The 144179-nt window shown below is 37.1% G+C and overlaps 1 protein-coding gene across 1 annotated transcript; it reads right to left on the reverse strand.

Annotated features, from left to right (window-relative positions):
• Positions 1 to 14038: 14038 nt before the first annotated feature.
• Positions 14039 to 73697, reverse strand: insyn1 (inhibitory synaptic factor 1). The gene is made up of 3 exons (XM_079374359.1): positions 73401 to 73697; positions 72444 to 73238; positions 14039 to 14886 (listed from the first exon to the last, which is right to left on the reverse strand). Exons 2-3 carry the CDS (start codon positions 72585 to 72587, stop codon positions 14137 to 14139), a joined length of 894 nt encoding a protein of 297 aa, XP_079230485.1. The 5' UTR covers positions 72588 to 73238; positions 73401 to 73697; the 3' UTR covers positions 14039 to 14136.
• Between the last annotated feature and the right edge of the window lie 70482 nt (positions 73698 to 144179).

Consider the following 144179-nt stretch of genomic DNA (forward strand, 5'->3'; position numbering starts at 1 on the left):
CATATCTGACATATATGGCTTTGGTTATTGGGTCTACAGCTGCATATACTTTTTTTTTTTTTAAGTTGTACATAAAGATAATTGGAGTGTTTCAAAATAAAATAATATTTAAGTTTTCCCACTTCAAAATGTCATGTTTAATTCAACGTGTTACTTGCCACTTCTTTGTAATTATTTGTGAGACTAACTAACAATTTCTGAGTGAAAATCTTTTTCTTTGTCAGTGGGAATTATGGCTCAGTCACACCTTCGTGTCATTTGATTATGAATGCTAAAATATTAATTATCTGCTTCTATTGTTGTTTTGTCAAGTCATGTCACATTTATTTCTGTAGTGCATTATACAATACAGATTGTTTCAAAGCAGCTTCACGGTAATAAACAGGACAATAACAGTATTAATGTTACAAAGTTCTTCAATTATGAAATGAATCAGCTCTACAGAAGACAATAGAATAATTATGCAGCTCACTTTAGTTCAGTGTTTATTCAATTTAGTTCAATGACAGTGGCAGTGTTGCAAAGTTCATTTGTTATGAAGCAAACTCAGAAAAAGCAGCTCTACAGAATTCAATAGTGTCATTATGCAGCTCAACTCAGTTCAATTCAAATCATGGAACGAGCCTAAGTTCATCAAATTATGAAACAACATGCAGCTCAAGTTTTGTAATAAGAAATGTTATCATTGTTTACAGTGTGTGCAGAATTATTAGGCAAGTTGATATTCTGGTCATATTTTTTTTTTCCAAGAACATTTTACCAATTCCAAGCCACATCAATTTTAATAACTACTATTGATTTTGTATTTAACCATTTATAAGTGATATATAATTGTCCATGAAGGATGAAAGTCCCTATTTAAGGTGTGCAGAATTATTAAATAGTTTTTTTTTTTTTTTGTTGCAGTTATACTATTGAAGAACAGTTTTTGGTTCCCAAAAGAATCTTTCAGTGAGCAGTTCGTAAAAGAACCATGTTTTTCTTAGTGCAAAGAGCAATAATGTAAAGAAAGTTAACTCTTTCCCCGCCACTGACAGAATTTTCCGGTTTTCACTGTTATATGGTAGATGGCGCTGTTACACATCTTCTGAAAGATTACAGAATCTCTGGATCAAAACACAGTGAAGAGGAAGCAGAAACAAGCAATTGTGTATGTAAGCAAATGCATATGTAATATGATGCTATCATCAAATATTAAACAGCATATAAATCAGAAACATCTGAAACTATCTAGCTGAACCAAAACGGCTTTGGTGAATAAAACAGTTACTGGCAAGTTACTTCTTAGGAAATGCAATATTACAATACTGTTCCAAAAATTGCGGTCAGTAAGATTTTTTTTATGAGTTTGAAAGAAGTCTGTTCTGCTCCCCAAGACTGTATCTTACGGTGGCCGAGAGAGCTCAATGTGCTGCAACTGTAGAAAACACATGCAAATAGCAAAAGCACCAGCAAATCAAGAAAACATCTTCATCGACTTGACAGCAGGTGCTGCAAATGCTCACAACACAACCAAATAAAGCATTTTATTTGCAGCACGTTTCTTTGTTTGGTTATGTTGTGAGTATTTGCAGCATGTGTGTTGTAATATTGACCAAGATGTTCTCTTAATTTGCAGGTGTTTTTGTCTATTTGCAGCGCGTTGAGCTCTCTCGGCCACTGTAGAATCTACTTGAACAAAACTACAATACAATTGTGAAATAGTACTGCAATTTAAAACAGCTGTTTTGAGTGTGAATGTGTGTTAAACTGTAATTTATTTCTGTGATCAAAGCTGAATTTTCAGCAAAAGACCAACATTAGAATCTTTTGTAACATTATAAATGTTTTTACTGTCACTTTTGATCAATTTAAGGCAATATTGCTGTATAAGGCATTTATTTCAGAAAAAGAAATGGTACTGTATATGGTAAATGCTAACAACTTTATCTATCTAAAGAAAGAAAGAAAGAAAGAAGGTTGAATAGAAAGTGGCATGTGAAAGGGAGTGGGGTCGAGCCGCAGAATTCATCTCCAGCAGCTGATAATATGAGAGCAGGAGAGGCAGGTCATGAGATGAATGCACGGGAATTAGAGTCATCCCTCCAAACTAATTGCAAGTTAGCGAAGGACAAAAGAGGCATCTGTAAAACTTTTGGCAAATGTTCGAATTTTAGATTAGACAATGGAACGAACAAAAAAGCACATTATACCGGCGAATAATATTAATGGTGTTGTGCATGGGTGCCTCTGAATACAGGATATTTAGCAGATGGATTGCCTGTATAAGACGTGCAATTGTGTTAAATTTATACTATTTGTAGTCTCCGCTCTACGAGTAGGTGCTGGAATATATTAGCACCACAACAAAGTTCATCATTATCTGCTTTATACTCCATTACTTTCAAGTCAATGCTAGTTGCATGTAGGCCAGGAACACAGCAAGTGATCAGACGCTGGGGTCTTATGAGTAATTCAGCGCTTGTGTTTGATCCGTAGGATGATTCAGAACAAAAGGCAGCATGCATGTTCATAGGCCGCCCGTCCAGTCCTGCTAAAATAAACAGAATGTTAATAAAATTCAGTTCGCACTTGTGTAGTAGGTGTTGCTCTCCGCCGAAGTGGGCTTCATTTTCTCGCTGTTTGAAGACAAAGCAGAAGGCTTTTGTTCTCAGGCTCGCCAACTGTCTGCAAACAAACACTCGTAAATGCATCATTAGTTATTTTGCATTGACCGGTACTCACCTCGCATGACATCAGAACAGCAGAAGAGCTCATCAGAGAAAGCTGTTGAAATGCAGTACTCCAGGATAGAGAAACACTCTTCAACACCGACGTGTGCTCGTCCACTCAGTCAGTCATTTCCAAAACTTTTAATTAACATCCGGACCACTTTGGTGTTTCTCCTCAGTGCTAGAAAGCAGGTCACTTTCTCTGAAGAACACACAGACCAAAACGACCAGTGCTGGGAAGGTTACTTTGGAAATGTGATTGGTTACATATCATTCAAAATAGTAGTGTAACTATTTCAATTACTTTATCAGTGTAACTGATTACTTTTTGACTTTTCTAAATCTCTAATGAATGTTTTAACTGTTAATAATTTTCAAAGATTTAAAGCAGGCAGGGTTAACCTCACAGAAGAACTCAACACTGATTACTGTCAGACTTTCAGAAACCTTCATCACTTGAATTATTAAGATTATAATTATTTAATGTTAAAGCACATGCAGCCACCACAAAATAAGACTTTAGCACCTCTTCATTCTTTGAGATTGTTCTGAGCTTAAATACAGATTTAAAATAATAAGAAATAGTTTAATAGCGATGATACTGTTTTTGAAATCAAATCTGTGCATCTGATAACAAACACTGACAGCTAACAATGCTTTGGAAAAAAGAAACAACAGTTAATCTAAAAAAAATAAGCAAATAAATAAATCATATAGACAAACACAAATAGGAAATAAAACAGTTATAGAATAAGCATGTGTCCTAAACTCCTGAACTCCCTTTTAAATTATCCAAATCACACGCAATCCTAATAAATGTATTAATCTATCATCATTTTCATTAATTTCTCAGAAGGTGAGTATCTGACTATATGCTGCATCTATATCTAATCAAAGCCATCATTTCGTTTATTAAATTGAGAATATTTAATAACGTTCAGCACCTCAACACGATGACGTGCCATTTCTATTTTCGGCTGCATTTTCATGCCATTTTCTTTTTGGGGAGATAAGTTATGGTTGCACTAGGCTCTTAGTATACAAAATGACTTCAGATCCTGCAACGCTGCAAACCAGGCAGCTTAAGGTTTTTTTAAACTTACCCAAGAGGTCATTCGTGTTTTGGATATGTAAATTTTCAGGTCAGAGTTCAGCAGACATTTTAGCATGACTTTGCCTTTCTGGTCTCCAGCGTTCATTTGTTTGTGTATGTATGGGTTCTTGTGTTCTCATAATAATGCACTAAAGTTCTGCTTAATAACAAGAGATATCATGTGCTGCTTTGGGAAACGGCCGGTACTCCAATGTAAATAACATACATACGAGCGTAAGATGGTCATAAGAGCGTGATCTGAAGCATTATGGCATCTCTCAGCATTGATCTCATGCCTTGAGAATGTTAATGATGAATCTTCAGAGGAATGGTGTAATACCGCGTTTACCACGGTGTTTAACTGCCCCCTCAAGAGCTCTGGATATATCCATAAAATGTATGAAAAATTATTTGGCTTTGACTAATTGCCTGTTTAGTGTTGTAGAAAGTTGTTAAACAGACCGTTGACTTTTAAAACCTAAAGTAAGGAACGGGATTAATTATGCAGAACTATATTCCATACAGCCAAGCTCCATACATTCAGTTATAAAATTACAGGAATACTATGGGACTAAAGACAGAGGGATGGATGGGTTCTTATCAAATGATTAAATAAAACTTTGAGAAGTACATTTTAGTTTTAAAAAGAGTAATTATAATAATATATTTTAACAGAATACACTTAAGTGTGGCCTGAATGTAATGATTTCAGAAACATAATATTTACAATTACATTAAAATGTGTTATAGTTTAAATTTATATTATATGCGGTTAGTTGAACTTTAGAGTGTTTTTGACCCACTTAAGTAGGACTTCATGTCATTTCTATTGAAACTTGTAGGACAATTTTTTTTATTAAATCTGTAGTGATGAAGTTACAATTTAGTACATTTAAAAACTTTAAATGTAATTTCAAATAACATACTACAGTTAAAATCATAGCTGTTTGTGTATGTATATATACATGTACATATACTTTTAAGATTTGAAATAGACTGCATGTGCACGAGGTGAAGATGAATAATAATTAAAATATTATTTTGATAATCCACAAGAAGGTACATCCACAGGCAGATCGGTGACACACGTACAACTTAGATGCATAGACACTTAATACTGGACAACCCAAACCAAACAGAACGGGACTTAAATAGACAGGCAAATAAAGATAATGATCAAGACACACCTGAAAACAATAGCACAATCAAACACGGGGGAAATTAGGCCACGGAGCACATGAGGGAACAAAAAGGTCCATAGATTGTGACATAAGCACACTTCTTTTTCACAAGGGATATATTTGGAATTTATTTGTGTTTTTGTACAACAGTTATACAAACAGTAGAAACATGACTTATGGTTTATAATATTTAGATATTCATATAAAAAGCAGGAGTCTGTTGCTGCTGATCAGTGGAATAAAACCGTCTTTGCTCTCTATTAAGAGCGGACAGATTTGTGGAGCTGTGGACTTTTTTAAAGGACTGCTACTAGTCATGCACTAAAGTTCATTTTTAGCTCTCCACTTCTTCACAATGACAGGATCTTGGCATGTCCGTTTATGAATAGAACTGAAGTACTTTCGAAGCGGCCAATAAACCAGGATCCCAAGCATGGCATTAGAAGAAACTTCAGCAGCACTTGAAGGGATGCTCTCGAGTGCCTGATGAGTGATTGAACAACAAGATGTCTGAGGAATCATTTCTACCTGATTTTTTGAGAATGTGTGGGACATACAATAATATTGATTGAGTCTGCTCAACATGAGGCCCTGATAAAGACAGTGAGAGGACTGTGATCATGGGGGGTCGGCGGCTCTCGTCCAGTCATGGGGCTTCATACTGACACGTCCGCCTTCAGTGTCATAAATTCAGCTTAAGCATGAACCATCAAACATGGAGAAAACCGCTGGTGTCACCAAATAGAGCCCTATCAATATTTTTCTGGATTCAATTTTAATTGTTTAATTTAATGTTAATAATCAAAAAGCATTAATTGAATTCATTCAATTGTAATAATTTAATCATTTAGTAATACTAATTATTATTATTTTAATTTTAACAATACAGTGCCCTATGAAATCAATTTTTTTGTTTCAAATTTGATGTTCTCCTTTTGAATTTTTCTGGATTCCAGTTTAATTGTTTAATTAAATTTGAATAGTCAAAAAGCATTCATTTAATTAAACTTCATAGTCTAGTTTTTATTGAATTCATTAAACTATAATTGCAGTATTTAATAAGGTTTTCATTGTTTTCATTTTCATCTTTTTTATTTTTTGTGGATCCTGTATTTTATGATGCATATATATATATATATATATATATATATATATATATATATATATATATATATATAAATAATCAACAACAATGCTCAAATGATAACTTTGGGAAGTACATTTTTACTTTTAGAAGTATATATGTCTGTAATAGTTTCTTCAAGTTAAACTGAACCTTTATTCTGGTGAAAATCTTAGCATTCCTGTTTGTATCTTTCAATAGTTCTCTCAAGTGAAATGGTAAGTGCTGGTGAAGTGATGATGATGATGATGATGATGAGGTCATATATTGAGACACCGATGAGCTTCATGCGTGTTTCAGTATGTGTAGTAGCAGTGCTTTAATATTCACAGACACATCAGCATTTGATTAAGTGCACAGTCTTAATTTTGGCTTATTCATCCAAATTTTGACAAATTCCGTGACATTTAGAGTTAAACAGTAAATTTATTTTTTATAATTGAATTCATGTTTTCCACATTGTGCAAATCATAAGCCCCTGGGAAGACTGAATTAATTACTGGATGATATAGAGTGCAAGTATGCTTCTACAGTATATGCACAATAACCATAATCAATAATATTTTAAAATATAAATATATGTGACCCTGGAGCACAAAAGCAGTCATCAGTAGCACAGGTATATCTGTAGAAATAGCCAACAATACATTGTATGGATCAAAATTATACATTTTTCCAAAAATCATTAGGATATTAAGATCATGTTCCATGAAGATATTTTGTAAATTTCCTACCGTAAATATATCAAAACTTATTTTTTGATTAGTAATATGCATTGCTAAGAACTTAATTTGGACAACTTTAAAGGCAATTTTCTTAATATTTAGATGTGTTTGCACCCTCAGATTCCAGATTTTCTAATAGTTATCTCAGCCAAATATTGTCCTATCCTAACAAAGACTCCTAACAGAAGGATTTGAGCAACTAACACACTGAAGTAATGCAAATTTGATGAGCTTGAAAATGATTTGCTCCCGTGGTCCTGAAAATTCACCTCAGGAAGTGCGTGGGTGGATCTCACTGATTAAACAAATTCATCGTATGGTCCAGCACATACTTCCCAGCTCATAATTAACCCCGCGCCGGCGTTCAGCACTCTTTCTTATCCCAGCCTAGTCAGATACCAGAAAAAAAAAAAAAATCCTCACAGCCCACTTCACATACCCACATGTGTGTATTTACAATCAAAACTGCAGGTCTGAAGTGTTCTGGGCTACAATGAGCAAAGTTTGAATTATGTTCTGTTTATCTCATTGTGCTCCAAGTGCATCCATCCGTCTGTATTTAGATTCATATACAGTATGTGTATCTTGTATAGCACAGGTTTCTGTCTGTTCTCTGCATCCGTGCTTTTCATCACAGGCATTTCAGTCTGCGTTTAGCTCTTATTTACATGCTGAAGTAAATTGTCAGCACAAATGTGCCCTGCTGACCCGTACCTGTGATTGCCACTGAAGTGCTGACAAGCTGACAACCTCGTACACGCTTAAAAGAAAAATAATAACGTTGTGTTTTTCTTTTGACCTCATTGTGCTCTGTCAGAAAAGTGGTTGCTAGACACATCAAGCATTAGGTTTTTCCCAAACCCACAGCTTTCCAAACAAACAGTGTTTCTATTCAGACTCTGCACTACAAGTGACCTCAATTCCCACAGGCTTAAAGCTCTTTATGAAATCACTTGGTTAATGCATTTACAGTCTTTTTATATCTTTGCAGCCAAAACATGTAAATTTGAGGTATGAAATTTGATCTTTCAGTCGCATTAGACATTTATCTATTTTAAAAACAATTTGATGACATGCACCACTATTTTGATTTTCACATTTTATAATTTTATAAGTTGCATTTAATGCTACACATTCTTGCTTTGCTCAAGCACCAACATTCATTCAACTTGAATGATCAAGCTGTTTTTCACTTGCATCATCCTCATTCTCTGCATGCATGATGAAGTAGAATAAAAATACATTATTTAGGGAGTATTTCTGATATGATTTTCATATCAATACTCAATTATTTACTGAGGTTTTTTAAATATTTTTTTATACACATAACAACTAAGATGTCTTTAAAATTAAATCAGCCAACCAGCCAGTTAGATATTTTTTCATGGAAATGTAAATAAAAATTTGCTAATAAAAATGTATACTGAGATCCTGCTTTGTTCTGACAGATGTCTGACATTTTTATTATTGAAATCTCAATATTTCATTATATATATCTTATATTACATCTTCTGTTTATACTTACTATGGATTTAAACATGTAAAGATATGAAATCCCCTTTTGTAAAAAAATATTGCTTATCACATAAAAAGGCTAACGGTTTATATAATCCATTACAAAATATATATTTTGTCCTATTTAAATATGATTTTTTTTATGCATAGTAACTCAGGAGATAGTCAGTGCTGTCTTTTTAGTCGACTTCACTGGATCATCAAACAAAACATAACACATGAATAAAAATCACACCAGCCACTGTGGAGAGAGAACATATTAGAGAGGCTGAGGGAAGAGAAAGAGTTTGTTCAGGTTGCAGCAGGAAGTAAATGACAGAAATGAAACAAATCAAGTCTGAGTAGCTTCCTTGAGTGAGCCAATTCTCAGTAATCAGTGCGACTGTATCCAGCTCTTCCTTATGGACCCTGAACATACGACTGCCATCCATCTGCTACAGCACTGCGTGCCGTGATTGCTGTGGTTTTGTGATGTGGCTTGTGTTTCAAGAAAAAGCATAAGAATGAGCACAAAAGTGAGGAATGATTTTTAGTAACAAGATGATGGGTGAAGATTAGGATTATGTCAAAAAACAAGATCAGACCCCTTAAATATGCATGTATAACGACTGGATCACAATCAGATATTTTGTGATCAGATCACAGTCAAACCACATTTATGTTGTCCATATAAAACACAATATATTACACAGAGGTTGTGCTACATTATTTTAAGTAAATTATAATGACTTATATCATTAAAACAAAAACAAAACAACTTTTATTAGTGCTGTACTGAGGATTCTTGGCCTTTTCTGTCTTTTTTTAGTTTTATGAAAAATAACAGACAATGTAGTTTGGCAATTTTCCCATTGGATATCATCTGAAATCTCTACTTTGATGAGTCCTTGACTCATCTTTCTCTTTTTCGTCACCGCAAATACATTTAACCATCCTTTACTGTTTCTTATCTCTATAAAGCCTTGACACTCGTGATCAAACTTTGCTGTTAAACCTGTTTCACACCCGTTTCGTCTGATTGATAGTTTAGAGTTTTTTATCCAGTAAAAGCTCTTTTAGTGAAATTGTAGAAACGTCCAGCTTCAGCTCGAGTTTCATGTGTCTTTCTGCTGTCAAATCTTATCTGATTTTTCTCAAGTAAACATCAGAATAACTGCAGTCATATCTCCAGATGAACACTTCCTGGACTGAAGCAGCTCAGCTTTACTTGATTCTCCATCAATCATTTTCTAGAAAAATCTCAAATCTGATCATCAGGATCTTTAGAGGAGCGTTTGTTTCCAGAAGCTTTACTTTCTCTGTTCCTCAGCGGAGGAATGATCTTCATCTCACATCTTCTGAGGAGTGTTTATTTCTTCATCTCTCAATCAGCATTGCATTATATGTTTGGATCATTTCAGTGTCATCTTACTGAGACATATTACTGGAGATATAGAGTGACGACTGATATTTAGATCATTTTATCTCATTATCTGCTGTACTGTCATAAAGATCTCATTGATTTACATTAGAAGCATTAGAATTTTATCATAGACATATCAGCATCTGCACCAAATTCACAGTTTTACTCCATTTGAGTGTCAATAAAATTGAGCTGTTTTCTCCTCCATATTCTCACTGTATCACACTACGCATATGAGCCATAAAAGCTTGATGATACAAAATATAAAACACACATGCAAAAGTTGATTGTCTCAAAGGTTCAATAAACTGTTCCATTTCCCATTGGACTTTTTTTCATATGACTATTATTTGAGGTTTTACAGGGTTAAGTAGGGAATCCAACAGACCATGTAACTTATTTTTAACCCATCCAAATGACAGAAAGTGTTTCTAAAACCCACTAAATGACCAAAAATGTTGAGTTGTGGCAGACCTGTGTCCAGATCCAGAGCTCATGTGGATGTCAGCTGAGGTTTTTCCCCTGACGCGCCCAGAAATAAACACTTGACAAAAGTCTTATCAGTAATGAAACGTCGCTGTTCTGTTTAGGTACACAGTAATGATGGGCTGGAGGCGGTTTGAGATGCTGTCTGCTAGTAGTTAAAAACGCTTGCCACCCTTTCAGATTGAAGGCTTATTAGTTCCCGTCTCTTGGACCGCAGTCTCCAATAGGACTGTATCAGCAAATCCACTTCATTATCCTCTTTAATTGGCTAAATAATCCCCCTCGCTCCCACCGCACTTGTTTGTTGGTGGGCAGACCGGCGCTGTATGGCTGACTGGAGAAGATCTAGTATAAACTGGTCACATTTTTACACACACAATAATTGATCCTTGATAAAAGATACAGACAGTCATACATCCCATGCATCATGCAGACTGTTTTAACTCAAACTCACCCACCAAACCAAGCTCGTTCATTTAAAGACAAATCTCTCGATGCCAATCTCATCACCTAATGGCATGTTAGTAAAACAGAGCAAGCTTCACTCAGTGTTTTAGCCCTTACTGAATAGAAGAAGGTTGCGGAGGTGCTGCTCTTGGTCTGTTTTTCTGGTGATAGATGGCTTTTCTTGCAGCTGCTGTTTTGCTTGTTTATGCTAATGCATGATGACCTGTTGGTCTTCAATCTAACCGGAGGAAATGGCAGCTGGAGCAGCGGGGTGTGATCCTTTGATTGTTATTCAATGCATCCTTCACCACAAAGCCCCACCAACATTAAACACACAAGCTGAATGGAAATGCGAGCAAAATGTCGGGCTCAGTTTGCCAGCATGAGCGCAGACGTGAGCCGCGTTGATTTGCTGACACCATTGTGATTGTCTTCATTGTCTCGACTAAACTATACTTATTCTTTAGTCCCAAATCCATCAAAATACCTTAGTTAACACAACTTGAACACATGTAGATCACATTTTTGAAATGTTAGTCTCTTCTGCTCACCGAGGCTGCATTCATTTAATCAAAAATACAGTAAAAACTGTAAAAAAATGTTAAATATTTTTACAATTTAAAACAGCTTGGGATCTATTTTTCAGCATCATTACTCCAGTCTTCAGTGTCACATGATCTTCAGAAATCATTATAATATACTGATTTACTGCTCAACAAACATTTCTGATTATTATCAATGTTGAAAACAGTCGTGCTGCACAATATTTTTGTGGAAACTGTGATACATTTTATTTTTCAGGATTCACAGATAAATAGAAAGTTCAAAAGAACAAAATTTATTTGAAATATAAATATTTTGTAACATAATAAATGTCTTTACTGTCACTTTTGACCAATTGAATGCCTCCTTGATAAATAAATGTATTAATTTCTTTAAAAAATGTCTTACTGATCCCAAAGTTTTGAGCAGTAGTGCATATATATATATATATATATATATATATATATACATAATTACATTGTTTTTTTAGAATTTTTATTATTTTCTGTAAATAAAATTTAAATTTCAATAATGTGTGTATGTATGTATGTATGTATATATATATATATATATATATAAATAAATACTTTTTTTATTCTGTTTTTATAAATGTAATTTCAATATAAATTTTATTTAACATATTAATTTCAGAGTTTACTGCCAAGTTACTGTTGTTTTATTGGCCTGATAATCAATGTGTTGGCATTTGATGTAAGCTAGTGTTTGGTAAATTTCTGTACAAGACATTCATAATAATATTTTAAGATGTAGAGGAATTCCTGTGAGATTGTGAGTTTTAGATGCTGGTTTTCATTCATTATTGCAAATTGTGAAATCTTAACAACCTCTTGTTTGCTGTAGTGTTGGAAGAAATCTTCCTTTGGTTCATCTGACCCGTACCGTTTTTTTAGGTGACATTTGAGCATAATAGCCTATAATGCATCCTCTTGAGTTTACACTGAACATCATCCATCAGCGTGCTTGATTTGAATCCACAATCTGGCCTAATGACCCACCATCAGATTTCACAAGATAAACATCCTGTCTTGAAAACGGAAGCAGTGTGTTTGGAAGCCTATTAGATGGAGGTTTGCGGAGCGAGCCGGTCATTCAGGATCTATCGGTCTGACCATCTCAGCTCCCGCGGGAGATGAATCTGAGTAAATGATTACGCCGAGGGGGTAATTAAGAACAATCTGTCTTCAAACACTCATTTTGCTGGGCGACTTTGCCCTTCATTTGCCTTTCCATTTTCTCTAATGTATAAATTCGCTCTCTTTTCTCCGTTCCTCCCACGCACAGGATTGTTTTTGCACTGTAGAGTAAATACCACGAGCTCTAGCAGAGAGGCAGGTTTTTGTTAAAGACCCTCAAAGGCGCGAGAAGAAGGCTCAGCACCGAAGCCCCTCGCTGAGGATCGATCCGCTGCACTATTGGCAACATCCCTTTGAATAAAACACAGCGCTATTGAGTTCACAATCCCCACTGGGCCCAAGAATAGGGAGACATAACCTTTTGCATCTCGACTTTGTGCACCGAGATTCAAGTCGTCACCCCCAGCGACCTCCACCTCCCCGCCGAGAGGAGAGAGGCAAGAGAAGCAGTGTAAATGTCAGAGAGGAAAGCAGGCACTTCAAAATACATCTTTTTTATCCCTTCCCTCATCCCACCCAACCAAAGGCTCTGAACTGAGAGTGTGATCCTCAAATACTCAGAAAAATCAAAGGAGATTTACCTGACTACCGCTTGTAGAGACTACGATTTTGTAATGTTTCTGAAAGAAGTCTTGTCTGCTCACCAAGGCTGCATTTATTTTATGGCAAAACCATAAAAATTATGAAATATTATTACAATTTAAAATAGCTGTTTTCTATGTGAACATGTGTTAACCTGTAATTTATTTATTTGACCAAATCTGTATTTTCAGCATCATTACGCCAGTCTTCAGTGTCACATGATCTTCAGAAATCATAATAATATACTGATTTACTGCTCAACAAACATTTCTGATTATTATCAATGTTGAACACAGTCATGCTGCTTCCAAGGTTATTAAAGTTACTTGAAAACTAAAACTAAAACTATAAAGACACTTCCATTACTTGAAATAACATAAATGTTAACTGAAATAATAAATAAACAAACTTTTTTTTAACTAATTGCTCTAATAAAAACAATATTTTTCATTTTCAGTTAGTTTAACTTGATGTACTAAAATACTGATAAATTATTAAAATTATTGTAGTATCTCAAAGATACTAAAATAATACCGCCTTCTTCATATTTTGTGGAAACCATGACACAATTTATTTTAATTGATTTTTTTAGGATTCTTTGATGAATAGAAATCCATCCCAAACGTGTAACAATGTATTATTCTACAAAAATAAAAATAAAAATAAAAATAAATAAATAAATTACAATTGAAAACAGTTATTTTAAATGTTAGTAATATTTTGCAACATATTATTGGTTTTACAGTATTTTTGAGCAAATAAACGCACCCTTGGAGAGCAGAAGAGACTTCTTTTAGAAACAAACCAAAACAATCATTAGTGTTGGTCTTGTCTTGTGCTCAAAACAGTGTTTGAATCTTTCCTAACTTCAGAAGTTTGCCTATGAACACTTTAAAGACCTCAATATCAATAAATCCCAAACAGAATAATGCTGTAAGGAAACCAAACTCTGATAGTATATGAAAGGATGAGAATATCTCTTCTGAATATGTGCAAGAGTCATAAAATGACTTTGGCAAGTCTTGAAATTTTCCCATATATAATTTATTTAGTAATTAATTTATTGTTTTTCTTTTAATCTATTATCTATGCATTTAATATTAAATAGTATACAGTTCTTTGTAATCCTGTCTCAGTCCGTTGGTGTTTTGTATATGTAAAGTCGGCTGTTCTCTCAGAGGTCCTTGTTTTTCTGTTTGGCGGGGATGTAGGGCAGGACAGTCTGAGTGCTCTTATCCGAAACCGTCTGTGTACTGCTGTTCCGTAGCAGTTTTTTCCGGCAGCCCGGGTTGAAAAGACCTTTCCTGGGTAACGTGTGAGAGCCCGTCACCGGCATCCTCACGGGCGAGGGGCACGCGGACGCCGTTTCTCGACAGTTATAGACGCCCAGCGGGTGTTCGGTGGGCGAACAGGCCCAAGGACTGGGTTCGCTGTCTGTGTCTTGGGTCCCACAGTCCACTTTATCGTCCTCCTTGGCGCCGCCATCCTCCTCCTCGTCTTCATCGTCGTCGCAGCACAAGGCGTGGTAGAGGATCTTGTCGCTAAAGCGGACGCGTTCTCTGGTTTTCTGGCTGTGAGTGGAGCTGGATGCCTCCTCGCTGGAAGAGTCTGGGGTGAGGATTAGGGGCCCGTTAGGGATGGGGAGGCCCCCGTTCATCTGTGAGTAGACGCTGGCTGTGGACGATGATGGCCTTTCTTGGCCCTCATCCGTTTCCTCTCGCTGTGCTTTCTGGTTGGAGGCCTCTAGGAAGTTGCAGAAGTCCCAGCCGTCGGAGAGCATGTCTTGGCTGAGGAAGTCCAGTCTGAAGGCCTCACCCAAGCCACGCTCGCTGCTCGACGTGCTGCTCGCCGTCGCCACCGTCCAGTCGTCGGGCTCCAGGTCGAAGTCGAAATCTGATGTGAGTTTGTCGATCTGACCCACCACCTGCATCAGAGAGAGAGAGAAAGATGAAATAATCTTGCGTTCCTCGATCATCAAAAATGCATTAGCATCACCTTGAAGGTGAGTTTAATTTTACTTTGGTCAACTCAGGAGAAACCAAGCAGAGCGCTGCAATGATCCTAGGATCATAATTCATTTTATTAAACAGTTTGAACAAAAATGGAATTGAGTTTAGAACCTTTTGACTTGAAGGTTGTCCAACATGATATTCGAAGCGAGTGTCAATATATTAAATGAATTGACTACAATTATTTTTGTGATTGCCAGCATGGGCCTTTACGACTCACTCAGCGATATATTAAAAGTTGGGTAGATACAGCACATCAAATCTATCTGCATGCACTCACAAAAAAAATATTTTGCAAGTTTTTACACTCATGTTTTCAGTAGTGCTGTCAAACAATTAATCACGTTTAGTCATCACACACATATAGTTTACATTATATATGTGTGTGTACTGTGTATATTTATTATGTATATAAATGCACACATATACAGTATATATTTTTACATATTTACATGTCTTTACATGTATAAATTTATATTCATACAAAAACCTTTTTGAATTTTTATTTTCACAATTAATTGTTTGACAGCACTACTTTTAAATCATTTGAAGTATGGAATTAAGTAAAATCTATGTAAAATTCACAAAGAGAATAAGTAAATTGAACTAATTTCTATTTACTCATCTGAAGTTTACTCTGCAGTACTCAAATACATTTTACTCAGTCTTTGTTTATACATTTTACCTAAACAATGTAGCAATAGCAAGCTAGCTTTGAAAGCATAAGATCCCACCCTCCCTGCAAATCACTCTCCAAAGCCACGCCTCCTCCAAACACATGACCGCACAGAGACAGAGCTGAGGATAACCAGCATCACCATGTCAGATTAGCTCAGGTCTCATTCACCGCTGAGAAAACATTACAGTTCAAAGCGCATAATATTACAGGAATATGACTAGACATTTTATGGTCCTATGACTTCCACAGATAAATATATTTAGAGCAATTAGTGATTGCTATCAGGATGTGAAGAGACTTTCAACCAGCATAACAAAACATGTTTTTGAACCAAATCACCAACCCTGCCTTTAAAGCATAGGGTTGAAAAAACAAGACTTTTAAATAAACAAGGCAGCAGATAGCTTATATATATATATATATATATATATTGAGATGACCAGTATGAAAAATGGATATTAATGTGGGAATTTTCTAAAGATTATAATATTATGAAATTATTTGTGTTTTTAAATATTAACTTTAAGTGAATATTAGATAATGGTAAATATCAAATTGTTATATAAACAGAGGGTAAATGAGGATGCATAAAACATATCCAATAACGGTTTATATAAATCAGATATGGGACAAAAAAAATACAAAAATTAAAACAAACTATAATATTGGCCCATAAGCAATATGGTGCTGATATGCATGCTAAAATCATGTTATTTAAAGAAAAACAAAATGTGCCAACTAGTCAAATACACTGTACATTTCTTTCCTAGCATGAGACCAATGTTGTTTTTCCAGCCTTTAGTCTTGTTAAGAACTGAATAAAGGCATTTTTGTGACCTTGAGAAAACCTCAAGTCACTTTTATTTCTATAGCGCTTTATACAATACAGATTGTTTCAAAACAACTTCACAGTGATAACCAAGAAAAAAAATCCAATGATGCAAACAGAAGTCAATTCTACTGTGAAGCAACTCTAAAAAACAACAGTAAACAGACATTATTCAGTTGAAATCAGTTTATTGTTGATTCAAATAGGAAGGAATAATAATGAAATGAGGAGTAATTATCGAAATGTTCTTCAGACCTGCGTAACATGGTGTCTGGGTTTATGTGTGTTTTTCCTGTCACTTTGTGGCATAAACACAGAAGGATCAGATGAATATGCCCTGCTGGCATGAGGGATTAAAAATCTAATTCATTTATCCAGCACAATGACTCCAAAGGAGCAATTAGGAGCTCTAAATCCCTGATTACACCGCAGCCAAAGCCAGAGGAGGGCCTGTGTTTCTGTGATCCGCTCGCTGATTTAACAGATGAGTTGCCCGAGACACTTTTTCTCATCTCTATCTGTAATCACTGACTGAACGCGTGATACTATATTTAAGCATGCACTGCGAACACCGGTTATTGAGTTTGCTCTGGTGCTTATGGGATACGACTGCTTGACTTCATTCATTTAATGCATGCGATTTATGTCAGGTAGAATTCATTTGTTCTGACTTGACCTACTGTACCTCGCATTGTTTGAAGATGTTTTGCCATCCACATTGAAATGAGTGGCACTATATCGTCAAATTGCAAATAGGATGTCCTGGATGAATGAAACCCCTCACAAAACCTCTTTAGTAAGAGATGTCACATGCATTAAGCTAATTGAAAGCTAAATTAGCTCAGAAATAACAAAGGCCAATTGGGTTTATTGAGTGACAGGTTATTAATGATGCCAGCCAGTAGTTGACCTACTCTGTCCATCATTGTCCAATCAAATCACAGAACTACAAACCAAGCAATTGAATGTATATAAAGTCGTTTTCATAAAAATAACACAACTGTTTAAATATTGCTAATAATCAGACATGCTTCTTGAGCAGCAAATCAGCATATTAGAATGATTTCCAAAGGATCGAGTGACACTGAAGACTATGGATGGGACGATAAATCGATTCGTGGATCGATTCTGCGATCTTCCAGATGCATCGTGATTCTCTCTGGAATCGATTCTGAGCTCATTTTTTAACAGCAGATGGCACTCTAGTTTTTGACCGCAGTTTAAAGGTTTAAGTTTTTAAACGCTTGTACATTCGGTTGAGTCATGCAAGTGGTTAAATGTACTTGCACCTCGGCTTTTATGCTTTTATGATGCAAGATTAATGTAAACAGCCTACTATTGAACACTCTTGTAATTCGCTTCAACCTTTTCAAACTTTATGAATGATTATTTTAGGTTCAAGTGGTGTGTGTAAGGAACTGGTAGCAAGCAGAGTACAGCTTACAGCCAGAGTAAAGCATGCAGTGCCATCTGCTGTTAAAAATGAAGCTCAGAATCGATTCGAGAGACTATCATGATGCATTCAGAAAATTGATCCGCAAATCAATTTATTGTCCCAACCCTACTGAAGACTGGCTAAAAGTGCAGCTTTGATCACAGGAATAAATTACAATTCAACAGATATTCGCATTGTAGTAATATTGTACTAATATTTTACAATTTTTACTGTATTTTTTTACAAAATGCAGCCTTCGTTACAAAAAATATTTTCTTTCTTAGTATTTTTGCCTTGTTTTCCAGTATAAATATGCAAAGATTCTTGAATCTAGATATATTTACTTGAGAAGTGAAATGACTTATGCAATTGATATTAAGTCTTGTTTTCTGATCCCCCCTTTGAAACTTCTCACACTCACAAAATATTCTTAAAAAAACACTATAAAATAAATATACTTTCTCCTAGTATTATTATAGCTCATTGGTTTGAGTCTCTCTGGTAAATAATGCAGGTGTCACTGTCTGAGCAGTGGACTTTCTGTAACTTCTGCTGTTGGGTGTATGTGCGCTGAATGAAGTCTAGAGAAGAGATGAATTGCTGCCCTAAGGGTGGATGAAATAGCTTTGTTTACTAGATTACTCGTCCCGCAAAAGCAGGATTTAATTCAATCAGTGTTTTCCGGATAGTCTGGCACCGTTAGACACATTTCGCAAACCCCTGTCATCCAAGAGAGGAGCGTAATTTTATCAATATTAGGTCTGTTATGACTCATGCCATTTTTAATATTAATTGGAACTGCACCACATCCTCACAGGAACAAGTGCACTGTCAGAAGAACTTATTTCCAATTCCAAATGAAAGGTGAAGTGTGTAATTTCAGAGCCACTGGAGGCACCAGACGTACACTCTTAAAATATAAAGTTTCCAAAAAGGGTTTTTCTCAGCGATGCCGTAGAAGAACCATTCTGTGATCAGTGCTTAAAAGAACCATTTTTGTCTTAGTTTGAACAAAATAAAGAAACTTTTTCGACTATGAAGACTGTTTTGTGCAATGAAAAGATTCCATGGATGTTAAAGGTTCTTAATTAATAAATAAATGTTCTTTATTGTCACTGATGGTTTAGAGTAGACATGCAATAAATTGGGTCAACAAACATGCAACTGTGTAAAAAAACAACAACATCTTGTGATAACTTCTAAATTAAAATGTAATCGGTTACAGATTACAGGTTACCCTATTTAAAAGTAGTGTAACTATGTCAATTACTTTATTAAATTACTTTTTTTATTTATTTTTATTTAATTACTTTTTGATTACTTTTCTAAATTTCTAACAAATGTTTTCAACATTTTCAAAAATGTAAAGCAGGCAGGGTTAGCCTTACATTAGGACTCAACACTGATTACTGTCAGACTTTCAGAATTAAGATTATGATAATTTAATTTTAAAGAACAGCCAGCACAAAATCGTTTTACCTTGAGATCGTTCTGAGGATACAGATTCACAATCATAACAATAAATAGTAAATATTAAAACAAGTTGTAATCATATGTAACCCTTGTAATCATTAACACTTTTATAAGTAACTAATTTAATTACACATTTTCTCAGTAAGTGTAACAGATTACAGTTACATGTATTTTGTAATTAATTTGCATGACGCTGTTACATGCAACTAGTTTCTCCCCAACATTGCAATAAGTAACATGCAATATATATAATCTTAAGTTATTGCTGTCCATCCTTGACCTGACCATGCAAAACTGCAACAGAACAGAAACATCCCAACATTAAACACTAACACATCTCTCCCTGTATTAATCTTGTGCAAAAACACACAAAATAAGATCTACAGTATTTTCATCACTTATTCTCCTTATACAGTCTGATGCAAAGCGTGTTGGGAGCTAGTCATAAACTTAACACGATTCATTCAGGAATGAAACAACAGACTGTAACTGTACCACTTAATATCAACATTTATTCACCTTATACAGTCTGATGCAAAGCATGCTCAATATAATCACTTCATTTCATTCACTTGGGTTTTACAGTGAAATGAACCAGTGTTGCTGTGTTGGGAGAAATCTATCTACAAATAACTGGGGCAGGAGAAAGTATTTTAACATTGCAAAAATTACACTCTTCACCTTTCCAACTTCCCCCTCGAAGCCCAACGCAAACTGCTAACAGAAAGAGAAAAGGACTAATTTCGCTGACAATGTCTGCTGTGCTGCGTAATCATCAGCCGCCGCCTCTGTTCCCGTGGCTTGCTCTAGAGCAGGCGTTCCTCGGGGTAAACAAAATCATTCAAATGAGCTCGTTTAGGCAATGCCCTCACCCCACAATGGCTCCTGAAGCAATTTAACTAGATATCAGCGCAAGCTTAAAGGGTCTGCGCAACCTTTCTAGGTCACAGATGGGCTTGACGCAGCTACAATGAACAGTAATTTTCTGCGAGATGCCGAGAGAGTGAGTGGGCTATGGAGTAAATTATTGGGTAAACAGATTGCCTAAGTGTAAAGGATGAATGAACACATCAGGAAGAAGTCATTAGCGTTGGGACACATTGCGTTTTAACTGGAAGGAGTACAATGAGAACCTGCAATAGTAATTACAGTCTATAGGGTAAAAATCACATCCTTTTGTCGGCCTCGGCCCTCATAATGGCAGAGATTGCAGCTGGATTATTCAACTCAGAAAAGATTCGTCTTTCCACTCCGGTGCTTTCAGCTGATGCTCGTCTCACTGGAGCTAAATTATACACCAGCAGCAGCTCGAGGAAAACAGTACATTGTGGCCAACACGTGGAGGGTGAGAGAGACTCAAAGCCAGCAATGTGGAACGATTATATCTGGTAGCATGACACCAAACTGGCTATTTTTCTGAAAAAAAGTGTGAAGTAAAAAAGGTAATAATACGTTAATATTTAGCTACATTTTAAATACAATATGGCCAGTTAAATTGTGCATTAATGATCATTTTTCACTAACTCATCAGACCAGTAGGTGGCGACAAGTGACTCTCTGAGTCTTTCATTCAAATGATTTGTTCAAACACGGGGTTCAGATAAAAACACTGGAACAAAACATTTAACTGTCTTTATGACTCATGAGTGATGTTCAAATGTTCTCATTCAAATGTTCTTTTTTTTAAGAACACATTCCTTCTGGAATGATACTCAGAGATGTGTTTCAATTAGATTGTACTGTAATATACTGATGTGTAAAATAAAAAAAATAAATAATAATGGCACAGAATGGTTTGTCACAACAAGATCATGTTAATAAAAAATAAATTAATGGATGAATTAATACAATTTTCTATCTTTAATAAACTGTGTGAATTTACTGCTAAATTGCATCATATATTGAGATGAGGTTAACATGTATAGGATGATCGATCACCCAATATAATATTAAGATTATATTAAATTAATAATAATAGTTAAAATATTAAATATGCAATTTTTAAATTGCATATAATTTTGTTTAATGGCAAGTAGGTAGATAGGTAGGCAGGTGTAAATAAATAAATAAATAAGCACTGATTTATCACAAAATTGTTCACATATGTTTCACAGCTGTTCACAGAACTTGCTGCAAATGTTGATGTTTAGATAAAAACCATTAATAAATGCATAACCATTTAATAAACTGTTAAGATGAGATTTAGTGACCACAATCGTCAGCAAACGATCTTAAACAATTAAAACGATTCTTATATTTCAACCCGGCTGTGATCACCTGCTGATATTCAGAAAAACAGTAATCTTGCTTCTGTGATACCGTGTAAATATCTTGTCTGGAAATAACAGCTTCAGTATAACATGTACAGTATACTGAGTGTAGCACTTAGATATTTCAATGCTTGGAATGTTATTTCTATTTCCATCCGCAGTGATTTGAGCGGTAATTGCGGTCGGTGCGTCTGAGGAAGTGCGGAGCAGGTAGCGGTGGCAGAACAGAGAGAGGTCAGCAATCCTGAGAGTGACAGCTGACTCTCTGCCAAAGCCTCCTGCAAAATGCAATCTGTGGCACTGATCCGTGAATAACTCGCACTGGAAAGGCGATCCAAAGGCAGCTCCTTGTGGTGTACAGACATAAAAACACGTGCTGCTGCTGTTTCATGTGTTTCAGATGAACCCTGCGTCGAGGTCACTTATGTTGAACATTTTCGCTGCGTTAGAATCCCATGTGCAATTTAACTGATCCCTTGCTGATTTCATACATATAAATATATACAATTAATTATAAATAATAAGCATGCAAATTAAATGATAAATAATAAATATGTACACTACTGGTCAAAAGTTTGGAATACTTAAGCTGTTTTAATGTTTCTGAAATAAGTCTCTCATGCTCAGCAAGGCTGCATTTATTTGATCAGAAATACAGTAATATTGTGAAATATTTTTTACAATATAAAATAGCTGTTTCCTATTTGAATATGTATTAAACTGTAATTTATTTCTGTGATCTGCAGCTGTATTTTCAGCATCATTACTGCAGTCTTCAGTGTCACATGATCTTCAGAAATCATAATAATATACTGATTTACTGCTCAACAAACATTTCTGATTATTATCAATGTTGAACACAGTTGTGCTGAACAATATTTTTGTGGAAACTACTGTTTTTCTGTACATTCTATTCGTCAAAGTATCCTCAAAACTGTATAATGCTTTCCATGAAAATAGTAAGTTTAATGATGCAGCGTTCACCTCCACAATAACACTGCTGTCCTACAACTTCTGCTGAATCATAAAATCCTGTGCAGTGATGATTGTGGGTATTTATAAAGCTCTTCAATAAAAAGACTAAACAAGACGAGTGTTGTTTTCATGCTGTCTTTGTCTCAAACAACCAGCGCAATCAGGCTACTTTATATTACAGCATACAGACCAAAAAAAGAAATAATTTCCATCATCTCCGAATAGCTATTGGAAACAAGTTTGTCAGGGAAACTTTTCAGGCCTTTGAATGATCCATTATATAATATTCAGCCTCTGGCATGAATTTCCCCAAGAATCTGATTGAAATGTGAGCAGTAGAGTAACAGAGAGCTATTAAAACCGCCTCTCCATAGTTAGAGGCCGAATGTGATGATTAGGAACTGCAAACAATTACTGCAACTGCGTCACATGCTGATTTCAAAGTGAACCGTTGGTAAATATTTCTTTAATGTATTTCGCTCATGCAGCGTTTGAAATTTTCAGGAAGACAGGGATATATTCATCGTCCTCTCTGTTTAGTGCACTGGTTTGGACGGCATGCATGAATCTATTTCCTTCTGGCAGAGTCATCATCCTCTTTATCATTATGAAATTTGCAAAATAATTACAGCAAATGCTTCAGATATTCAGTTGAGCTGATACTGTGAATGAATATTCAAGGTGATGTCATAGAAGGAGAAAGGCAGAGTCAAAGAAGAAATAATCAGAGCTGTCCTGCTGTGCTCGCTCGAGACATCACTTTCACAGGTTATCTGGAGTCTTGTGCGGTCAGACTTGTGACTGGAGGCATTGCATGGGCAGAAAAGGAATTTATCTGAAAAAGGTTGTACAGTACCATAATGTTTTGGCATGGGGGAAAAATAATTCAATAAAATGATTATATTAAAACGGGATTTATCTGAAATAGGTTGTACCACTGTGCTTTTGGTGCATAAAAAAATAAATAAATAATACAATAAAATAAATAAATTATTACAGAAAAAGGGATTTATCTGAATAATAATAATAATAATAATTATTATTATTATAATTACTATATATGTGTTAATAGAGTACTGTATTATGAATCTATTACAAGCAGTAAAATTGCTTATCTAGAGATAAAACATACTATGAAGATTGTAACATAAATATTTCTCTGTCACTGAATACTGTCAGATATTCATAATAAAATCATGCATTTTTTGACAGTATAGTAATGTTATATAAGTGTTATAAATGCATTAGAATTTGTAAAATTTCTTGTATAGAGATAAAACATATACCATTAACATAATACTACGTAAACATGACTTACTTTCTGTCCCTGAGTACTGCCAGTATTTCTTATAAAAAAATGGTCAATTGCTGACAGGTTAACTCTTTCCCCACCAGCATTTTTCAACAAACAAATATTTTTTTTTTTAGTTTAGCTTCAGGCATTTTTCCCCCATCACTTCAATGTGAGCGAGTTTCATAAAAAAAAAAAAAAAAAAATACGGCCTCCTACCGTATAAAACAGTGGAAACACGGAAAGCCGGAAAATTCCGTCAGTATAGTGGGGAAAGAGTTAATTGGTCATAGATGTTAAAAACATATGATAAAAACTAGAGATGCTCCGAATTTTCAGCTGTTGAAAATTATTGGCCGAAAAAGAAAAACGGACAAGAATATGAACTGAAAATATATGGCATGGCGATATTTGATATTTATTATTAATATATATATTAATATATATTTATATGAATTAATATATAGACCATGTTATCAGTGATACTGTGTATGAAAAGAAAACAAATCCTGTGTCAGTTAGATTTCATGTTTTTTTTTTGCATGTTTCTTCGTGAGATAGACCTCCGAGCTCTAACGAATGATCTGGGTCACGCAGACCTGATTGGTTAGATGTGTCACTCATCCCGTGCCGAGGGAGTGGAGTACGGCTTTGAAGTGCTCCCCCCGACCGTTTGCGGCTAATTATCCCGTCATACATGGGAGCACGGGCTCCGGCGTTCATTAGGCACACAACACCCTCCGTTATATCTAGACTCTGAAATAACACTTCAAGCCGACCTTAGCACATGCTGCACATTCACAAACGCCATGAGTGGGGCGATGAGGCTCTCAACAGCCGGAAAATCAGAAGCAGCACAGAAACACAGCTGTATAATGGGTGTCAGTCAACGGTGGCGAGTCCTGTGATCCGCTGCATACATTGCTCTGCTCCTAATTGCAGCGGAATTGTCAAAAGTGGTCATTATTTTTCCTCTCTTCTTCCAGAAGCTTGGCTGGCTGGCTGCAGTCATTTCAAACTCTGCTGAAGAATTATGTGGGCCACAGCTATAGATATGCTAAGGCTATCTTTAGATATAGGCTTGGCTAACTTGGGATGTGGGTTTGCCGGCTATTAATGGCTCTGTGAGCGGTGCTGTGATACTGACTGGGCCGCTCTCTGGAGCTCTTTTACGTAACTCGCTGACTGCATTACCTGAGGCTTACGACCAGTAGGAAGTCAGATCCAGATATCAGCACATATTCATCACCATTTCAAATAGGGTTAATTTAGTTTAATTGATGTCATTTTCACTGTGTTATTACCAGGTGGCTTGCACAGGTTCTTTAGGCTATACATGAATTATTCATTGCAGACAAGTCACACATGAATTGTTGAACATAAGCATCACTTACATCAATGTCCCAGAGTACACTGCAAAAGATGCATTTCTTACTTAGATTTTTTGTTTTGTTTTCTCCAAAATATCAAAAAAATCTTAAATCAAGGAGGATTTTCAGAAAAAAACAAGTAAAAATTAAGTTAGTTTTTGCTTAGAACAAGCAAAAACTCAAAATTTCAAACAGAAAACAAGATTATTTTGCTTACCCCATTGGCAGATTATTATTATTATTTTGCTTGTTTCAAGCAAAATCTCACTTAACTCACTGACGTTTTTTTTTTTTTTTTATGAAAAAAAAGACAATGTTTTTACTTATCTAGAAAATCCTTCTTGATTTAAGAATTTCTAGATATTTTGGCTGGAAACAAGACAACACATCTAAGTAAGAAAAGCATTTTTTGCAGTGTACTGCCAGTCATTCGAAATGAAATAAGCACACTTTTGTGTTATTGACAGAATAATATTATGCATTTATGTTATAAATGAGTTATAAATGTACTGTAAGCCATAAATTGCTTAATAACACATATATGATGATTACAGTATGTAACATAACTTTTTCTGTCCCTAAATACTGCCAGCCAGTCAAAATAAAATAATCAGGTTCTTTAGCTTTTTCTTCTGTATTTTATCACATGTGTTATAAATGTGGGTTACACTTTATTTTAAGGTGTCCTTGTTACAGGGCAATTATAGATTTAAGTACTGAGTAATATTAATTAACCGCATGCACTTACTATATGTTATGAAATGCCTTTAACTGAAAATTTTACATTATTGACACTATTTTCCTATTTTGATATTGGAAAGTTGCTTTGACAAAATCTGTATTGTTAAAAGCACTATATAAATAAAGGTGACTTGACTTAGTAATTACATGCAACGTGTAACAAGGACACCTTAAAATAGTGTTACCGATATGTTATAAATGTATTAAAAGCTGTAAAATTACTTATATAGCGATAAAACACCTATGCTGAAGATTTTATAACATGACTATCTTTCTGTCCCTAAATACTTTTGCATTTCTGACAGTATAACATTATACATGTGTTATAAATGTATTATAAGTGAGCTATGAGCATTAAAAATGTTTATACAGAGATACAATAAAGATTATGCAACAAAAGTACTGCCAGTTATTCAAAATGACATAATCATATACTGTACATTCTTACAGTCTTGTAATACATTGTAGCAGTAAAATTGCTGGTAACACTTTAGTATAGGGACCAATTCTCACTATTAATTAGTTTCTTATCTAGCGAATCTAGCAAAGCCTCTGAAAACCATGTAAAGATACTCTCAACGAGGACCTGAAACAAGATGTATAAAGCTGCTTTTCTGCAATAGACTGTTTTCTCTTTCCTCTGCCTGATGCCTTGCTCTTTACAGAGAGAAATACAGCATTCTATCACATCAGTTTTGATAGCATTGTTAAAGACTGTGACAATGTGCAGCACTACTCATTAATGAATCAGCTCAGCCCACGAAAACAACCATCTTAGAAACATTTGCCTTCAATGATGACAACAGAGGCCTCGCCAAAGATTTACACGAAGAAAGCTGCAGCGAACACACAGCCTGACTCGAAAACCAGGGCTTTTCTTCCCTATAAGACATCCTAATGTACTGTCAGCGTATGCTGTGGTTTCTTCCCTCGCATTGAACCTCATGATTATATAATTGAGTCATTTCATCAGTGAAGTATGAGTTCACTGAACAGATTCTGAGCATGCACTCGATTGGTTGATGCATTTGCTTATAGCAGTCTTTAGAGAAAGAGCAGAGTAATCGGAATTGCATTCGCATCACGTAACTGATGTTCTCTGGATTTTCTGAATGATTTTCTAATCTTTAAATTTGAATATTTTTCACATCGCAACTCCATGAAGCAGTTTGCAATGTACTTCATCCTCTGTAACTAGCACTTTTCATAAACGACTTTTCTCATCTCTTTGATGAAACAGTTGGGAGTTTATTTAGACTACCTGATGGTGGCTTAAAGAGAGTAATTTGTACGTTATAATGGTGAAACCTACTGCCTACTCTCAGTGGCTGACAGTTTAATTGGAAGTAAGACAGTGAAGCACATTCGAAAAGACATAATAGAAGCATATTAGTCACTAATTAAGTCACATGCATTTTTCTCTTCCCCTGACACATTCATCATCCTTTCAATCCCTTCATGTGTTACTCAGCGCGTAAGTGTGAAGCTGTGTTTATACGTGCATGTGTGACAGAGAGAGAAACGCACACAAAAGGGCGCATGGGTGGTAATTAACTCTCAGCAGATATAACCTGGATGACACACTGAAAATGGCCAACAAATTGCAAACTGTTATGCCAACTGAGCAATAGAAAGTCTGATTTTCACACCGCATTTCTGGAGGTAAAGCAATTAAAGGTGCTTTAAGCAATTTCAGTCATTTTTGCTAAACATCTGAAGCTAAAATAGACCAAACACTGCTGACCTGTCACTGAATACATAAATGGCAGGGAGTTTTCTCATTGGCTCATACAAAGGTTGGGTCTAGACCAGCCCGATGTCAGTGTAAAACATAAAAAAATCTTTGCATTATTTGTATGAAATATATTTGCAGATATATCACCTATTATATCAACATTTGAACCCTTTCCATAAGTGATTATATGATTTTGAGAGCAACTTTTCACACTGGACACACACACACACACACACACACACACACACACGCATACAAATAAATAAATAAATAATTTTCATTACATGACAAAGTAAATGCTACATGCAATAAAACATAAAATAAAATTTCAGCTAGTTTCCAAGGCAACATTTCTCATTTTCATTTAGTTTAACTTGATGTTCTAAAATAACAAAACAACTATATAAATAAATATTAATAAAACTATATAGACATATTTAAAATAATAAATAACTAATAATTACATTAACTAAAATTAACATGAAAACAGAAATTCAAAACATATAATCTAATTCAAAATAAACAACAAAACTGTAAAAGTAACAAACAATAACAAAACAAAATAAAAAGAAAAAAAGATGTAAAATGATAATACATAATTAAATGATACTAAAATAACACCCGGAGTGAAAACATTTTGAATATGATGATCAGAGTAAACTGCACTTTTGTATATTATTTAGCTTATGTAGCCTACTAAATGAAAATATTTTTCAACAAAATAAGAAAAAAAAGGATACATCTTCAAACTTTTCAAATTAATACTCTTTACATAGTGTCGTCGTCTTGAGAATTAACAAATGTTTGCACCTTTACAAAGCTATGCAGATCATGCTAGAATCACGCTTTATGCACGAAAACACGTGATAATTATAATGAAATCATATTGCAGATCCAGGTGTGCATCTCAAGACACTCATCAAAACCACAGTAACCCATAATATGAGCGTCAGCTTGAGATCATATTGATATTGCTGTTTGTTTTCAGCAGTGGATAGAAGATAGAAACTATCAGTCTCTTCATTTTGTCTGCAGTGCTTGTCATTTTCTTAACAGGAGATGTTTGGATGCGTCCTGTTCTTTCTGTTTCTGCCAGACAGTATTTTCCCAGACTGTGGTTTGTCCTTCATCACTCACAGGGCAAAACCAGGGCTTAAAATAGCATTGGGCTGGAGAATGTGAGGAAAACTCTCTAGTCTTATTCATAGACTCTTGTTCTGTCTGTGATACAGGCCATCAGATCGATGTTTCTCTGGCCACACTGCATCTGTTTAAATAGATTCCCCGTTCGCATTTAGCAAATCCCATATATCATTACCCAACAAATGCAACTCGCTCTACCATACAGAAGTGAAAATACCAGCAATGTGAATAAGGAAAGAAAGAAATATGTATTTATTCTGCTCTCGGAGCTGCTTTTATAAGGCATGAAGCATAGCAGCAGCAAAGCTATTTCCATTTCTCTGTCTTTTTTGCTTTGGACTTTTTTAAGGCATCGTCAGAATTACCTTGACACAGCCAGGAACGGTTTACAATCAGCGATGCCGTGATTTGATGGAGGGCATGGGACCTGCCGTGGGAAGCAGGAGGGTGTCCAGATGAGACAAAAACATTGACTCGATTGCCTGAACTGAGAAACATGAGTCACGCTGTTCAGTTTGCTTAATCAAGAGAACAACGCTTTTTGATTTTGTGTATTAGTATTCAGATAAATCACAGGGGGTGTAGCGATTTCAAATCAGCTGGGTTGTGGAACAATATTTGCAGTTTATGTTCTGAATTGTTATGCATGTTTGAAAGGATGTTAAATGACTTAAGGAGGCAGTTTAAAGGATTCATCGCCCTCAGCATTGATATTGATGTATTTCTGTCTTCCCTAAAAGTCACTGCTTTTTAAAATCTTATGCATATTTAGCTACGGGGTGAAGTTTGAATATATATATATATATATATATATATATATATATATATATATATATATATATATAAAAATGTATGTTTAAAAATACAAATTAATTATTTATTCATTATTGTTTTTTATATTTACTATACCATTAAATATATGTAATGGTAAAAGCTGTAAAAAAATACTGTTCAAAATAATAAACATGTGCCTGCCTAAATATAGTAACATAAATATAAATATATGTTTTTACTGTATTATGGTAAATGAAAAAAAAATGAAAAAACAAACAATAAATAAATAAATACATTAATTAATTGAAATGAACATGTTCCTGAAAGTGTTGTGAGCTGCTGCTATTTGTAGTTTCAAGCCATATTTAATGAAAATATGTGTATTATTTAATTGCTTTTAATAACTGTTGCAGTTTCACAACAGCGCTTAATCAATACGGATTTAACAGCCTCAGAGCTAATTATTTATTTGAAGGAGAAATGAACCAAAAATAAGGCTTTGAATTGTGCAGAACAAAGAGTAGCATCAGAAGATACAGCTGGTGAATATTGAGAAGACATACTCGTACTTGACAACCTACATCAATTTATAAGATGGACCTCATGAAGAGAGACTAAACTCTTACACAAACACAAACATAAATATTCCCTCTTCTCCTTCAATCATCCTCTTCCTCTGAGTTGCTGTCTTTCGATCCATTCCTTTCTTTTTCTCTTTAGCAAGACCTGTGACACCTCTATCAGACGCGTTCGTTTGCCGAATCAATGGTCGAGCTGTAATCTGAATGGAGGAGCGGAAGCAAAGGTGAGTCTATTTGCAAACACAATCACAACAGTATATCCAGCAGTCCCCTGAGGAACATCTGCCTGCTTAACTTCCTAAAACACACTCTCAATCTACAAGCAGGGTCTATTCAGCGCCTACAAACGACAGCTGCTGACGGGTTATTAGCATCGCAGGATTTATTCAGTCATTAACCGTCAGGAGTTTCAGAGTCGATGGTTCATTTTCAAGATGGTTTGGAACATAAGATTCTCTCTGGCTGGTTTCCAACTGGGTTCAGATCCACTGAAGCAACCGGACTAGTTTGGCTTGTGTGTAATTTGTGATTTATTTGTATCCTTTAGTATGACTGTAATTAGTTTTGGGTCAGTGTCAGCAGAAACACTTTTTATTAGGCTAATTTAGTCAAAATACTAGGATTATTTCCTAATATTTATTCAAAGGAATGAATCAACTTTAAAGCACCACATTTGACTAAAAGCATCTCACTGATGAACCCCACACAGCAAAAATAATAAGAAGAAGAAGAATTTGACCAAAATATATTAAATATATGTTGTAAACAATGAGGTTATGAAATTAAAAATATTTTTGAAATAGAACATTTATTTAGTTTCAGTCTTTGTGTACCAAAATATATTTAAAAATGTATTTCAGGGGCAAGAAAATATATATCCACTCTTAGTAGTCTATTAAATGCAAATCTGGACGGAATACTACTGGAGATCAAAACTAGTTTGATAATGATTAATTAATGCTAATATCTATGTATGTATATATATATATATATATATATATATATATATATATATATATATATGTATATATATATATATATATATATATATATATATATATATATATATATATATATAGAGAGAGAGAGAGAGAGAGAGAGACAGAGAGAGAGAGAGAGAGTATCTTGTAATATATATATATATATATATATATATATATATATATAAACATTAGTGCTGTCAAATGATTAATCGCGATTAATTGCATCCAAAATAAAAGTTTTTGTGTACATAATATATGTGTGGACTGTGTATATTTATTGTGTATTTATAAATACACACATACAGTATATATTTAGAAAATATTTGCATGTATTTACACACACACACACACACACACACACACACACACACACACACACACACACATATATATATATATATATATATATATATATATATATACACATACATATATATATATTCATATAATTTAATTTATATATAAATATAATTAATATATAAACAACATTTTTTTCTTAAGTACATGCATGTGTGTGTGTGTATATATATATATAATATACACAGTACACACACATATATTATGCAAAAAAAAAACTTTGCGATTAATCGTGATTAATCATTTGACAGCACTAAATTAAACATGGGTAATTCTGTCTGTTTGCACTGCAATATCAGAAAGCCAGATTCAGTGTCTTAGACTGTAAAGTTACAGATGGTTGCTAAGTTGCTAAGCTCCGCCCACTCTTGGCTACTGAAGATCCCACAGGCGACTACTTCCATGCCATGGATAAAACAACAGTGATTTGGGGGCGTGAAAATGCAAACTTTTGAAAATAGGTTTAAAAGTAAAGGTTTTTAAAAACTATACCATTATCATCTCTGTGTAAACGCAGATTTGCAAATGAAAAACTGTGCTTACTGTGAATCAGATTCAAAACAAATATTCTCAAAGTCAACTGAGAAGAGCCTCAGCTGAAAAAGATAACATTAATATAAGTGAGTAAAACCGTTCCTTTACAGAAGATGCTGGTATGTCTTTATAGTTGAGTTTCCAGATTGTATTCTTATATTTTCCTTTATTTATTCTTATATTCTTATATGTGTCTCACTGTAAAGCTGCTTTGACTCATCTGTATTGTATAAAGCACTACAGAAATAAAGCCGACTTGACTATACAAACTACAATGACCTGAATACATAAATACCTAATTAAACTGGCAATCATTAAAAAAAGATTCAAATGTAAGTATCCATACTGATGGTATTTGGGAATGAAGGTTGAATTTGTTATTTCAGTATTTATTATTATTTTCTCAGATGTGTATAGAGCACTCAAGCCATGATCAGGGCACATCTGCATCCAAACGTTCAGAGGTCCTCAGGTCAGGAATGAAAGATGTGTTTCACTCCTACCTCTCAGTGGGAAAGGTTGAGACTCGCTTCCAAAACAACAAAGGAGCTCTAATATAAGATGAGTTTACGAAGCTCAGCAGCTGCTTCCTGCTTTCACAGTTAGTTATCACCACCGAAAATCTTCAATGGCGTCGGCATTCTGCCAAACATGCTTTCAGTGCCGTTATTAGAGCGACTTCAGCTGAGAGATGTGAAATATGACACGTCCGTATGATGGATCTGCCTCTCACAATGCCTCACCTTACAATGCATGTACATTTAATAGCTATATTTGCAGAGTAATTATGTTAATTATCTGTATCGAATCACAGAACAGAGAGAAACAACAGAAGAGAGAAACAACAGAAGAAACATACAAATATAGATAGAGATGGATGGATGGATGGATGGATGGATAGATAGATATTCAGTCACAAACAATAGAATACATACAACACATACAATATCACATCATACTCCAGTAAATCTCTAATATAAACAGGTATTAAATTCCATCTTTCTGCTGCTCTAACTGGCCGATTGTCCAAAAACTGTTTTCTTAAATTTAGTTGAACAGTCACCTCTAACTGATAACGGATAACGTCTGATCAAAGATTCCCCTGTATAAAGCTGTGTTCAGTGATGAAGTTGTTTTGGCGTTCGTCTCGGTGAATGATTGTGTGCGTCTGTGAACATGTATGAGACGAGGCTCTCTGGAGCTGCTCAGCGCTCTCAGAAACGGCTTTATGAATAATGAATAGCTGTGTGTCTGACACCTCATACACCACGGCCATGCTGGCAACTTCAGCCCCAGATGGAGAGAAACAAAGGGAAGAGAGGAGAGATCTATCCTTCCGGGAAAGGGATGGAGAGAAGGAGATAAGTGACTAGCTGCTGATGAGTCAATGGATGAGATGGGCCTGAGCCCGACAGACGAAAACCAGAGAGAGAGAGAGAGAGAGAGAGAGAGGCCAGACGAGGAGAGAAAAGCAGGGAAGGGAACGGCGACGAGAGAGAAAGACGTCAGGGAGTCGAAGAGAAAGAGATGCCTGACAGAGGAACAGAAAGTGACATGGGCAAAAGAGATAAGGAAATTAGAATTACTAATTAAAGGGACAGTTTGCTCAAAAATAAAATGCTGTCATCAGAAAGAATGAATAAACATTTGAGAAAAGCAGTCCAACCACTGCAACTGGATTGATTGTTGAACGAATCATTGGTTTTGTGACCCGAATCAGCAAATTCATTGAACAGATCAAGCTCAAAGAATGATTCGTTATTCGCCATGTTTCTCATAAGAATAAATAATGAAACTGTAGAGACTGTCACTCACATGAGATCACAGTAAAAGCAAATGACAATGATCCAGTCAATTCCCGATAGACAAAATCAAGTCCCTAATCCATTTTTCTTGTTCTTGAAGCTGTTTTACTGCGATGCACATCATAATAGGAAAGACAATACAATCTCACAATCTCCTTTTCATGGCGACTTTGAGGTAAGTCACAGGGTAACTAATCAATATCTCCATGCATCCATAGTTGAATAATCACAGTGCATTAAGAAAATAGTTTTGAAATTCTGAAATGTTGTTTAAAAAATGCAAATGACACATGATCTAATTAAATATGCACAAATTTGCATACATTTCCAGAACAGAATCGGAGCACTGGATAACTAAATAAACTGGCGTATGTAAAGCTTATTTTGAGAAAGCAACCTTTAAAGATATGAATTGAAATTGAAAGCTACTATGCAAATAGATAAAGTACAGTAAAACAGACACTCAAACGTGCATTTTGAATGTTTTCTTTCCACTAGTCTGGAAGAAGACATGTTATAAAAGCAAAATCTCAAAATTGATCAGTGGATGAAATAACAATGGCTTTTCCTTGTAGTGTCTTGCCTGAAATGCCAGACTAGATCTCTTTTATAATTCCAAACTATGGTTCTGTTTGTGTACAGAATACAGGAGTTGCTTTTGAAACAGTTGAATAATTTTTCTGTTTATGCAATTTAAGCTGCAGCTTTCAAACTGATTATTTCTAAACCGTACGGCCGGAGAGAGAGACAGACCAGTGTCAAATTTTGCAAACGAGTCAGGATGTGTACATCTGTTTTCCAGCAACGCAACTCTATTCAAAAGACACTGACATCACTGCATTAACAACCGGTTGTTCAGATCAGTAATGCACACACTATATAGATTTAATGTGCCCTGTAAAAGAGCTTTCTACTCTCGTTAACGTCCGAGTAAACACTTAGAGCAGAAGTGGAGTGAAAGCTGTGTGCATGTAGCCAGTGAGATGCTGGTTATGCCTTCATCACAATGACATCATGCAGGAGATCTGAGATCATGACTAAAAGCTACACAGCAAAACTGAGCTGTCGAATCAATCCACCGAAGACGCACACACAATATGCATGCTCTGTGCACTGTTGCTCACATAAAAACATCCATGCATTTATAGCTTTCACAGTAAAGTGCATGCTTCCATGCCAACAACATTTACAGACAACACGTTCAAGCACTTCTGAGTCCTCTCCAGGCAGCTGATAGGAAACCAGTGCCTTAACTCGCCTATGCTGTCTAAGCTAATTTAATTGTGTTTGTGTTTGAAGCTAAGTGAGGTATAGTGATGCTATTTTATGGTACATGCTTTTTGCAGAAGGTAAGAAGGATGCGCTCATGGCCGTTAATCGACACACTCTGGGAAACATGATCAACACTTGACAAGACTCTAATCAACTCAATGTGAAATCAGAACTGGCCATATTTACTTTAGTGTACGTTGCATGTTGCTGGTCTTATTGTGAGTGATTCCTCAGTGCATGTTATTCTAAAGAAAAACAAATTGTCTTTGCAGTTTTTTTTTTTAGTAATATCTTGTACAGACTCTGAAACATCAGGCAGCACAGGTGGGGAACATTCTTAAGCATTATCCAAATAGCTACTCAGTCCTTGTGTTAGGCAGCTGTTGTAATGCTGCCTTTTTAAAATATTGCCAATAGTTAATGCATTAATTGAATGCAGGTTAGCAATGAAGCGTACTGAAATAATAATAGATCGGAAAAATAAGCATTACCCTTGGGATACATCGAGAGGCTTTCAAGGGTGAATTTTTGATGTTCAAAAAAAGAGCTTTCCATTGATGTATGGTTTGTTAGGATAGGACAATATTTGGCCAAGATACAACTATCTGAAAATCTGCAATCTGAGGGTGCAAAAAAATAAAATCACCTTTAAAGTTGTTCAAATTAAGTTCTTAACAATGCATATTACTAAACAACAAAATAAAGTTTTGATATATTTACGGTAGGAAATTTACAAAATATCTTCATGGAACATGATCTTTATTTAATATCTTAATGATTTTTGGCATAAAAGAAAAATTTATAATTTTGATCCATACGATGTATTGTTGGCTATTGCTACAAATATACCTGTGTTACTGATGACTGCTTTTGTGCTCCAGGGTCACATATATTCATATTACACTATGGTATGGTAAAGTTATGTTTATGTTACATATTTTTTTATATTGTAGGTGAATGTACTGTTATATGTTAATGCTGTAATGTTACAGTAGGTTATGTTTATTTTATGTTCTGCTACAGTATGTCATGTTACACATTATGTGCTCATGTAAGATCACTGGCTTTCTTTTTTCTCCAGAGAGTACTATCTGAGGAACAGGAGGCTTCAGTAAACGTCTCATGTTGCTGTTTGCTTTGAGTCTAATACCTCAAAACAATTGAGACATTAGAGATCTCATTGGTGATTGTTTTTGTTAACTATGTGAGCCCACAGATAAAAATCAATACCTCACTAACTAGTCTGAACCCTCAGAAATTCATCACCTCACCAAAGTAAAATGGATAGCATTTGATGTATTATGACTGTCAAATCACCATCAGCACATTGTGACATACTTTGTATGTTTATGCAGGAAAATATGAAAGCGTGCTCATGTGAGTTTATCTGTTCTAAGCCCCCTGTTACTGAAACAGTCTGTGAGCGTTTGTTCGTATGTTTATTTGTATGTATGAGGGAGAATGCATGTTTTGCATGCTGGTCTTCTTTAAATAGCCCTGATTTGAATCTCCAGACAGCGCTTTCTTGACAGCTCCAACCTGGTTGCCTCTCCTGCCACCATCTTTATTTAACTCTCTCTCTTTCTCCCTATCTCTCTCTCTCTCTCTCTCAATCTCTATTCCTCTCTTTCTGGTATTCTGACCATTGCTCTCTGGCCCCTAAAGCCGTTGTCTCTTCTGCTCTGCGTCTGCATGTGAAAAGCCCAGTGGATTTATAAGGTTTACTTCCAGCTCCTCTCTCTTTCTTTCTCTTTCTCTTAACACATGCTTCCTGCTCACGCTCATCTTTCTCATGCTCTCTCTCTCTTCACCACATGCTATTTCATTTTTCACGCCATTCCTTTCCGTCTGGTGACACTGTCGTTATTCTCATTATGATCTCTGTGCTGCCGTTGTCTTAGTCCGCTGGAGCGAGAATGACAGCCAAGGCTCAGATGTGATGTTTGCTTTCTGGTTTTTTTTTTTTGGTATGAATGTATGAATGTAAAAGTCTGTGTTCATGTGATCTGGATGTATTCAGGACTGTTTACTGGAATGTAGGCAGTGCCTCCTTAAAATAAATAAATACATAAATAATCAACAGTACAAATTAAAATGAAAAATACATCAAAATATGAGTTAAGACACTGACAAGTTTCAGACTTTCGAAATCATCACTCACCACTTTAATGAATAAATAAATAAAAATATAAACAAACAAATAAATAAATAATAAAAATACTCAATAATACTCAAGCTAAAACTGAAATAAAAATTAATTAATAATACCAAAATGAATAATACCATCTAAACAGTTTTAAAATAAAACACTAACAATATATAGATTTTGAATTTTTTAAAAGAAAAATAATAGTAATGCAGTAATATGTATGCATTACACTATGCAATAATAGAATTGCTTTCAAAAATTGCTTTATTTACAATAACAGTAAAGAGCATGTAAAAAGATAAAATTGCATACATTTGTAAAACCTAGACTTTTCATGCATAATTACAGTTATAGTACTGGTGTCTTGATCATGTAAAATGGTGTTCCTTTATCATCCAACCCTGAATCCATGTGAACTTAACACAGAACTGGAGAATGAGTTTACATTAAACCCAAACGCAGAGAGGAGACACGCGTGACTGATTCATACACGGCTTGCTCTCCTGATGCGCTGAGAAGGAAGGCCAAGGGTGAGATCTTAACGCTCAGCATGTGCTTAAACAAACTCAACATGTCTTTTATGTGTGTTTAGATGAATATGACTGCTGCTGCGGTATGTGTGTGTGTGTGTGTGTTAGCGAGGAAGAATGAGCGTACGTATCTGTGATTCTGCGTCATCCCTGAGAGCAGAGATCAGAGGTGAGACTCTTGCACACGCTGAGATTCTGCAAACCCAAGACATGAGACTGAAGAAGCTCTTGAAGACAGCTCGGCAGACGCAGAGTAAAGCATGACTGAGCGACTGTGAGTCACTCTCACCTGCCTCAGGCCTGATTTAGCTCATATTAGCTGAGCGCCCTACAAACAAGCTATTTACACAGGGATAAATGTCTTTCACACACAGGAAGTCCTTCATCGCCACTGCAAAATATACTGAACGAACCAGCTATAAAACATCTAAAAAAGAGTCTCTGTATACTGCCTTACTAGTCTCTGTTATATCAAACGGTCATTCTGTATATTATCAAACAGATCATTCTGGTCCTGGAAACAGACAATATATACAACATCAGTTAGCTACTGTATGTATCACTACACTCACAAAGAGTTACTATTAACCTTAGTCAATAACCAGTTATATCAATAATATCCATTCTATATTAATACATACACATGCACTACTGTACATTTTTTAGTAAAATTCACGGAAGGATGTGTTATTTTAGAATCACTGATACTGTAGTTCTTGTTGTTGTTGTTTTTTAATTATACTTTATTTTTTATTAAATTTAATAATATGTTCATTTTATTATTAATTAATTTTTGAATTTTGGTTAAAGTTTTAGTGGCTGCTGTTGTTATTATTATAAACATCAGCTTTTATGTAATATTTATTTATTCGTTTCTATTATTAGAGCACTTCAAGTTCAATTAAACTGAAGGGTAAATGTTGCCTTGGCAGGTAGCTGAAATTAATTTGTATTTATTTATAGTTTATTTGTGTCAAAATTGGTTTTGGTTTTATTTAATCAAGTTTTCCACAAAATTATTGAGCAGCACAACAGTTTTCAACACTGATAATAATCAGAAATGTTTGTTGAGCAGTAAATCAGTATATTATTATGATTTCTGAAGATCATGTGACACTGAAGACTGGAGTAATGATGCTGAAATAAATTACAGTTTAACTCAAATAAATACTATTTTATTAAAGAATCCTTAAAAAAAGTATCAAGTTTTCTACAAAAATATTGAGCAGCACAACTGAGTTCAACATTGATAATAATCAGAAATGATTGTTGAGCAGTAAATCAGTATATTATTATGATTTCTGAAGATCATGTGACACTGAAGACTGGAGTAATGATGCTGAAATAAATTACAGTTTAACATATATTCACGTAGAAAACAGCTGTTTTAAACTGTAATAATATTTCATAATTTTCACTGTAGTTTTGATCAAATAAATGCAGCCTTGATGAGCAGACAAGACTTCTTTCTGAAACATCACAAAATCGTCTTCTATATACTTAATTATTAATATGTAATTAAAGGCATATTTTGCCCAAAAAAATCAATAATAGTCTGCTATAATAGTTTTTTTTTTTTTTTAGGTGAACACTTCCTTTATCCGTGCTTCACAACTATGAACCCAATATGCTATTAAAATATATACAAATATATATATGTTTGTGTCACTGCTTTTGTGGGCTGGGAGGTAATAAACCCGATAGGGAGGAACTATGCCTTATTAAAGTATCCTTTTTGGAGACATCCAGGGCAGGACCCAGAGGGAACGTGTGCTTACTGTGCAAGCCTGAGTTGTTTCGAGTCCTCAGAGCAGTGTGTGTGAGAGAGCATTCAGTGCCGATGTTAAAGAAGCCGACCTTTCCTCCACACGGCTACCGATCCTACCTAGAATCATTGGAAATACACGCCTCTACCTACATTTCTGCAAAACTAAAAAAAAACTTTTACCACAACTTTTATTCTTATTCAAACAAAGTATGATTTGCAGGTCCACAGTTTCGATTAATAAAGCCTAATTTTCGTATAATTACTTGAGGAATATTATGTTATGAATTCAAACTGAAAACTGATGGATTTGAAGGTTAGCATCACATATCCAGCTTCGTATGCATGAGTTTTCTAACTCAGTAGATTTGGAGTTGCACTTACGTGATGAAGAGCTTCGGCACGAACCCTGTGATACAACGGTTCAACAAAACTGCTCAAATCCACATAAGGAAGTTAAAATAGCACGGCTGCATTAACAAATGCATTTTTATATCACTTTTGTTGACCCTATCGGGTTTAGGGTTGGGTTTGGTGTAGAGGATATTTCCAACACGATAAAGCATTAACTTTTAGCGACACTCCCTGAACATTTGGATTATGAACCACGGTAATTTCCACTCCGAGTACAATCCCCATCCTTACAAAACTACACGCACATTCACACCCCAACCGTTACACTCTTTTTGCCACCATATCTTTTTGAATCATGTAATTCCTCACTCTTGGAGCCCACAATTTGGCCACCCTGACCGTACACCAGCCATTTCTATTCAGAACCAGCCAGCCATTACCAAAACGCACACACAACATTTCTGTCTCTCGAAACAGGAATCATTTTTCCAGTGGCTGCATCGGATTTAGTAATGGACGAGGTACATAATGATGGACCACACACACACAATTTGACATAATTCAGCTGCGCAGGCTTTCGAATATTTGCCAGTCGGTGTTTGCAAACACATAACGCCACATAAACCAGATAAGTTTCAATTACGTGAGCGCAAAAACACAAAAACAACATGCAATCATCAGTCTGCTTTTCTCTCTGCAGCAGAGGCTGTTAGATTGTCTCCCTTCAGGCATTGTTCATTAGCTTGTTAGTTCACATATGATTTCTGTGGGTTTAGCCTTTTGTCAACATGGACAAACAAGCTCTATTACTGTGAGCCGTCCAAGTTACGGCAAGCCAAACACAGCTCTGAGTCCGAGATCGACAGTGCGATTTTAACCACAGATGCACAAATACTGAATTTAATGCGCTTTAGGGCCTGAGGAGGGTTGCATACACCACTTGGAATAGTCAAGACAATTATGGTAGATTGGTCTAATTTGAAATCTGAAAAGTAAGACTGAGCACCTCTTGGCTAACTGCTAGTAAAACAAAGTCTTTGCATAAACATGTTAATGCAACTGAATTACAAGTTTGTGACACTTGTTGATGAAAATGAGAAATAAAATAAACTGGGGGTACTCAACATGAATGCAAAACTTGTTTTACTTATAATATATATATATATTATAAAGGCTACAGAAGGGAAAGGTAGGTCAATTTAAGGTACCAGCCATCACATAATACAACAGCCAGTTCTGGAAGTAAAAATCCCATTCATGTTTTCTATAAGCGGATTAATTTTTCACAATAACTTCATGGCTTTCACAATAACCATTCGATGCTTCGATAGGAGGAGCCTGATTCGACTCCCAATCTCACAGTCGAATATTCGCGGGGTGTTAGGATCATGCCAATCAGTTGGGGTATAAGTCATTTCAAAACATGGCAGCCGGATTATATATTGTGTATTATTTATCTTGCATAAAAGATGCATCGCACTGAAGTAAAGCGCTTCATTGTACAGTGATTATCAACGCAGTACAAACAACAATGCATAATATTAATAACTATGACTATGACTGTCATATACATAAAATTATAATGAGAAAACTTTTATAATAAAACGCTGTGAATTTTTAGAGTTTGGTTGCCGTGTTTCTACACGTTGTTGCGTGTTCACTTCTGCATTCGGGGCATTCTGTGTAGATGTAAGCCTGTAAGTCGTAATATTAACGTTATGTTTTATAAATAACGAAGCGTATTCTATATTAGATAAATGAGTTAAATCCCACTGATTAAAAAACTGCTATCGAATGCTTCAGTCTATTGGTCATCTTCAGCGCGCGCAGCTCAAAACAGAAATGCAGAACATTAATAACTACTGTCATATAGCCTACATAACGTTATAATGAGCGCACTGTTGTAAATTTTTTTTTAATTATTAGGGTTTCGCTTGCGTTTAATGTTAACTATCTTTTAATTAAAACATAAAACATTATTTTTGTATCTGCGAGGTGTCCATTACACATTTTCCCTGTGTGTTAACATCAGTAATTATGACCATCATACATTATTTCAACTTATTTTTAAATCATCATGTTTAACAGCATAATTACTGCTGAAGAACTACATTACCCATGATTCAGCAGAGAAATCACCATCAATCAGAGAACAGAAACAAGCAAATCCTGCCAAAACAATCACTGTGAATGACATATTTCTATTTACACAATCAACCCATTTATAGCAATAGCTTTATATCTATCTATTGCTTTTATTTTGACTACACTGTTAAAAAGAAAGAAAAGAAAAGTTGAGCCAACTTAAAAGTTTAAGGCAACCAGCTTCAGCAAATTTTTGAGTTTTCTCAACTTATTTTTTAGGAAATTTCTGAGTTTTCTCAACTTTTTGTTGTTTAAACTTAAAACAAGAAGTTGAGAAAACTCAAAAATCTGCTGAAGTTGGTTGTCTTAAACTTTTTAAGTTGGCTCAACTTTTTTTTTTTACAGTGCTGTAAAAAATCAAAAGTTGAGAGAACTTAAACGTTTAAGGCAGACCTGGGCACTTTACTGAAATAGGCTATATCTATAGAAAGTTTAAAATGTCTACTTTTAAATGAACCAATTCAAAAACAAATATTTCCTGATTATTGTATTCTGTATTATGGGTTGCATTTCTCTCTAACGGCATGTCCAGTACTCCAGCATAGGCTACCTGTCAACTCTCCCGTTTTTCCCAGGATCCTCCCGTATTTTACCATTCTATCCTGCTATCATCCCGTTTAAATATTTTCCCATATTTCTCCCGTATCTTTAATCTTTCTTTATATGTTTGCTCTATTTGCCTCCGGCAAAACTCTCGTAGTTTGCATGGCCCAAACCTCATTATATGAATAATCACGGCAACATATTCCAAGGTTGTCCAGTTGCCAGATCTTGTATAAAACGCATCCTTCTCACACAAGCGACACATACACATTTCACCCCATTTGTCCCCTCAACTTGGCAACCTACAACCCAGTGATGCTGTTGATATCTGCGCAGTAGTGATGCGCAGATGGCAGTTATATCCGCAGGCGCTGTGGATAATCCGTGCATAAAAAATGCATTCTGATTATTTAAATAATTAATGATGCAAATATTATCTACATTTTCTAAAATATGAACGTGTTTTAAAGCTCTTTGCCTTAAACTTGCCCAACTGTTTTATTTGTTTGTTTTGTTTACAGTGTATGTCACTCGTAATGCTTCGTGGGATAGTTCTTTTGTTCATTAAAGGATGCGTGTATTTTTGTTCAGTTTTCAAATACTTTCTTCAAAGTTTGTAATGTTGTGATTCACCCTGTAGCTGGCTGGTGTGGTCCATGGCTTATGTTATAACTCTTAAAGACTTTTAAACATCCTAATGGGGAAAACAAATAATGAGAAAACTACTTTTCAGAACCAAGGCTGAAAAAGTGTCTCTGTTTAACCACCTAACACAACACCCTTGTAAACTCTCCTAGTACTGTTGCATTAGCATTATGGCAAGACAAGCACATCTAGCTATATTTCTTAATTTGCTAAAACCTTTTGTCACTGATGGCCCAGGGCAAGACATCTGAAACTTTTCTATTAACATCCAGCAGAATCCAGCAAAAACGCCTCTGAAGAGCACATTGCAGTTCTGCTGCAGCTTCTCAAAACCTGCCTTGCACAGAATCACTGTGTGTTTGAACGAACAGTTTTGAAAAATTTCAAATGACAATGTATCTGTCTTCGTGCGGTTCTGTCATCTCAGTGTTTCATTGTGTTAGCGTTGCACTAAACAAAGCACTTAGCGCTGAGGCTTGAAGTTCAATTTTGGTCTCATCCAGCCGTAGAGTACTCTTACAAATTGGCGAGTATCACACGCCTCGCCTTGGGCGGACTAGATGCGATATGAGATTTCTCAGCAAAGCGTCCGTTCATGCTCTCCTTTCACAGCTCGATTCATGAAGAGTATGTGATGTGGATGGTTTCTCTTGTCTATGTCATATGAGACGCTGTAGGGTGTATGATGGTCTCTCTTACTATGACGCCTACTGCCTGGACACTTCAAGACAGTTGGTAATGCAACTTTGCTTCAGGTATATTCTTTATATTCTGAAATATTCTGCTACAAATATTCCCAATGCCTTCTAATGATCACAGGTATATTTTTCCTGAAATCGCAGACGTAGATATTCTGGTTGAAATCAGCAATATTACAAACTGAAATCAAAGGAATACCGTATATTTCACAACACTGTCACAATGTTAAACTGTCTGACAACCAGTTATTTTTCACTTAAGACAATTGCTCATATCTGCTTACTAAGTATTGTACTCTCACAAACCAACCATTATCTAAATTAATTTTGAGCACTCAGGCTTGTACCTACACATCCGAGTTTTCACCTGTGATATCAGATATAATATTATTTTTTATTTACTTTTTGAGAATCACTCACTTCTGCTTTAAAAAAAAAACACCAATATTTCAATCTCTAATAGAACAAAAACAACCAGCATTTAAATCTCAAATTTAAATTTCATACTATAACAAAACTTACCAATATTGAAATATCCAACTAGAACAATCGCGTCTGACATTTAAATGTGTTACTAATTCAAAACCAGCCAACGTGTAAATGTCTAAATGAAACAAAACTAACCAATATTAAAATGTCGTACTAAAACAAAACCAATCAATATTGAAATGTCATACTATAACATAACTGAACAACACTTAAAATAAATAAATAAAATTAAATAAATATGTTAATAGAACAAAAACTGGCCAATACTTAAATATCTTAATCTGAGAAAACTTTATTATTAATCAAAGAATCAACAATAGTCAAAGATTTGTATTGTTAAAAGTGCTATACAAATAAACTTGAACTGAATTTAATTTAATTGAATAGTCAATTCATGTTAACTAATATGGTCAATAGGATAATGTTAATAAAAAGAACCTTATTGTAAAGTGTTACCAAAACAATAGAAACTAACATCATTACTTTTAATGTTAAAAACATAGCAGCATGAAACAGCAACTGGATATTGTCTTAAAACACAGAGCGGGGACTGAATAAGTGAATCGTTTTGGAAGCTTTTGATATAAATGAAGCATCCAAACAAACTGATTCAGTTAAGTGGATCGGGGAATATGGCATAACTTCAGCAGAGATCCATCATGGAGCTGTGGTTGGATGACTGCATCAGTCCGTCAGCGCTGCGCTCTTTAATAGGAGTTTTTTTGAGGGATGGAGGGGGCGAGATTGAGGGGAGTGCTGACAGGTTGTATGGATGACCAGTACAGCGGCCTTTGATCTCAGCTCGCTTCTGGACGCTGGGGAATCCATCTCTATCTCTCCCACATACTGCCACTGTACGAGACCTCCAATCCCCCTTACACATGACAAACACTCACACACACACTATTACGTTAACCACTCACTCCCACTGGAACTACATATTTTTATCCACTGAAATGTAGTCATTGGGGAAATTTCAATAAACACCTGTGATGCTTTTGCATGTAGCGATTCAGTGCAAAAACATGCATCTTAATCATTAAGCACTACTCAATGGCTACAGCAAACCATTTAGTTATCAGCATTCTTCAAAATATCTTATTTTATGTTCAACAAAAGACAGAAACTCATACAGGTTTAGAACAAATTGAGGGAGAGTAAATGAAGACACAATATGCATTTCGGGTGAACTATCTCTATTATCAACTAAAAATAAAACAATTAAAATAGTTTATCAATTTAAATAAACCTTAAATAATTATATATATATATATAATTTGTAAATGTAAATAAATACATTTAATAATAAAATAACATTAATATTTGATGAAAAACTGAAATAAATAGTTGATGCATAAAAATGAATAAAACTGAAATATAAATTAAACTAAATAGAATGGATAAAAAACTGAAACAAATCTCATGAGAAATACCAAAAACGTACACTAAAATTAAAATGTAAACTGTTACGTGCTAGCCTCTTTTTAGTCTATGAGTACTAGGCATAGCAGTAACTAAGTTTTGGAGAGAGAGAGCACAGGAACTTCTTGTCTCCAGACCCAGTAACAGACATCCAAAACTAATGAGCTTAGAAAAATATTTATTGAATATTCAATATTTATTGAATCAAAAGAAAAGGATAAAAGGAAACAAACTTCAGGAGGGGGCAAAGACCAACAAAACAAACAAAAAGGTTTCTAACTAGGTTTTAACCATAACTTACCTAAGCATTACAAAAAAAAGTAAATAAATAACAAATAAAGTTCCCTTTCTCCCTGACTATACATAAACAGGAGAAAAGCAGATTCAAACAAAAATGGCACCCACCTCCCTACAGGTTTCCTTAAAAAGAAATCTTAAATTATAAATTTAAAATCTTAAACTATAAATCTTTAACTACATCTACAATTACACCAATGGTTAGCAGGTTTCAACAACATAACAGGATGAAGCTATCTGGAACAAGGGAAAAGAAGTCCATGCGGCAAGTTAGCATCTGCAACTCTCCCTCTCCCTCCTTGTTGTGAGATGGTGCTGGCTTTATATGCTGACATTCTCCCGACTGCAGCCAATCAGTGGAGCTGAGATTAATGGGCAGCAAATCAGCAACAGGTGATCCCAATCACCAGCATGAGCATGGTTACAATAGACATGAGGAGAAACAAAAGAAAAAACACCACAAAGCACAAAAAAAAGTGATTACAAATAAAATACGTCATAGGACGCAACACCCCCAACATTAAATTTTTACAACCCACAGATTGTAAAATAAACTATTCATAGAACTCCAATAGTAGTGCCATTCAGACCTAAGTTGGTTAACCAACCCACTTAAATTTCCCCATCTACAGTTCTAGACAGTGCATCCGCCACCACATTGTCTTTTCCACGAATGTGTTGGAGGTTAAGGTTATACTCCTGGACAATTAGGGCCCAGCGCATCAAACGCTGATTGGAGTTGGACATGCGGGAGAGAAAAATCAGTGGGTTATGGTCAGTGTACACATCAATTGGTATGGCACTACTTCCCAAGTAAACCTCAAAATGCTGAAGAGCTAGAAGCAAAGCCAGGGCCTCCTTTTCAATCGTGCTGTAGCGTTGCTGACATTTCAAGAACTTCTTTGAGAAGTAGCAGATAGGGTGGTCAATTCCATGGGAGTCCTCCTGCAACAGGACTCCCCCAGCACCAGTACCACTGGCATCTACTTGGAGTTTGAAAGGCAGATCAAAATTAGGGGCCAACAACACTGGGGCATGGCAAAGGAGATCTTTTGCAGCCTTAAAAGCATTATCACACTCGGTGCTCCACTTAAAACTCTTTGTAGTACTGAGAAGGTCCGTGAGGGGTGACACAACAGTGGAGAAATTACAACAAAATCCACGATAGTACCCACTCATACCCAAGAATCGCCGTAACTCACGCTTGTTACGGGGTGTAGGAAACTCATGTTAACTCAAGAAAATCTAAAAATAAAAGCTAATTCAAAATATTATTTAAATACAATATTATATAATTTAAATATACATTAACAATCCAGTTGCAATCCAGTTTACCATGTGCTAATGCACTGAAATAAAAATTTTAATTTGCTTAGCATATTTTGACAATTTTAAATAAGGTCATTGTCTGCTAAATTTAGTTACTACGTAAATTAGACTCATTGACTCTATTGCTTTAGTGCATTATATGCAAAACTTCAGATTCCTGCGACAAATAAAGCAATACTGTTATTGCCCACAAAACTAAAGTTTTTTTTGGTTGCATTTTCTATTGATTATGGCAGCAGTTATTTCTCAAATGATGGAAAACGGCATCATAACTTGGAAGACATACAGGCATCTTAAAGATCCAGATGCTTGAATGAAAGTGTTGCAGTGAGGCTGTGAAGTAAGTCAGATTGTGGCATCCCAACACAAACCAGCAAGTCCAAAAAACGCTTACATCCAGTGAATCTTCCACTAAAACAGCATAAAAATAAGTGGACACAATTCATTTCGATTGAGAGAATTCCCTCCAGAGAGAGTGAGAGAGAGAGTTTTGCAGCAGATAGTAGAACTGGCATATGAGATTGAAGTTGAATAGGATTTTATGAAGAAGAGAGAGAAAACGGGAGACGAGAGGAGGGTCCAGGTGCTTCATCATTCAAGTGACAAGTGCGCAGCGGTCGTGCGGCGCAAGTGTGTGTGTGTGTGTGTGTGTTGGAGCAACATGTCCAGCGATCACCTCACCGCTGTCTGGCCAAGATCCATTTTTCCCCCCAGCGTTTGGAGCGCATCCAGGCCCTCATCTCTGTTCCCCATCCATTCCCACTGTCTGGCTACTGCCATCATGACCTGTAGAAGTGTAAAAGCTAGCAATGCCACCCTGAGAACTAAAGCTGTTCTGTTCTTCTAACCCGTGACCTTCATTTAGCATTGATTTATTCATGCACATTCATGCTCACCAGCTCTTCTCCAGCCCTCATCCGTGTCACTGTAGGTACACCAGCCATCTGGATGTGGCTTACAATAGAAATCTCTCAAATCCAAAACTCCATCAACATGAGAACTACAACTAAGACCACCCCACCACACAGCCAATCACGTTTAGCCGATCATGAGACACCCAATCAGAGCCTGGAATTAATGAGATTCAAATGTTCTCACAGCTCCAGAATGAAGAATGTACAGTTTTGACAATGCATTGAATTTAAATAGTATATATATATATATATATATATATATATATATATATATATATATATATATATATATTCATATTCCTCAAGTAATTACAGATAAACAACAAGAATATAATAATAGATGTGCGTACTGTATATCCACCCACACTAGATGAACAATTACGCTTGAACTTCCTTCCAAGTAATTATTTGAAACCCCCCTGTCTGTATTAAATATGTGTCAAGGCAAATTACAGTATGGATCTTTTCATAGTTGCTTCACAGAAAGTCATACTGTTATGTTTGTGATGCTTTAGTGTTTTATCACAGAGCAGTTTAGATCTGGCTATATTGTATTTATAGTGTTGTCTTGCACATATATCAATGCCACAGAAATGTAAATATTAGTCGATTTTCTATGAGTCAGTTTTGTTTGATTTAAGAGATTTAAATATCGGATGGTTTTTCCTCCTTTTGTTTAACTGGATTGCACGTAGTGTTGTTATTTAAGCATTATTTATATAATATAATAGTATGTATTTCTGTTTTATATTAACGTTTACTTTTATATTTTCAGTTTTCATTTTAATTTTAGTGTAAGTTTTGGTAATCTGAGATTTTGTGATTATTATTATAATTTAAATTAATAATAATAATTCTGTGTAGCTTTCATTTATTTTTATTTTAGTGATATTAATTTTTCATGCTTCAACTTATTTTACTATTTAACTTATTTTATTTCAGTTATTTGCCAAGGCAAAATTACTCATTTTTGTTTAAGGTGTTATTATTATTTATTTTTTTGGTGACATTTTATTTAAGGTTTTCGTGTAATATTTATATGTTATTTGAGTAAGGAAGGAATAAACAAATAAATAAATAAAAATGGCACAAAAAGCTTTACTAGCATTACAAGTGCAATCAAGGAAGGAAAGCTAAAATAAAAACAACAACAACAACAAAATTATTAATTAATATCAACATTGTCAATAAAAAGGATTCAGATGCATTGCAAGCCAGACTTTCAAAATGCAAACCACAAGCTACAGTTATGATGCTGATAAACCTGTGGTAAATCTCTTTTTACCCCGTTTAATTGGTCACTACACACCTCAAGTATGGCTGTACTCGAACCCGTTCGGATACACGAACAGATGTGCATGAACATTCATCTTTAGTCCTGTGAATAATTCTGCAATTTGGCATCTGCTACAGTCGTCCACCGGAGGAGAGGAGGAATAAGACAAAGAGAGGAAGAGAGAGGCGTGGGATGTAAAGATGGCCGGAGAAGTGAGGAAGAGAGACAGCAGAAAGGATGAATGTAAATAAGCAAGAACAAGAAACAGAGGTGGAAGATTTGATCGATTCTTGCCATGCACGTCCATTAACACTACCAGAGTCATCTCATTCAAACGGATCATGCAAATATGATCAGACTGTTTGATTGGCATCTATAGTGACCATTAGAGCGCAAGTGTCTGCGTGAGATTTACTGTGCGAGAGATTCTAGCCTCGCTCAAGCCTTGCTGAGGCTTTGCAGTGTCCTGATTAGTATTCTGCAGAGGAGCAGGCCACGGTCTAAATATAGCCAATGAAAACAAGACCAGTAGCATCACACTGCTAGCACTGGAACACTAACTGCTCACCAGTCAGACACAGAGCACAGACTCACTCAGATCCAGACAGACATCAGCTCAAAAACATGCTGCAGTTCACTATTTAAAGGCAACGATTTGCCAAAATACCTTCTTCTTATCCCACATTAATATGACTATAAATAGCCATTCGTAGGCTGATTCACCTGATACGCGTGGAAACTGACACTTTTAAAACATCGCTTTATTCTGTTTAACAGCAAAACTGGCTCAACCAATGGCTCACCAAACGGGTGGAGAGTTCAGGTGATTTTGCAGCTTCGAGGCAAGTGGCACAGTAATTGCACACTTCAACTTTACAATCAATTCAAATGAATCTCTCCAACCATTTTGAAATCAGAAACTCTTAAAATGCATTGAAATAATCAATCAAGACATGCAGTCCTTTTGAGACGCATGATAATGTATATATATATATATTTCATATACACGCTACATCTCCCCGTTGGTCTTTTTCATGAGCATTAACACTACCTGAATGTTTAATGCCTGTTCTGTGTAACTGTTCTACAAACACAACAGAACAAACTTCAAACCTTGTCTGGGTTCTCTGAACGTTTAGTCGGCTAGTTGCCTTAAGGAAGCTGAAGAGGCTGGCTTAAGGTCACGTCTAGCAAAAACCACTCAGACGTGTTTCTTAGGGAGTGTGTTCAGACAGAACCGAACACACGAGTCTTGAGACGTGTAATTTCAAACTATATTTGAAATTACAATGAGTTTTTTTTTTTTTTTTTATGAGTTCATGTTCACTTTTTGTCTCAGGAAGCCACTTATTGTAATGTAAAGTAAAATTAAATAAAAAATCTAATCAAATCAGAAAATTGCCCTAAGAGCCCTAAATTAAAGTAAGAACTGATGTGGATTGAACAAGTATGAACAAACTTTTTGTGGATTTAAAAAATAAAATAAAAATACAAAGTTCTCATAACTGTGTTTGTGAATTAAATTAAATTACATTAAATTAAAAATCCCATTAGATGCAAACAATTGCCCAATGAACCCTATAGTAATGTAACCATGTTGCTTTAACAAATTAGAACAAATGAAAAAATCTTTTTACACTATGAAGTTTCTTTCATGACTGTTTTTGAGCATATTAAAATAAAATAAAATAAAATAAAATAAAATAAAATAAAATAAAATAAAATAAAATAAAATAAAATAAAATAAAATAATTAAATTAAATTAAATTAAATTAAATTAAATTAAATTAAATTAATAAACAAATGTTTTCAGTAATTTTGGAAATTTTATCTAATTTTTGTTGTTGTTGTTTGGTAGTAATATATACATTTTTAATCACACCAAAGCACATTATGCCAAGAAGATGCATCTTTAAACTCATCCTCGTTAAAGCTCCACTACTCACATCAAAGCTAAAAGTCAGGTATTTTAAGGCGAACATGATTTTAAAAGAGACAATCAAGGAACAAACTACCTAGCCAACATCACTGATCATCTTCACCCATCTGAATCTAAACCCAGTGATCGTATTTTAACTAACCCTGTACTGACGAAGAAAATGAGACGAGCGTTGGTCCTCCTGAGGCTGTGAGCAGCGTTCGGCTGTATCAAATGATACAGTACCATACTCAATGAGGATGGAGATTCTGGACGCGTCACTGGACGAGATTATTTGGAATCTGTAAGGTGACCTGAAAGTGGATCAGTCTCGCTCTCGCTCCAGACTACCATAATTTGTCTCTCTCATACACAGAGGACGCATCAGTAACGTCCTCGCATGGCACAGACAGATGCTAGCGCGCCGTGACACACGTGCAAACACCCACACACACACTAAATTACAGCCCCAAAACTCAATGTTCCCGTCAGCCGCTGCACAGCACAAACTAGGGCACAGTTAATCTGTTGAAAAGATGGTAGAGGTGTCCTAGTTATTTGACACACTGCAGTTACTACACAGCAAGGTTTACAGGAAGTGCTGTGTACATAGAGAAAGCTACACAAATACTACAAGAGCTAGATCTGTGTTTTAGCTATTCAAACTACAAACAGAAATTTGCCCTAAGAGACCAAGATTAAAGAAAGCAGTCATGAACAAATATGAACATCTTGTAACTAAACCAAGTCTCTCTCTCTCTCTGTGTATTTTCCTGCTCTCAAAGACGGACTAGCACGAATGTTTTATTAGATAGACCTAGTGAATAAATAATGAATGAGTCTTTGTTTTGAGTCTGATTCAGAGCAACACTGTATATTCAAAAACTCACATTTAAACTCAAAAAATGGCTAAATGTTAGTGAACAAGCAATGCATCTAACTAAATGATTTTCATCACAACTGAACGAGACATTTAGTACATTCTGAACTTAAATTGAATGAAAAAATTAAAATCTTGTTCATAAATTTATTGAATCAACTAGAATTTATCTTTCATGAAATAAACTAGGCATCTCGTTTATATATAAAAATTAACTAATTTTCATTAAAAATAAATTGTGACTGAAACCCTGTTATTGGCACAAAGCAGAGCATGAGAAAACCCTTTGCATCTTGTTTATGATTAAACTAACTGAACTGTGACATTTCACCATATTGTAAATGAATCGGTATAGTAAATTATTCAACAACTCACTCGTAACACACAAAAACACACTTATGTACACACTCATTGTCCCCACTTTCATTGTTTTCCATATCGATATGAACTTGCAAAATGTAACTTCTCTTTCGTGAGCAAACAAGGAATCTTGTGCATATATGAACTGAATCAAATAGGATCTCTTTCAAGAGATAAACTAGGCAGCTCGTTTATACTGTATAAAAAAAATAAATACGAAATATTCCAACAAATTTTATTTGCATCTGTGTTTTAGTTCAGTACATTTTAATGTGACATCCCAAAATTTTCATTAAAAAATATGCAACTGAAACCCTGTTACTGTTGCCACAAAGCATAGCACGCAAAAATCCTGTGCTCATTTATGACTAAACTAACTGAACTGTGACATTTCATGATATTTTTAATGAATCGGTAGAGTAAATTATTCAATGATTCGCTCGTAACACACTCATTGTCCCCACTTTCTGCCGTATCGATGTGAGCTGCACTGAACGAATCTTTCTATTGAACCTATTCAAAAGATTTAAATCACCGGGATGGAAAATCCCCAGCACCAGCGCGCGTGTGCGTTTTCTCTCCTGCATCTTCAGAATCCGTGCTTCTTTTTGCTCTGCTGAAGCAGCTGTTCAGAGTCTGACATGAGAGCGGTTGTGATTCAGCAGTCTCTCTTTTCATCTGCTCTCAAACCCACACCTCATTACCCGGTCCACCGTATCCATTCCTTCTGAACTCACTCAAATCAGCTTCCCATTAGGCCTTTTCCCAGCGCCGTGTCACTCATCCTGGAGCAGGAGACGTTACTGACAGATATTTTGACAATCTCACAAAACGCTGCCAAACAAATGTTTGGCTTGTCCTTTCAAGCATCAGCATGCAGTTTTTGTGTCATTTCTCTAAAGCCTTTCTCTGTGTTTAATAGCTTAATGCCTCTTACTGGGATGACGTCTTGGGCGGAAGCCTTCTTTCTTTTCCAGCTTTGCCCAGTGTTTTATTTTCACCCTCTATTTCTTCATCAGAATGTTTGTCTCTTGAAGCGAACCGCTGAGAGGAACCAAACTGGCTTCCCTTCAATTACAAACAATATAAAAAGGGAGTCACAATGCAGAAATCCACGTGGATTAAATCGCTCCATGCCAGACGCGGTAAAAGCGCATTAAAAATGTTAAATATAAAAAAGCATGGGCTCAGACTCAGCATGGTCCATGTCCAACGGCTGTGTCTCACATATTGGCTGAGCTGGCATTGATCATTTTACAGTTGGCTGCCGAAGGTTTGCGGCCAGCAGACGTGCAAAACAAATTCACTCAGTAGGAGCCGCTCGCCTCGCTGCCCTTTATAGCAGCGCTAAAACGCTGGCCGCCGTCTCCAGGTCGAGTAACAACATGACTGCTGTCAGAAAATACTGCTGAGAGTAAGCGTTCGTGCTACTTGTTTCCCCATTGTGAGCACTAGCTGTCGGTTAAAGTGTTTTTCTTGCGCTACGCTCCAAGAAGGACTGTTTAACATCTACAGGCGAGGCTGAGGTTTGAAATGAACCATTTGGCTCCCATTTCAACGCTTGTAGGGTACAACAGGCCCCCCGGGTAAAAGACGGCTTTGATATTATTTTCCTCTAAAGCCCTATTCGCACGGGATTAGTATCATCTGGAGACCATGTGTGATTTTGAAATTACCCCCCCACATCTGAATTTCGTGTGGTGCATTCGCACGGGGTAAGCGAAGCCTGTGATTTTACTCAAAATTACTGACTTATCTCCCGGATACCCGGATGTGATCAGATCTCTGGCTGTTCTCAGACAAAAATCTCACTGGATTATTACAAATATGGGCAAAATGATACAATGTTAACTAATATTTCCTACTGACACACTACAGCAAAAGAAATAAATAACTGATTATTTAGCTGCTGAAAATACTAGTGTTCTAATCATTTTGTATATTGAAATAAAAAAATAAAGATAAAACATAAAATACTCAAACTATATTTATTTGCATCAATCCAGAGTCCAGCATTTTTAGGCAACATCCCAAAGCTGGCATGAAAATGTTGGTTGAAACCCTGTTATCTATTTAAAAATAAATAAAAAGTAACTAAAAGTAACCGTCCACACTACTTGTTTCCCGATGTGAGCGTGAGCTGTCAGTTAAAGTGTTTCTCTTGCACTCGAGTCCGAGATGAATGTCTTCAGGTGAGGCTGAGGTTTGAAATGAACCTGGTTTAATTGGCTCCCATTACAATGCCTGTACTCTATGTTTGTCAGATTTCAGACAGGTTTCGTCTTTAACAAAAGCACAGAGGTTCAGTAACGTGATGTTTTTTTAACAACAGCAGCTCTTGGCATCCCTGGAAAGTTGTTTTTTTTTCCTCTCAAGGTTATTCAGCAGTGTTGTTCAGTCACAGATCAATACTATAGCCTTTGCTCACCCAAGGTTTCCATAAAAGAGCTTCTTTGTGAATGGAATAGCAGCTCATATCGATTCGGTTTGCTTGTTTTATGTGTGTGAGAAAAGTCTTGTCATTTAAAACAAGCTCTAGTTTCGGTGAAGAGTCTGACTGTCGCTCAAAACTGTTTTCTCTCTCTGTCGCCACACATCCGTAACGGAAAAACAACAATATTGTTTTGTGGCAGGAAAACCACTTTGGAAATCGAGGTGGATGATGTTTTCCAGCAAGACATGCATATTTATTGAGCACACAGAAAGGTTTTGGTGGAAGAATTAGCAGGGTAGCTTGTGTCTATCTAATTGCAGGATTTGTAGTTGTGATTGCATCATACGGATGCGCTTCTCGGAGCAACACCTCATCCCCCCCGCTGTCGCTGAACAAGTATCCAGCACACCACACACTCAAAGTCAAAGCAACCTTGAGGACGCTGCTGGCCGATATTGCCACCTGTCAATCAAATCTTGCAGCATTAGAGACGAGGTGTCAGAGAGCTCCAGGAGCCAATCAGCTCCTCCGGTTGGCCAACAATGACAAATGGATGTGTGTGGGCATATCTGATTGTTTCGATTATCATTTTGGGGGTTTTAGCTATTTTTATTAATGTTTTTATCACTAGAGAAAGTAGAGAAATGGAGGCCTCCTGCGTGAGAAAAATATTAAATGTGATACTATGAAGAAACCTGTTGTTTTCAAAATTGCATAATAAATCTAAAATAAAAATTACATGATTAAAACTTTTAGTCTTGTTTAGATATAGTCAACATATTAATGCAATTATATATATGATAGACAGACAGACAGACAGACAGATAGATAGATAATAAAAATAACACATTAAAGTAGGTAAGAATAAATGACAGAAATGATCGTCTCTGCTGAATAAAGTCATGTCAGATCAAGCTGTTCTTATGAGGTAAATAACTCATAGCAGGTCTTCTTTCAAAAATGCTGAAAATGAATCTTGATTTTTTTTTTTTCTTGTATCTAAGTGAGGGCGTTTGCGTGCAGGTGACTGCATATAATGAGCTCAGATACAGGAAAGACTGTAGGCAGTTTCATACGGATTACATAATCAGATAATATTTGTTTTATATTTGAATTCGTTAATCCATAATATATATGAAATCTCTAGTACAATCATTTTTTTTTTAAACACTTAATCTCAAGTCTTTAAAGCATGTTAACAGTTAAACTACAGATCAGATTTGTATTGTTAACACCCTGGAAAGTGCAGTGATTTTGTGTATTTATAGTCTCCTGTCGTGCTATTCTTGCACAGGGAACATGTATTTCCTCTCGTACAGTTACAGTAAACAAGGCCATTATATTGCAGCAGTTTAATTTAGTGAGTGTTTGTGTCCCTGGCCTGTCCGCTCGGGCGAAATCATCCGTCAGGGTGAAACTCCCTGCAGGTGCGTCTTTAAGAGCACCAGACTCTTACTGAGCTGTCAGAAACACAGACACATTGTGTTTTCCTCTGCCGGAGGCATCAATTAGTGCTGCTGCAGAAAAGTGTTGGAGACACATCCACAACACGCTGGTGTTCAGACCGACCGCCAGACCGGTTTATGGTGAAGTAAAACACATATGAAAGACTTTCTCAAACAGACTCACTAATTAACATTTTAATGAATTAGCGCAGTAGAGTCTCAGCATCCATCAGAACCAAATAATACACAAATTATATAAATAATGGAAAGGAAAGGAAAGGAAAGGAAAGGAAAGGAAAGGAAAGGAAAGGAAAGGAAGATGTATACAAATCGTCTGACAGCCTTGATCATTGTAAATGCAGTGAAAACTTTCATATGATTTCTACAGGAAATCTTCTGGAAAGAATAGAACATGATGATCAGATCTCAGCGGCGTTTATCTGGAACTCTGTGTTCCTCTGTGAGTTAATGATGGTTCTGGTTTCTCATCTCATCTGCTTTCTAAACGAGCATCAGCCCGAGTGAAATATGAGCAGAACATTGAGCTCTGAGAAACAGAAGATCAAAAGAAACATCAGCAGCAATGCTGCAACCGTGTGTCAAGAACACAAACAAATCCCGTCTTCAAATGCTGAACGCATCTCAGCCAGCAGTAAGCCAGCAATCACAGGCCGCTAATGAGGCATATTACCTAAAACAAATCAAAAACTGAAGAAGAAAACAATCTAGTACAACAGTCCGTATGATCTAGTACAATCTAAGACAATAGTCCGTACTGACATTTCTAGAGCATTTCTGCACTAAAGCGAGAACATTTCTGTTTCAACACAGCGAGTGGAGAGCAGACGAGGAGACGTTGATCTTTTGGGGCTGATATGTTAAGCAGCAAGACGCTTCTGTGATTTCCATAGCAATCGGGTGAGATCATGTTGTGGCATAAATCAAAGCTTATTAAAACACACTTCCATTAATTGGCAAATGTGAACACATCACAGGATGCAGAATTATCTACAGGACAGAGTATGTTAATACTGCACAAAATCACATTCAGATGCTGAATCAAGCTTCATGTTTCCAAACTTCACAAACCATCACACTGACAAACAGCAGTAAAGCTCATGTTTTAATAGGGCTGAACATTAGCGATAATAACTGGCAATACGGCAGTTTACACTCCAGAACTTATGATGATGATAAAAACTGTGTATAGTAGCTGCATAAAATCACTTCAGATAGAAATAATATTTGTGCTGTGATGACAATTTTAGTTTTTTATATATATTTAATAATAATACTAATAATAATAATAATAATAATTTGTACTACTACTAATTGTAACATTATATTATTATTATTATCATCAACATTATAATAATTGTTATTATGTAAATACTATTACTACTACTACCACCACCAAAAACAACAACAACAACAAATAATAATAATAATAATAATAACAATGATGTTACTATTAGTAGTAGTAGTAGTACACAGGTTTATTATTATTATTATTATCAACATTATAATAATTATTATTCTGTAAATACTACTACTACTACTACTACTAACAACAACAACAACAACAACAACAACAACAACAACAACCAACAAACAAACAACAACAACTATTAATAATAATAATAATAATAATAATAATAATAATTTTACTACTACTACTAATAGTAACATTATTATTATTATTATTAGTAGTAGTGTATTAACATCATCATCATCATTGTGATAATAATAATAATCATAATAATTATAGTAATAATAACTGGTATACAACATACATTTAAGAAATATTATATTAATAACATAATTATTATTATTAATATTATTATTATTAGAAACAAGAACATCAGAGTTTTCACAAAATACAGATTTGCTTACATCTGATCGGTGACCAAGAAAACAATGCAGAATCAAAAATATTTATCGTAACGGAATTCACTTTTAAAAAGTATAAAAATAATAACAGAAATGATTTTAGTCCATTTAGCTCCCTCAATCTACATGGATATAGTTTAACGGGAGTAGTTTCAATCCCTTCATTAATATTTAGACATTTAAAGCTAATGATCGACCATGGATTTCCAGCTGAAAGTCTCAGTCATCCACCATTTCACTTATTATCACAGCCCAGGCTTTTAGTCCAACGAGCTCAGGAATTAGTGGCTTTGCCCATTAGTCGTTTAATTGCTTCTGGACGAGTGACATGCATACAGAATTACAGACTGACTGAAGGGTCAAAGGGGATGAATTTATAGCAATTAATGAGACCACGGCTCGTTCGCTGGTGTCACTTCAACCTACCAGCAGCTACTGCAGCAGATGAAGGCCATCCATTTACACAGATACCTCTTTTAGCCAATGCTTACACACATTTTATCAGTTCAAATGCATGATGTTGTTCTGCTGGTCAAACTACAGCAATACTCAAATATTCAAGCTAAATATTATTGCAAACAAACAAATAATAATATTTTGCATGCAATCAAATATTCAATATTTAATACATATTAAAGCATTAAAAAAGCTGTAAATTAAGCATGCAACAGCAGTTTTCTGAATTATTTATTTAACTAAAATGTAAAATAAACATTTATATATTGCATTATATCACAAAAACTACAAAAAAGCAAATGCAGAACAGTTATGGCCATTGAAAAGCCCATAATTATCCACTGGTCAAGCTTTATTGTCCACTTATTACTAATAAAGAGCGCATTTAGAGGCAAGTCTCCAAGACTCATTGACCAACTCAATGAAAAAACTTCATCTTTCTGTTGTATTCTGAAGATTACAGTAGTTTGTGTAATAATAATTGAGCACATTGGCTTTGCTATTTTCAGTCTGCGCTCGTGGAGTTGCAGGATTGACAGATGTTAAGCGCGTTTTCCGTTGTGTAATTATCAGCCTCGGAGGATGTTTGACAGTCAAGTTCAGAAAGGAATCTGTCTCATTTTCAGTAAAGGAGCATGCTGTCAGAGCCGTGGCCAGCGCTTATGACTCAGGGTTGAGTCGCCCAGAGACGCCCAGTGCGTCGCTCACATCACCTGAAGATCAGCAGAGTAACATGAGGAAAACTCCTCCGCTTAAACACAGATGTCAGCACGACTCAGAGCAGGTGGTGATGTTTAGCAATATTTACTGCTGACATATTTTAAAGTCTATATATTCCTTTCATTTGACTGCCGCTCAATTCATACGCGCAGGAGAAGGGATTAAAGTCTTCATCAATAAACAATTTAAATGTATTAATTTATTATCACTGGCATTTTAATGTGACCTTAATTATTTTTTTATTATTATTTATTTTTTTATTTAACCTAAACTCTTTTGTTTTTCTTTATAATTCATTATAATCAAATAATACTGTATTTTTTCTTTATTCTTTAAATGAATCAAAGGCAAATGAAAATAGCAACACAAAAGCAATATTGTTTTGCAATCTCATAGTTGTAAAAATCACAATAAAATTTAACCTGACCACTCAATGTGTATTACTGTAAAATACTGTATATCACAGAACACCCGATTATTACCATGGTGCCATGCCTAAAGCACAAGCATCTTTCTGGAAAATATGTGGTGCAGCCGTGGTGCAGCTTGAATAATTAATCTTGGCTCTGGTCAGCATCTCTTTCATCACGCTCTGCCTGAAGCTGACACCTGTGATCCAGAGACAGTGACGGGAACAAGAGCAGGACGGGACGGACAGAGAGGGGTGCCAGTCATGCATACAGGGCCAGCTGGCCCAACAAGGTGACACTGACAGTGTACTGTAAGAGCCACGGCGAGCAGAGCGTGATCCATTCAAAACAGAACAGAAGACCTGTTTATCATGTGCTTCAATACAGAGCAAATTATATAAAATTAATAATCAAACATATTTTGGACGCCAGGGATTTTGTCAGCAGCCTTGAATGAATGGATTGATGCCATGTGTTCCAGCACAAACCAGTGGAGGATTGTAATATTTTAACATGCTTCTTCAAACCAATGTTCGATTGTCACTCATTTAAAAATGCCCTCAACATTGATATAAAACAGCAAACCTACTCTTTTATGATTCAACCTCCCGAGACCACAAATTGGTCCAAATAATCCATGTAGAGCACATTAATCTCATCCACCTCTTTCCGTTCGCACAGATGTAATAAAAGACTGGAACAGCCGATTGAGAGGCTTTAAAGGTTAAAGGCTGCCTGTGCCCTGCTGCTTAAGCTCTGGCTATTACAGTTCTATCAGCGGCTACATTATGAGATCATTGCAAACTGGGTCACCCTGTAATATTGCAGTGCTGAGATGGATGCTGTTCAGTCACGCTTGTTTCAAGAAAGCGTGTTATTTTCAAGGACACTGCATATACAGTCATGCACATCGCACAGCACAGTTATCGTACGTGATGGACGCTCAGAGATTACAGACTGAAAAATGCTCTCCGGATCCCATTACGCATTCAGCTGCTGTTGTAGTTAAGGCTGATAAAAGCATTTGTGGCTCTCCATGTGCTAAGCATGCTTGAGAAACAATTAGCTCATGTATAGAGTCATTCTGCCATTTTTCACCCCATTAAGTTCAGCACAGTGGTTTAATTCATAGCATAAAGATGCGCCAGGACCCATCCCATGCACGCTCATCAGAGCGACCGATCAGAGATGTTTTCCCATGCCATCATCAGCCTGGCCGGCGAAAGAGAGAAAGAGAGACGGGAGACAGACGAGGCGTCATCGCTTTCAATGCATTTGGAGGAAATATGACTCAATGCATTGCTATTCTCTGTGCAAACAGATATTGTATGTCTGAGGTCCTGTTTAATAAGGCAAAAGCTGAAGCTCCAAAGACGCTGGTAGATTTTGCAGGCATATTTTTATAAGCGATCATGTAAAACAAGAGTTTCAGAAAACAAACCCTGAAATCTCTGGGAAAGGATTGCATCATTTCAAAACAATATACTGATATTGATAACAATATTGAATATACTGTAATATAGGAGCGTTACGTCAGGAATAAAAATAAAAACTATGCCATTATTTAGTCACCTATTTCAAAGCCACAGTTCAATGAGGGGCAACTACGATGCTGTAAAAAATACAAAAACACAATAAAAGCACCATAAAAATGCAAATTAAAGCTTTAAAGGTTCAATGCAATTTAAGCTTAATCAGTAGAATTACTGGTAACACTTTAGAATAAGGTTCCATTTATTAACATTAGTTAACAACATTAGTAAACATGAACTAAGAATGAACAATACTTCTACAGCATTTATTAATCTTAGTTAATGTTAATTTCAGCATTTACTGGTGCATTATTAAATTCACAAGTTGTGTTTGTTAACATTAATGTAGTGGGAACTAACATGAGAAAACAACGAACAACTGTATTTTCATTAACTAACATTAACAAAGATTAATAAATAGTGTAACAAATGCATTGTTCATTGTTCGTTCATGTTAGTTAATACATTAACTAATGTTAATAAATGGAACCTTATTCTAAAGTGTTACCGAATTATTTGACAATGTCGATTATTTTACTAATTTTCTCTAAGCAATTATATATTTACATTTGATATGTATATTTTAACATTTGCAGTCTGGCTCCATTCACTTCCATTGCAAGTTACTCACTGTAACTCAGACTTTTATAAGTGGAAATTAATCAGCATTTTGAAACAAATACAGTTGATTTTGTTTTACTGAGAAAAAAAACAAAAAACAAGTGCATAGGGGCTTGGAATCGACATGAGAGTAAATGGTGACACAAGTGTAATTTTTAGGTGAACTATTCCTTTTAAAGTCGTTTCAAAGTCACAGTTTAATGACGGGCGACTATGAAGCTCCAAAAAGGACAAAAACACAATAAAAGTGCCATAAAAATTCTTAAAGTTCAATACAACTTTCGCTTAATCAACAGAATTTGTGGCAGAATTTGATAATACTACAGACAGATACATATGGTTTGTTTATTATTTATTTATTTACCATTTACAGATTATGTATTTCTTATGTGGCAACATAATTTATTTTTATTTATTGTGGTTTGCTTATGTTTCTTCAGCATGTTCTACTCTTATATTTTACTGAAAATTAAGTAGTGCATACGGCTTGGGATCGACATGAGAGTAAACGGTGACACAATTTTAATTTTTAAGTGAAGTAATCCATTTAACTCAACTGAAAATCTTTACCTCAGCATCCATAAGCCTCTAATGGCCACTAAAGATGGAGTGAGCCAAAGTGGGAGCTAATCCATGGCTTTCTCCAGCATCAACACCACCTTGAAGAGTCTGGAGAAGAGTGTGATGAAGCTGGAAGCTCACAGCGTTTGGTAGTTGGTCAGTTTTCACCCAAAAGCCTTTCCAAACAAGCTGTTGAAATCAGACTCGGATAATAAATCACTGCTTCGTCATCATCAGACCGGCTCTCTCTGAAGACCGGCTGATGCGCTCGTTCCTGAGGTGACACTCATTAATTTAAGAAATTAATTTGAGCGAAGGAAATGAGGTCAAGAGAAAATGGAAATGGGTCTTTGAAAGAGGGTAAAGTAAGAGGAACAGACAGAGCCAGGGTTTGGCTGGATGCTCTGGTTTCTGACCTGACCGCGAGGCTGATTTCTCCTGCCCGGTTGGCCGAGCCACCGTTAACAGGCTCCTGGCTTCACCAAAGCCTCCCCGTAATCTCCAGAAAATTGAGTCTGCTGGTGCCTGCTGGGAAACGGGGTCGGATCAACACTGCACCGGCCGTCCAAAGAGAACCAGTAAACAGGTCCGTCTCTTTTAGAGCAGGTAACGGGTTTTGAGAGTTAGAAAACACTGAGTAAAGGCCTGTCCAGACGTTTAAGTACAACCATAACCAGTGCTGGGAACGTTACTTTGGAAATGTAATACATTACATTTAGTCATTTAGCAGACGTAGAAATGTAGAAGCTTCAAATTTTCTGTAAAGCTGCGTTGCAACGATTTATTTCGTGAAGAGAGCTATACAAATAAACTTTAATTAAATTGATATAAAAACACGTTTTATTTTGGCTATTTCAGCAACATTTCTCAATTCAATTTGGCACACTGATAGAAGACAGTCTCAAAACAAACCACACCAAATTTGCAGGCTCTAACTCAAACTCTCTAGCACCACCACTTATCCAAAGTTTCACTCATGTTTATGCTAATAACTTTTGAACTGTAAGCCAAAAATGAAAATAATTTTCTCTGAATCCTTGGCTCAAGCCGAGTCGAAAATTCAAAAATCGTAAGGTTTAATTTTTTGGCTATTTTCGATTGTTCGTAAAACCTACTTTTTCGAACTCTTCCTAGACATTTCACCAAAATTGGCTCGGATCATCTTCAGACAATGCTGGGAAAAAATAATGGAATTCAAGTCGATCCGCTTAGCAGTTTTCGAATAATGAGCGAACAAATTCTACAAAAAGCAAGCAAAAATGGATGCGAGGCGATATCTCCGCAACGGTTTGGCATATTGAGACCAAACTTGGTGTGTGTTATAACAAGTATGACCTGAGGCTACCTGCAGTGTTTCGGCGCAGTGCCACCTAGTGGTCAGGATATACGACAAATGGCTATTTTTGCTTTTAACTTCTCAGTGATTTGACCAAAAATCACAAAACTTTGGATTCGGTGCATCATGCCAAGTCGAACCATATCCAGTTTTCCCATGTCAGCCATTTTGGGCGTCGGACATTTTTTTATTTTGTAGTAAAATGCTAGATTTTAGGAACGCATTGACATATCGTTAAGAAACTTGGTATGGGTCTTCAGCACAATGCCCTGAAGGAGTCTGAGAAGTTTTGAAACAGCACCACCTTGTGGTAAAATCAAATATTCGCATGCTTATAACTTTGGGAGGGGTTGACTTATTTTCACGGTAGTTACCTTTTTAGACTCCTGAATCCTTGCCGAGTCCAGCGATACCAAACTTGACAGATTTTGACTTATGGTTTGTGCAGGGTAGCATTTTAGCGCTTAAAAAAATATTTGCCAATATCTTAGAAACCGTTATTCCGATCGACACGAAACCACCGTAGGAAAGCATAGCATCCCGGCTATACGCTACTGCTCAATTGCCTAAATTTTGATAGTAAGAGGTACAAAAATGCAAACAAAGTCGGCAGTCAGTCATTTTTCATCTACTCCTATACAAAAATGTATAAAACTCCAAAACAAAGTGAGATATTTTCATCAAATTTGACACACATATACATATGTATGGGCACACTCTAAGCACACACAAAAAATAAACAAAATTGGTGGGATTTTGCCTCTTGGCGGTGCTATAATTGAACAAAACATAAAATTGCCATTGACTACAGTAGAGTATTATGATGTAAAATGATATATTTTACAAATACATCAGTGTACCATTATAAAACTTTGTACGTACCATGGAGACCATGACCTGAAAGTACTCAAAAAGTTTTAAAACAGTGCCACCTTGTAGTTAAAAGCGATCGGATATCTCACACTGCTTTCTTCAGAAGACATCTTTAGATTGATTCAGAACCAAAAGCAGATGTTCATGGTCACAGCCCAAACACTAACTTCACTCAATGTATAATGCAAGGACAACAAAAGATTTTGAATACCCAAACTTGCTCTCTGAAGTCAAGCTTTTGCTTTTTTGTCGCTTAGTTTAGTTGTGCAGCTTAAATATCAACTTAATTGCAAACTTGAGGTTTCCCAAAAGGTGGTTTGCAATCACCTAGTGATTTTTAAATTCATGATAATCTAACAAAAATATGTAAATAATAATAATAATAATAATATTTATTATTATTATATTAAAATAAATCAATGGGGTTGCACTATTAAACGATATGATGCAATATGGCATAATTTAAGTGTTCATCCCTCCAAAACAGATAAAACAGCTTTCACAAACAGCTACATCTCTGTCTTTATTAAAGTGTATTTAATGAGTTGTATTTTTTTAGGGGTTATTTTGGCATAATTCATAACCACACCCCAGACCGCACTAATTTTCAAACCCTGGTTACAACCATACATGCAAATAAGAAAGTTGAATTTGTGCATTTTAAGCCCCCTGTGGTTTCCTCCGCGACCCGACTGATCCTGTCACACTCTCTCTGTCTGTCTGCGAGAGTGAGACGGCATCTCATCACACACTTCATCACTGCGAATATCTCTTCTCCCATCACTCATCTCTCTCTCTCTCTGTCTGTCTAATGCTGTATATCTTTTTTCAGATGCTCGATTCATTACCGGAATAGAATAAAATGTGATGCTTGTCATTTCTGTGCTAAAAATGTGCTTCATGTGGACACATCTAAATATACTGCTTTTATTGAACCTAAAAAAATCTATTTAATTTGACTAGATCCGTGTTATTAGTATCACTGATATACCATTATCGTTTTGAATTAGATGTTCATCTTTATATTCTGTTCTGGTTTAAATTTAGCTGTGCATTTTTATTTTATTTATTTATTTGTTTTGATTTTTATTAAGTTTCATTAGGTTTTAGTTTTAATATGTTAAATTAAAACTGAGAAACGTTGCCTTGACAACTAGCTGAAATAAAATGACTTTTTTTTTTACATTTAATTTGACTTCAGTTAACATTTATTTCATTTCAAGCAATGCTTGTTTTATGGTTTTATTTTTATTTTTGGTTAATTATAATTAGCCTGGACTAAATGTATGTTGCTAAATAGCAAGAGTAATGTTAAGAGTCAAGAATGAAATGTAGGAGCTTCCTAAGGTGCAAGTTTATGCACTTTTTCTGATGGAACTTTACAAGTTATTTATGCATTGCATTTAAAGTAATCATAAAATCAAAACAGAGTGGATTTACTTTATCAAAACATATTTTCTTTTATCAAAAAATAAAAATAAATTTCTTGCTCAGTCTAAACTGACTTTCATTTTCAGCTGACATCAGAAATCCTGCTTGTTACGCAACATTTCACAATCGATTCCAGCCGGATAAAATCAAGTCCTGTCTTACATCATCTCTCATTAAATATCCCGTTTCATATATATGTCAGATTAGAAAAGTGAAATGGGTTTTGACTTTAACCACTGATATTCTCTTACTGTAAAGCCACTTTACAACTGTACAGACTGTGTGTGGCATTGAAGAGGAATTAGCCTGCGGCACTGTTTTTGCAGATGGGACTGATGCTGTTTGATCAGGGGAGCTTCAGTGAAGTCATTTACTGACTCCTTTGCCTTGATTGGGCCTTCAAAGTGCTATAGATCTCTACAAGGATCCAACCTGACTGTTGCATCTGTTGGGAACAGATATGTGATGCATACATGCAATGTAATCATGTTAGAAGGAATAGTTCACCTAAAAATGCAAATTATGTCATCATTTATTAATTCTTATGTCAACACATATGACTCGCTTGCATGAAACACATAAGGTGAAATGTTTCTGGCAATTACAATTAATGATAACTGGAGCTTCTATGATTCAAAAAAGGACAAAAAATTACCATAAAGCATCATGAAAATAAACTCGCAAGTCTTCTAGAGTCATGTTTGTGTTTCCCTCCATTAATCTGCTAACTGAATCAGTGAGTTGAATTCAAATGCCAAATCAGTAAGATTCATGAATCAGTCATTCAGACTAATATATTATATATTAATATTGCCACAATACTGCTATTTTAAGCAACTTTGTCATTGTTGTTATTTCTAAGGCAGAAATATATTATGCTGTAATACAACTGATTGTATAATAAATATAATAAATCAGGAAACTAGATTAGGTTAAATAAATGCATGTGTATGAGTTGACATTCTCTTGATTTGTGCTTACAGGTGAAAGTGCAATAACTCTGATCATGATCATGTTATCACAATACAAATTTTAATAACTTTTATAATCAGTTTAACCATTATGCAGCATGACTAAAATGTGGCCAATTTTTAGTTGACTGGTTTAATTCCTGAGTGTGAATCAGAAAAAACAAAAAAAAACCTCAAGCTTTTGTTTTGGCGGAAACCTGCAGGGAAGCCTTTTAAGTGTATATGACAGCAGGTGTACAAACGCTTCTCAATACAACCCTGCTGAAATAATCATCTGTTCACAAAAAATGTATGCAAAATTACCAAAATAAAGCACAACTGACGCACATTACGTTCCCAAGTGCATCTCGCAGCACATGCAAATATGGAGTTTGCAGCGTTTACTGCAAACCGAGGCTTTGAAAAGAAAACGCAATTGTTACCAGTGGATCAGTACTGCAGAACATGAATACTGAAACAATTTGAAATATTTAGAATTGATATGTATAGAAAACAAATCTATATTTATGATGCTATTGCATCCTTTTTGAAGCTTGAGAGCTTCAGCCCTAATCCCTACTTTGTGTTTGAAAAGAAGAAAGAATATCGTACGAGTTTTGAGCGACTCCAGTGTGAATGAATGATGACAGCATGTCCATTTTGGGGCAACTATTCCTTTAATGAGTCGTCTCATTATTATTTTAGTGAGGACATTAGAAGAGGCCGAGTCATTTGGTCTGAAATCTCAACTTTCAGAAAGCCATGTTTGCCGTTGCATCACACCCTCTGCTTCTGTGTGATAAACCAATCTATCAAATTACTGAGCTCAGGCACAGACACTTACCCAAGCTGCAGACACTGCACTGGAGCAAAGATAAGTGCTCTTTGTCCAAATGACACTCGTCCCTCTCATTACATGCTGTGAGACACAAGTCTCCTCTCAGTATTGTGTCTTTCTGTCTGTGGCTACTTTCTCTCTCTCTCTCGTTCCTCCCTAGAAAGAATATTGCTTTTTTCACTCTCTTCTGACACTTTTCTGACAATCCATAGATATCTTGTGTGGGCCCGTAATGCATCGAGGCCGTTTAACCGTAATGGGAGTTTTTATGTTATCGATGGTTTTTGCATGTTGCTTCTTCGCGCCACAGAGGATTCGGCCAATCGGCTCGCTGAGGACAGCGGCAGTGAATCACTAATGAAATATATTGATCATCAAATTCAACGTAACTACTAGCTGACTCCAGGGGGAGCTCTGTCTGTTTCAATCAGCACGATAATGCTACGCTTAAAGGCCAATAAAACTCTTGCATGTGGAGCATGATCTTATAACAATATTGGGAATAATATAATGTGCTTAGTGCATATAGATGTTTAATCCAAATCAATTTACAGTAGGGCAGTTTCAATGAGTCCCTTTGGAGCAGCTATGGGTTAAGTGGTTTGCTCAAGCACACGATGGCGGTAGAACAGAAACAGGGTCTATAGTTAATGGATTACCTCTAAGTGGGATCAAACCTGCTGATTTACTGTTAAAAGCCTGAATGAGGATACCAGTAAGTGCCTTATATTTATCAAGACAAGCACCAGAATTGGCATGCCTAAAGAAATTGATTCAACGAAGATATATTGCATCAATCAATCAAACAATAAATAAATAAAATAAATAAATCAATTTTGGTTTAAGTTTAACTTTGTACACATTATTACATTAAAGAAACCACAAATATATTACATTTTAAAAGCATTTATTAATTTGGGTTAATGTGAATACATACAATTGTTGATGATGTTCATTTGTAATACATGATATTTAATTTATTCAATTAGAAATACATATAAAAAAAGAAAACTGCATTATTAGATTTAGAAATTAATGTTAACCTAGATCAGGGTTATTTTTGTTAATTAAAAATAGAATAAACTAAAATTGAAGACATAACAAGAAAACAAATTGCTGTAAGGTTAACTTTGCTAACATTTGTAAATTAATGAAATAAATAAACTACATATTAACAGCATTTATTAATGTAGGTTAGCATCGATATATAAAATTCTTGATAATGGTAATTTCACGTGATTTTTAAATTATTCAACTAGAAATATTAAAAATGCATGAGCATATTTAGAAATGTAAAAACCTAGATCAGGGTTGTTAAAGTTAATTGAAACTAAAACCGAAACTAAAACCACTTGAAATTAATATAAAGTTTAACTGAAATAAAATATAAAAACACTTTTTATTTTGGCTATTTCAGCAACATTTCTCAATTCAATTTAGTTTAATTTGATATACTTAAATACCCAAAATAATTAGTAAATCAATCAAATTAAATACAATGAATAAAACTATACAGACATAGCTATAAGAGCAAAAACGACTAAAAATGACAAAATCATAACCAACTTACTAAAAGAGTAACTAAAATAAAATTAAAAAATAAATAAATCAAATCTATAATAGCATCTCAGTGATACTAAAATAACACTGACCTACATTAATAAATTTGGCATATGTATTGTTCATTCTTGTTTTGTCGTTAACATATATAGCCTTATTGTACCTAACTGTCTCAATTAATGTGAGAAAACAAAGATTTTGTTCCTAACGCTGTGGCAGAAATCATCCACTGACACGTCTAAACTGGGTCAGTCCAGAAGTCATCATCTGCCCATCATGTCGCTCCAAACTCGCATGACCTTTTTAATCAAAGTTATGAGCTATTATCAGAGTGTCAAACGGTGATCACTAGCTGTCAAGTTTGGCTTTAATTTAGGAAAACTTTTTCCTTCAGTCATGTCTTATTTCATCTAGTGCACCAGTACTGTTCTCTCCAAAAAAGACTAAATGCATTGCTGCCTTTATTTTTAATGTAAACCATTCCTTTTCTATACACTACGTCTCCTACTCGAACGTCAGAGGAAAGAGAATGACAGCATTTCCCTCAGCGTTTGTTTGCAAGGATGATCTTAGCCTGCGGCGGTTAGCATTAATTAAAAAGTGCGGCAGCAAAAGCTTGGAGGGTTGAATTTGAGTTTGAGCGGATGGGAGGAGAAGTGAAAAGACTTCAGACTCGTGCAAGATGCTAAATTCCTGCAGAATGACAGAACTGATGACTAATTCAGAGCTGTTTGTGCCGTTTTATGTAAGTTACTGGTAGAGTTACATAAGTCTTTTCCATCTCAGCACAAACTTGCAGTACTTTGAAGTCAAACAGGGTTAAAGGGTATAAACACACATATACGTACACACACAGACATGCTGTCAAACACCAAAAGCATCAATTCTCTGCAGCCTAGAGATGGTTTAACTGTAACCGTTTTGATCTAACGGGAAGAAGAGCAAAACTACCTGTACTTGCTGGTGTGTCAGTTCAACAAACACACACATGTTTGTTTTTCTATGATGGTGGGGACTTTCCTTTAACCTCTACTGTTTTTATACAGAGCTAGAGTTATTTTCTACCCCCTAGAAACTTTTCTACATTTGAATAGGTTAATTAAGATGTTATTTTGTATATTTACTATGCCAGTTTCCTCTTAAGGACCATTGGATATCCCTAAATGCATGTGACTTCAGGTTTTACAGTCCTTATTGGGACATTCAGTCCTCACAATGTTGGTAAAACCTCTCTCTCTCACACACACACACACACACTCAGGCAGAGTCTGCAGTCTCATAACGTGTGATGTGACCCCATTATTGTGCATCCCTGAAGTATCGTTCAGCATTGAGTGTCATCCATCAGTTAGTCCTCTAAAACGGCCAAAAGAATTAAAGATTTTATCCGACATTCACCATCTACACATCTTCCCCTGGACTGATCATCAGTACTCCTTAATGTAAAGCTCTACAGCCATCTCATATTCTCCAATACACACTCTCTGTTCAGAACGCATACTCGTCTCTGAGTTTTTGACTTTATTTTTATCCTGATCCATATGTAGAGTGGGCATAGAGTCATTTACCGTGCTACGCCGAGTCCTGGTGTTTATAAATAGCCAGACCGAGCATTATTCCCTCATCATCAATCACGTTGGGGCACGAGGGAGAGACTCGAGGGGGTAGTTCTCCACGCCACACGGTCTGGAGGTGTGAGCTGGATGGGCTAATCTGGAGGGGAACAGATGCCAGTGCCCGGGGAGCTCGAAGGATGACGGATGGTTCAGGAAAGGCGAATTTTAGCTGGTGTGCTAGCCAGAGTGAACTGAAATATTTAATGTCCATATGGAGAGGAACTAAAGAATTCATTATTTTCTCTCGTGCATGCGCAGACTTCTTAATTTTTCAACAATTTCTGGCCCGTTTCTGCACATGAATCTATTCAGCTGAAATGTGACATTGATGCAGACACACACTTGTCTTTTTTCTATGCCGTCAGCTCACTCCCAAACACAGAGCAAGGAACACACACACACACACAGTGGAATCTTTTCATCTTGTAACCATGGCAGTTGGTAGAATACAGTAGGAATCCAGCCGATAACAAAGTGCTTACATAACTATTGCATTGCCAAGCTCGACTCCTACCTTGCGCACCTCTTTTCCTTCTTCTCTGCCTCTCACTTTAGTGTTCCCTTTCTATTTTTCTCACTCTCTATGCATTCACGTCATCATTTGGCATTCTGGAAAAAGTGCATCTCGACTTTTGTTAAAAGAGATTAACACCTCTCTTTTTGGTTCCCAAGGCGGTCAAATTCTCAGGTTAAAGCCACTCACTTTGGTTTCTTAGGCTACATTGACTTCCCACCTGCTTCAGCCTGCCAGTCCAAACTGGAAAACATTCATTATTTATCTCCTGCCAGAGAAACCAGTCACCTGCAGTCCAAACAGTAGAAGGCAAGCAAACCTTACCTCCCGCAGTTCATGTGCCACATCTTTCAGCTCCTTGAGGATTCCTTCCAGCTGCTCGATCACCATCTTCATGTGGCTGCGGATCTGTTCTCTCTGACTGGGGGTCTCAGAGGGTTCCCGGGCTGGAGCTCCGCTCTGGGACATCCTTCAAAGGCTGCTCACAGGCCGGGGTGCGGAGCGCTGAGGGCAGGGGCGAGCCGAGCCACGATCCATGTCTGGGGCCTCCGGGAGCCGCAGTGCTACTGATCCGATCTGGGGCTCGGGCCACGTGGGAAGGGTTCAACATCTTAAATACGCCTGGGCAGCCGAGAGACCTCGCTGGGTCTGGGGTCAAGCCTCCTCTTGCTGTGTACGGCGGGGCATCTCGGGACAGACGCGGATGGAACGGAAGGTGCTGGAATCATTGAAGGATGCTTGGGCTGTTAGATCCAAGAACACACACCGAACTCCAGTATGAAGAAGCGAAATGCGCAAGAAGCGTGGCTCATTTCAACCTAGCATGCGTTTAGTGTGCACGTGCGAGTCCTTAGGTATAACTTTGGATGGAAAGCGGCTGTCTATGACGCAGAATTCTTCTCTTCCACGAAGACATGGCAAGGAGAGCTGCACGAGTGACTGATCCAGATAAAAATCCAATCCAGGAAGAAAAGGGAAACTCCCAAAGATGCCTTTCTATCAGAGAAGACCGACGTGCTTCTTTGTTTTAGATCTGCGATGTTTGTGTTCGGAGTAAAAAAAAAAAAAAGTCAAAACAAAAGGTGAAATATTCCAACTTTAGTTTTCCTTGAACTGGATCTGGAAGAAAAGGAGAGAGAGAGGATGTTAATTCAGCCAGAAAGCCAGAGTGATTTTATGTGCGTGTATAGATTGTGTTTGTCCTCTCATGTCTGAAACGTTAAACCAAGGCAATGGACGTGATGCTTTCAGAGCGATTGCTAAAATTGCAACTACACTTACAATAAGTGTTATGATGAACGTTTCACACGTAATCCCCCGCGGGGTGTCAGACGGAATGGCGCATCCTTTCCTCTGGGTCAGAGAAACATTTCTCACCCATTTCGTTAAATGGCTGGATAAAGAAAGATCTCAATCTAGCTTTCTTCGATTACGGGTGAAATCCAGTTGTTAGCCTTTCTTCAAAAGACATCAGAGCAGGTAAATTCCATGACTTTTTCTCCAGGAAGAATTGGAATAGAATAAAAGAGGAGAACTTGTCCCTTCAAGGTGCAGCCAAAAGAGACAATCTGACAACACCTGGAAAGACAGGAAGGAAAGCAATTTCTCTGTTTATCTGGTAACGTCTCTCTCCCTGTCATTGTTTTCTCTCCCCCATGTTAAATTTTCTCAGACACATATCTTGATGTTCAAGCTTCGGTTTACTACACAAAATCAATTACAGACAGCAAAGAGAGACCGAGAAGAACAGATACAAATGAACACGCTCACCACATTGAATCCCACCAGCCCCCGTGGAAACGCACTTCATAAGACAGTGGTCTCTGGCACGCTTTCTCGCTCTCACCTCTCCCCTGGTCAGTGGTAGAAAGTGCGTGCAGGTTTGCCTTTCCTCCCTCCTGAGGAACGATGGGGATACAGTTTTCGGCACGGCTGAGCTTGGCTCATCCTTCCCATTTTGTTGCGGCGTCAGTCACCATCACGCACGCTGTCTTCCTCCCAATCACCCCCACTTCTCTCTCTCTTGTTCCCACACACAATCCTACTCTTTTATGTTTTTCCTTTCAGCGTCTGTCCAGCCACACTCGCCCACCGTCAGAAGGAGGGTTCATTCAGAGCCGTCCTTCAGAGAGAAAGTGAAGCAGCAGCGGAGGAGGAGGAGTGAGGGAGGAGGTGGTGGTGGATGAAAGACTGGCCCTGGTTCCCCTCTTTTCGAGCCCCGGCAGCCTTGGCTTCTCCACTCCTGCTTCAAATCCTGGAAGTCCTCAGATGCTCTTGTTGCTGCGGCGACCGTTTCCACCTCGCATTCCGTCTCTCGGCTGTGGAGCAGACACCTCCTGTCGCCGTGACGACAGCCTCTGACTGAGGGAGGGATGCTGCCTTTGCCTCCGATATCTAAACCCTGTGGATACACGCGCACTCTGATACCCCCCCTCCTCTCTCTCTCTCTCTCTCTCTCTCGCTCTCTCTCTCTCAGTCCCTCCTGCCAGATGGAAGGGGAAGAGGCTGGAGTTTATAGACAGGCTTTGGCTGCTAGTGAAGACGGCTCTCTCTCTGGCTCTGGGGGGGGGGGGGGGGGTTGGGGGGGGGGGGGGCTATGACGTTTAAAGAGACAGTATAGCGAGCTTCACACTGTATCTCTCTTATGTGTCTTCTTCTGTTTATTCGTAGCTCTCCATTTTATTTATGAGTGCCTATAACCCTTCACCCAATATATGTTATAAATATCAAAAGTTCTAGTTTTTCATGAACATGTCATTGTATCATCATCAAATGTTGCAAAATTGCACTAGATACTAAGACTTTTTTTCCATTATGAATGTTATATTTTCATTTTTTTTCTTTTAAATATATATATTTAAATATATTTAAAATTTAAATAAATATTTTTTGCACACATCTAACAAGTATATGATGGTATGATATATAAAGATATATTCCAAACAAATAAATATTTTATAAATATTTCAGTAAATAGTGGAAATATTTTAAATATAAATAATTTTGACAATAATACTGAAAATAATACTGAATTTCTTGTTGCTGAAGAACTTTTAATTTCATGCAATTGCGTATATTTTTTTCCTCAAAATAATTAAAGTGAATTCAAGGTATATTATCTTACACAATTGTATTTCTTAAGAATGTATTTCTTGTTTCAAATATATTTAAATATTTGGTTACATATTTAGATTAGGGAACACTTATTAACTATAAACTAAGATTTAATAAACTCCTAATTCGCTGCTAATTGACAGTAAGTAAGTTAGCAGTTATGTTTAGAGTTATGGAATTTACAATATAGTCATGCATGTGCTTTATAAGTACTAATAAACAGCCGATATGCTATTAATGTGTGCATGCTAAACTAGTTAGTAGTGCTCCCTAATCTAAAGTGATATTTAATCTACCAGATTAAATATCTACCAGACCTAATCTACCAGATATTTTTACTGGAAAACAAAACAAAAGACTGATTTGTGAATCTTTTTGTAAATAAATCTCAGGCTTGATCCGGACCCCTGATGGGAGGGTTACTGTAATGTTATGTTCGTTCATCACTCACAGGCTCTGACAAATTGAGAAAATGATCCAGAGTAAAATATTCCCTTTTGTATAATCCTCTTTGATCAATAAAACATTTTCCCCTTCATAAACTCAGCACATTAATACAATGCGCTCACTTGGCTTCAAACATATGTTTAGCTGTGTTTTTTTCTGAGCACTGTATCGAATTTCCTCATTTCTTTGTATTTTTTCTTCTCCATAAATTTCTGCAACTAATTAAACTCAAACCACTTTGTGTAATGACTCAATTCAAACAGTTAATTTCATTCTAGAAATGTGAACTCATCGTATTGGCATATGCATTCTGATTGGTCAGTTCCCTCACATCAATTTGCATACAGAATTCTGATTGGTCACTTCTTTATTGCATCTATTTTACCATCCATCCGGCAATGAGAAAAGTCTGAAACCTAAACGTACCTGTAGAAACTTACCTAACCAAGTCGCTCGCTGCTTCGCAAAGGCTGATATTCCCTTCAGGAAATGCAAATCTTGTTATGAGTTTATTATGCATTTAGATGTGGCTTAATTAAGGGCTATTGATCTACAGCTGTGAAGAGTGTGATGGCTGAATTCTCAGTTTACAAACGCAAATGTGTCCCAAAGGCAATGTGCTCTGCGTATCTGTGAAATAAGATTATCTATAATGCTTCGGGTGCTTGAATTCACTTATATGTAAAACCAGTGTGTGTAGCGCTGTCTCTCTGTGTGTGTGTGTGTGTGTTTGTGCGTTCACGTGTAAGGTCAGTGTGTGTGTGTGGGTCTGTGTAGGTGGAGGCTGATGTGGCATTATTCTCACAGATCCATGTAGAAGTGTGTAGGCTTGGAGGAGCGGTTGCATTGCACAGAAAGATGCCCTTGTGATATGCCTTTAAAAGTCACAGATCATTGCAAACTCTCTTAAACACCTTTACAGACCTGTTTAGTGTAATTTGGCGTCTAATGAACATCGATAACAGAGTGCATTCGTAAGAATCTTCGACAGACATGAGCGGCGTTTGACTGCCGTCGTCATCCCGCTCCTGCCGCGATGATATTTCTTTAACGCTAAGGTCATAATGACTGCCGGTTTTTACTATCTGAGTTGGAGAGAGCCCAAGGAAATATCAGCCCCACTTAATATTTCTGTCCTGGATTTATTGCACCTGGCCCGATTATGGAGAAGTTTTATAGAACGCAATATTTTTCTAGCAGGGCCGCACGCTCGTGCTTTCACAGGTGTACCTCCAGAGGAAATCACTCGGGTAATGTGATACTACAGAGAGAGGGCGAGGGAATAAAGAGAGAGAGGAATAAAGAAGTGTTTGGGAAGAAGAAAGCGGCCCATGGGGTTTATTTGACCACTTCTGTTTACACAGCAATGAGCAATCACACCCCAGTTATTTGATACTTCAAGATCTTTTTATTAGACGAGTTAGTATTTGGCTGGCTCGCTGAGATACGGCCGCTGTGTCTCTGTTTGTGTGTGATGATATAAGAAAGATTTATTTTTTCTCATAAACCAAAACTTGAGGGACCCAGACGGTTGACAGAGGCATTCTAACCCTCCTCCGGTTTCTTGGTCAGAACAGCCACCCGTCTGTCACAGCCGGAGTTCACTACTGGACAGGAACTCACGCTTATCACTAATGTTTTAAAACACAGATAAGTGGCATATGAAGCCAACTTCTTCTTCCTTTGGAAACCTGTGATTCTCCTCTCCACAAGGTGGCACAGTGGCGTAGTGAAGACTCTGGAAACACACAATAGAGCAACACAGAGAGACTGTGGAAGAATCTTCATCTGTTCATTTATAAGAATGTCTAGAAATAATTGTGTAAATTTATCACTGAATTCATACTTAGCCATTTTTAAGGATGAACTGTTTGCTAAATAAATATGAATAAAATATCTGTGCAAAGCATAGGAATATTAGAAAATATCAGAACTTTTTACATTTGAGAAGTATCCTATTTGCAACTTTGGTTTCTTTTCAGTCCTTTCAGTTCTTTTCATACTGTAGCAAGGGTTATTATAGATGTGTGTATATATATATATACACACACACACACATATATATATATATATATATATATATATATATTGCTTTAATATTTTCTTAAATATATTATGTAAATATTTAAATTATTTTATTGAAATATTTTTTTCTTAAGACACTTAAAATGTACTAAAATAACTAAAACTTAATCCAAAAAATGGATTAAAATGTTATAGACATAGGCTATTCTTTTTTATTTTCTTTTTTTTAAAGCAACAATTCAAAAATAAATAAATTATTAAAACCATTTAAAACTAAAATGAAAATGGAAAATATAAAAATAAAATCTAAATCTAATAGTATAAAACATGTTTTGTTTTTCTTAAATGTTATTAATATGTAAATATTTAGGGTTAGGTTAGGGTGGTAACACTTTATTATAAAGACCAGTTCTCACGATTAACTAGTTTCTTATAGGCATGCATATTATATAAACATGTTTATTAGTACTTATAAAGCACATGCTACTATTAATAAGCAGCACACTAGGAGTTTGTTCAGGGAAAACTCTTATAATATGTGTTCCCTATTCTAAAGTGTTACTGTTAAGGTAGGAAACAATTGGTTCCTTCTATCATACTGCTGTATGAAAGCAATAAGCCACCCAAGCCCATGCATTACAGTGACTTTACCACGGTTAACAGGGTTTTACAGCACTATACTCCCCATGATACAATCACTATAAGGCACATCCTCCAGCAGCAGCTTATTGCTTTATTTGACCTCCTCACATTCACAGCCCTCAAGCTCACCGCTCATCGCTTTCCGTGTTTGTCAGATGAATGTGCGTGTGAGCGAGAGCGATGGACTTATTTCTTGTTTGTTTTCAGGACAGGTAAAAATTGAAGCCGTGGTGTGATGCTTTACCCCATTTGCTCTTCTTCACAAACTAGTGCCCAGTGTTGGGAAGTAACTACAGTAGTTACAAAGTTACTTATAGTTAGTAGAATGTCTAAGGTGGACTATCAATATAAAGTGTAAGTGTAATTTGTAACCTATTACATTTACAAAGAAGCCAAACCTTCCCAACGCTGCTAGTGCTCAGAGAGGCCGCTCACTTTATTTGCCCGCTCACTCTTCTTCTTCTTCATGAATGATTGTCTTCTCGTTGTCCTTGCCGGGTGCAGGGGCTCCCTGAGCTCCGCTGTTTGCCGAGGGCGATGTGTAGAGCTCGCCGACGGACGCCGCATCGCCAATCAGCCCCGGCTTCCCCTCCGGAGCGCTAACGAGCCACGGCAGCTCATTGGTCATTCTGCGGGAATCCCATCACATTTCTCCCCCGGTCTGGCCTCGTTTAGAGCCACGCACCCTTCAGGAAACTCAGCTTTACAGCGGTTACGCAACGCTTAAGAAGCCGACTGCATGGGAAATGTCAGCGCTGATGCATGCGATGTGATGTGGCTCTGACAGATCTTTTGATTCACTCGCATCTCACGCAAACATAATCAAGGGCGAGATGTCACTCAATATCATTGCTATGGAGACCAGAGTGAATGTTGGGGCCGTTCTACCACTCCAAAAACGGTATACTACCATAAAATGACATGTAATGTCAAATACAGTTTTTCACCGTATATAGTAGGGGAACCGTTAACATTTAACAGGTTTTTACTGTAGCATTTTTACAGTCTTTTACCATTAAATTCACGGTTATTTTTTTTACAGTGATAGGACAATATTTGGCTGAGATACAACTATTTGAAAATCTGGAATTTGAGGGTGCAAAACAATCAAAATATTGAGAAAATCACCTTTAAAGTTGTCCAAATGAAGTCCTTAGCAATGCATATTACCAATCAAAAATTAAGTTATGTTTATAGTAGGAAATTTACAAAATATATTCATGGAACATGATCTTTACATAATATCCTAATGATTTTTGTCATAAAAGAAAAATCTATAATTCTGACCCATACAATGTATTGTTGGCTTTGCTACAAATATACCCCAGCGACTTAAGACTGATTTTGTGCTCCAGGGTTACATATTATTATTGTTGGATTATCACCATCACTATATATCATCATATCGCTTAACAGTATGAGTTGCTATAAAGCTGTTTTGAAGCAATGTGTATTGTGAAAAGCACTATACAAATACATATGACTATTACAAAAAGTGTTCACCCCAAAATAAAATAGATTATTATGATTTACTCTCTTCTTATGACCTCTGATGCCTTCATTCTGAATCTGACCTTTCACATTTGACCTTCTTCAATTTACTAGCATTGGCATTTCTTTCCCATTTTCTTTAATATCACGTTTTCTTTCTAGAAATGAAATGAATGTATGCAGGTCAGCCTTAGAGTGTGCTTTCATGAATCAATATAGAATAACAAATGCAAAACAGAATTTTATAGTTAATATCTATATGCAATAAATGCATGCTGGTTACCGGACTCTGCCTTAGATGATCAATATAATCAACGAATGCAAACACAGACTTATACCTAATATTTGATGAACAGTATTTTGAGAAAAAGTTTGGAAGCCAATCATATATAAAAAAACTCAATAGCAGTCCTCTAAAAGAAATCAGATACCAGATTGTAGAGATTCACAATGGAAAGATATTATAGAGCAAATTGTGTCTGTTAAATATCAGCAGTCACACATAACATTACAGTAGCTCAGGAGGTTTATTCTGCAGTTTTGCCCTCTAGGATATTCTTGATAAAGCAGGTCTGGGTGTCAGGCTGAAGGAAGGGGAAGTCATCCCACTTATCAGAGAGCAAAGTGCTCTGTAGGTGGTCCTTCAGCCCCATCTCAAAGCCTGTCATCGCCGCTGCAGGCAGGCATCTGTTAGCTCACAGTCAGCCAGAACAGTCAGAGCCTCGAGCGTGAGCTCAGGTGCACAAACACACGTAACAAAGCACATAATGCCTACTGTCGCTCCTCTTTGAAACCGAGTGCTTTATTTAGGGTGCAGGAGCTGTGCTAGCTGCCTACAGACGTGAAAAACACAACCACTGATCCTCATAAGAAGAAGCCATTTGTCTTACTGACCTCTGCACTCGGAAAATGCCACGTGCACATGAGTCAGAGGACAGTAAACCTGAAATGAGGAATACAACAATAGCAGGAGACAAACATGGCCTTTACTATGACCAAAGACATTAAAAGGGAAGAAGGACTGAAAAAAAAATAAAATAAAAATATAACTAAATGGGGAAGAAGGACTGTTAATTGGAACAAAATAATAAAATAAAAAAACTAAGTAAAAAAATGTATTATATATATATATATATATATATATATATATATATATATATATATATATATATATATATATATATATATAATTTTTACACCTGAAATGGTGAATGCGGGCTGAGATCCTTTTAAAATCAAAGGTCAAACAAGTCAACTGTTCCCCCTTATATATATATATATATATATATATATATATATATATTTAGTAGTTTTATTTATTTATTTTGCTAGTCCTATATAAACTGTATGCAACAATTCAGAGTCCCTTTGGATTGATCGTTCACCATTATACCTTGAGAAATATTCTTCTGTTGTCATGAGAATTTCTGAGTATTTCTAGCATTTTCTAGCATAGCAGCTTTATTCATGATTTATCATAGGTCTCAGGGAAATGCACACTAGTGGTGTTTACTGCGGTAATTTTCTGTGAAATTCATCCTGAAAAAAATATATGTTATGGTTATTCCTAATCAATAAATGTTTTAAAATAAAATAGATGCAATATGCATGATTTGACTGTACTGAGAGAGACAGCTGAAGGCTGATGATGATGACTGAAGTTTATCCATGAACAATCAATGCATCAAGGCCAGAGCAGAAAGGTAGGAATAGAGATGACGGAAAGAGAGAAATATAGAAAGAGATTGAATTAATTTTACTGTCACTGAGTTCACAGTCACTCCTCTCATAGTCCACATACAAAGATTCTCGCTTTGTCTTTAAACTGCAAAAGAGGACCTTGTAGTGGCATACACACATCAGTTTACATTGCACATATTAAGGGCCCCAGGGAACCATGAGATGGGGCCCGCACATAAGTGGTGACATCAAAACAGACCGATAGAGTCAAAGAGTGAAGCTATTTTGGGCTATTTAATAAACTGTTCAACCAACTGCATGATGAAAGTGTGTTTTGATAATTCCTTTGTGTACTTAAGGAAAAATAATAAAGTATAACAACATTGTTTATACACAAAAGTACACTATTGTAAAAGACTTCTTGTGAAAAAGTAAAAAAAAAAATGTTCTTGCATGCAATAAAATGTTAGCTTAAAATATTAATTTATATTTTAGTTCATAATTAATGCTTGTCAGTAAATTCAGCAGTAACTTTAACCATATTTCAGGACAATAGAAGTAATTCTGACATTGCATATAAAGATGAAGTGAAGTCTTACTTAAAGGATAAGTTCACTTTCAGAATAAATATAAAAAATCCCGATAATTTACTCACCCCCATGTCATCCAAGATGCTCATGTCTTTCTTTCTTCAGTCGCAAAGAAATTAAGTAGTTTTTGTTTTTTTGAGGAAAACATTGCATGATTTTTCTCCATATAGTGGACTTCATATGGTGGCCAGTGATGAAGTAGATAAAGTGAACTTATCCTTTAAGTGAATCAGAAAGCATTCTTAAGCTCAACTAACTGCATTTAATATGAATTTAAACTATTATGCAATAATGTAATACAAATGTAAACTAAAATGATGTAATTGCATATTACATGCAGTTAAGTGTCCAAAACAAAAAAAACATTACATTCTGTATGCATTTAAGTATATTCCTTTGAAGTACATTATTTCCATAATAAAGTATACTTCCTTTTCAATAATGACAGCACAACAATCATCCACTCATAAACAATACCAGGTACATGAAAGCTTAAGGTAAGTAAATGTGTTTGCTTCAGAAGCTTTCCAGTGAAAGATTCAACCTCATACATGACATACAGATCAGAATTCAGCTCTAAACACATGCAACTTCATTTGCTGAAAAGGAAAACAAACGGCCATTGTTAGCTCAGCTTCAAGAAAGCAATGAAAGCGTCATATTTATGAAAAAAATGCCACACATCACAGTTACGTCAAATGTCATCTCATTTACAGCCGTTTCCATTTTGTTAAAAGTATTATATTTTTAATTTACAATACAGTACAGTATTGTGTACTATGAATATTGTTGGTTCTTTGACAAATTGCTTTTTTGTCTTTTTTTCAGTTGCTTTGGAAAAAGGCATCTGCTGAATGCATACATGTATATGTGTCATGGTATTTTTAAAGTACCTTGGAGTATCACAGAAAGACATCATTTACAAAAACTTCATTAACAATTCCATCTACTCACTGTAGCTACATTTGGTTGTCAATTCAACTTTTAGTGCCTAATTATGTCCTATACACACACAGTTCAGTCATTTACGGGAGTAACAACCTCATTCTACAACTGAGTTGACATTTACAGAAATTCTACCCAGTGTGTGCAGAACTCCTCGTTTAGCGATATACTCCTCCTCAATTTCACGTCCAATTTCCACAATGTCGCTCTGCATAGTCGCACACAGAAATATGTTAACAACTAGACTTTATCATTATTATTATTATCACGGGAAGAATAATTCTTACCGTGGGGAGAATTTATACTGGTATGTTGCAAATGATAAGATATTGCCTATCCCTATTTTAGGGGTAATAACACCGTTTTCAGTCTAGAGCTGCACGATTAATCAAATCTCGTCAGTAAAGCCGGTTCTGTGATTAGTAGTACATCTCCATCACCTGCTTTCAGATGGAGCAGCATTTACTACACAGAGCCAAAGTTTGCTGACAAGCTACACAATATCGTATTCATTAGAGCAGACAATTTAATTGTGTGATAATGAAATCAAAGATATCGTTCTGTGATAACGAAAGCTGTTTGCGTAGCTTCAAAATTTGTTAATTCTGTATGTTGTCTGAGCGTTGGCATCCTCTGAGGTCCTCTGAGGGGTTGGCATCATCTTTCCTCAGGTGTTCGGTCATCTCAGATCATTTAAGGGTTGGATCCAGACTGAAGCTTCTGTCATTCCTAGTTACCACGGGATGTTAATCAACAGAGAAACAAATAGAGACATAATTAGCGTAGCTGCTGTTCAATCTAAGCAAAAATGATTTGTTCAACCCAAGCTAAAGAATAATAATAATGTACATTTGATCAGATATAACTGCAGTACAAGATTATAAGATGCATTATGTGAATGCTTGGCTAAAGAGATGTGTCTTTAATCTAGATTTAAACAGAGAGAGTGTGTCTGAACCCCGAACGTTATCAGGAAGGCTATTCCAGAGTTTGGGAGCCAAATGTGAAAAAGCTCTACCTCCTTTAGTGGACTTTGCTATCCTAGGTACTACCAAAAGTCTAGAGTTTTGCGACCTTAGGGAGCGGGTTGGATTGTAGCGTGGTAGAAGACGAGTTAGGTACGCAGGAGCTAAACCATTTAGGGCCTTATAGGCAAGTAATAATATTTTGTAAATGATACGGAACTGAATAGGTAGCCAGTGCAGAGACTGTAAAATTGGGGTAATATGATCATATTTTCTTGACCTGGTAAGAACTCTAGCCGCTGCATTTTGGACTATCTGTAGCTTGTTTATTGAAGATGCAGGACAACCAGCTAGCAGTGCATTACAATAGTCCAGTCTAGAGGTCATGAATGCATGAACTAGCTTTTCTGCATCAGAAACAGGGAGCATGTTTCGAAGCTTGCCAATGTTTCTGCTCCATCTGAAAGCATGTGGAAATACCACATTTAAGTACGTATTTTTTCTCCAAACTCACTTCATAACGTCATTCGAGTGTTTGAAATAAATCCTTCTGTGAGATGATGTGGCGTCTTACACAGAATAAGGCACGCAAACATATTTCATAGTATTCTAAGCAGTGATAAAGGCTGTCAGTTATCATTGCATTATTATATACGTTATTATAATGGAAATTATAATTATAATAAGAACTCAGATAAATTATATATTGTTGTAGTCCTGTGTTTATTAGTCAGGTTAAATCAATGAAAGCAGTTAAATCTTCTGTTCATTCAGCGACCGCTATAGGGATTTCCTGGGTTTCTTTTGTGGGGCGTATTTGTATTTTCTCTGGAGATTTACTACTGATCACAGAACCGTGCTTCACTGACAAGATGAGCATTACAATCGCAGCTTTTGCCTAATTGCAATTGCGATTTAATTTCCATTTATCATGCATCCCTAGTTTTCATGTAAATCTGAAAACTTTTTATGTATTTTGGCCATTCATTTAAATGACAACAGCGTTTAGGTGGCCTGAAAATGCAAGCTTTTGAAAAAAACTGGTTTCAAAGTGTAGGTTTTTGAAAATGATACCATTATCAACTCTAAGTTAACTCCGCAAATTTGTGACATAATGCATTTGCATATTAGTTCAGATCATGACCGTTCATTTATACAACAATGCCTAAAAATGCACACTTTTGAAAAAATGAGTTTCAAAGTGCAAGTTGAAAATGATACCATTATCGTCTAGGTAGTTTACTCCGTGAGTTTGTGACAAAACTGCGATGTAATTTATATTCATATTTTGATTGGTGGCTTATTTCCAAGATATCTTGTTTGGATTTAAGTTTATTTTAGAGTGGTTATTATTTGCCAATTTTTATAGCAAGATCTGACAACACTGAGCCAAGACCTACCTAATTGTGATTTCTTGCACAACAATTCTGATACGCATTAAAATATGTCATTGAGAACTACACTAGTTGTACAGTTTGGTTCCTTCTACAATCTGGAACTGGTTTGGTCAGGGCTGTACAGTGCGACAAAAAAAATCGGTCTGAGCCTTGAATAAATGTACTACAGTAGCATGTGTGCGATACAGTTTTCCATGTGTATGAGACTGTTAACGACCCTGTTGTCAAACAAAGATATCATTTATTGACATGCTTTTTCTCCAAATTAACTTCATAACATCAGTCGAGTGTTTGAAATAACTTGTGACAAGAGGAAATCATACTATTTTATAGTATTATATAAATTGATAAAGGCTATGCCGATTAGCATTGCATTATAAATATACTTTATAATTATAAAAATACTTGAAATATATTGTCACAATTGTATGTCTATTGTCTTCAAGTTTCCTCAGTTAAAATTTCTCTATCTGCGTTTTATTCAGCTGCAGTGATAACTGGATACCTTTGTCCATATTAGGGATTTCCTGGAGTGTCATCAGTGGAATTACTTCAGCAATGCATATGTGGAGTTTCTGCACAAGGGCGCCCTCCGGCTTCCAGCATAAAATTGTCATTACATTATGTGTGTACTCAGTAACGCTCACAACACCAGGGTAAAAATAGAAAATATAATACTTGTCTCTTAGTGGATGCATAAGATTCCCTGAATTATTGTAATTTAAATTGTTATCGCAATAAATACCACAAATTATCCTGATAGATTAAGCCCATATCGCCCATTCTTACCCTAAAACAAAAATCTGTGTAAAAAGTAACACTATGTCCAATGTCATTGTACTGCCACAGTACCTTTATGTAATTGTTCCAATTGGCTCATCTATAACAATAAGATTTGAACTAAATGTGCAGCTTAAATGGGCCGAATCTCACGGTACACCACCGTCGCCCGTCCTGCTTTGACCTCCGCAGAGCAGAGCACCAGGTGTGTTCTGAGCCCAGGACACATCTCCTGGATACTAAAGAGGGATTTTCTCTCTGAGCTGCACCCCGCCGAGTGAATTGTGAGCGTGAGAGTGTCCCATATAAGTCAGTGGAGCAGGTGACAGAAATTCCCACCAATTAGAGGCATCTTTTTTAGATGAACCTGCCACATCGATGCGAGCCGATGGACGCAGAGCTGCCCTCGTGGCAGGTAGGAATCCTCGCTCGCAATTTATCTCCTCACGCAACTCCGCCGACTTGCTTTACCTCACCTGTCCTCTTCTACCCACTTGTTTTTCCCTATTTTTCCATTATCTCCAACCTCCTCGGCTGACTTCAATCAGATTCCTCGTAAGAGGGATTTAATTTGCATCTCACGCCTCACTAGTGTGCTTGCCCGTCTTATCAGTGCGTTCTCAGAGTCGACGGCCGCTCTTCAGCGCCACACCGAGTGAAATAAACCAAGACGGCAGAGTCAATGCTGCCGCTATTTTGAGGCAAAAAGCAAAATCACTTTCGATTTCTCAGTGCCTCTTGCTGCTCCATTGTGATGAGGAGAAGCTTGCACAGAGGCAGACAAAGAGATAGAATCGCTCAACTATTTGGAAGCACGCAGACACTTAAATGTATCTATTTTACAGAGCTTGGGATCTCCATTAAAGAGTCGTCCTCCCTCCTTCTCTCGCGTGGGGCAGTCAGCACAGTCTTCTCTAACTCAGAATGACATGGGAGAGCATTAGGCCAGGAGCTGTTGATGGAGTGGTTGATTGGACCTGTCACCTTTTATTGTGGCAGTGCAGCTGAGCCGAGCTGTCACCGCCGCTGCTTGCTTTCCAGCGCCGGCCCTCTGCGCCCTCACACTGCGTGTGCACTTTCACCTTTGACCTCGGCTTTGCACAACCAGTCCCTGAAGCTCACGGTCAATATGGACGACAACCAATCAATGGCTAAGAGAAAAATTTGAGAGGCAAGTGCAGGGTGCCGTTGATGCTTGCTGTTGTGAAAATTGAAATGTTAGGCATTGTACACAGGAGCTCAAAGTTTAGCTGATTAGCATGGGTTAAGTTAGTCCCTTCTGGCGGACATAATAACTACATCATCTGGACCCAAAAGTCATCTTTCTCCAATGATAGCCATTCAAAAGTAGATGCTATTCCAACCCGATCTCGGATCAGATGGCCGAGAGGAGGTGTAGTAAGCATGAAAAGTAGCTGTGTATTCCAACCCCATCTCACAGGAAAACATAAGTGTTATGGTGATTTCATATGAATTTGTATAATTTGAATTGTATGAAAATGCTAAATATTTAGAAAACAGGTAAGCATGAAAAGTAACTGGGTATTCCAACTAGAATCTCATGGAAAAAATATTTTACAAGGTTGTAATTTCGTGTGAATTTGCACAATGTGAATCTTACAGAAAAAAAAGCAAGCATGAAGGTACAACTCTAAACCTAACTGTCACTGGGGTGTAAGCAGATTGTAAAAACAAGATTGTGAGAATTCATGCGAATTAGCCACCAATTTGCCAAAACTAAATATATTTACAAATTGTTATTTGTGTTTGGTATTCTAACTTTTTTTTTATTGGAAATCCTTCTTGAGTCAGAACTGATCCCATGTCCAAAAAGAGTAAATGTGCAAAAACCTTAACCCTGATTTTTTTGTGGACCTAAAACATAAAACATGACCTGTATGTAGAATATCAGAGACTGAATCAGACAAATTTAAGATGCATCAGAAGATTGAAACCTGAGGAGCTGGAATTCAGAGAGGCCCCAAGGAAACAGGACAATGTCATAAATTAGATTCTGGCATCACTAGTATGAAGCAAGCAAACTAACCAGCAAGCCTCTTTCACAAAACAGCTTTCAAACTTGAGACAAAAGACCGTCAAATTTGGGGCAAGTAATCAAGACTGATGGTCAAAGAGATGGCCGTCACATGTAAACCTGTAATAGAAACTCACGAGCTACAGACTCTCTTGGGGGGTCTTCCCCCATACAAGACAGAATGTCTGCTTCCATACGCACCTAAAATCATCTTAAATACTTTCATTTTCAATTTAGAATTAGACTAATCATTTCTATGCATAACTGCATATTATGTATGTAACCCACATATTTGACTATCCTTGTTTTAATCACTCATTGTTTATGTCTTGCTTTTAAGTATTGAATAGCTTACGCCTTAAAGGGTAATATTCATGTTTGGTATGTATGAGTTTGAAAATTCATGCTTCTTCCAATTAATGCTTTGTAAAATGTATCATATTCTGGTTATAGAAATCACATTCAAAAGTATGCTTTGCAAGAGCTTGTAAAGTTCGGACATGTGACTGACCATTTAACATGTTGATTTATCGATGTAGTGGAGAAACAAAGCAATACCCCGAGCAAGGACAGTATCTAATTGGTCAAGACATCCAGATGGGACGGTCTGAAAGCAGAGTTTAAAAACTCAGGACACCATCAAACTCTCTCTCAGTCACCCTTCTCCTCTTCTGCTCTCTTTTTCCACCGCGTTTTGACGCTGCTCTTTGAGCTCCTGTGGGCCACCACAATGAGAAGAAAACCACCTAGTCTCGTTACATCGTTTTATTCTTATTCTTTTACTTTAGTTTCTTTTCTTTACGTGGAGTTTCGTGTTCTAATGTAAGTTTGCTGCAAAGTCCAGCTCCGACTGCACTCCTTCAAACTTCAACCAGATAAACTCAGCATCTTCAGCCAATGCCCAAGACCTCACTTCAAAGACTATTTAACTTCCAGCCAATCAGACACTTCGGGGAAGCCCCTGTCTGCAACACCTCCAGGTTCTAACTGAATTGGTGTCTTTAATGTAAATTTTAGCCTCATTGAGAAACTCAAAGCGAGGGTTATATAAGTGATTGATGGTTGTTCAGGTCTATGCAATTGAACATATTGCTGTAAACTTGGGATTTCATATTTCCTCTTAAACTCATCCTTTCCTTACTTTCTCTCTTTCTGCAACATGTGAATGTGTGAATGCTTGTGTTCATGTGTTAGATTAGTTTATGTCTTAGGTTTATATAAATAAAATCTAATTTATATTGAAAAGAGAAGTATCTTGTGTTTTGTGCTCACAAGTTAATGTCTTAATCTGCCGATCTTGTCACTGTGCTATTAAATAGTGTTTTCACTATATTTTGGATTTTAATATCCAGTGCAGAGTTTGTTATACGGCTCGTTCAGTGATCAGCTGTAAAACAGTGATTCTGTTCAAATTCCCTGTAAAACCATAAATGATTCCCTTTGAGCTAAATTAAACTATTTGCTTTAAATTACATATTTCTACTAAATCAAAAATGCACAGCACAACCCATGTAGTCTGAATCCCACACTAATAATTCTAATGAGCCCGTTCTTTTCAGTGAATCAATAACATCCAACAAAACTGGTATAGTACAATCTCTCATTTTTTTGTGAATCAAAAACAAAGCATGACCAGTATAGTCTGATTCTTATGAGCTGGTTCTTTTTAGTGAATCCAAAACATACAACAAAATTGGTACTTATTACGAGTTGGTTCTTTTTAGAGAATCGAAAACTCATGGCTCCATGGCAGATTTAAAATCACCACCAGAGACCTAGTTGTGCATCAGTGCCAAAGAAAGCAAGAAAAATATAGATGAATGACAAGAGGATAATGACCAGTTTGATTTCCAGCCCTTGTCAAAGGCGATATCGTGCACAAATGCTAATGAATTGTACAGGTGAGTCATATCTGTGAGTGTAAAGCCAGACACCGCTCTGGAATGACATGCCGGTTAATGGAAGTGATGTCTTTGTTGGCTCGAATTTCGCTCTCATACCTCTCAGCGCAAAATAAATGGAGCTGTCCTTTTAGCTCTGGGTCAACTACCTGTCGTTCGTGCTCGCTCTCATCCAGTCGCTTCTCCTTTCTATGATCCTGTCCTCTGCCGTGCCTGTGTCCTTTTCATTTTAGCCTTATTATATGGCCGCTAACGGAGTAGCTTTGCCATTATACGAAAATATGACCCCATCTTGCCGGGGGTCAGTACCAATAAATAGGAAACACGGAGGTGGAGCCACTAAGCTGGAGATTCGAATCGTCCGTCCGTCCGTCCGTCCGTCCGTCGAGTCAAAGGTCGCGCTCTCGCACCTCCACCTTCCATCTCCAAAGGTAATGGGTAGCATCTCCCCATCTTTCTCTCTCTCCTTATCTCGCTTCCCGTCCCTCTTTCTCACTTTCTCTTCTTCAGCTGGATTTATTGATGTTGACCTTTTGCTGAAATTAAGCTTGCCAATCCCCAGGCAGCTAGGGCAAAGTTTAAACCAATTAAAGATAACTTCACCAATCAGCAGCTCCAGAAAGAGTGATTCTGCCCTGTCAGGGGCATTACAATAATTTGTTCTGTGTCACGGACGGCCGAGAGGAGGTGAAGTGGAGCTCAAGGGTTGGACCGGGTGAAAATGTCTAAGCGCTAATGCCACTGTTTTCCAGCATTAGGGCGAATGCGGGCTCAGGTTTATCGCTGGCACGGACTGCGAAATACATAATAACAGCACCTAATGTACATCAGGATTTCTGTGACATCTAATGGATCGCGCATGATTGTGCCCTTATGAGGGATCGTCTAACATGCTGTGATTAAAGCTCCATTCAAATGTGCTTTAGTGAAGCATGTCATTATGAAGTTGTCACCCTGGGCTTTCACGGATGAGTTAAACATGAACCTTCGTGAAGGAAATGTTTCGTTAATGTAGCCTATAAAAATATTGGGCAGCACAGGTTTTTTCAACATTGGTGGTCATCCGATTGTTTTCTTAAGCAGCAAATCAGCATATTAGAATGATTTCTGAAGGATCATGTGACATTGAAGATGCTGAAAATTCAGATTTGATCACAGCAATAAATTACATTTTAACATATGTTCACATAAAAAACAGTTATTTAAAACTGTAATAATATTTCATAATTTGTCACTGTATTTTAATCACATAAATACAGCCTTCCTGAGCATAAGTGACTTATTTCAAAGATATTAAAAAATCATATCAATTCCAAAACTTTGAATTGTAGTGCATGTATTATGTCCTGAGCTTAAAATATAATAAACTACAAATCATTAAAAAAAAAAAAATCTCTCAATGTTCCAGTGTTTTTGGTGTTTTTTTTTTTTTATTAAGGAACATGGCTTGAATCCAGGAAAACATCCAGAAACACACATTGTTCTTGAATATAACCCTACTTAAATATTTGTTAATGTAGCCTGTATGAACAATTGTTTTCAGCCTGATGTAAACATAAGTGCACTGCATATATGTATAAATACAGGTACTATAGTAAAACCTACACATTAGGGGTGTTCATCAATCTTATATAATGCGTTTGGTGTATGGATAGCACACTTAGCATCAAATCCTCCTTGGAAATTATTGCTTACAAGTTCAGAAACCGTAATTGCATGGCACAAAATGAGTGTACTGTGCAATTTCATATTTCTTTCTCTTGTGTTCACTTCCCGATAAAGACAGGAAGCTTGTTTAGTGTCAGTGTAACATAATGAAGAGTAAATGTTGCACATTAGCTGTTTAATTGATGTGCTATCTGTGTGTTTTATCATTGTTGTGTTGCCCCAGAGAATTGTGGGAAATTAAGTTTTGTTGTGCATGCCTGTGGCCTCATAAACAGGCTAAATGGGTGGTATTTATTGCTTTTCCTCATCAACAGTGCACAAAATGTGTATAAACTTAATATCATCAATATTTACAATTTACATTCTCCCATCACGTCTCAGCCAATCACAATATAGAAAGAATTGTCAAAATATAAATAATAAACAAGTAAATAACAAATCCCAAAAATATTGGGCAGCACAACTGTGTTCAACATTGATAATAATCAGAAATGTTTGTTGAGCAGTAAATCAGTATATTATTATGATTTCTGAAGATCACGTGACACTGAAGACTGGAGTAATGATGCTGAAAATACAGCTGCAGATCACAGAAATACATTACAGTTTAACACATATTCACATAGAAAACAGCTACTTTAAATTGTAATAATATTTAACTTTTTATTTTACAGTTTTTTACTGTATTTTTAATCAAATAAATGCATCCTTGGTGAGCAGAAGATACTTTTCAGGCGTTTAAAAATACATAAAGTTACCAAGCCCAAATCTTTGAAGAGCAGTGTATATATATTATATCCTTAGCCTAAATATCAAATACAAATATATTGAATTACAAACAAATCCTCTATTATCTGTCACTGTCCCAGTGTTTTTGATGTTTTTAATCAAAGAAAATGGTTTCACTTAGAGCAGAGTCCAGAAACACATTCTTTGAGAATATAGCCATTCTTAAATATTCATACAGTCTAAAGCCTAAAGCTTCCCCTCTCATGCCATGCCAAGTAAGTGAATGATTTCCGCACACTATATATCAAAGGAGAATATCCTCTGGCTGGCTCGTCCTGAGGCTCTGCGCTTATATTCAGTCCTTTTCTTAAGGTGAATCTCTGATTTGTTTACAGGCTCCTTGTAAAAAATTGATCCGTCTCTCGGAGAGCGAATGTGCCGGGCTTACGGCATCCACTCAGTATGCTTCATACAGGGTATCTCTGGCCACCTATCGACAGCTTTTATACCCAGTGTCACCTTGGAGATTAATTCAGCCTCTCAGAGAGGAAAACCTGAATGCCATTATCTCTCCCGGGAATAGACATGTACTGTATGTCAAATTCCCTCTCGCTGTATGATTATTAGAGAGAGAGAGAGGCTGGTGGCATGCAAGGTGAGTCTGGGAAATCGAATTGTTCTCAATGGCATTGATAAAAGGGACGAGACACAAGCCTAACGTCAATCAAAATATAATCTCCTAAATATTTGTTTCATCTCACCTGTCATCCATTTCAATGCCCAGCTTATTCTCATTCTCCTTCCTCGCTTTTCTTACATTCCTCCTCCAGAAACGCATCACATGGTTTTCTCTGCTGACTCATGCATGACTGTTGTCTTTTTTTCTAAGGAAACTAGATCACCACAATTAAACAATGGCAGATTTTCTCTGTAATTCTGCTCTTCTTTCACGGCTGCTCCTCTGTTCTGTGTCTAATCTTCAGAAAATCATTGTTCACAGTGTTGAGATGCCGATATTCACTCGATAAGATTTTATTTTGGGGATATTTCTAGTTATTGTGAATGTGAATTCTGTTTTCAAAGTTCCAGAACATACTGAGTACAGAATACTGACAATTTTAAATATACAATTTCAAGATTTACTTACTGAAGTATCCAGAAAACAATACAGCCGCAGCTTATTTTATAATTGTTTGACACTTGAATGTAGTTGTCTACAGACGGATCACTGACAAGTCACGCTTAATGATGATCACAACGCGCTATAGATTCTTAACAAAGACATAAATAAATAAAGATAAAAAGAATTGGAAAACAATTAATAATTGATTTGTACATCTGCTTTTTGTTTTGCGCTACTGTTCTCAGAAAAAAAATCAATAAAGAGTTGTTAACAAAAAAAAACAAAAACAATTAATAACATTTAATTGGGCCCAAAAACACTGTCGTGGACCTCATTGATCTGAGCTTATGGTAATTTTTGAGTGAATATTGTCAAAATTATCCACAAATAATGCTTTATTTTCTCAAAACCTGAGGTGCATGAGCTCAGATCAAACGCAAGAAATGCAAAACCTGTGCTAATTGACAAAAACAATTGGAGATTAAAAAAAATGTGGAGAAAGCTTTGGTGATAATATAACATAATAAGAAAAAAGCTGGTCGTTAATTGCACTAATTGCATTCAATATAAATTAGCAATTTAAGTAATAAATTATCCAGAAACATTACATTCAGTTTGCACGTAAGTGTATTCTTTTAAAGTATATTGTTTTTGTAATAAGCACTCTTTTCAAAAGTATTCAAAAGTGTACTTCTTTTTCACAAGGGTAGAAAGTAACAACTGAAAATATAGTGATGGACAGCAGCATTTAATCAAATATTTTGCAATAAAAAGACTTATTTTCTCAAATATAAAACTGCAATACAACATTACAAGAGCACAAAAACAGCAAGTAGCATTTTGTCACATTTGTAGCACAACTTCTGGAAAAAATATCTCCAAAAACTACTGAAAAATGTAGTTAGCAACATCGCTAATTTTCATTAGATACTCCCCAACACTGAATCCAATCATTCAGAGCACCCATGCTAAATACTAGTTTCTGACCGATATATTGCCAAAACCGATATATCGGCCAATATTTGTCATTTTTTTTTAATTATCGGCATCAGACAATATATTTTTTTCTGTGTGTTAAACTTACCAGATTACTGAGTGCACTGTTGGTTACAGTGTTCACTTTATTATTTTTCATATTTTGAACAACGTCTTTATTTGTTAACAATACTCTTATAGAAATGCAGTCTTTTTATTTTACGGATTCATTTTTTATCAAGTTACTTTTTTTAGATTTATTTATTTTCAAATTATTTAATTTAGTTAATATTCTGTAAACTACAGTATAAAATATAAATTTAATTTTAGAAAATTGTTACATGTTTTTAAAATAAAATGATATGATATATGATTTCATATGTATCGGCTTTATATTGGCTGTCCTGCTCTTTAAGATATTGGCATTGGCCGTCAGAGAATTCATATTGGTTGACCACCACTACACCAAAACTTGATCTGTTAGTCTATAAACCAAAAGTTCTCCACTGAATTCTTTTACCGTTTTTGTGCAGCACATCCTTTTTTAACCTGAACCGCCAAACATCATCTTTCGAGCCGCTCGTTGAGTGATACAGGTCTCTGTTGACTTTGAGGAGGACAGCAGTAAAGCCCAGAGCTCTGTGGAATTATATATTATTTGTTCCTTCCATGCGTTATTAATGGGGATTCTCCCTGGCCCTGCCGCTGCCGGATTAACTTGTCTGCAATGAACCTTGCGACGCAGTCAACAGCACACATCAATCCACACACGGCGTCTGTGTAAACAAACACACACACACAGACAGGCATCAATCCAAGGTGAGGAGAGAGGTGACATCGAATGGAGGAGAGGATTGATAGGTAAAGAAGGATCGGCAGACGACTGCATTTACTGGTGAGGGAGAGAGAGAGAGAGAGAGATGCAGCTTCTGAACTCCTGGGTTCTGCTTACTTCACACAAACTAGCTGAGATGGAACTAAAGTACCAGAAAGAAAACACTGTAGCTCTTTTCTACTTCAGTAAGCACTGGCTTCTGCCGGCAAGACTATGTATTTATACGTGTTTTTTCAGGAAGACTCTCAGTGGCAGCTCATGGAGAGGCTTTGGATTGATGGTCTGTTACTGGTAGAACAAAGCAGGTCTGCAGGACAGGAGAAAGCTCATCAGACCTGTCATTTATGTTTATTCAGTCCACTCAATTAATCAAGTCTGCTTAGGACCGAAAGCCATCTGTAATGATGGGAGATCAAACCAAAAAGTATGATACAAATAATACTAGGGCTACAACAACTAATCGATAATGAAAATACTCAAGTCTGGTTATTGATTAATCTTGTCTGTGCACAGAAAACGTACGTGGAGGAATCAGACTGACCTGCTATGGGGAAAGTGTACAACTCAAGTTGTCTTCAATATGAGAATGTGTCATATTAAAGGGATAGTTCACCAAGAAAATACTATGGAAGTCAATGATGCCCCAGAACTGCTCTGTTTCCCACAATCTTCAGAATATCTTCCTTTGTGTTCAGCAGAACAAAGACATTCATACAGGTTTGGAACTACTTGAGGGTGAGTAAATGATGACAGAAGTTTCATTTGTATCTCTCTTTAAGGGAAAACAAAAGCATGTGTGTCGTAAAATGCAATTTGAGATGTGCCTAACTTGCATTTTATCTTATTTCTATACTTATCTTAACACACTTAACAGAATTTATTGTGTGAGCGCCTGAATTCATATGCTTGTCAAGCAACGGTTATTATTGTTAACTAAAACTATAACCATAATAAATAAAAAATAAAACTTCATAACTTGAAACTAATATTAACCAAAATAAAAATAAAATCATAAAATAAAATGTTTTATTTCAGGTAAAAGCGAAGCAATAAAATATAATAAAAACTATATAAGCTAAACAATACTAAAACTTTAAGTGAAACTGAAGCAAAAACAGAAAAAAAGACAAAATATTAACAAAATATATAATAGTATAGTAAACAGAATAGGATCACAATAATTTTGACTAAAGTAAACATTTAGTCTGTGCTTTTGTTTTTCTTCGTCATTTTTAATTGAGTTATTTCAACTTCAACTTATAAATGGTAAATAATAATCTTAAATTTTAACCTTTTTTGCACAATTTAATTGCACGTATATACATTGATAGTATTAGTTAGACAATAATAGTCATAACACATTGCACAATTATAAAGCAATTGCTGATTTCTAATCAGGCACTGAATCGACCACCAATAAAACGTTCTTTCAGCCATTTGCACCGGGTTCTCAGTGATTTAAACACTTTTAAGGGAAGTGTAGGACACTGCATGGTAAATATACTAATGCACTAATAAAAAAATGCTCTAACAAGTAATGCCCAAACACAACTACTTTCCAAAGGAATGATGCTGTCTGCAGCCAGATGGTATAGTTGCAACTTCTACCAGCCGAGGCTAACAGGGCCCCGCTAACCAGCTAAACCTTGACCCGTGGGTAGAGAGAAGCGCTCCTCATGTCGATCCCACAGCCAGAGGACTAACTAACAGAGCCAGTGAATATTCATCTGTCCGCAAGACTCCTACACAACAGATTGCAGCATAGTTTCGGTCATTATGAAACTCCAACCTCTTGCCAGTATAATTAGCCCTCAGGTTCCTCCGGAGGGAGAGCAGACTCTTCCCGCTGATGAGGTGTCAAAGTTTTACTGTAACAAGTTTCTGGTCGCTGGCCATTCGGATGCTGCATTATTGATGTTACGGCCTCGTTCAGGACAGAAAATAGTGCTTTCTGAGAAAATAGCAGCGGAGGACTCCTTTGGAACGCACACACGACACAGATATTAGAGCCTGGAGGGGAAGCAGAAAGCCGACAGAAAACCATTTGATCTGGCCCCTTTCAAGGTGTTATAGAGTCCCTTTTATGCCCATGAAATGTCCATTTCCGCTCTGCGTTTGGCTTCTGTCCCGCATCTTCCTCCGGGGGTCCGTTTCTTTATGTCCACGTTCTGACTTCCTGGGCTCAAATTGATTGCATTCCTGCTCCCCTCCGTGATAGTGGTTAAAAAAACCGGACTCTTTCTGTCCCTATAGCTCTGAATCTCTCCGGCTCTCTCTTCACCTGAGCTCTAATCACAGCTGGTGTTTACGCTGTACCAGGAACGGGTGAATGGACAAACAGCTCTGAATGCTAATGGGCTCCTCGGCCGCATGAAGTAGCTCGCACCGATTGTTTGTTTGAGTGTGTTTCAAGAGCACGTATACATATGTGTTCAGCTGAGAAGGCCTGTTTACATTGAACTAAGTGTGTGCTCGCTCAGCTGAGCTTATCTTGTCGGGATGTGCGTTTACTCTATTGTGGGTTCGAGGGAGTTTTTTTAAGCCCTGGATCTGTTTGTTCGGTAATTGCTTTATATCCAGACTGCTAGCGGAAACATTTTTTAATTCTTCTTACAATGATAACCAGGGCAAATGGTGAAAATTAATTATAATAAATAAATCTACTGCATCGCAACACAAACCCAGCATGTGTTGGGGAAGTTACTTTTACAAGTAATGCATTACAATATTGCATTACTTGTAAATTGCATATCACTTTGGATAAAAGCGTCTGCTAAATGAAGAAATGGAAATGTGTTACTCCCTAAAAAAAAAAAAAAGTAACTAATTGTGTTAGTTACTTTTTATGGAAAGTAATGTTTTATGTTACTTTTGCGTTACTTTTTCTCAGCTGGCTTGGGCTTGCTTGTTTGTTTTTAATATTAAAAAAAGTTCTATTTTTGCCAAATGTAAAAGCCCTTTCACACCAAAAGGGAAATGAATAAGCCTCATTCTGGACTGCATGAAGAACAGGACGCAGAAGAAAGTTCAACGCTCTTCAGCAATAAAATAAAAAATGAAACACAAATGTCATGTTTATATGAAGTCATTCTTGCTTGTTCGTATGGTTGAATTGGATCATGGAAGGTTAGTAGCAAAGCTATCGGTTAATAAAACTGGAATTTTATCCATAAGGGGTATTTGTGTTATTAACATACTTAATTATTGCAGGTTTGCATCATATTCTAAGTTTGCAATATACTATTTTTATACATGTTTTTTTTTTATAGATTTCTAAGATTCCTTTTAAATCATTTGTAGAGGAAATTCATTCTCTGTTACTCTTGTAAGACTTGTATTAGCTATGTTTTTAACTCGAGTTAAAAAATGATGAGGCGTATATCTGTACTTTGTTTGGGGAAATACACAAAAATATACAGAGCAGTTACACAGGGCAAATCGAAACAGAATGTAAGCCTGTCAATGGTTTACCTTTTTAAAATTTGTTTCAGTTTAGTTTCGTTTATTTAATTTAGCAGGCATTTCAACCAAAAACTGAAAACTTTTCATGCATTTTGGCCATCCATTTACACATGTAAATGTAAATATATTAAATCAACAAAACTAATCTCCATGGGTTAAACGGAAAACTTTTCATGCAGTTTTGCGTTTTTGGTTGAAATGCCTGCTAAATTAAATAAACTAAACTAAACAATGTTATTTTGGGGGCCTGAAAATACAAACTTTTGAAAACTGAGTGCATCTCCAAAAATACAAATTTGTGAAACCGGTGATGTTATGTGCATGCAAATTATGTGTTCAGTCTATAGATATATGCACGAACATGTAGGCAAGTGTTTATTTACAAAGTGGAATCACCAACTCCTGCCTGGCATGAATAATACAGCATGAATAATACAGCATTTTTAGTGGTATTGATGAATCTGTGTAAATGTGGATTGTTTTGACATGCTGTCGTCTGTATTGTTAACCGGCCAAAACTAATAATGGAAAGTTGGCAAATTTTTTAAGTAATTCATGTCTTCTCAGGTCCATTCAGTAAAAGCAGATTCATTGAAAATGACCTGTGCATGAGGCAAAAGTTGTCAAAGTTTTGGGACTTGAACCCACTCAGGTCTCTGCATTGTAAAAAGTGGTAACCTGCAACTGTTACCATAAATAGCTATTTCTACTTGATTTAACCTATGGAAATTAGTTTTGTTGATATAATGTATTTAAGTGGATAATATTTTTAACTTGAATAAAACCAGTGAACTTAGATATTACCATTTTTAGGTTACTATTTTTGAATTTTATTCCAGTGTACTGGGAGTTGCATTTAGCATTGTCAAAATAGACCAACAGTTGATTTACTGTATATTTATATTTATGCATTTAGCAGACGCTTTTATCCAAAGCGACTTACATTGCATTCAAGTTACAGTTTTTACATTTTATCAGCTCTTGCTTTCCCTGGGAATCGAACCCATGACCTTGGCGTTGCTAGCGGCATGCTCTACTATTTGAGCTACAGGAAAACGGTAGAATGTATTACGGCATAAACATTTATGGGACCTTCTTTCAATATCAAACTTATATGATTTTCTTTCAAGCTTTCAAACTTGAGGTAATGCACAATGTGGGACAAACCAAAGTTTAAAACTCAGGATTTCGTTCAAATCCCCAGCTTTGAGCGATAGTCCACAAGTGATGCTCCACCTTGGCAAGCACCACAGATAAATAAACCTCTCTGCAGACTTTCTTCAGAAAGATGCATGAGCTCTGGGGCAGTTGAAGCTGAATGGGTTGTGAGTGAACAGGGACACGGGGACATTCAGATGTACCTGTCTACCAAAGCGAGTGACAGAAAACATTTAGCTATTTAGCCAACTCATGTGTGCTGTCTGCAGGCCAAACTCTGGCTCTGACTTCTCTGGACATGCTCTTATTTTGGTTATCAGTCAATTGATTGCATGCTTTGCACAAATAACTAGTGTCTTCGAACGGTTTAATCCCCCTCGACCACCAACTCCCCCCGTAAGTAATTAGATGGAACAACCCGACTATTTCGCAATTATCTTATCAGTTAAGTCTGGACATGTGTGTGTGTTGTCAGACACCCTTCTCTCAGCACCGAGGACTTGTGATTCTTCTTCTGTCTATCAATCTCTCAGCCTTTCAATTCCTGTAATATAATCACCCAATCTCTTTCTAAAGGTCCTCACTCAAACATGGGCTCTGGGCTTGAATTTTACCTCTATTTCATTCTTTCTCTCTCGCGGTCAGGCCTCTGGAGTCCTCAGCCTCAGTAATGTGTGGAATAAGACGGCTGCGCTGGATGCTGGAGAGGTTTAGAGTAATTAGTTCACGGACTGAGAGAAACTCACCAGGGACGCAGAGGAAGTCAGCACAATCAAGATTTCACTGCAACACTTCTGCTAGCAAAACTGGTTCCTGTGTGGGCAGGGCAAACACACACACACACACACACACACACACACACACCAGTACTGTATGATCAGCATTAGGGAACGCTACTTTTGAAAGTGTCTTAAGGGAAGTTCTGCATTTGTTACTTTTTAGCTTAGACTGCTATAAATTTAGGTATGAATGGAAGTGATGTATGAAGAAAGGAAAGGTTTTCCATTATAAGTAAATTAATTGATTTAAATAGTAATGCATGTGAAAAAGTAGCATATGACAAAGTATTACAACTTCCTTGTTAATAAGTTAAATCCAAATCTGATTATGATCACAAACAAATCACTGTCTGAACACTTAAAGGGACGTAATATAAATCTTTTGAATCATACAGCTTCATTTAGACATCCAAAGTACAAAATGAATGTCGATGCATCCAGACAGACTTGGGTCAAAGACAAACAGGGGGTTTAAGCATCAAAACAATACAAGTAAACAAAACACAGCTTTATTATTTTCACAAAAAGTTATTTGAAACATTCAGGTAGACAAGATACACATCTCTTTTTATTTATTTATTTATTAATGTATTTTGACATACAAACAGTACCCTAAAACTGCATTTTAGTTGTTGTTCATGTTTGTAATTAATATAATATGAACAACTTTATTAAAGTGTCCAACTACTATACAACCAGCTGCAGCTGCATTTAATTTAAAACATTTGAAGAAGTTGGTTTCAGTTTAATATCTGTCTTACAGCTTTATATGGTCAGGAAAAAAATGTGATTAAACAGGTTGTATTACACAGTTTGTACATCAAAGTTACTTTAATGAGAAAATTCTATCTCTTTATTTCATCAGCCATTTCAAAAGCTAAGAAATATATTTTAGATAAAATAAAAATAAAATCACTCAATTTTATTTGAGTAGATATGATAAAAATGTATATATCTATCTGTAACTCCACAATTAAAATAATTGATGTTGTTAGAATATATAAACTATCACTGTGAAAGTATTTGGTCTCACACACACACACACACACACACACACACACACACACAACACACACACACACACACACACACACACATAATACACACACACACACACACTACCCATTTTTTTACGTTTTGAAAGGTAAAAACAACATTGAGACCCATGCAAACACTCTGTACATAAAAAACAGATTTGAGATCTTCTCGTTCCATCATTCATTTTCTTTTTTTCTGTTTGAATAGCTGTTTTTAATGCCAGTCTTTGTTTGTTCCTTCATTCTCCACACAATACCCGTCATGCATCACCATTACCTCAACAGACTTCATATCCTTCAGATTAACAGAATGATTAGTTGCCTCAAAGTCGGGCCGATACTGTTTACTCCCCCCGTTATATTAAAAACTAGAAAGCATGAAATGAATGGAGAGACCAAGGGCAGATCAATCAGCGCTGAATAAAACAGTTCCTAAAGCATCTGGGCCTTAAATGATTGAAAGCAAGAAAATAATTCATTACAGGCCAGCAGCCTTGAGCTCTTTAGGGCATGAAAATGAGCCCGGAGTGTCTCCGACTCAAACAAGCCTCGTGGTGGAAACCCACGACAGAAGAAAAGAACAGACTCTTGTGATGTGGCAATGGCAACTGGAATAATACAACAATATTTGATTGACAATACACAACTAAATCTCACATTTTAGAAGTGCTGGCAACAAGAAACATTGACATTTACACATTAGCAAATACACTTTCTCTGAGAAAAAGAAAAAAAAAAAGTACAAAGCCATCACTGGAGTGATAACTTAAAGTACAAAAAGTTAAACAAGTACAGCTTTGTACCTTATTTACTCTTAAATTATATATATTAGTATATTAATAACACGTAACGTGTACATTTTAGTATCTTTTGAAAGGGTGGCACCTTTTGCATCTTAATTCAATTACAGGGCAAAGAATAGAACTACAGGCAAACATTTCAAATATAATAAAATCAAATACTTTTCTTCTGATTTGGCTCAACTGGTTCAGTCATATTTCTATTTATAAAAGGTCATGAATAGTTAAAAAAGCCATTTTATGAACCATTTATTATCACTTCTGGTGAGGAGTTGGAGTTCTGCTTCAAATTAATTAAAACATTTATTACAACATGTTGATTACATTGCTCAGATTAATAATAGTTATAAATATTTGCTGATACAAAACAATTAAGATAATTTAAAGACATTAAACTTCATTAAAGTGAAATATTAAAGTATCAACTAGAAAAAAAGGGCTTTTGGGGGGATTTTATATATATATATATATATATATATATTGAAAATATTTATCTGTATTTACATGTCTATTTATATTCATATAATTTATATTATAAATAAATATATTTAATATATAAACGTAACATTTTTTTCTGAAATTTATAAGTGCATGTGTGTGTGTGTGTGTGTGTGTGTGTGTGTGTGTGTGTGTGTGTGTGTGTGTATAATATTTGGTGTAGGATTTACTTTTTGCTAGGTTTGTAGGTGCAGGTTTTACAAAGAACCGGCAAGTAGCACATGGACTTCAGCATGAAATTTTGAAGCAGAAAGACTACAATAGTATTTTCAGTAATCTTTGTTTTATCTACAGCGCCAAAAAAAAAAATAATACAAAAAAAAAAAAAAAAATATATATATATATATATATATATATATATATATATATATATATATATATATATATATATATACATACAAACACACACACACGCACACACACACACACACACACACACTCACATGCACTTATATATTTCAGAAAAAAATATGTTACGTTTATATATTTATTTATAATATAAATTATATAAATATAAAAAAATTATAATATATATATATATTTATAAATCACGCTAAGTTAACATTTAAATGCATGAAGCCCAAGCCTAGCGTTCTGCTTTGGAGGAGTGGAGATATCAGCCACAAATCATATTCTACGAATCCGCAGGATCAGCATTAAGTCGTCATCTGTCCTCTATAAGGTACATGAAGGAGCAGTAAGCCCTGTTCTGTACTCACAGGAGATTGAGGATCAACCTCACTTCAGGGCAATGCATGTAGCAATAGTAACAAGCATCCGTTTCTCTTAACCATACATGCACTGACACTCTATGTGGACGAGCGCACATGCAGACAGATGTAAACATGCCAATGAAAACTTTAGCGTTGAGGAACAAAAAGTCCTTGAAGTCACATGATCTCCTGCTTTTGCATTACACTCAGCTGCATTAAGCTCGTTTTGATGCCCGTATCAGCTCCCAGGGCTCGCTTTGATTACTTCCATGTACCTTTCACCCAGAAACTATATGGATGTTCAATATAATTTAGCTTGCTGATATTTAAAAATCCCTGACTGGTCTGTCAACAAAGCACACAGGAGTGCGAACGTGCATCTCAATAAAAGGTCTTTGAGCGGTAAGCGCAAACATATAATTCACCGGAGCGTTGCTGAGCCCTTATCTTGCACTTCTGCTATTGCCAGACGAGGCTTTTCAGTCCGGCCAGTACAATAGTAGTAACAAGTAGTAAAATAAAATGCCTCTGAGTTGCAAATTCATCCGGCTTGCCTTTGATACATTTTGTTTCTTCAACCAGATAGGGCTGATTAATATGTAAAGGCTGAAACATCAATAAAAGAAGTGTGGAGATTTGTATGCAATTACAGAGAGCCATTTTAACCATTAACTCGTGATAACGTGATGATGGTTCATGATTAAATAAACAGTGAAACAAACAAATGGGGCACAAACGTTTCACGCCATTAGGCAAACTCATTGGAAATATGTGAGGCGTGTATGCGCGAGTGCTGGTATTTATAGATGTAATGCTAAATAAATATGTTAGTTCAAAGTCCATGAGGCTTGAAAAATCCAAAACGCGGTGAAAAATGTATCTACTGCATGTAACGACGAGGCCAAACGTCTGCGGTGACCTTGACACAGCCTACATTTTTGATAAATAAATGTATTTAAAGGTGAAGTGTGGCGTTTTTTATCATATATATATATATATGATAAAAATATCATATAATAGTAACACAAATATAATAATAGTAATAATAAATATAATAATATATTGATATTATTTTTAAAAACAAATATAATCATTAATAATAAGAACAAATTATATATTGATACATATTTGAACAAATATAAATATAATAATATTAATAATAATAATAATAATAATATATTGGTACATATTTTAAAAAATACAAATATGTTTTTAAAAACATTTAAATTATATAGATAATAAATTGGATGGATGGATGGATGGATAGTTATGTTATAATTGTATATGCTACTGTAAGACTCATAAATGTAAATGTGTTTTCTTGCCCCTGGAATAAATGTTGTTTATGGTTGAAACTACTAATATTTTCAATTCACAAAATATATTTGATTGAGCTTTACTGTTTACAACACGTATTTCAAATATATTTTGGTTATATATTTTTCTGTATGGCTTTATTGAGTGCAAACCTAACTCCAAACCATACAACTATCTATTTAATGATGCACAACATAAATCGAGTGTATGTGAGCTAGACACCAATACTAACAACATCAACAGTCCCATGCCAGTCTGAGTGTCTTGTCCTCAAAACGTCTGTCTTGTGTTTTTCTCCCTGATATAATTAAAGACCACAGGCAGAGATGGTGCTGATGGTACCCCTGTACTGTACTGTATGTGTCTGTCAGCAGGGCCTGCTTGAGCTTCATCCAGAGAGCTGTTTTTTCATCCATAATAGAGGGCGAATCAAAGTGCTCTCCTCTCCAAACTCAGCACCCATTACACAATGTAGCTCTTGCTGCAAACCCTTTTATCCCACTCCTTTGCTCTCCTATACTCTCCTCTGTGTTTGATCTCTGTGGTAGTGCTAATTAGGGCACGGTCCTGGCAGGCATATGCCTCACACTAAAGACAAACACAGCGCCAAAATATGAAGAGCCTTCACATTTCATTCCACGACTAAACCACGTGCACGATCACGCAAGTCAGCAAAGATGAATCACAAACGCCGCCCACATTTGCAACTGTGCTCTGAATCGGTTTTCCTTGAACAAGGAAAAAGCAAATCAGCAACTAATCTTGGAGCACAATAAAGCTGTTAGCAGTGACATGTTGTGGACGCCTGAAATGAGGAGGCATGGTTTGTTTTTTTAGTCTAATATAAAGTCATGCTTCAGCAGCTCTGATTGATGTTTAGCTACAGCAAACGGTTTTACCACGCACTTGATTTTCAACAAGCACACATTACTACGAGATTTAGATTTAAGCAATTTCACACATCATGAAAAAGAGATTAATGTTGAGTAACTTTCATTTTAGATGACAAGCAAGCAAGTCCTGCATCTAGACTCGAGAGTATAGTTACTGAATGAATCGGTCACGTAAACTATTCAATTACTCACTCACAAAAACAGTGGCTACGTCTCTGGTACTTTTTTGAATAAGCACTTTCAACGCAAGCCTTAAAATGTTGCTCTATGTAGTAGTGATGGATGTTTTTAACGCAATGCTTCGTGAAGCTTCGAAACCTCTATGAATCATTTGTTTTGAACCAGTGATTCAGAATCCTTATCAAACTGCCAAAGTCACGTGAACCAAGCTTCGTTACGTCATAACCTAACCTAGTTTTCACCTACCCTCGAATCAGTTAAATTTCTAGACATTTTTAATGGCATAATTATATGATTAAAATTAAGAGTTTTATTACTAGTGTCTTACTGGCCTGTTTAGCAAAACAACAAACAAGCCATTCAAATGAATAAAATAACACATATCATACAAAAGCTTCGTATTTTAAAGCTGTTTTTTATGCAAGCTTGAGTTTTTGTTGCATTTACGCTGCTCTGACCAGCAGGTGTCACCAGTGAGCATCAGCGAGGCTATGATTGTATTGAATAAATCAAAGTCAAAACATTGAACGGATATTTCATATGAATGTATCTTTCAAGGTAACTGACTGACTTCAGAAAATTTGCATTGCCATTTTCATTGAATCTTTCCTATAATGCCTCATAAAGTAGGCTAGCATTTATAAAGGCAGCACCTCTTTGTGTACAGCCGTTACCGGGGAAACAGCTGACGTTCCAAAAGCGCCTCCTATTGGCAGAGAATGAATGTGCATTTGCCTGTAGAACCTGTAGATTGGCAAGAAGCTAATGTGCCTTCTAACATCTAAACAATTAAGGCAGTAAAATATATATTTATATATGTTTTAAATTAATAATTAATGTTTAAAGGCTGAAATGTGATGTTTATCATTTTATAATTTATATCTGAGCTGTAAATCATGTCATTGTATTAATATGTTACTATAGACATTGTTCTATTCTGCCCATGCCATATTAATTGTGTTTGTGCAGGTCTTAAGAAGGTCATTTGATTGAAAAAATCATGCAGATACCCTGTAAGCCTAAATAGTTAAATTAAATTTTTTCCTTGATATTTGTGTTTTGAAAATGTTTTTGAGTGATGTTTTGACTTCTCAAGTTTGAAAAAAAAAAAAAAATGTTTTGCATTATTTGGGATAGTTAAATTAATTTTGGGCTCCCATAATCTGAAGAGTGCCTGCCCAAAGGGCTACAAGTGATTCTGAAATTTTGCAAGCCATTCCATGAATCGGTTACTGGCACGCGACATGAAACAATCTACTGCGCAGCTGTACATTGATGCACTTACATTTTATGAACTCATAGCAAAACCTGTGAGGCCAACAACATCCAGCTGGGTATAAGTAAGGGCCGAAACGCCCAGGAGAGACAGAGGGAAAAGCAGGCAGCAATGTCATTGTCACAGAATTGAACATATATTCAAAAAGACTGCCAAACAGAGTAAGGTTGTTGTCAGGGGCATCAGGAAAAGCACGACAGACTCCAGATTATACATGTGTGTATATCATCATAATTATTATTGTTGTATTATTATTGTTTGTTTGTTTGTTTTTTGGGGGAGTCATTCTACAGAAACGTGCACTTTGGTATGGCAAAATGTCTTAAAATGTATTTCTTTTTTAACATTTAAACCACATTATTAGATTACCTTTTGACTCTATGAATACATATAAATGACAGCTTCATTTATTTATTTATTGTTTCGCTTTTTTGTGCAATTATTTCAAGACCACATGTATCATTTTTTTTGTCACTGGTGTTAACTTCTTTAGCAATATTAAGAGTTTTTATGAAATATTATTTCTTAATTTTTTTCAGCGCACATAGGCCATTCAGTTACAGAATAATAATGAAAATGCAAGAAATAACTAGATTGTGTTGTATTTATTGAATGTGACAGTATATGACACCTGATATACTGATCTTCACTGGTGTTATCCATAAGGAAGGAAACACAAGTCACAATTTTCATGAAAAATGCATTTTACAAAATATCTGCTGCAAGATATCAAACCACATGCTGCCAATCATGGTATACTCACTAAATTAAGTAGTTCAATCCATTTGTATTATAGTTATTTTTTACAATTCCTTAACAAACAATAAGTCATACCAGTGAGGTCAACTAAAAGCTTCATATGAAATCATGAGATACATTTCTGATAACTGAAAAGAAAAAGAGGACTAAACATGGGCCTTTCTCGTAGATCTTTATAAAATAGGAAGGAGGAAGTCAAGTGATGTCATCAGTGTGATTATTTATTCCAAAATAAAAGACTTTTGTTAAAAGGTAACACCGGTGACACAACTCCAGGGGACCACTGTTTTCATTATATATTTTATAATATTTATTTGGCATTTTGTTTTTCATGCCATTTACATCATATATTTGATAGTTATGAATAGACTTTTGTATTTTAAATGGTAGAAAATCCTGTTTTTGACCTCAGGGTAAAGCACTTCCCCGCTGTACATGGTTGTGGGCACAATTAATACAAAAAAAGAAAAAAAGAAAATGCCACATTGATATTTGTATGTTTTGTATAATGAGGAAAGCTCTAGCAACTCCCATTTATTAACCAGCTGTCTTTGATTGCTTACTAATTGCTTGAACAATTGATGTGTATCCTGAAGAAGGCTGTGAAGCAGAAATGCGCAAACCTACACTTTAAACTGTTTTAATGACTTAGTCCAGCTAATTAAAGGCTTTTTACTTTTATTGCAAGAGTGCCTTGGAGTATTTCATCTTCTCAGTTTGATATTTACCTCCAAATATCTATAGAGCACCGTTTATTATGTGAAGAGACCAGTGCAGCATGTTTTATCAAGACTTTTTCCTTTGTTCAATTTGCACACTGAACATTGGTTGGAGCTCTTATATGATGTTTTGGCTGCAGCCCTAGATTTTTTTGTTTTTAAATCCTACAAGCGCCCCTGATCATAAACATGCAACACTGGATGTCTATCAATATAATGGATCTGTGCATTTATTGCATTAATAATGTTAATTAAACAACAACAACAAAATCACTCACTGCTTTCACTAAAATCTACTAATTAAGTAACATTGCTTTACTAGGTATTTGTGTATACTTACTGAAGAAGCTGGTAAGTGATCTTGCTAAGCAAATTGACAACATTGTTAGGAAATATTTTTGGTGCATCAATAATCATGCTCATTAAGATTCAAGAAGACATGCTAATATTGTGTTCTGTTTGATTTAATGATGACAGCCAATGATTTGCCAGAGCATCATAAGGAAACACTCCAAGTAAATGAGCCGACTGCCAATGTTAGTTATGTTTGACCTTGAGAGTCTTTGAAAGTGTGATATATACATCAGTGATTTGCCGGTAAGCCAGACTCACTGTATCATGCTATGAGAGTTTTCTCACTGACAAACTCTAGTTTGGTTGTTTTGTTTTTCTTGCTATGCAGCATCCTGGTAAGCTTTGGCCTTAGGCCATGGCACACACACAAATGTCTTTCTATCTAGTTAAACCTAAGCCAAATCCAGTCCAGGCACACGCTGGTTTAAATAAACCTTAAGGGCCTGTGGTCCAGGTACACAGGTAGTTGAAAAAGCTCTGGGCTTTCCTGGACCAGGTGCACTAACCATTCAAGTCATTCTGCCCTGAGTCAGTGCATCACGCACCAACACGCACACATGCAGCCATTGATAAGCTCATCATGTTGGCTTTTTTGGCTTTGTGCTGTCAATTATTTGCTCATCTATATTTTCTTGTCTCTCTCACTGCCCCAGAAAGGAAACATTCCCAGCAGCAGATTACAGACTGGAAAGCTACAATATGCAATCTCAAACACCATAAGTATCGATAGTGAGTTTCATTTAATAATTTATTGGAATAATTTTAAGGTCATATCTTTTTTTTCCTCATGCTAAAATATATATATTTTTTTATTTATTTATTTTACATTGCTTCAAAATTAATAAGTTTTTAAGCTTATGATAATATTATTATTTATAATAATGATATTTAAATGTATGTATTTAAATGTATATAGTATATACAGTATATAGTTGTGTTCAAACTTATTTATACCCTTGGTAAATATGATCAAAGAAAGCTGTGAAAATAAATCTCTATCATTAATCCTTTTGATCTTTTATTTTAAAAATATACAAAAAAATCTAACCTTACTTTTTGCAACATCCTTTTTCCAACATAATAGCTTCACTTGTAATAAGTCTTCACGTATAATGCCTGATAAGTTTAGAGACCATCTGACAAGAGATCAGAGACCATTCCTTCACCCGGAATATCTCCAGATCCTTCAGATGATCAGATGAGGTTTGTAATTTTATTAATGAAGAAAGTCGTCAGCTGTTAGAGTTGATGAAGCAGGGGAGGAGGAGGACAAAGGAGGGAGGACAATGTTTTAAAGAGCATGCAAGAGTTAAACGAATTGTCATGATAATATGTCCTTTTAGCAGTGGAGACATTAGCAGAGAAGTCAGAGAGGAGTGATCGATATAAATTAAGGTCAGTAGGATTTAGCCACTTGCGCCATACCCTTTTTGCAGCCCTGAGCTTAGAACGATGTTCGCGGAGAACGTCAGATAGCTAAGGGGCAGGAGGGGTGGTACGGGCTGGCCTGGAAGACAAGGGGCAGAAAGCATCTAAACAAGACGTCAGAGTGGAACAGAAAATATCAGTAGCACTGCTAGCATCAAGAGATGATAATTGTTTAGGGGAGGAAGCGAAGATGAAACCATAGCAGATAGCCGGGAGGGTGAGAGTGGGCGTAATGTTACATCGGAAAGTGACATGTGTTGTGTCAGGAATCATGTTGAGGTTAAGAGTGAGGAGGAAATGATCCGAGGTGTGCAGTGGAGTAACCAGCACATGATCAGTGGACCAGTGTCGTGTGTAAATAAGGTCCAGTTGGTTGCCTGATTTGTGAGTAGCCATGGTTAACATTCTCATCAAAAGAGACAAGTAGAGTGCCTGAGGTTTATCTGGATGTTGAAGTCTCCAAGTATAACTAAGGGAGTACCATCCTCAGGAAAGGCTGAGAGCAGCACATCTAATTCTTCCACAAAGTTACCTAGTGGTCCTGGAGGTCGATAAACAACTACAAAATTGATTTTTAGAGGGTACACTGTAAAACAAAATCCGTAAAATTTACGGTAAAAAACTTGCAGCTGTGGTTACCAGAATTCTACCGTAAAAAATACGGTAGCAACGTTTTAGGTTTTAACTTAAATTTACAATTAAATACCGTAATTTCTTTAACTGATATAATCTTAATATACCAACCTCTTAAAGTACTGAAATCTGTTTTGTTCCTTTCAAATACACTGATATCCACCAAATGCAGGTGATGATGAGAAAGTCACATGATGAGCCAAAGCCCATCACAAGCAACTTTAAAACAATAGAATATACAGAAGGTGCACAGTGTCATTCACACAAGCACTAAACACCATCATGGTGAGACTCATTAAACTGAAATATGCTATAAACATTAATTTAACAACATTATATGTAACATACAACCCTAATAAACATAACCGATAAGAAAAAACTAAGAAGAAACATAGTTATTTCAAAGAAAAAAAACGTCAAATTCAAACAGAATTTGAAATGGAATGCAGGGAATTCTGGGAACATCAGTTTACGGTTTTTCCCTGTAAATTTTACAGGAACTTTCCGTTAACCATGTAACAGGTTTTTACCGTAGCATTTTCACAGTTTTTTACCGTTAAAATCACGATCATTTTTTACAGTGTAGGTAATAGTAACCGAATGTGATTCAAAGGAGCTGTTGATACTATGTATTTATATATGTTTGTGTGTGTGTGTGTGTGTGCGTGTGTGTGCGTGTGCGTGTATATATATATATATATATATGTACATACACTTCTAGAGTTATTGATGAATGGACCTGTATATACAGTGCACATCAAAGGTTGATGTATTTTGATGTCATCAGCTTTCATGTGTCTCTTCAGATAATAAATCAGACTGGCTGAATGGTAAGGAACACTATAACATGGAGACATATCAGATTTAGGCCTGTGCTTTCGTGTTACACGAGCGAATCCACTGATTGATCACCATCCTCTCTCATGTTGCATTCGCCGCTGTTTCGCTTAAAGCGCCTCAGTAATTGGTTATACGTAATGAATTTGCTCTAGCAAAGGCCCACCGCTGATTTCAACTAATCACATCAACAGCCGAATTCCTTAACCCCACCAAATCCCACCATGAAATGGATAGCGCTTCTCCTGTGTTTTGATCGAGATACGTGTCTCTCTCTAAACTGTATGCTGATGTCAACACGAGATGTGAGGATCAGGTAATTCATCTTACTGCGTGGGCCGAGCGAGATTCTGCATCAGCTGTGTGCGTTAAACCTCTAACAAATGCTAATCTGTGAATTCCCAGAGATCAGCGTGTCTCCAGCAGAGCTGTAGCCAGAGACACAGAAAGATGGCAGAGAGCCTGGAAGAGCCTCCAAAAGCCCCTGATTAAGAGAAAATCACACACTACTGCGATGCGTTTTCTGTTTGGTCTGAATGAACCTCGCTCACAGCGCTTGATTTCCTGTGCTCACAATCTTGCTTTTGTCTCTCGATGAATAATGTTTGTTTCTTTCCCCCGACAGCACATCCATGTAAGCCATATATCTTTAATGTGGCAGAAGATAGATGACTCCAGGAAATCTAAGAGAAGAGTCATGATCCTGCTGCCAGACCAATGCTGAGGATGCATGTGAGCCAAATTCATTTCAAATGTAGAAGCATATATACATATTTAACCTTCTATTGCTATATACAACATCATATGATGGTTATTTTAAAAGCTTATTTCTGGCACCATGTGAGGATGCATGTATTATAACCTGCACTTGTGCTTTAAACTATTTTTTTTTTATGTTATATTACTCATTTGTGTGTTATGAGGAATTGCTTACATGTGTGTTGCATAGTGCAATTAATATGCATTTTCTAAGTAACATGCATCAAGGGGGCATTAATATGGTCAAAAGTGACAGTTAAGACATTCATAATGTTACAAAAGATTTCAAATGAATGCTGTTCTTTTGAACTTTCTATTCATCTGTGAATCCTGAAAAATAAAAATGTATCACGGTTTCCACAAAAATATCGGGCAGCACAACTTTTTTCAACATTGATAATAATCAGAAATGTTTTTTGAGCAGCAAATCAGTATATTAGAATGATTTCTGAAGATCATGTGACACTGAAGACTGGAGTAATGATGCTGAAAATACAGCTTTGATCACAGAAATAAATTACAGTTTAATAGATATTCACATAGAAAACAGTTACTTTAAATTGTAATAATATTTCACAATTTTACAGTTTTTACTGTATTTTGAAGAAATAAATGCAGCCGTAAATTGAATGCTTCACATAATACTTAAAAAATACGCTTTACATTTAATTAATCAGTAAAAAACAAAAATCTCCATGAAAAATTACTTTCTTAGAAATCACTTTTATTCTCTCATGGCTGGAGCAATCTGAGCTACAAATACTGTTTGGAGCAAAACAGATGCAAGACGGCCTGAGTCATAAATTCATGCATTTGATGTAATAGTAGTGTTAGTAAGCGACTCCAGCCTCAAGCTGTGCCTAATGGTGGGTTTCTCCGAGAGAAATCCTGCAGAAACACATGATGTGATTTCAGCTGTAGCCGTGACTCGGCTGACCGTGTGTCTTTTTTTTAGGCATTCAGCTTTTCCCGCTTCAGAACCTGCTCACAGCATTCACATGATTTGCTCCAGGATTTATAGTATTTAGAGTAGATATTTATATTCATAGTATATTAGAGCAGCACAACATCAAACATTATGTATGACATAATCATACAAATAAGTCCCTTTCCTCTGAAATACCTGAAAATGTGACAAGCCTTTTGAGACATTAGCTCATAAAATATGACTGACGTGTCAGCACAATGTTTTAATGAACAAACTTACTCGTTTGCCTAAACTAAAAGAGACACGCCGGTCCTAATTTCACACGTTAAATTGTCAAACTCTCTTCCAGAGCACAACTGTCACTAATGAACCAAAATAATTTTTCTCTGCATTATTTTTGGCATGGAGGCGACATGGAGACTTGATGGCTTTCAGAAGTGTTTCCACACGTTAAAATTATACATACTATTGCAAAACCAATCAAGCTGCTTGGAATTAGTCCTAGTAACTACATAAATTAGACACTAATTGGAATACTTGCCCTTAAGACATTGCATAAATTAAAACAAGCTTCAGTTTTCAAGTCAATCTTGTTTAAAGTGAGCTATTTTTGTTTTGTCTCCATCATAGCCTTTAAATCAGAAGATTTAATGTGAGGAGAGAGGGTTTATTCCTCACTGTTTAAATGTCATGCAAATGTATTCATACATCTCATAATAGAACAATAGCACTAAATAATAAAACTAAAAAATGTAATCTCAAACATCAGAAGGATCCAGGTTGAGTTGAATGATTTTGAGGTGATTATTCTAAAAAAAGCTACAATAATAATAATAATAATAATAAATGGATGTATTTATTTATTTAGATTTTGACACATACACACACTCACACACATAAATATATGTTATGAATGCAAAATGCCACCTGGATAGTGAGACACACATAATTTGACATTGAAAGTCCTGGTTTAAATCATAATCGGTCTTATACAGTGAGTTTATACAGCATCAGGTACTTCATCCAGTGTAATTACAGCATGAAGTGTTTGCTCAGTCATTGAAGGGTCTCCATTGAGAGAAACACAGAAGAATATAAAGAGTAAAAGAAATCTCTGCCTTTGTTAGGGATGAAAGAGTTGCATTTACTCCTAACATGATTATCTTGATAGCAGAACTAATGTAAGATCAAAGCATGTCTGTAGTTCGACTGAAGGGTCTGAACCTTCATCTGCATTAGAGAACACTGTTGTTTAACGTCTTGACTGCTGTTGCTGGTAAATGTTTGGAGAACATTTGTCTCACAGAAGAATGACACGACCATCAATATCCTATAGAATTATTTAAAAGACAAGCTGAATAGAAGATTATAAATCAAGCATACTGCATCAAGTCTATTAGCAGTGCTCGCAACCACCTGGCAACCCACAGTAACTATCTGTGAAAAAAGAGCAAGAAAATAAAGCGATGACATAATTCATAATATTATGACTCTGTATTTTTAGCCTGTTGTTTCCACTGCAACTGAACTCCTAATGGCAGTTTAAATTAGTCTAGATCGTCATGTTGAATCAGCCAATTACGGTATATGCACTGTAAGGCCAATCAGCACCAGTTACAATTCAGAAATAAATGACAGATTTGTTTGGATGGCAGTTAAGAGACGTGTTTAATGAAAGTGTTGGCCATGTGGGCATAAACACACAGCCTCTGAATGAGTGTGATGATGCTCATGAACACTTTCCCACACAATCTCATCTTTAGCCCTCAGTCCTCCAATGGCAACACTCACGTTCAGTGCAACAGGTACTGTGCTGCAATATTTTGACAGAAAATGTAATGCAATTAATAATCTCGCCAGTGCGGGTTTATGTAACATTGACGTTGTTGCAGGATTACTCATATGAATTGCATTAAATAAATATTGAAGGTTGTCAAGTTCAATGACAAACTCCGAGCCACTTCATGTCATTATTTCTGCTCCAGATTGGTTGCATATACTACTATATTTGTTTTAATCATATTTAAATTGTGGTTGTTAATAATTTGACAGGTTTTCTATGTAAATGTTATTGGAAGTGCAGAGCAAACAGAACCATAATTAAAAATGTCATTTATCTCTAGCGAAGCGTAATAAAATTAGGATTTCACTATATTGTAGGAGGGAAAATGCAGTGGGATTTTGAGACCTATGGAAGCCTCAGAGTAAATAAAAAAATAAATAAAAGTTAAATGCAACTTTATTTTGCAACTTTCTTGCACTGTTAATGTATAACTCACAGTGTGTCATTATATATTATATCTCACAATTGCAACTTTATTATTTTATTTAGATATTTTATGTAGCCTATTTTTATTTTGTTGATTTTGTTTTTTGTTTTTTTTACTTGAAAGTGAGAGTAAAGACATTTATAATGTTTAAAAAAACATTTCAAACTAGTAAAGTTCGCGAACTAACTTTGAAATTGGCTTGAAAAAGCCTTGTCTGAAAGTTAGAAGTTGTACGTTTTTATCCAAAGCGACTTACAAATGAGGACATAAGAAGCAATCAAAACCAACAAAAGAGCAACAACGTGCAAGTGCTATTACAAGTCTCGGTTAGCCTAACGCAGTACAGATATAAAAATACATATAGATAAAATAAAATTAGAATAGAGAGTGCTAGAGTTAGAGGGTTAAGTAAAGATGGAACAGATGAGTTTTTAGCCGTTTCTTGAAGATGGGTAAGGATTCAGCTGCTCGGATTGAGTTGGGCAGGTCATTCCACCAGATGGGAACAGTTAATGAAAAAGTCTGTGAAAGTGTTTTTGTGTGTCTTTGGGATGGCACAATAATGCGTCGTTCACTTGAAGAACGCAAGCTTCTAGAGGGCACATAAGTCTGAATTAATAAATTTAGGTAAAGGGGTGCAGAGCCAGTGGTGGTTCTGTAGGCAAACATTAATGCCTTGAATTTAATGCGAGCAGCTATTATAGAGGTTAATAGAATTGTCTGAAAGACCTGCCAAGAGAGCATTGCAATAGTCAATAATTCAGCTTATCATCAATCACAACTCCAAGGTTTCTGGCTGTTTTTGAAGGAGTTATGGTAGATGAGCCTAACTGGAAGGTGAGGTTGTGATGAAGCGATGGGTTAGCTGAAACTACAAGAGTTCTGTCTTAGCTAGGTTGAGTTGAAGGTGATGGTCCATCATTTACATTTACATTTATGCATTTAGCAGACGCTTTTATCCAAAGCGACTTACAGTATATTCAGGCTATACATTTTCTTTTTTTTATCGGTATGTGTGTTCCCTGGGAATTGAACCCATGACCTTTTGCGCAGTTAACGCAATGCTCTACCACTGAGCCACAGGAACATCATCCAGCAAGAAATGTCTGTTCGACACACTGAGATGCGAGCAGCTATCGTTGGATCATCAGGATGGAATGAGAGTTGAGTGTCATCACCATAGCAGTGATATGAAAAGCCATGTTTCTGAATGACAGAATCTAGTGATGCCATGTAGACAGAGAAGTGGTCCAAGAACTGAGCCCTGAGGCACCCCAGTAGCTAGATGCTGCGACTTGGATACCTCACCTCTCCAAGATACTTTGAAGGACCCATCAGAGAGGTAAGACTCAAATCACTGGAGTGTGGTTACTGAGATGCCCTTTCTCAATAGGGTTGACAAGAGGATCTGATGGTTGACCGTATCAAAAGCAGCAGACAGATCCAGCAAGACAAGCAATGAAGACTTGGAAGCCGCTCTTGCAAGTCTTAGGGCTTCAACAACAGAAACCAAGGCAGTTTCTGTCGAATGTCCACTTCTGAAGCCAGATTGGTTACTGTCCAGGTGGTTGTTCTGTGTGAGAAAGACAGAGACTTGGTTGAACACAACTCGTTCAAGTGTTTTTTCAATGAAAGGTAGAAGGGAAACGAGTTAGCATGTTGTTAGCATGTTTTGAATATAATTAGCATGTTGCTAACATGTGTCTAGCATTATTAGCATGGCTAACATGTTGCTAGCATATTGGCAGCATGTTTATAACATGATAAGCATGTTTCTAGCATGTTGGTAACATATTTTAGCATGTTGCTTGTATTTTGCTAACATGTGTTTAGCATGATTAGCATGTCAACATGTTAACATGCTTCTAGCATGTTGTTAGCATGTTTTTACATGATGCTAACACGATTAGCATGCTGTTAGTATGTTTGTAAAATGATTAACATGTGGCTAACATGTTTTAGCATGGTCCTAACATAGGCTGACAATACGTCCTCTTTTCCCCTTGTCCACTCCTATAAACATTCTAATATTGTATATAATTTTTGAATGAGCATTTGCTCTGTTTACTTTCACTTTCTATTTCGCGATCACACACACTCTGTGTAAATGGAGCACATCTTACAAGATCAGATATTTGTCAATAAGCTCAGGATATGTTGCATGGTCATCTCTCCTTAATCTCGACCTGTGATCAGTCAAATCTGACTCCTGCAGCTCTTGTTGTATGCAGGGTTGCCAAGTCCGCATCTTTTCCACAGAATTGGGCTACTTTTAAACTGTAGCCACGAGCTGATTTTCCCAAGTGGGTTAAAGTTTTGAAATATAGCATAAATTACATTTGACTGAAATGCTTGTATTGAAACATTTTGCATATACCTATGATAAAACATTCATGGACTTTTACATTAACTGTTCCCTCCTGGTGGAATGACCTGCCCAACTCGATCCAAGCAGTTGAGTCTTTAATATTTTCAAGAAACAGCTGAAAACACATACCTTTCATCTTAATTGGACCCTCTAACTCTAGCACTCTCTATTCTAGTGCTAATTTATTTTTATTTTTTAATTGAACAACTAGACCCGCTAACATTTGCACTCTGTTCTATTTTTATTCTATCTTCTTGTTTTATTTATAAAGAAAAAAAGAGTCTCTAACACTAGTATTCTCTATGCTTTCTCTGTTCTTTCTACTTATTTTCTTTTTATTTATTATAATGACGTTCTAACACTAGCATTATCTATAATTTTTCTGTTCTATTGACTTGTTTTATTTTTATTTAAAAATGACCCTGTAACAGTAGCATTCCCTATTATTTTCTATTTTATCTACTTGTTTTCTTTTTTATTCTAAAAATAAAATAAGCAAACAAACAACAACGTGCTACATATCCTGTTAGGCGAAGCCCCGCCCCCTACTGTCCTCTTTTTGGAAAACTAAAATACAGTCACCCTACCTAACATGTTTTTAGCATGTTGTTAACGTGCTTCTAGCATGTTGCTAAGCATGTTTCTGTGATACTAATATTCACACAGATTCACATTATATTTTAAGAGTTATTTTAAATTGCAATAATATTTAACAAATTTTCACTGTATTTTGTATTAAAAAATTGCAGCCTTGCTGAGCAGAAGAGGCTTCTTTCAAAAACATAAAATCATTCCAAAATTTTGCCTGTCTGTATAATAAAATTAAGAAAAGCCTTTTGGACCCAACACTATATTTCCTAGATTAGCTAGTGTATTTTCAGTATACCACCAGTATGGTTCGGCCCTCATTTTGTGAACTTTTGTGAACATTTATGAAGCCTTTGGGGATTTTTATGGAACAACTCTGGGCTGAGTATTGACTATCACACTGTATATTTGTTCCTCAGTTTAGCTTATGAAAAAGAACAAAACAACAAATGGGGGCAAAAAGACAAGCAAATATGTGTGAGAGAGAGAGAGAGACAGAGGTCAAATACACTCTTAATGAGTCCACAAGGCTTTCTCACCGCACGGGGAAAATGCTGAGGACAGAGGAGAGAAGAAAAAACAATCAAAATGAAGAAGAAAGCTTAGTCCTGCGGTCTCAGTGGGGAGACAGCCAGCGCCGAAACCACACTGGAATCACCATTAGACATCATTAAGGAGCAGGAAGACTCAGAAACTGGGGCGATTTGTCTAGACTGCAGAGACTGTTTTCAAAACTCAGTACTCTCTTCGGTTGATGACATTTCAACAACTATTTACTGACCTGTTGCTCCCTCACCACTGAAAAAAAAAAAAAACTGTCAGCAGAAAAAAAACAACAAAACACAACATCACTTCTGATCAGAACTTTCTGTCTGACAAAGTAACAAAGTGTTTCTTTACAGGGGTCACGGACTGCCTCGCTTTTTTTTTTTTTAACTGTTCTCTGAGGTCCACTTATTATATTATCAAGATTCTTACATCAAGAAACATCATAATTTAGAAGTAATAGGCAATTTTCTGTCCTGTTTTTAATCCTCTCATCAGAACACTCTGTTTGAATAGGTGTGGAGGATCGTAGACTCGGAAGTAAGCGCCCACTGCTGTGATTGGCTAACACTTGTGTATACAGCCTACATCCTATACTTGTGTGTTTGACAGCCTACTTCCTTAAGGTTAAAAACACATAAATACTTAGTACATATCAAATGATCTGTTTAACAGACAAAGCAATAGTGATCACATCATGAAAACAATATTACAGTCGGATCCACTATAGTAGCACAGCCTCGCCGTTTAGTTACAATCTTTCTGAAAATCCCGCGTCGAATTGTGCCTTGTTTGTAAACGAATCTGCGGTAAAATGAAGTGAACCAAGGACTGATGCAGTCTGGATTTTCATTAAAAATAAAGTTCATCCACTCTTCCCTAACACTGGGATCAGAAGGAAGGCAACGCAAACACTGTTTTTCCACAGCTTGGCACTGTACAGTGTTTTCGTGTCTTCAGAGCATTTTTATCATTTGGTTTCTACATAGACCTGCGTTCAACTCCATCGTAAATGCTACATGCGCGAATCGGTGGGCTAAACAGGCAGTGCGGTAGAATCGGTGGGCGGAGCTAAACATATAAGGTGTGTTCGACTTGAAGCGGTGCTGCACAGAATGATCAGTGTATGACATCAAAGTACCGCGAGAGCGATAAGAGAGAAGATGGATCCTTATGCTTTCGAATCGCTCTCGTGGTACTTTGATGTCATACACTGATCATTATGCGCAGCGCCGCTTCAAATCGAACACACCTATAGTGATGTAGAATCGGTGGGCGGGGCTATACAGGCAGTGATGTAGAATCGGTGGGCGGGGCGGTGGGCTTTCATCTACTTCTGTGGAGGCGGTGCTTAACCACACTATTTCATCACAGAGTAGAACAATCCACAAGCTGTTGTTTTGGCAGACTGCCTTCAATATAAGCTGTTTTTAGATTAATGACAAAGTTTTGAGTTCTGAAACTTACAAGATGTTTTTATAGTACAATGACCTCTTACATGTCAAAAGATCAAGGGAATTTTGGTTTCTCAGTTCATGACCCCTTTAAAAACCACTTTATGTTTTGCTCTGACACACAGACCTCTGACTGTTCAAACCAGCCAAACGTCGCAATAACCTCTCTGTTTCATGAACCGACCGCTGTTCTGTGTTTTTCCAGGCCTTTAAAGCTGGGAAACATTTGCTCAGCCCTTTTCTGTGAACCGCAGCACTGCCTGATTAAGTCAAAATGATGCATATAGCAATACGTTTGCATAAGGCCCTTTTATCTCGCAGGACTGGAGGTGTGGAGGGATTCTGATGGTCGTGTGTAATTTATAATGCTCCGGTTAACATATCTGACAAGTGTGTGATTATTACACCATCACTGTTTGCCAATTACAGCTCATCACATAAGGAAGATTTGAGGGCTGCTGTCTGCCGTACATCCCTAAAATGAGAAATGCCCTAAATGTAATTGAAATTTTGATGGAGTCGTGCTGTTTAAATATGGTGAATGTAACTTTCCCCTTTTTACCTGTTAAGATGCATCTTCAAACAGCTCACAGCTGAAATTAAAAATATGAAGTGATGGAAGCACTATCGAGAATGTATTATCCATTTTCATGTTTTTTTTATTAACTGTAGAAATTAATTATGAATTATCCAATATTAAGTTGCCCTCTTGAATATATGATCAGTCAATGGCACACACTAAACCGTTTGGTTAATATTGGAAGAGTTAAAAATTATCTTGTGACAGTGTAAAAGCCAAAATTAACCTGGGTTGCAGAATAATTGTAATTGTTCACTATTTTATGTGCAGTATTTATTTTTTTATTTTTTGTGCATATACTGTATGTATGTGTATATATATATATATATACCGTATACAGTATATATCAATTTTGTGTTTTCTGTGTTATAATGTTTTCTCTATTGTAATGAACTTTTTTTGGTTCTACTGTTTTCAGTGTTGGACAATTTTTTTATTATCATTGACTATTTTTTCCCTATTTTGTATTGTAATCTTATATCTAATACTATTTTGTATTTGTACTGTATTGTAATGCACTATTTTTCAATATTTTGTTTTTGTGTGTTGTTCTATTTTGAGACTATGTTTTCGCTGTATTTGGTGCTTTAATGAGCTGATTTTAACTTGTTTGTTTGTTTGTTTTTAAAGGATATTTTTTCCCACTGTTTTATGTGTTACATTGAACAATTTTCCACAGTTTTCTGTGTTTTTTTTACTTTTTTACCCCACTATTTATTTATTAATTTATTCAGTGTTTTGGTAATGCACTATATTGTTTACTATCTTCTGTGTTGCAGTGGACTATTGTTCAGTTTCATGAGTGTTGCAAAGCCAATACTTCATATGAACCTATTAAGAAAGGGGTGAAAAAAATCATCATTTAAATTCCATCAATATTTCATGTCCATATATTTTATTTGGTAAGCATTTGTGCAAAAGTGGGATAATGTACAGTCAGCCATTCATTTGAAAGCCCTTCAGGGTGACTCCAGACCCCTGTGTTTGGGGTCAGGCTCCTGTTCATTATTTTGCCATAATGACCAGCTGACTGTACATTATTAGTGCTCTTCCTATATGCCTTTGGGGGGAAAAGTGCTGTGGAGAGGTTTCTGCCCCTCTGATGAGGCTCTTTTGGATTTGTCTTTCTAAAACTTGTTTTTAGCATTCTTGTTTTCTCGTTGCCAATGATACACTGACCCGCAGTCTAATCACGACACCAAAGCCAATATTGTGCCAAATTTGCTACAGAACTCTTGCCAACACAATGCCTGATCTTGTTTATGTCTACTCATGTCCCGTTCCTTTAATAAAAATAAATCAACATTGATTTTCAGACTGATTCTAATCTAACAGCTTTTAGAAATAGCAGCTTGATTGCATATATATTAAGCTGTTGCATTATGGATGCAGGTCCCTGAATGAATAATGTGGACTGCTTTGCTCTCGGTGTGTTTTTTGATCTGGGCCAGTGCTAATAGAAAGCTTTCCATCAAAGAGAGAGAAGAAATACAAATCACTGTCCTCTGCCCATCAGATCTCGCAGGCCGGGATCTTAAAACGAGCCGTCCTCTGTTAACACATTCTCATCAGACAGATAACGCAAAGCCAACTGATTCTGAGCGACGTGCTTCTGTCGTTCCCCATCTTTAGTTTCTAGAGAGTATTTAGCTTGACGTTAAAGGGAATACTTTTGATGCAGGGATGAAAGGGCCGATGCTCTGCACCGTGAGAGACTGTAAATTCAGAGTAAGGCGAGGTGAAACTGGAAAAAGTCACAGATTGGTGCTACTACGCTCTCTCATAACTCGGTCTCAGATGCAGCTTAATTGAGCTTCTTGAGATATGAATATTTTCTAGGCCATCTGTAGGAGAGGAATGGAGTTGGGGTTCTAAGAAAAATAAGACTGCATTTTGTATTAGTGATGTCAGGATTCGGGATGGGTGGAAAACGATTTGAATCTAGCTCCAGAAATCGCATACAAGACAATGAAGCAAACTGCTAAATGCATTCGGGCAAAAACACTTTTGTTTTCATGCATTGGTCAGTTTGAGATTTTGAGCTATTTGGCTTTTGATATGTTGTTTCAGACTAGCGGAAAGAAAACATCCAGCATGCACTTTTATGCATTTATTTGATTGCACTTTGCCTATTTGCATCTAGATTTGGGTAACACTTTATAAAAAGTATAGAGTAATAAAGTACTTTTTATTAGTTTGTAGTTAATTCATACTTTATAAACTATAGTCGCTATATTGTCCCATGTTCTTCATTCGTCATCAGTGTAATTTACAAATTATTATTGTTTAATTCGCTTATATGATGTGTTTAAACGTGATTTCATTTTTTTTTTTGTATTTTACATAATGTGCATTTACTTACATTTTGCATAGACACAAAAACATATACCATTTATGTACAGTATTTATACAATTATTGTCACTGTAGATTTTTATTTTTATTAGATTTTTTATATTTAGGATTGGGGATAGGGTTAAAAGTGTATGTATATATACTAATCAAACTCATTTACTGCTGGTTTAATGACTGTTCATGAGGTTAGGTTAACAAGATGTTAACAATTAACAATGTACAGACTACAGTTTCTCAACTGTAAACAAACTATAAACTAATAGTTTGAAAATGATTTATAAGTGCTTCATTGCTGTACTTTTTTGTTACCAAACATCCTTTGTTTTCTGAAAGTGAGTTTTTTATAAAAAATATGCATCCCTATTTATATTGTGAAGATTTTTACTGAAGCGTTTGCTCATATATCATTCACCGGTTTTCATTTTTTGTTCTTATTTTGTTCCTAAAAAACATGAACAATGTTTTTAGTCTTCTGACAGTATTTTTTTTTTTATTATTATTATTATTATTTATGGAGTGATAAAAAAGAGAAGTCCAAAATCCCTTTTGGAAAACTTTATGTCAACAAAATTAAAACTATTTTGAACCTGCCTTTATCCAAAATTCTGATATATGTTCTGGAAATGTATGCAAATTAGTGCATATTTAATCATTTGCATATTCAACATAATATTTCATAAAGTTTGTAATATGAAAAATGCTTGCAATTCTTAATTTAATCAGTCAACTGGTGAAGTATGGTGATATCGATTAGTTAAATGCGTTACCCTGTTCATCTGTGATGTCTTGCCTTAACTAAATGTCGCTGAACATATTTTCATGAATTTAGTACTCTATAAACCTAAACGTATTCGGAAACAATTTTAGGTGTCATGTAAAATGCATAACTTTTAGATGCAGCAATTTGTTAATGCACATAAAGCGTACCGTATGCATGCTAGAACCACACTTTATGTACAAAATAGCTGCCGTTGTGGTTCATTCACACATGTGGTCAAGTGCCATTGGGATCCAGTCACCGTAAATGCATGTTAATGTGTAAAGCCGAACATCTTGTCCACACAATCCATATCTTTTTTTTTATCCCGTTTGGAAGCAGACTTTGAGAGCGTCCCATGAGTGTTTGGGGTGTTAGTACAGTTAGCCTGCAATTTAGAGACACTTGGTTTAGACGGCTCTCGCCACCATTCTGACAATCCAGTTAAGAAAACACAGCACACTGTTAGTGTGGCGCAAATTGGCTGAAAATGTGCTGGCGGCCAATCCAGCCACGGCCCAAGGTGAGACGCAAACACATGGCTTTCAGCAGACGATCAATAATTACATGCATGCGGGAGAAAGTGAGCTGATACTGGATACGAGTGAACACTTTGTCAGTTTGGTCTTGAAGGCTTTTTATTATTTACTTTGTTTCAGTTGCATTTTATTATTACTCACAGTAAAGACTTTGGGACTCATGCTCTTTGCGTGACAAGATTTTCTCTCATTGGAATCTGTTGTCATTGAGTACCTTTTTATTAGATTATTTTTATTAGATTATTTAGTTTAACTAGGAACAAAGTATCACTGCAAACAGTCTGGTGTTCTGTTAGACAGTCTTTAGTTTGCCGTAGAACTTCATGGTTTAAAGCGGAAGTGGTTTTGCTCCACCAGCAGACCTTGAGTCAAACACATTTGCCCATGTGTTAAATTAGATTAGGCACAAGTGCCACTGTTCATTTATCTCTGATTGCTATGTATATAATCTATAAATTAGGCAGCTTTTTAATTTTATGATAAATTTTTATCAGGTTTTAGATTAACAGTGTGCCTTCAAGCAGAAATCCTCAGCACTTTAGGGGACTTTTTCATGCAGTACGTGGCACAGATTGCAAATGTGAGCGGACTCACATCAAGCTCCAATTCTTATCGGTTTCGCTTCGCTGACTTTATCAAATTTATATTTACCTGCGTCTTTGATCACATTCTCTGTGATCTCATTCTCTACACTAACAAATGTATCTTGATTTTAGCTTTGCAGTTTGAGATTAAAGAACTAATTCACTGATTCCTGAAAATAGGCTGCAGATGAGAACAAATTAAAGTTTATGTACCGAGCTATTGTTATGGATTAAAAGTTTAAATATATTCCTCGTCAGATACAAAAATGGTAAAATATTTATTATAAATATTGACAAATCATATTTTGTGTATCAGTGCATATTATGTATTTTAAAGCTGTAAACAATTTGGTGTCTTACTATTAATTGGTTACTAATTAATAGTAAGTATATGGAAATAGGACTATAAAATAAAGTGCACCATTTTACATAGACATTACACAATAAATATCGTCTCTTCAAACTTTGTAAGCACTGTTGTGGAGAGCAATTTAACATTAACACACACTTGTCCATAGGTACTACATATTTACATGTCTATACATTAGTAAGTACAGTAAAGCATCTAATTAGTTACCATGTAGGGGCACTACCTGTAAGTGACCGTTCTTCTTATTAAGCTGTGTTTCTTATTTGTTACCATGTACATACACTTCAGGTAAGTACCTTGTGTTACCACTCATTTGCCTGTAGGTACAAGATATTTACCATGTATGTACCAGGGAAGCACACGTACTGTAAAATAAAGTGCTACCACATATGTTTTTATATATATATTTATTTTTAATTTGTATTTTTTCCCCTAGCAATTGTGCAATTTTTCCAGCAACTTCTTATCTCACAATTAAGACTTTTTTTTCTTGCAATTCTGAGATTTTCTTTCTTTTTTTGTTGTTGTTTTGTTTTGTTTTGGCCACAGAACATAATATATTATAAAGCTGTTGCAGCTTTTTATCTCACAATTAAGACTTTTTTTTCTTGCAATTCTGAGATTTTTCTTAAAATTTTCCTTTTTTGAAATAGCGAGTTTATATCTCACTTTTTTCCCCTCAGAACTGCAAGAAAAAAGTCAGAATTGTGTGATTAAAAAGTCAAGAACAAACAGTAAAATCAGCATTTCAGGCTGATTTAGCCTGATTTCAAATGTTTTCATAAATATCTAATAATGTTGAGGGGGGAAAAAGTACATTATTAAAAAATGTATAATATTGTCAAAAAAAAGAAAAAAAATCAGCAAAGTGCTTTTAACAACACTGACCATTTCAAACTAATTTCAGTGGAAATGTTACTGTTTAAAAATGTTTAATCGTATGTCTTGAGAATGCATGAAGTGACTGAAGAATCAGGTTTCTTATGTTTGCACACAGTGCTAAGCCTCTTCTCTCACATCGGCCTGTTTAGTTCAGGATTTCTCGGTGCTCTGGGCTTCGATCCGTCTCTTTAGCCGAAACGACTGTAGTGTTTGCATGCACTGATGAGCCCATAGCATTAGCCATGCAAACTGTAGAAAGTGTTTAAGTGATTTATAGCATCTAAACCGCAAGGAGGGTAATATGTTTTGACAGAAGCACTTTATCAAGTCAGTATCAATATTATTGGAGAGAGAGTGAGTGGGAGAGAGGCTCAGTGTATTTGTGTCTCTTGTTTTCTCTATGGAGTTGTAATGCATAGCATGATTAATGTGTGTGTGTGGTGTGTGTTCACATTCAACTTGCGGGACTATAGTGAGCAGAAAGATGAGTGAAAGAGAAAGTGTATTAATGTCTGTCTGTGTGTGTGTGTGTGTGTGTGTGTGTGTGAGTGTGTGTGCGTGTGTGTGAGTCAGTGGCTCTTTGGGGAGGAACCTATCCATGCTATTTCCTCCAAAGTTTCAAGCATCTTCCAATTGATCAAGATACAGAAAATCAATATATATATATATACTCATGCACTGATCATTTCTGCTGCAGCTCAGTTGCTCTTTTTCGTATTCATCTGTCTGTTTTTTTCAAACCCTGAGTCACAGACAGGGCCGGAGTCGGACTCATTTTCAGCCCTGGAGTTTCATGCCTTAGACCGGCCCACTTTAATTCATGGCTGATTGTATTAAAATAATGTAATTAAAACCTCAATATATAAGTCTGCAATTGTAATGGATCCGACGAGATGTGAGGCGTGCGGATCCATATGCAAGCTTTTATTAGCAGACATGGTCAAAACACAGGCAGGGTCAAACAAATGATAAACAGGTATATAGAGGACAAGACAGATGACTACTGAAGTAAACAGGCATGGTCTACGATCAGCGAACAATATCCAGAGGGCTTGACAAGAGGGGTAATCCAGGTACACGAGCAATGGTCCAGGCAGAATACTGGGAAATTGCATACGTACAGATGTCATGAAATTTGAAAGCCTAACAACTGAACATCAATAAAGCATTTTTTAAACAATGTATTTTACATTTTTTAACTAAAAATGTATTGCAACCATATGTCTACAGCCTATGAATGAATGAAAATGCATATTTTTCAATTAAGGACAACTTGGAGAGTGTGGGCTGCTTCTGCTGCTTGAGTTTGTACTTCAATAATGAGGTCCAAGTTTAAGAATAGAAGTTATATTTTTTTAAATGTATTTTTGTTCTCTCTATCTATTTAACAGCATTAAAGGGGTCATATGATGTGATTTCTTGTTTTACTTTTCTTTAGTGTGTTATGTGCATGTATATGTTTGTGCATGTATACGATCTGCAGAGTTACAAAGCTCAAAGTCTCCCACAAAAGGATTTATTCTATCTAAAAGAGAAGGCTAAACGGCCCATTCAAACACAGCCCCACGTCTACGTCACGATGTGGAAATATTTGTGTAATGCCGCCCAAATGTTCACGCAAAGAAAGAAGGGTTGGTTTCAGTAACCGCAGTAGTGTTGATGCAGCCATGACGGGGAGACGCTGTGTGTTTCTATGAGAAAGCAAAAGCACTTTATTTGGCCTTCTGAAAGTAGATGCCATTAGGAATCATTGGTTAAGATTTGTTTACAACAGAACAGCACAACCCAGATGTTCGAATTTGTGCAACGTATTTTATGGACAACAGTTTTGTGAACAGGAGAGCACAAGGCTGGCTGTGCGCAAAGGCTATTTAAAAAAAGGGTCAATTCGGCCACTGCATTGTAAAAAAAAAAGTTTTAACTTAAAATAATTTGTTACCCCACTGCCTTAAAATGTTTCGTTTTGTCAACTAAAATATTCCAGTTGTCTCTTAAAGTAACACTGAGTAACTTAAAATTTCAGGCTGACTAAACTAAAAATTTTAAGTCAGCAGTAACAAATTATTTTAAGGTGAAACAACTTTCATTTTTTTTTTATAGTTTGTGTCTGTCACGCAACTCTGTTCCCCTCTCAGGCTTGACCTGATGGTAAAACTAAGGACATTATTAACTGTCTTTATATTTCATTTGAAAGCAAAAGCTCGCGGTTATGGTAAAGGGAGTTAGATATCTGACGCACACTTGTGGTGTTCGGCCAATCACAATGCACTGGGTCAGCTGGCCAATCAGAGCAGACTGCGCTTGTCGGAAGGAGGGGCTTTGTAGAAAACGACAGGTTTGAGAGAGGAAGGGCATAGAGGAACTACAATAATATACAATATTTGAAAAATAATGTGTTTTTTGAACATTACAGCATGTCAATAGATTATGTTACACCAAACACACAAAATAATGATCTTTAAAAAAAAGCATCATATGACCCCTTTAAATTACAATAGTGAAGTGACAGGCTGCACACTGTGAGTGGGGCTGTGAGAAAATTATAAATAAAAAGAGTGCTGGCTGCCTAGGGACAGCATCTATATTTCAACCCCAGTGGCATGACAACATCGGCCCTCGTGGCCAAAGAAACAGCCCGGCCCACCGGGACTCCTCCCGGTGCTCCTGATTAGCCACTCCGGGCCTGGTCAAACACATTTTACTCAAAGAGGAGAGGAGGCTCAGAAAGGAAGACATTTCCATTAAAGGACAATATTTGCCTCCTTGGACTTTTTAGAATTAAACTGTAAAAAAAAAAAAATAATAATTAATTTAAATAATAATAAAAGGACATTATTCAGTCATTTTTAATTCAAAATTCAAAATACAAGTTAACGACTGTAAATAAAAAAAAATATAAATACGGAAACTTCCTGCATAATACACTATGGCCAATTTTTTTTGTTTATTTGTTTTGGCTTTTTTACTGTGCATACTTTATTAATTGTGTCTGTGTTGTTTTTTATGTCAAATACTTAAATCAATCAGAATACTTCAAGCTGTTAATAACAATAACAACAAACTGTTTAAAATTGTATATAAATTGGTTAACATTTTATTTAAGGTGTCCTTGTTAAACATTTTACATGTACTTACTATTACAATAACAATAAATTATATAGTAAGTACATGTATTTATTAATATCACTCAGTACTTAAATGTATGCACTGTAACAAGGACACCTTAAAATAACATGTAACCATAAATTATAGCCTACAATGTATTATTGCTCTTGATATTGTAATAATTATTATTAATGTTGATTAATAGGCTATAAATTATTTATTTATTTTTAAAATAAAAATATTTTGGCTACAAAGCCAAAGTTCCTAGTCCATGATGTTAGTCTTCAACAAGTTATGAAAAAATCCTCATTATACTAACTGAAGCTTTGAAATCAATCTCTTAATTATATCTATACTTTACTTTGTTGATTGTGATGAGAGAATTTGAGAAAGCTCCGGCGTTTTCAGCGCTGACTCACCGGAATGCCTCTGATTGGCCACTGTATTCATAAACTCAACATAAACGCGTGTGATTGGTTATCAGGCTCAACGCTGCAAAAACAACACATACAAAGCAACATGAGCAGATCTAAAATGCAGTTTTACAAACTGACACATCGCGACAGTTGTACTAGATTCAGTTTAATTGTGCAGGGGCCAGTTTTGCCCTTTATCTTGAATTTGTGGGGCAATTTTTTCCAAGTCTGTAGCATCGAGCTCATCATGACGGCTTGTCTCCGTCCGTCCAGAGAGAGAGCAGCACTTTTACCTTCGCTGTCAGCGCATCGCTCGTGTTAAACCCACACTATCGGTTCATTGATTGGCAGTGACTGAGTCCCGAGGTAGGAGGCCAGAGATGAGCTTGCAGAACTAATGAGAAGTGTTGTCAATCTCTGCAAACAAATGCTAATGAAAGAATAAAAGCATATATATTTTATATATTATTTTATATTATTTATATTTTATGAAATGTTATGTAAACCGACAGTTCATTCTTGAACCACATATAGGCCCACATTTTAGGATGAAAGCAATATAAAGATAAAATATATATATATATAATTCTCATTACATGTTTTTTCATTACATAAACACAGGAATGATAATAAATATAAAATAAAAATATAATTTTATCGGTACAGCAATATTTACCTGTGCGTTTTTTTAAGCTTTGCAATATGAAGACTTTCATAAACAATTTTGAGAGATGACACACACAAATCATGAAAATGAATCAAACTTCCCAACTCTATTGGCAATTATGAGAGAATCATTAAATCACGTCTCAAACTCTCTTCCTCCCACGTCACGAGATGACAAAATTAGTCTAATGACACATTCATTATAAAACTTAATGAGCAAACAAAAAGCACATTGAAATCATTGTGCTGTTTACAAAGGGGCTTCATTTGATATCAAAAGCTGCTCTTGTTAGTGTTTAATGTAGTGAAATAAAAGTGTTTCAGCACAGAACGAGTGATTTACAGGTGACTTCAGTTCATAATATCCTGATGATGTGAAGAATGCAGGTTTAGATGAACATATTCCAACATTACTGCTCTGCCAAACCCTGATGACTGAATCTGACACAGAGGATATTAACCTGATCCGTGTGTGTGTGTGTGTGTGTGTGTGTGTGTGTGGTCATTAGTTCACTTGGCAAAACAAGGCAAATCTCATTGATCATTGGACACAGGTTGGCCAGGAGCTACAAACACATCTTGTGTAATTAGCATATGGAAAAGAATAAATGCTACATTTCTTGTAACGAGACAAAGCCTAAATCAATATCTGCCAGTGTTTTTGAATTTGAGCCAATAGTATGTAAAAGTAAAAAAAAAAAAAAAGAAAAATCATGCTTTTAAAAAAATGCATGCAAAATTCTGAACAATATTCTTTGTATTAATGCTTGGTTGTGAAAAACTTTAAACCACTTTGTATACACAATTTACATAATGAATATACAATAAATGTATATATATATATATGTCACGGTGCACACACGAGGGAGGAACAAGGAACACGCAGACGAGGATGTAACTCAAAATAACAGTCTTTACTGACGACATCAAGGCAAGGCTGACACAGACAGGAACACCGGGGAGTAACGAGTAGACCAGATGCCATCTAACTGAACAGACAGGACTAATATACAAGGGATAACCATAGACAATTAGACAAACACAGCTGGACAAGAATTAACCAATAATCACATCAGACAAGGACAGGAAACAAACCAAATATGGACACAAGAGGCAGGAACACATGACACACACCACAGAGGACTGACAATATATCGTATATATAATCGAATATATACTTTAAAAATATATATTTATTACATTTTACAGTTTTGGATGGAAATGACATTTCACAACCTGAAATTCTTTTGACCTTGACATACAGTTATTATTTTCAGTTTTGTATTTTCTTTCCCTGCACCACATGACTTAAATATAAAACGTCTCGGTTACGTACGTAACCCTCGTTCCCTGATGGAGGGAACGGAGACGTTATGTCGTGACGACATTAGGGGGGGGGGGGATTTACTTGGAAGCCCCGACTGCCTCTGATAAGAGAAAACGCCAATGAAATTTGGCTAGTGGATTTTGCATACCTGAGCCACTCCCCGTGCATACGGGTATAAAAGGGCGACAGGTGCATCCACTCATCAGGTTTTCCGCTGAGGAGCCGAGAACGTGTCCCTGGCAACCAGCGATGGTTCGAGATTGTGGCATGGGGACATAACGTCTCCGTTCCCTCCATCAGGGAACGAGGGTTACGTACGTAACCGAGACGTTCCCTATCTGTCGGTCACTACGAGTTATGTCGTGACGACATTAGGGGTCTATGGAAAGCGCCACAACCTGAACCCCGTCACGACCTTGTGGCATGCAGATGTTGACAAGCTAGCGCATGACAGACAAATGCGATGCGAAGGTCGCAACCTTCCCGTCGCCCCAGCGCAAATTCGCTAACCTTGGTGCCCGCAGGGACCACTGAGTACATTGCTGCTGGAGATAGCCAAGCCGCTGTTCCTTTCCCCAGAAATCGGAAGGGATTTCGACCTTCTATGAAAGATTGCTTCAAGTCTTTCCTGTTTGTTGTTACAGCCCGGCAGTAACGACGGGGAAGCGAGCCTTCCGGAGAAGGGCGCTACGGAGGCCACACCCTGCCCGAAGGGAGGTAACGTGTGGAGACACTGGTATGGACTGGCCCAAGCCTGGGGCAGTGCTACATACGCCTGGACCCTGGGGCAGATCCTACCTAGGAGAAGGGAGGAAGGCTGCCAGCAGGGCCTGACAGAGCTCTGTCAAAGGGAAGACACGGGTTTACCATGAGGGAAACCGTACCGTGGATGAATACACGTGTGGGATCACCCGAAGGGAATCAGGCCGCACGGGCACCTAGCCGAGTACAGGGGCTGACCGGAGACCCGGGCAAGCTAACACCGGTACTGGGCCTGGCGTCAGACTGCTCCGCCCAGCCTGACTGCCGGGGGTGCTGGAGGAACTCCGCCAGGGTTCGCCGTTCGGGGAACTAACTGGAGGAGAGAATAGGCGCTCGTATCCCCGAGTAAGGGGGAATGGCGCAGCAAGCGTGACACCGGCCAACTCTTCCCACCACTTACCTGTTACCCAACACACGGGAAGAGACTGGCTCCACGCGGAGACTGTAAAATCTCGCGAAGGTGTTCGGTGTCGCCCAGCCCGCAGCTCTACAGATGTCTGCCAAAGAGGCGCCGTGCGCCAGCGCATAGGAGGAGGCAACACTCCGTGTGGAGTGAGCCCTCACCCCGAGGGGGCACGGCTCGCCTTGGGATTGGTACGCCAAGGCGATGGCATCCACTATCCAGTGGGCCAACCTCTGCTTGGAGACAGCCTTCCCTTTCTGCTGACCTCCGTGGCAGACAAAGAGCTGCTCGGAGCTTCTGAAGCTCCGGGTGCGGTCCACGTATATGCGCTCTTACGGGACACAGCAACGCCAAGGCTGGGTCTGCCTCCTCCGAGGGCAGTGCTTGCAGGTTCACCACCTGATCGCGGAAGGGCGTGGTGGGAACCTTGGGCACGTATCCAGGCCGGGGTCTCAGGACAACGTGAGAGTAGGCCGGCCCAAACACAAGGCACTCTTCGCTTACCGAAAATGCTTGGAGGTCCCCGACCCTCTTGATGGAAGTGAGCGCGGTCAGGAGCGCTGTCTTGGCCGACAGGAATTTCAGCTCGACTGAGTCCAGCGGCTCAAAGGGACCCCTCTGAAGTCCAGCCAGGACAATAGAGAGATCCCAGGAGGGCATCAGGGGTGGCCTAGGAGGATTTAACCTTCTGGCACCCCTCAGGAACCTCACGATGAGATCGTGCTTCCCCAGGGACCGGCCGTCCACTGCATCGTGATGGGCCGCAATAGCAGCCACGTACACTTTCAAGGTGGAGGGCGACAGCCTGCGCTCCAACCTCTCTTGCAGGAAAGAAAGCACCACTCCAATCGTGCATCTTCGGGGGTCCTCTCGACGAGAAGAACACCAGTCCGCGAACAGACTCCACTTCAGTGCATAGGCTTGCCTAGTTGAAGGGGCCCTAGCCTGAGTGATGGTGTCCACCACAGCCTGTGGCAGGCCACTCAAGTCTGCCGCGTCCCATCCAGGAGCCACACATGGAGGTTCCACAGATCTGGACGCGGGTGCCATATGGTGCCGAGCCCCTGAGAAAGAAGGTCCTTCCTCAGAGGGATGCGCCAGGGAGGGGCTGTCGCGAGGAGGGTGAGTTCCGGAAACCAGGTCCAGGTGGGCCAATATGGCGCAACCGACAAGACCTGCTCCTCGTCCTCCCTGACCTTGCACAGCGTCTGTGCGATCAGGCTCACTGGGGGAAACGCATACTTGCGCAGAGCCCGAGGCCAGCTGTGTGCCAGTGCGTCCGTGCCGAGGGGGGCCTCGGTCAGGGAGAAATACAGCTGGCAGTGGGAGGACTCGCGGGAAGCAAACAGGTCTACCTGAGCTTCCCCGAATCGACTCCAAATCAGCCGGATCGTCTCGGGATGGAGTCGCCATTCTCCGGGGAACGTGAGCTGTCGTGAGAGCGCGTCGGCTGCACGATTGAGCTCCCCCGGAATGTGGACGGCGCGCAGCGATTTGAGCTGTGACTGACTCCAGAGGAGGAGATGGCGGGCGAGCTGTGACATGCGGCGTGATCGTAGACCCCCCTGCCGGTTGATGTACGAAACAGCCGCAGTGTTGTCCGTGCGGACCAACACGTGCTGGCCTAGAAGCAGTGGCCGGAACTGCTTTAAGGCCAGATGCACTGCCAACAGCTCTAGGCAGTTGATGTGCCAAAGCAGTCGAGGCCCCGTCCAGAGCCCCGAGGCTGCCTGCCCGTTGCATGTAGCGCCCCAGCCCCTGCTGGAGGCATCTGTTGTGACAACAACATGCCGGGACACTTGTCCTAAGGGCACCCCGGCCCGTAGGAAAGCAAGGTCTGACCAGGGGCTGAAAGAGCGGCGACACGACTGTGTGATGGCCACACGACGTGTCCCGCGGCGCCATGCCCATCTCGGGACCCGTGAGTGTAACCAGTGCTGAAGTGGTCTCATATGAAGCAACCCGAGCGGCGTGACTGCGGCTACGGATGCCATATGCCCCAGGAGCTGCTGAAACTGTTTCAGCGGAACCACTGTCCTGCCTCTGAAGGAACTCAGGCAGTTCAGCACTGATTGGGCACGCTCGTCCGTGAGACGTGCCGTCATACTCACGGAGTCTAACTCCACACCGAGAAAAGAGATTCTCTGCACAGGGGAGAGCTTGCTCTTTTCCCAGTTGACCCGAAGCCCCAACTGGCTGAGGTGCCGGAGCACCAGGTCCCTGTGACCACACAACTGTTCTCGCGACCGGGCCAGAATGAGCCAATCGTCGAGATAGTTGAGGATCCTGACGCCCACTTCCCGTAACGGGGCAAGGGCGCCTTCCGCCACCTTCGTGAAGGCACGGGGAGACAGGGAGAGCCCGAAGGGGAGGACCCTGTACTGCCATGCCCGCCCCTCGAACGCAAACCGTAAGAACGGCCTGTGTCGAGGGAGAATCGAGACATGAAAGTAAGCGTCCTTCAGGTCGATCGCTGCAAACCAATCCGCGGACTGCACGCATTTGACGATGCGCTTCTGTGTCAACATCTTGAACGGGAGCTTGTGTAGGGCCCGATTCAAGACTCGCAGGTCCAGGATTGGCCGGAGGCCACCGCCTTTCTTGGGCACGATGAAGTAGGGGCTGTAAAACCCCTGCCTCACCTCGGCTGGAGGGACCGGCTCGATCGCACCCTTTGCCAGAAGGACAGCAATCTCCTCGCACAGGACAGGTGCATCTCGGACTGCCACCGAAGTCTCGAGGATGCCGCTGAACCTGGGAGGCCGCCTGGCGAACTGAATCGCATAGCCGAGTCGAACTGTGCGAATGAGCCAGCGAGACGGGCTGGGTAGCGCAAGCCACGCCCCCAGATACCGTGCAAGTGGCACCAAAGGCACAATCGACGTGCCCGCAGTGGTGCAGCGAGGGGGAGTAAGGTTGGATGGAACAGAAGGCGGTGCGTTCTGACTCATCCCCACAAAACTCCCTGAGTCCCCGGGGGGACTGGCTAGAGGTGCGCGGGGAGGCATCGCGTCCCCAGACCGCACTCTCTTGGCCACTGGCAATATGGGTCTCGGGTGAGAGTGAGGAGGCAGTGCGTCGCACACTGTCAGCCCGCAGACCTGGGAACCCGGAGGAAAGGGAAATTGCTCTTTCTTTGACAATGTGGGTACCACTGGCCCTTGAGCCAGTGGCGGAACAGAAAGAAAGAAAACACAGGATTCTCCACCCGGCCCTCCTCCGGGGGAAGGAGCGACGCTAGCCTCGTCGTCTCCTGGGAAAGAGCAAATTCCTCCATCTCCGGGTTGTGCGCGTCAGGGCCGCTTTGTCGTCTTCCTGGAGGACTTGGCGGCCGGCTGAGGCGCAGGGGGTGCCGCACTCCTGCGAGAGGCTCGACGCACCGGCCTAGGTGACGACTCAGCACGGGGCGGAGCAGCTCTGGAGGACGCAGGAGGGCGCCCACGGCGACCAGCAGACTGGGGCCTGGCCCTTGGGCCAGCGGTGGCAGCTGGAGCATCCCGCCGTTTAGGGAGGATGTGCTGAATTGCCTCCGTCTGCTTCTGTACTGCCGAGAATTGCTGGGCAAAACCCTCGACAGTGTCGCCAAATAGCCCCGTCTGGGAGATGGAGGCGTCGAGAAAGCGTACTTTGTCGACGTCCTTCATCTCGGCCAGATTGAGCCAGAGATGGCGCTCTTGGACCACTAACGTGGACATCGCCTTCCCGAGGGACCGCGCCGTGACTTTCGTCGCCCGGAGAGCGAAGTCAGTCGCCGTGCGCAGCTCCTGCATCAACCCCGGGTCGGGACTACCCTCGTGCATTTGTTTTAGTGCCTTGGCCTGGTGAACTTGCAGGATGGCCATGGCATGCAGGGCAGAGGCGGCCTGGCCCGCAGCGCTGTAAGCCTTGGCGGCGAGTGCGGCCGTCAGCTTACAGGCTTTGGACGGGAGACGCGGACGATTCCTCCAGGTGGCGGCGTTTTGCGGGCACAGGTGCACCGCAACCGCTCTCTCCACCTGGGGAATATCCACGTACCCCCTGGCCGCCCCGCCATCGAGGGTAGTGAGGACGGAGGAGGGAGACGAGCGGCTTCTGGCCGTGAAAGGGGCCGTCCACGACTTCGTCAGCTCCTCATGCACCTCTGGGAAGAAAGGCACCGGGGCAAAGTGCGGCCGCTGGTCGCGTTTTGCGCCGATGAACCAATCATCCAGCCGCGAGGGCTCGGGACTGGGCGGTCTGTTGACCTCCAGCCCGATACTCACGGCTGCCCGGGCAAGCATGGCCGTCAGCTCTGGGTCCGGATCGGCAGTGGCGACAACACCCGAGGGGGGCAGCCCCGCCGATCGTTCATCCTCAGAGGACGAAAGCCCATCCCCCGATGCCGCGATCGACATCTGATCCTCGGGCGGCGCACCGAATGAAATGCTGGCGGCCCCGTGAGGCGAACCAGCGAAATCACTCGGGAACCGGACGGAACAAGCGCTGCGGGAGGAGTAAGAGGTCCGTGGGGACGTGCCCGGCGGAGAAGCTCTTACCGTCACCCTCAGATCTCCCAGAGCGCCAGCCGGCGGTCCTCTGCTCGAGCCAGAGAGACCGGGACGGGTGGCGGCAGAGGGTGCCAATCCTTTCAGAAAGGAAAGGCGAGAACGCAGCGTTGCCATGTTCATACGCCCACAACAGGCGCATGACTCATCCACAAACGCATCTTCAGCGTGCTGGATGCCCAGACACTGAAGACAACGCTCGTGACCGTCATCCGAGGACAGGAAGCGACCGCAACCAAGAGAACACGGACGGAACGGCATCTTTAAAAAGACGCGAACCGCCCAGTGTTTTAGAAATTTGCTCTTTCAGGTGAAGTGCCCAGGGGAATCGCTGCTGCAGGGACACCGCTGTCTGCACCGTGACGCCACCCAGGAACAAACTCTTTTTTTTTTGAGGCAGAAGGCTTTGTGGAGATCGCAAAACTTCTCATCCACTCGGCTCCGAAGCAAAAATCTGATGAGTGGATGCACCTGTCGCCCTTTTATACCCGTATGCACGGGGAGTGGCTCAGGTATGCAAAATCCACTAGCCAAATTTCATTGGCGTTTTCTCTTATCAGAGGCAGTCGGGGCTTCCAAGTAAATCCCCCCCCCCCCTAATGTCGTCACGACATAACTCGTAGTGACCGACAGATAGGGAACTTAAATATTTGTATATATTAAAAATATTATTTGTTTTATAAAACTGTTTGCTTATTTTCAAATAAATAATGATAAAGATATGTAAGGTTTTCATGACGTTTTGCTTCATACCTCAAGAAAACATTGAAATGTAATTAATTCAGAACTAAACATCGGAGATTTATTTAGATTTATCAGACATTATTCATTTAAATGTTAAAATGTAATTAGTTAATTAATTAGTTTGTTTCAACATTCAAGACATTGTATAAATGTTTTTTTTATTAATTAGTTATGTTTTTATTATTTATGTATTTTTCATAAAAGGTGTGTATTCATGCATTTGTACTGTATGTAGAAATGTACCAAAAACAACAACAACAACAAAAAGTGTTGTTCCGAACAAAAACAGTGAGTTTTATGTCACTGACAGATTTAACCCATCACTGCAGTGAAGTTCCTGACTTAATATATAACACTGTGATCTCTCAGAAAGAGTCATGAACGTCATGGAAGGAAAGGCCTGGACCGGAGCAGAACGATTCCTCTCATTTAGCCAGCATCTGCTCTCTGGTTTTACGTGAGAAAGAGCATCATTCACAGGCAGGTCAGTAAAGCAAACCCTGAGCGGCTGCTAAAAAATCCCTGAAGCCTGTGTTTAGGTGTCCTCCTAACTAAAACAAATGGTCCTTTATTCCTGGTCTTCCTCTGCTAGCTCAGCTGTAGGCCGCTAAACGAGACGCCACAGAATCGCACACAAAGATGTATTTCCTGCACGGACAGCAGAATCCCGATATATCCGGCAAACAAAAGCATCCGAGGAAATCTGTTGTGTGAAGCAGCACTGGCGTGACTCGGCCTCTGTGGGTTTGATCGGAGCGCTCGCCTCTTCTAGGACCTAGATATCGTTTAGTTGTAATGATTCTCACATAACGCAGAAGAACACTAATTATAGTGACCTTGCTGTGGTGAGCTTCATATCTACATCATAGACCACATACAGGAGATGCTGCTGTATTTAACACATTTATGTGAATGTTGTGTCAATAAGAGCCCATCATTTATCATTTCATATTCAATGCCACATATGAGCATGAACGAATATAGATTCTGATGTGCTTTATGACAGTAGTCTTTTCCTGAAATGCTGATATTGAAGACAAAAAAGACTAAGAAAAAATACATCCAAAGTCACAGTTAAAAGATGTTTGTTTGTTTTTGTTTCAGCAAGATTTTTGTAGAGATATATCAGAGCGAAACACTAATAAATTACTAACACGTTTTTATATAAATACAAATGCATCTAAATGCAATTGTAACTAGAATTGAAAACATATATGCATGTGGTTATTTATCTGTTAGGTTGTTTGTTTATTTATTTGGGGAAGGTTAAAAATAAAAAGTCACAATTTAAGATTACAAACAAACAAACGTTGTTGTTTTTTTTTCATGTTAATGAAAAAAGTGATCATGTTAATTCTGATTGGCCGATTGAGATGTCTGTATATTCCCTTTGGTTTGTTTGGTGATAATGTCTGGCCTGCTGTACATGTTCATCATCGCCAGCAGTCCTCAGAAAGACACAGTTTGTCCAATAACAACTCTAGGCTTTCTTTATCAATCCCATCTTCTCACATCCTGAAGCGCTCAGTGCCATTAATCATCCGCTTCTCGTGCCGACTAACAGTAAGATATCAATGCCTTCAACAACATGCACAACTCGAGAAAATCAACATGCACTCGGGCAGATTTTATCAAGGTCATTGGGCTGTTAGCGCGGCGATAAGCCATCTTCTATAAGTTAATTAACTTTTTATCGCAAGACACAAACTACAAAATTGTCAAGCCACTGGTTTAAGGAGCTGCAGAATGCTTTTTGAGAGAAATACAATAACGCAGAGCAGAAGCGTTGGGCAGAGGTGACACGGCTGTAATTCAGTCCCATGCAAAGTGCGGCGTTCAGGGGACTTCGCTCGACTGCCACACTGATAAGGGAGATTAATGGGGTTGTCGCACCGCTTGGCATACGATCAGGGCTTGAGCAGCCCAAATGCGACTGCTATCGCAGCCATCTGTATCCCTGCACACACTGAAGTGGATGAAACCAAAGGACAAGCCGTCTTGAACTGTACACGCTATGAAAAAGCCTCCGAAAGCAGCGACTCTGAATGCTCAAGCATGTACAAATCAAAGAAAATAGCACGGCTTGAAAAGGAGGAGTCGTGGAATAATATATGACTGCTAGATATTTGCATGGAAATGACATCTTGTTCTGTCGGTGTGAATGTGTCGCAGGTTGTGTTATCAGACTGGTAATCTCAGCTCTCCACACTTTTATTTTCCTCTCAGAGATACTACATGGAAAACTCAGATGGGGAAAAAACAACAAAAACAACCTCTTTTTATCAAATGTTTCCCTAAAACCAGTTCAGTTCTGCTTTCATTTCTCTCTTCGTTCAGTTTAATCTGGTCAGTCGTTTTACAGGCTTCATGTAATATGCATATTTTGAAAGAAATTAATAGTTTTATTCATCAAGGATGCATTTAATTGATGAAAAGTGACATTTATATGGTTACAAAAGCATTCTGTTTCTAATAAATGCTGTTGTTATCTGTAAATCCTGAAAAATAAAATGCATCACGGATTCCACAAAAAATATTGAGCAGCACAACTGTGTTCAACATTGATAATAATCAGAAATGTTTGTTGAGCAGTAAATCAGTATATTATTATGATTTCTGAAGATCATGTGACACTGAAGACTGGAGGAATGATGCTGAAAATACAGCTGCAGATCACAGAAATACATTACAGTTTAACACATATTCACATAGAAAACAGCCGTTTGAAATTGTAATAATATTTCACATTTTTCACTGTATTTTTGATCAAATAAATGCAGCCTTGGCGAGAATAAATAATAACACACAGGTCAACAGAGTTACAATAAATGTAAACAATGCAAATAAACTGTAAAAGGCGTCTGAATGACTCATTGCACTAGTGACATCTCAACTTAAAAATTGGAAAATTAATCATTGAATCAGCTGAACGGATCAGACTCTGGATCAATAAAATTGACTACATTTATATGTTTAGTGGACTACTGTGTCCTTTGCAAGGATGAAGCGACTGTTTTCTCTTAATAAAGCACACAATTATGCTGTAGTTCTGACACTGCATATTCTGTATGCTGGTCCGTCTTCTGTAGTTTGAGGTCTTGTGATTTGGCTGTGGTTTTGTTAGCTCATATTTGTAGTCTAAATGCCTGTTATCTGGCTTTGTTCTTAGTAAAGTGGCCGTCGGTTTGGTCGGTGATTGATGTGCTGGAGCTCCTCTCTCTCTGTACTGCTGACAGCATCTGCTAGCTTTGGCAAACACAGTCTCTCTGTTTGTCTCTGAGATCAAACACCGCTGATAGATGGACTTGTTAAGGTGCAGCGAGCAGATGAAGGCAATTATAACAACGTTCTACATGTTCTACAGCAATTTCAGTGTTATTTGAGACGGCCTGACAAGAGAAACACAAAAGGATCAAATTGCTCAGTGGTGAAAACGGCCTGTGTGAAATCTGCTCTTATACAGTGTGTATGGTTATTGATTGTCCAGATCTATTAAATTACTTAAAAACATGAATATATAAACATTCTTCCATACACTTCTTTTAATTCATGTATTAAAATTAGTGCTGCCAAATCGATTAATCGCGATTAATTGAAACCAAAATTAAAGGCTGTGTTTACATAATATTTCTGAAGAGTAAGATTTTTAATATTTTTTAAATAATTTTCTTCTGCTCACCAAGCCTGCATTTATTTGATCCGAAATACAGAAAAAGCAGAAATATTGTGAAATATTTTTTTTTACTTTTTAAAAAACTGCTTTCTATTTGAATATATTTTAAAACGTAATTAATTCCTGTGATTTCAAAGCTGAATTTTTAACACCGTTACTCCAGTTTTGTGTACTGTGTTTATTTATATGTAAATACACACACATGCATGTATATATTTAAGAACAATATATACATTTATAATGTAAATTATATATGAATATGTATATACATGTAAATATATAAATTAATGTGTCTGTATTTACATATAAATAAACACAGTACACACAAATATATTATGTAAACCCAAAATTTTATTTTGGATGCAATTAATTGATTTGACAGCATTAAAATATTTTTTTTATATTTTAGAAAAATTTAATTAGCTTATCATATCAAAGAAAAAATAAAAAACTCAAAGTCTTCCAAAGAAAAACGTTAGTAATTTGGCATAATCTTTTATTACAGTATTATTTCCTTAAAAAAATATTTTAGTGTCACATGATTCTTGAGATTTTTTTTTTTTTATTTCTTAAATATTAAAATGATATATTATTTTATTAAATATTTAAACATAATGATTAATACACTGTCATGTATTCAAAACATGGTTACTTTTTAAACATTTTAAGACATTGTTGAGTCATTAATTTTAAACTTTTCTTAGAAATGAAAAAAAAGAAGTTTTTCAAAATCACTTGCAACCAACATAAATTTAGTTTAATATGAACTTGGAACATGATGTTTAAGATTTTCCTCCCTCTCACTGCCCTATAATCTCTCCTTTAGCTCAGTATTTCTATAGGAAGCCGTATCAGTTGCGAGGACACTCATGAATATCTATTAGACTGCAGCGAGGAGCTAATCTACATGGCATTTATCAAAGGGAACGGTGTAATGGGACGTCATATGGAGGAGGAAGAGGCTGAGTTTTTGGCTTCTGAAAGGCTCAGTGACAGAGACGAAGAGCTGCGTGAAGAAGATTAGTGATCTCTTTAATCTGTGCGCCGCTGATCATGTTATAGTGAAGGCCATCACCGCTGAAGATCAGCTGCGTTCAAGCTTGTCCACTCAGTCCTGCACCACGCAGACAAAACGTCACTGCACTGATCTATAAATCTATGTATGAATTTGCATTGCATATTTTTATCCAGTTGGATTAAATGATTTTAACATCAACTAATAAACTTAATGTGATGCATATATTTCTCAGTCATAAATGAAACTGGTCTAAAAACTAC

The sequence above is a fragment of the Barbus barbus genome, assembly GCF_936440315.1.
Source record: "Barbus barbus genome assembly, chromosome: 23".
In the NCBI taxonomy this organism is placed as follows: Eukaryota; Metazoa; Chordata; class Actinopteri; order Cypriniformes; family Cyprinidae; genus Barbus; species Barbus barbus.

Coding starts and splice junctions, on each gene's coding strand:
- insyn1 (XM_079374359.1), bottom strand. CDS start 72,587: ATGTCCCAGAGCGGAGCTCCAGCCCGGGAACCCTCTGAGACCCCCAGT. Junction 14,887..72,443: donor TGGCACATGAACTGCGGGAG/GTAAGGTTTGCT, acceptor TCTCTGATGCAG/GTGGTGGGTCAGATCGACAA.